This window comes from Barbatula barbatula, assembly GCF_947034865.1.
Source record: "Barbatula barbatula genome assembly, chromosome: 20".
Lineage (NCBI taxonomy): Eukaryota > Metazoa > Chordata > Actinopteri > Cypriniformes > Nemacheilidae > Barbatula > Barbatula barbatula.
In genome coordinates, this window is record NC_136783.1 from 3,220,857 (window position 1) to 3,365,035 (window position 144,179).

Genomic DNA, 144,179 nt, shown 5'->3' on the forward strand with positions numbered 1-144,179 from the left:
GCACCCTTGCAAGGTGCTGCTCAAGGTATGCAGCGACCCCTGGTTTTGGGGATGATGAAGTGCGGCTGTCGAAGCCACTGGACATCTCGGCCGAGGGGACGGTTCGATCGCCTTCGCCAGAGGGGTGGCAGCCCCGGCCTGGAGCACAGGAACATCCCTGCCTCTGCTGAGGTAAGAGGATGCCTGAAGTCCGGCGGAGGTCTGGCGAGCTGGATCGAATGCCGAGACGGACCACACTCCCAGCCACCGTGATGGTTTGAAATGCTAACCAAGCACCCAGAGACCTCACAGGGGGGGCTGCGATCTACTTCATCAACCCGCGGGGGTTGGTTCAATGACTAGCAGTGCTGTTCTCCCCGGGGGGAACGGCTCCGCTAAATCACCTGCCAGGCGATGGCGCAGCTCGACGCACCGTCGAAGCGAGAGTGCTGAGGGCTGCTTTATACTCGTCATTGCGTGCCGCCACGACGCAACGTCGAGTTGCCGAACACCATCTTTCAGAGGGTGAGAGCGGCTGCAAGTGGGACCCAGAGAGAGACCTCTCCTTGTGAGAAGGCGGGCACTAGGCCCCCGAAGGGGCCCAGAAGGTGTTTGGGACGCGGCAGGGACCGCCCCAGTCCGACCATCCAGCAACCCAGGCTGGGTCGGGCCCGATGGTTCAATCTCTCTAGGTGGTCCTTCTCTTGACGTCCTCCTCCGGGGGGCCACCTGCGGGGGCACCAGAACCGGAGTCGACGCTGGAGAAGGCCAGGGCTGCTGGGGGCAGACCACGTGCGAGACCTCGACGGCCGAAAGGCGGCCGGGTCACAGCAGGCCGGTCTGTTTCTACACTGTCAAAAGGCTGCTGGAGCAGTCCTTGACAGCGCCACCAATCAGCCGACCTTGCGAGAGGGGAGTCGGGAAAGTGGCCTTTCTCGACATCGCCCCCCTGCGCAAGATTGGGTCCGAGGCATCTTTCCCGGCCACTGATGTGGACATCGTCCGACCCAGCCTGCGCTGCCACCGCGGTCCCCGGAGGGCCAGTCGGCGGCGGCACTACTTGGGTCGGTCTTACCCCGTGGGGCTCTCTTTAGCGCCCTGGCCTGCAGGAAGGCCATGCGTAAGAGTGGAGGCAGCTTGGTCCACGGCACTGCCAGCCTCAACACCAGAGATGTTGAGACCTTACATGCCCTGGACGGTGAGTCTAGGTCAAGCCCCCCAGGTGGCCGCCGTCTGCGGATACCCGCGACTGCATGCTCCACCCAGGGTGCATTGACATAGTCCCTAGCTGCCTCCCCGCCCCGAGGGAAGAGAGGGCGATAGAGTCAGCTAGACGGAAGCGCGCCGAAAGGGACGCTCCAGGTCTTACTGAACTCCTTATGCAGCTCGGTAAAACTTGGCACTTGAGCCGGGCCCAATGTGCGAGTACCCAGCCGCGAGCACCAGGGCTGCACCGCAACCCGACGCTCACGGCGGTCCGAGCAAGCATGGCTGACATCTTGACGTCTGCTCTCACCTGTGCTCGACCTCCCGAGGGAGGGAGCTTCAGGGAATCGCCAGAGTCTGATGCCAGCAGGTCGCGCTCCGATGTTGCAAGAGACACCTCATCTCCACGGCTCGTGTCCGAGCGCGTGGCTGAGGAATAAGATGGCTTAGGACCATCCTTGGGGACCTGCTAAACAAGCGAGACGGGGCGCGAGCGGTCCGCGAGCCGACCGGCTGACGGATTAACGCTCACGATAATCCCCACATCACCCTCGCTGCTCGCCGCCGCTGACGGCAGGGCCGTAGCCGCTGCGGTCACAGAACGGGAAGCAAACGAGGTGGTGGCTTGCTCTTGACAGAACGTAGCCAACGTGACGCAACGTCTGAATAGCCGTCCGCCCGCAGTGACGCAACGTCTGACTAGCCATCCGCGCGCAGTGACGCAACGTCTGAATAGCCATCCGCGCGCCGTGCGGGCAGGACGAATCCACGAGGCTGCCACAGTGATCGGACCCCCGAACACTTGCGGCAACCACCGTGTCCGTCCCCGTCCTCGATGAGTGTACTGCACCCAAGAGATCAGCGGGCAATGCCACGCTGAGGAAATTGCTCTTTTAGAAAAATACCTCAGGAACTGCCAGGACGCCCAGGGGAATCTCCGCTGCACCGCGTCGTAGAAATCGGCAATTCGAAGAATGTCATCAGATGCGAAGGCTCCGAAGAACAAAAGGTGAATGAATGAGCACGCCGGCTCCCCTTTTATACCCGGATATCCGGGGGCGGAGCCCGGCATGCAAATTTCATTCGCCAATTTCATTGGCCTTTTCAAAATAGTCAGAGACGATTGGTTCTCAAGGGCGAACCCCATCTGTCGGCTTCGACACAACGTCGAGAGACCGACAGAAAGGGAACGTTAGCTATAAAGTTCTGGGAATGTTCCCTGTTAGCTGGGATAATTGCCCATCACTGCTTGTTGTTCTGCATTTATCAATAAATAGCCTAACTAATAAAAAGCGCACATCTAAATAATAATAACCAATAGCTCATTCATTCGTATTTTTGTCAGAATTTATCTCATTGTCTTTAGTTGCATGTACATTTTCCTACTATGTTGCCAAGCATAGTTTTCGACATACTATCCACTACTGCAATATCCACTACTGTCCTGTTGATTTGTTGTTGGTATTCCACGTGTGGTTCTTTGATTAAATTAAATTTAAATTAAAGGTTTTGATTATTCTGTGACACTTACTCCGCATATTTTTATAGATGCTTCTTTTCTTGAAAAACTTCCAAATAATCTGTGGTGATGTAAAGGTGACATCAGATTATAGTTTTGGAGACTTTCTGACCCCTAGACCCAACTAACTACAATTCAACAGCTGTGATTCCTGCAGCTCAAACCATAATGACAGTGCGCTCGAACAAGATAGACACACGTCCTCTTCCAGGCTGATTCATAACAATTACAGTCGATTGGAATTTCTTAATTATTACTCTGATGGTGGAAATGGGCATTTTCAGTGTTTTTTCAATTTTTAAAGTTACTTCCTATATTGTAAAGCTTGTCAACCTTTTGCCGCACATCACAGCCGTGTTCTTTGGTCTTATCCATTGTGATAAAGGACTAAGGGAGTATGTATTACCTCATATGTGTATCCCTGTGAACAAAACCCATAGTTGAACAATTTCCCGTTACTTATCACCCGGAAAAATACTAAATATCAATGGGGTTATACTTCACATGTACACAAAATATTTTGCACATTTTAATTTATTATAAACTCTTGGGGCTTAATGCTCTTTGTTCACTTGGAAATCTGCTTTTTAACACATAAAATGGGTCTTATGTTAACTTGTTGCCTTTATTGTAGTCATGATCAGACATAGAAGTACGACCCCACAAAAATAAGAAGATTCCATTTTGGCATTATTAAAATGATGTGTATATTTTAGCCCAACACGTCACTTTCTCATCTAATAGTGTGAGTGTGAGTTACAATTGTGAAAATTTGAAAAGCAGAGACATTTTCCTCTGCCATCAACAGATATCTGAACTAGTCTGAAACTATTCTCAAAGTGAACAATAATATGATGAAGAGTAAATACACGTTAAAATCATCCATAGAATTCATAAGTGTAGATGATAATATGAAGGATTTACGTCAGCAGCTTATTAAACATTATGATGTTTTTTAACGTTGTCATTTTCACATAATGCTTTAAGACATGTTGCTCAATATGCATTTTTATTGAATTCAAAGGTACTGAAAAATATACAGTTTTTACAAAGCAAGCATGCTTTTCAATTACAATCAAATAGAAACATGTTTATTTTTGCATTCAAAGGTGTTTAATTTGTCTATTGAAACAGTCAGTGGGGGAAGAATGGGATCTTTCCTCTCTCAGAGTTAAAACAGCAGTGTTAAAATGATTAAGAAAAGCACTCTTGAAGCTGAATTAGTTTTAGAAAGAACAACGATTCTCTAAATATCTTTATTAAGAATGAGAACATGCTGTTGTTTTAGGCAGTGCACATTGCATCATCATCAACTCTTGAAGCTGGCCAGTACCAGTAACAGATGCCGTCGCTGTCCGCCAGACAGGCGTACTCCAGAAAGTGAGGAGAATGGGTATCCCACATACATTCATGATCATATTGGGGACAACATGGACTGCCAGAACACGTAGAGATCTGTGGAGATGACAGATTGACATGAGTTTGAACTGACATACAGTTTGACATTGACATGAGTTTTGTGTTTGACTGCTGTTAAAGGAATAGTTCAGCAAGACCATACAGTTTATATTCAGTTATATTTTCTTCATCCTCATGTTGCTCCAAGAGATGCAAAGTAACATTTAGAGACTGAAAGCCTCGGTCCTTGTTCACTTTCATTTGTGTTCTTCAAAAGAAGTTTTTCAGTAACATTATGACTTTTGTGTTTCCGATAAAAAAACGAGTAGTGCAGTTTTAGAACAGCAGAACCGACCAAATAATGACAGAAGTTTTATCTTTGGGTGAACTTACTGAATTAAACAAAGCTAAATGCTTTCTCTTTAATGCCTGCATGGCAGAGGTTGGCTTATTCTTGAAACTAGGCCATTTTGTTAGAAAATTTTGAATATCAAAGTCAAATTTTGTAAGGTTTTGTATGATGAATATCATTACCGTGCAGTTGCAGCCCATCTTATACGTTTGTTTGAAGTTTTCTTGTTCCGTTAAGGAGAGATCATCCCATCGATGGACAAGGTCACACAGTATCACATCGATCCCATATTTAACCTGGTGTCCTTTAAAAAAAAGTGGAAATGGTAAAATTCAAGTTTACGACAAATAATTATTTACACTCATATGCTTTGCCTCACAAGTACCACTAATTATGAAATAAAACATTGTCACGTTTTTTTATGGCACGTTTAGATTCAATGTGAGACGCAGAGGTTTACCTGAAAGCACGTATCGCCCCTTATGCAGTGTGATGCGACACGGTGATTGTGGATTTGTGTTGACGTATTTAATGTGCATTGCATTGTTAGAACCTCTCAATACCTGAAAGAGGAATTTACATTATGATGCAAACATTTTATATTGTTAGTATTTTATTGTGAATATTCTGCAAACTTGACATTTGTGATTCTCCTTCTTTTTCATTTTTCAAGATAAATATTCTGAAGATGAAAGACTAACATTATCTTGCATTCAATTTAATGGATTCTGATTCATTTGAGAAATATGGACGCTTGAAAGTGCAAGTAGATTCGCTCACCTTGATGTTTTTGATTTCATACCGAAATACGTTGTGTTGACCCTTAACAGGACCACTCTTTCCAGTTACGTCAGCTAAAATCACTGATGGAAAATAAAGAGGAATAAATGTTAGAAATGCTGTTTTATTTAAACATCCTGAACACGACTATTCAGCGCTGTGGAGTTTTCACACACTCACTAATATATTGTTAATATGAGATATTTCACTATTATTGTCCCCTTACAACATTCAACAGTGGACATTGATGTTTGCTTCTGAATCATGAACATTTCCAGCACAAACTGTCAATAGCACTTCTACACTTGCTTGTTTGGAAATGAAATACTGGTATTAAATATTCTCATGATTTATAGATAAATGACAAATCAACTGAAATAAAGCGTTTCCATCAGATAAATGTGTTCTGCAGTTTAGAAAATTTCACACAAAAAATATATTTGGAAAGTTTTGGAAATAATGTAGATGTTAGATTTGACGTACCTGTTTCAGAAGTGCAGAATTGATCTTGAGGGTGACGTGGGATACAGCGGCAGCTCTCTGCTGTCTGTATATTCAGCCCGACAGACAAGAAGATCAGCACAACACCCAACAGTGTGAAGCCCATCATGTACAGCAAAAGTCAAAGGATTGTGATTGAATTTCTCCTTTTCTCTCAATGGAAGTGGATGCACTTTATAGTTCACATGTCTGAGGGCGGGATCTGCCCCTCCTACCAAACAAACTCCTCCCACATTCTTGTGTGTTTATTAGTTAGTCCTGCATATTAAAAGATAAAATACTGCCGCTAGGCATTCGGCCCCTGTCTAATTTCTAGTTTGGGCCCCGTGCAAACGCCCCTCGGTCTGTCCACGATTGGCCAACTGCAGAGGAGAAAATATATTTGTCTAAAGATTATAGAAGTATAGTCAAAACACATGTGACAGAAAATAAAGTGTTTTCTTTTACAACCTTAAAATGCTTGGTTTTTATCAAAATTGAAAATAAAAAAAATGTATAAAGGTATGGTCAGCATCAATTTGTTTTACACATTTCTATTCACTTTTCTAGTCACAATTTCACAGAAGCACACTTTAGTCTACATGTAAAAGCAAAGGACCTAAAAACACAGGATTAATAGTCTAAAGAATGACTCTATTTCTACCAATAAATATGAAGTGATAACAACAGTTGTATTACTCTTACTTCATTTTATTCCTACAATTGTTTATTTTTGGATAATGTAATAATAATTATCAGTATTAAATCACATTGATTTTAAGACACTTTATAATTCAAAGGGAAATCACAAGACAAAAATTCCTCTAATAAATGTTAGACAACCAGCTGCTGGGTCATTATTTATCAACATTTTAGTTTTTCGGCCTTCAATTGATAAGCAGTTGATACGAGTTCTGTCCGTCACTTCTTGTGCAAGACTTTGAGTTCATCTAATGCCACATACAGAATAATGTTTTTTAAATATTAATATGGGATTCTTAATGCTCTGATTTTGAATCTTTCGGAGTAAAATGAAATACTGTATGATGCAAAGCACAATGCTTTATTATAAACTGTAATAAGTTTGCACGGAAGGAAATATAACAAGCAAATCATTTAGCAGCGCTCAAGTAAAACATTACATAAAAAATAGAAAATTATACTTATCTTTGCCATCAGTTAAAACAAATAACAGATTTATAAGAGCACAGATTGCCTGTAAGATATACACAAAATGTATTATATCTCATGTTTAATCGCTACAAAGCTGTGCGATTTAGAAGTACTTGCCCGGGTGAGGTTGAGTTGGGTGGGTGCATGAGCGCTTAGCGCCAGGTGATTGCCTGGAGCTCACATTTCCTGAAATCTCCCAAGAAATTTAAAATCTAAATGAAAGTAGCGTCATGATCGCTTTCTTAAGTATGCCTTCATGGATGTGAAGCTTTATTCAGAGGTTAACAATTGTATATATTGTTTTGATGAGGTGTAAAAACTTTACAGTGGCTGAGAAACTGTATGGTATTGTTCCAGCGTCACATTACGTTAACTGCATTAATAACAAAGCTCCACATATGCAGACGTCTTGACAAATAGATCTCGTCAATCGATGTCAAGGCACGTTGCATGCTGGGGCGGCGCCACCATTTTCGGAGGATGTTTACTAGTGATTGTTTTGTTTCACTTCGGCTCTCAGCTTGCTTTTGCGTACAGTGGTGTGAAGAGAATTAGAGCAGTGGAAAATATGAATATATCAAGTCACAAGGAACAACATTGAACTGAACTCACTAGCACAGAGGTATTCTTTTAAAGTTCCAAGAGGATTTTTGGATTTGATATCTTCCAAACGGAGATCTGGACAATATGTTTTTTGAAAATAAATAATCAATTTCACCCAGTTGGATACTCTGTATAAAAGATATGATCTTTTATCAGGCCATTTATTTTATAAATGAAGTCTAATAATTAATAATTGTAAATAAAACTGACATGATAAAACAAACAGCAAATGTAATGTAACAATTAAAATGCTATATAAAAACAAAAATAGACAGAAAACAGAGTTACTAAATAAATTAGCCTTTCCATGCCATTGTCAGCTTTTCACTTTCATACCAGAGCTACTTCAACCTTTAAATAGTTTCCTAATTAAAACGTTGTTCATTACAAAATGTGAACCTGCTTGTGAAAACCCAGCAAAAGTCATTCTTAAAATCATCCTACAGAATTTGTCAGGAACAGGTAAGGGAAGAACCCAAGCGCAGGCAGCAATGCGGGGTATCACAAAGTCCTTTAATGAATAAACAAAAACCCACAATGGGGAAAAACAGGGACCACAACTAACTTCTCAAAAAAGGTAAAACACAGCACAGTACATGGTATTCATACAATAAGTTTAAGGCTTAATAAGTGATTAAAATAACTTTAAAGTCAATAGGATACTTAATAGATACTTAAGCCAGTGAATGGGTTGATAACATTGGGGTTATGTGATCGTAATTTCTGGAGTTAGAACTCTGGCAGCTGCATTCTGAACTAACTGTAGTTTGCTTATTGATGATGCAGGACAACCATAAGTAGAGCATTACAGTTGTCAAGTCTTGAATAAGCTTCTCTGCGTCAGCAACACATAGAATATTTCGTAATTTGGCAACATTTCTAATGTGGAAAGGGTGACATTTGAGAAGTGATTCCTAAATTAGAGGTTGCTGTCTAATATAACGCCTAGATATTTTACTGCATTTGTTGGAGTAACAGTACATCCTTCAATTTGCATTTACATTTAGGCATTTGGCAGACGCTTTTATCCAAAGCATTATCCTATACATTTTACATAGGTCTCTGCAATCCCCTGGGATGGAACCCACAAACTTGCATTGTTTACGCAATGCTCTTACAACTGAGCTAAAGGAAAACAGGCTATAATCCGAAATATTCGGTTTACGTGTCTTTGGTCCGATAAGTAATATTTAGGAAATTACAAGTTGTGTCTTTGATGCACTCTGCCAATTGGGATAGCTGGGAGGAATCATCTGGTCTTGATGAGATATATAGCTAAATATCATCTGCATAGCAGTGGAAGCTAATTCCATGTTTTTTTATAATGCAGGGGCAGCATGTATATGGAGAATAGCAAGGGTCCTAGAACCGATCCCTGAGGTAATCCATAATCTACTTGCGTTAGATTTGATGATTCCCCATTTAAATGCACAAACTGATGTCTGTATGATAAGTAAGATCTGAACCATTGTAGTGCCTGTCCCTCAATACCGGTACAATCGTGCAAGCGATCTAGAAGTATGTTTAGGTCTACAGTATCCAACGCAGCACTAAGGTCAAGCAGGACTATAGTGAGCTGTTACCTTTATCTGATGCTATAAGCAGTTAGTTTGTAATTTTAACGAGCACAGTTTCAGTACTATGATGTGGTCTAAAGACTGAAATTTTTGTGTATGTCATTATTTTGTAAGAAAGAGCATAACTGAGTGGAGACTCTTTTTTCTAGTATTTTAGACAGGTAAGGGAGATTTGAAATCAGTCTATAGTTTCCTAGTTCATTGGGGTCTAAGTTCGGTTTCTTGATAAGAGGCTTAATGACGGCCATCTTAAAGGGTCCTGGGACATGGCCTAGATTAATTGACGAGTTGATAATGTTATAAATGGGCTCAATTTCAACAAGTAGTAACTCTTTTAATAATTTAGTTGGTATGGGGTATAATAAGCAAGTTGTAGGTTTAGATGTTGCAATACGTTTTATTAAATATTCCTGTTTTATTGGTGAAAAGGGCGCAAGTGGTGCTATATATTTCTCATTCTTTTTTTTTACTTCATAGGTGCGACAACTTCTAAAGTATTAGAGAAAATAGTGCCCAATTTGCTGGTCATGTCATCGAGGGATTCTGTATTTATTGGAATGGTTATTAAAGAGTCAGATCTGGCAAGCTCTTTGCGAAGGTATCTTAAGTTGTCGAGGTAATTGATCTAATCCATTGATAACGAGTTAAACGGCTGATTCCTGCAGTGCGCAGTGTACATGTTACAAGATAGTGATCGGTGACATCGTCGCTTTAAGATAAAATATCTATGTTGTTTAGATCGGCTCTGTGAGATATAATCAAGTCTAGTGTATGATTAAACCGATGAGTGGGTCCATTAATGTGTTGTATTACTCCAAAGGAGTGTAGTAGTTCTGTAAACGCCACTGCTAATGCATTGTTAGCGCTATCTACGTGGATATTAAAATCTCTGACAATTAATAGTTTATCAACGTTAACCAATAGGTCGGATAAGAAGTCTGCAAACTCATTCAGAAAATCAGCGTAAGGACCAGGGGATCTATACACAGTAGCCAATGTAAAATAAAGCAATGTTCCCCTTCAGTCGGTCTCTCGACGTTGTGAGAGACTGACTGGGGTTTGATCTTGAGAACCTACCTTCTCCGAGATAATTAATTATAAAACGCCAATGGCTTGGCGAATGGACGCGCACGCCAGTCTCCGCCCCGTGCATACGGGTATAAAGGAAGATGGCGGCGGTCATTCACTCATCCTTTGTTCTTCGGAACCTGTGTGTTTGCTGATGCTACACGCGATACTCGACTTCGAGAAAACTTTTAACCTGCTGGATTTATGACGCGGAGCAGCGGACTTCTCCTTTCGGTGGACTTCCCCTGGGCGTTTCGGCAGAAGGCATCAGACCTTAAGAGGTAAGTCCCTCCGGCTACGAGCATGTCTCGTAGCTGTATCCTTGGGTGCGACAGACTCATCCCGGAGTCTGACGGCCATGATTCCTGTGTCACTTGCTTGGGGCTCAAGCATGCTGAGGCAGGTTTCACTGATGCGGTATGTCCCGTGCGTGCGGACATAGCAATCAGGGTGTTGCGGTCACGGTGGCTACGTGCTTTTGAGCGCTGCCACCACCCCGTCTGTTTCCCAGGCGTGTTCAGCTGCCGTTTCGGCGAGGTTGACCGCTTTGGCGAGCGGCGGGGGTGATTTAGGGACGCCGATAGATGTTGCTCCGTCAGTTTCGCGCTCGCGGACCATCTATACCCCTTCACGCTCACCTGGTTCGTCCCCTACGAGCGGCAGACGGCCGTCTCATAGTGGTAAGACTTCGCATACGGATGATGACGCTATCTCTGTCGCTGCGTCGGACAGCTGCCTGCTGGCATCGGATGCGGAAGACTCCTCTGATCTCCTGTCGTCAGGCAGTCGAGCTGACGCTGAGATGTCGGCCATGCTTTCCCGGGCAGCCGCGTGCATCGGGTTGCAGGGTGTAACAACATCCTCCCCGGAACGCTCGCGGCTAGATGCGCGGTTTCGGGGGCGTGGTCAAAAGCCACGCCCCGCTCCGTTACCATTCTTCCCGGAGGTGCATGACGAGCTCGTCAAGTCCTGGAATGCGCCCCTTTCGGCGCGTTTCAGGCCGGAGGGCTCGGTGGCTGTGACTTCCCTGGTTGGTGGGGCGGCTAGAGGCTATGTTCACGTCCCCCCCGTGGAGCGTGCAGTCGCGGGCCACTTATGCCCGCAGACAGCTGCCACTTGGGGGGCTCGACCTAGACTCCCGTCCAGAGCATGTAAGCTTTCTTCGACACTCGTGTCGAAGGCTTGCAGTGCTGCTGGACGAACCGCCTCCGCTCTCCACGCCATGGCGGTCCTCCGGGTTTTTCAGGCGAAAGTCCTGAAGGATTTGGACGGCGGGAAGTCCGACCCAACTCGTATGAGTGAGCTGCGTACTGCCACAGACCTCGCGCTAAGAGCGACGAAGGCCACGGCACGTGCCCTGGGTCGGTCGATGTCCACAATGGTGGTCCAAGAGAGGCATCTGTGGCTTAGTCTTGCGCAGGTGAGCGGCGCCCAGAACGCCCGTTCTGGATGCGCCCATCTCGCAAGCAGGGCTGCTTGGTGATACCGTGGAGGACGGCAGTTCTCCGCGGTCTGGAAGCAGACTGAGGCGATCGAACAGATCCTGCCACGCCGCAACGTGCCCGCCAACAGGTCGGCATGGTCTCGGGCACAGCCTGGTTCCCAGCAGCCCTGCCCTCCCGCGGCGGCCCTCCGGTTGAGGAACCTCCCAGAGGACGACCCACCAGAGAGACCCCCGCGGTAGAGGGCATCTGTTCCCCGTTAGCAGCCCGCCAAGAGGTCCTTTAAGCGGCCCTGACGGGACGAACCAGGGGGAGATTTTACTGGGCCCGAATCCCGGCCTTTCCAACGCCGGATCGGAGAAGGATGCTGCCTGCCGCGTTCCATCGAGTCTGGGCCCTTTTCAGGGTCCGGCGCCCACATACTCTCAAAGAGACAAATCTCCCCTGGGTTTTCCTCCACAACACTCTCGTCCAGACGGTGTATTGGATGGATCGGGCCGCCGACCGCAATCTCCCCCGGACATTGCGTCAGGCCGCCTGAAGCAGGTAAACATACAGAGCCGTCAACCTCCCGGGGGGTCCCCCCTGTGCGAGGTGACCGTACTGTCAGCCACCGAACCAGCCTTCCCCGGCACGGTGAAGCAGATTGTCCCTCCGGTCCCGTTGTCGCGGTTCTTGGGCGCTTGGTAGCGCACCAGCCCGTCACACTGGATAGAGAGGACAGTCCGTCTCGGTTACTCGATCCAATTCGCCAAGCGCCCCCCCAAGTTTCGGGGCATTCTGTACACCTCGGTGCGAGGAGAGAGTGCTTCCGTGCTTCGGCAGGAGGTCGCCGCCCTTCTGGCAAAGGGTTGCGGTCGAACCCCATTTTGGATCTGCGTCGCCTGAACAAGCACCTGCACAGGCTGCCGTTCAGAATGCTGACGCAGAGACGCATCCTGGGCTTGGTACGTCACCAGGATTGGTTCGTGGCAATCGACCTGAAGGACGCGTACTTTCACGTCTCTATTCTCCCCCGACACCGGCCGTTCCTACGGTTCGCGTTCGAGGGAAGGGCGACTCAGTACAGGGTCCTGCCATTCGGTCTGGCCCTGTCTCCACGGGTTTTTTCCAAACTAGTGGAGGCTGCCTTAGCTCCTGTCAGGGAGCAAGGCGTGCGAGTGCTAAACTATCTCGACGACTGGCTTGTCTTGGCACACTCGCGAGATGTGTTGTGCACGCACAGGGACCTTGTGCTTCGGCACCTAGACCGTCTAGGCCTCCGGGTCAACCAGGAGAAGAGCAAGCTCTCCCCCGCGCAGAGCACCTCTTACCTCGGTATGGAACTAGACTCTGTCCGTATGTCAGCACGTCTCACCAACGAGCGTGCACAGCCAGTGCTGCGCTGTCTGAGGTTGATCAGTCAGAATCCCTTGACGCCGCTGAATAATTTTCAGAGGCTCCTGGGGCACATGGTGTCCTCAACGGGGGTAATCCCTCTCGGGTTGATGCACATGCGGCCGCTTCAGCACTGGCTACAGAGTCGGGTTCCATGGACGTCGTGGCACGCCAGCACCAGGCGGATTACGGTAACGCCTCAGTGCCTTCGCACTCTCTTACCCTGGTCAGACTTGACCTTTCTCAGAGCGGGGGTTCCGCTCGGACAGGTTCCGAGGCGTGCCGTGGTAACGGCAGACGCCTCCCTGCAAGGGTGGGGTGCGGTGTGCAAGTGGGCACGCAGTATCGGGTCGGTGGACGGGTCCTCGACTGCGTTGGCATATCAACTGCCTAGAGTTGCGGGCAGTCCTTCTGGCACTGAGGAGGCTCCAGCCCCTCGTGCAGGACAAACACATGCTAGTCCGGGTGGACAGCACGACTGCCGTGGCGTACATCAATCGCAAGGCGGCCTACACTCACCGCAGTTATCACAACTCGCCCGACGCCCCCTCCTTTGGAGTCAGCAGGTGAAATCCCTGCGGGCCACGTTTCTTCCGGGCAACCTGAGCCAGACAGCCGATGCGCTCTCTCGACAGTGTACTCCCCGCGGAGAGTGGCGACTCCATCCCCGTGCAGCCCGGCTCATGTGGGAAGCGGTTCGGCAGGCACAGGTGGACCTGTTGCCTCCCCGGACTCCACCCATTACCCGCTATGGTATTCCCAGACCGAGGGTCCCCTCGGCACGGATGCCCTAGCACACAGCTGGCCGCGGGACAAGCGGAAGTACGCCTTCCCCCCCAGTGAGCCTCCTTGCACAGGTCCTGTGCAAGGTCAGGGAAAAGGGGCATCAGGTTCTGGTGAGTGGCGCCATACTGCCCCAACCAGAACTGGCTCTCGGATCTGGTAGATCTGACGACGGCCCCCCCTGGCCCATTCCCCTGACGAAGGACCTTCCGTTGCAGGGGAAGGGCACGTTGTGGCACCCCAATGCAGGCCTCTGGAACCTCCATGCCTGGCCCCTGGACGGGACGAGGGCTTGCCCGTTAGCGGTCCGGGAGACTGTCTTACAGGCTAGAGCCCCGCCTCTAGGCGGTTATACGCTTATAGTGGCGCCAAATTGTCCTGGTGTTCTCCCCGGGAGGAGAACCCGCGGAGTTGCCTGATCGGATCAGGGCTGACCCGCAGGTAAGTATCCCCGTCAGCACATCCTGGTCACCAGGTTCCTCAGGAGCGCGAGAAGGCTGGATCCACCTTGGCCGCGCTCCGTACCCTCTTGGGACCCTAATGTGGTCCTACAGGGCCTTGGTACGGCCCTGGTGAGCCCCTTAGAATTGCCAATCTTCCTCAGTTGGATGAAAGATGCACTCTTTGTGGCGCTCACCTCCTTCAAGAGGGTGGGGGACCTACAGGCATTCTCTGTGTCCCAAAGGTGCCTGGAACTCGGGATCGGTAATTCTCATGTGGTCCTGAGATCCTGTCCCGACGACGTGCCCAAGCTTCCCACTACTCCCTTCCGGGACCAGGTGGTGAACCTGCAGGCGCTCCCCTCCGGAGAGGAAGACCCAACCTTTTTATGTGTTGTGTCCAGTACGCGCGCTGCGCCTCGGTCTGGACCGCACACAGAGCCGCAGAAGCTCTGAGCAGCTCTTTGTCTGTTCTGGGAGACAGCACCCGGGGGGGGCTGTCTCCAAACAGAGGTGGCGCACTGGGTACCAATCCCAGGATTGCCGTGCTCGCTGGCAGTGAGAGCCCACTCCACTCGTGGGCACTGGCAGGGCGCCTCTCTGGCAGACATTGTAGAACTGCGGGTTGGGCTACGCCCAGTACCTTCACGAGGTTTTACAATCTCCACGTGGAACCAGTTGCAGCACATGCCCTTAAACGCCGCCAACGTTTAGGGTGGGCTCCTGGTTTGGGCGTACGCCTGCGAAAGCGCCTTCTCCCCTCACCAGGTGAGACTAGTGCGCTATTGTAGCCTACCTACTTTCCCCTCTCGGGCGAAGTATAGGCATTCCATCCATCACTAAGCATTGCACTTGGTAACAGACTGAGCGGAGCCGTCTGTTAGAACCAGGTCCGTTATAGGTAGAGTCATCCCTGCTCAGGCAGACCCCTGTATTAGGACTAGTGCCCCATACGTAGTGACTCCCCACTGGGTCGTCCCGTGTGTTGAATTCCTCACTCAGGATTTCCCGATTGGTGAATCTGTGACCTCCCCGCCGGTGGTAATCCCACCTGGATTGTCCCCTATTCGGGCTAACACCTTTCCGCATGTTGTTCTCCCCGCCGGGGAGACCATGTCATGTCTCCACATGTACCTCCCCTCCGGGTAGGATGTGGCCTCCGTAACACACTCTTCTAAGAGGAGAGCAGTGTTTCCCCAGTGTTCAGCTCCGGACAGCTCCTCGCTACTCGAGCGAACGCCACTGTCCGTGAGGCCGTCAGTAGAGGCTTCTCAGTATGACCAATACTATATGACTGGAAGATTACGTCTCGCGGTAGCACTCTTGTGACTCGCTAGCCCAGTCAGGGTCGCTCCGCTAGAGGTCGTGATATCGGTGCAAGCGCTGTGGCGTTTAAGATTGATCCCCAGTCAGTCTCTCACAACGTCGAGAGACCGACTGAAGGGGAACGTCTCGGTTACGTCTGTAACCTCCGTTCCCTGATGGAGGGAACGAGACGTTGTGACTTCATGCCACAACGCTGCACCGAATCACTGCAGTGAACGGGAGTGCCCTCTCAGGTTCCTCAGTACAAAGGGTGAGTGAATGACCGCCGCCATCTTCCTTTATACCCGTATGCACGGGGCGGAGACTGGCGTGCGCGTCCATTCGCCAAGCCATTGGCGTTTTATAATTAATTATCTCGGAGAAGGTAGGTTCTCAAGATCAAACCCCAGTCAGTCTCTCACAACGTCTCTTTCCCTCCATCAGGGAACCGAGGTTACAGACGTAACCGAGACGTTTTTTTACTTCTGTTTGTAACAATTATGTTCAACGCAAGCATTCAAATTATTTAAGTTAATGCTCGGTTCTCTGAGTTACAGTAAGAAAGTCTCTAAAGATTGTTGCGACACCACCACCTCGACCAACCGGACGTGGTTCAATCATATAACAATAGCTTGGTGGGGTACACTAATTTAGACCGAAATAATCATTTGGTTTAAGCCAGGTATTGTTAGACAAAGTATCTAAAAATTGTTGGCCGTGAACATTTCATTTATAATAACAGCCTTTGAATTTAGTGATCTAATATTAAGTAGGCCGAACTTTATGAATTGGTTTTGGTTGTTTATTACACTGTCTTCAGGTTTAATCACGATCCGAATTTTTCTCTGACTTTTGCCAAAATTATTATTTTGTGGTATTATTCGGGGCACAAATACGGTCTCTATATATTTATAACAGTTGAGTGGGAGCAACACAGACCATCCAAACTTTCCCTCGTCGGTCTGATAACGGGTGACTCTATTGTCAGAAACATCTATACCAGGAATACAACTACATGGTGCTTTCCTTAAGCAACCGTCTCTGATGTGAACAGAACTTCGGTATATTCTAAAGAAGCACTAGACTGCCAATCGAAGAGAGATCTTCGTAAAAAGCAGTCAGAATTCCTAAAAAGGATTTCAGTGAACTCATTGAAACGCTACAAAATCTTAATGTTCAGTCGTTCATCAGTGGACCACTCCCAGCAGTGGGAACTAACATGTTTTCACGATTGCTTGGGCTAAATACATGGCTACAAAGAACTTGTGGTATAAAAGAAGTCAACTTCATCAACAACTTTTTTTCTAGGGTCACAGACAAATTTTCAAACCATATGGCCTCCACCCAAACAAACTTGGTGCAAGACTACTAAAGGACAATATCAACCTTCAGCATCCTTGAGTAGAGTGTGCAAATCCAAAAAATGGTACTCCCAGACAAAGTATGAGTTACTAAGGACTTCGCATCAGTTTCCGAGTCGTCATGTGCTTGACCCTACGAGGACATTGATAACGCCACACAGCCAAAACAAGCACTGCTCACAGACAACATCCTGGCTGAGCCTTATGCATCAAGATCATTACAGACCAGCTGTGATGAAATAGATCAGCTCCAAGACTCAGCAAAAAAAAGACGACCTTCTGGGAAACCGCCAAAGAAGTCAGGTAAACATACAGTAATTCAGCCACAGGAGTCATAGCCGCTCTCACCAGGCACATTATCCCTCTCTCCAGCATCTCCACTTGGAGATGGAGGAACTAGTGTATGCTGGAACAAAACTCTAACCACTCTTTCACTTAAAGGCCCCAGACATCAACCATTAAACGGCGGGCCCTACAACACCCAAAGCTTGTGGTCCAAACTCACCATCCTCATCGCCATGGCCAAAACCCTCCTACATCTGCTGGTGAACCAAAAACAACTGATAACAGCTCCCAGTGTCGGGTCCCCGCTACGATAGTAGCAACATTGACAAATGTTTACAGAACAAACGGGAACCCAGTGTGCCTGTAGTTTTCTTTCTGTTTTATTACATGATAGAAAGTTGAAGGCCATCTCAAGCCGTACAGCTAACCCATCAAATCTGCAACCTATGAGGCTTCAAACTAAGATTTCGGGACAAAAATATATGACATCAAATTAGCATTTCTAAACATTCACTCACTAAAAAACTAATCATTACTGATCAATTAATTAACAATGAAAACAACTTGGATTTGATGTTTTTAAATGAAACATGGCTAGAAAACCAGCTGTAGTGCAAAAGTCTTCAATGAAACAGCCCCGCTCCTAACTTTACTTTCTTGAGTGTCTGCATAGCAATTAAGAGAGGTGGAGGTGTAGCTGCTCTATTTAAAGATGCCTATTAATGCATGCACCCCCGCACAGTGCATCTCATTTGGGTGCAGTTCGGGCATGCACAGATGGACCTGTTTGCCTCCCTGTAGACCTCCCATTGCCCGCTATGGTACTTCCGGTTTGGGGTTCTCGATTCACGGTTCTCGACTCAAGAATCGGTTGCATCGTCTTTGGGGTCATCAGTACACTGACTGAACCGAGAGCTGTGTCTTGGGGACACGTCCGATTTATTGACCGGTTCAACTGATGAGCTCATAATAAAGCGCAATAAGCATGTTAGTCAAATATTTTGTAAAAATATCAAAAACTGTGATTAAGTACTGTCTTATCCCTCTATTAGGACGTGTTTGGCTCAACTACATATAGGCTAGTTTTTTAAATAACTCAAGTAAGCTATTTTTTAAATATGAATGTATTTGTGTTTTTTAATAGAATGTGTTGGTCGGGATTCTGTTAGGTTATATTTTTATAATTGATATTATTTTATGATCTTGTTCAAGGCTGTTGAACCACAATAACTGAGATGCTATGTTTCATAGGAAAGGGAATGGTTTATGAATAACCTGTACTGTAACAATTATAGTTAATGTAGGGTGACCATATGAGCCATTTCTCCTGGACATGTACTTGCCAGGATTCGGACGCGTCCAGGGGAAATTGCTCTTACATTTGAACAAAGAAAAATTGCAAAAGAAAGTGCACTTACACATTGTAGTCAGCTCTTAATGTAACACATTAAATTGAACAGGTATTATACCTGTATTATTAAAAGACAAATGTTATTGTGCAATCACAAAAAAGTGCAAAATAGCTTTAAAAAGTGACAAAGACATGGTCAGCAGCTTGACCTTCTTTATGAGGGTAGGTTTGCATTCAGAAAAACAATCTGCCTAACTTTGTTAGGACTCAGTCTGTTTCGTCTTTCTGAGATAAGCTGGCCTGTTTTTGAAAATACTCTCTCTGAAGGTACAGATGTAGCTACTATGCACAGTCTCCTTTATAATAGCAATTAACCCTTCATATACTGCTTGCCTTGCTTTCCACCAGGCCATTGGGTCTTCTGCTCTTGGAATCAGGGTTTCTGAAAGATAGCCTCTCATTTCTGCCACTGAAGTAGATGTTGGGTTTGTGATGCATCAGCTCTTTCATCAAAATCCTCCCAGATTGAAGATTGCTGTTCGGATACGGGAGGGCCTGGAGCAGGAGAGGTGCGCTCAGCTTGAGCTTGCTCACAAGTTCTGGACAAAACCTTTGCAACAGCTTTACTTATGTTTTTGAATGCTTCATCTGCTGCAAAGGCCCATTGTTTAAATCTGAGATCGAGCAGGCTAGCCTCGGAAAGCAGACGAAAATGCTCTATGTTGTGGAAGCGGTTTTTTGTGAGTCCATCAATGCCATAACTGGGGCGTGTTTAGACCCAGCACCCCGCAATCGCTGGACAACTTTTGCAATCCCCTTACCATCAAAATGACATTGGATGCAGTCACAAATCTGTTTTAATAAAAGGACACAAGAACCAATTAAGATCACATTAATTGTTTGATGTATAGCACATAAGTATAAAGCAGGTTGGTTAAAATTAGTCACTTACACGATATTACACTTAAAATATTTCACCAGTTATATGTTAAATTAATTTTACATACCTTTCAGCACTCATTTCTACAGTTACTTCTTCAAAGGGATTTAAAGTCCCACTCATCAAGTGTCAGGGTTGGAAGGCTTCACTTTTGCCACTGTCCCCTGGATGTGTTTCAAACTTTCCCTTACAATCAGATTCAACGTGTGGGCAAAGCATGATATATGCTTCCATTCAGTTTTCCGAATAGCTGCTTTTACATGGCTGGCATTGTCAGTGACACAAGAAACAATTTTGTTTGTGATTCCCACGCTCATAACTAATCTTTTAAAGCTCACATGCCAGGCTGTCAGCAGTATGTCTGTATGTAAATGAGAAGCAGTCTAGAAGAAATTATGAAAGTAAATGTTAAACAATAAATTTATAAACATAAACAATCAGACAAATACCAAAACATAGTGGAACTTTTCATCATCTTATAAATTCTTCTCAGCTTTCTTCATTTCATCAACGATAGTCTGCCTTAAATGTTCAAGGGTAGAGGGATTCTCTCCCTGGGGAAAGTTCAGCAGAAAGTTTATTTCTGCTTGTTTGGGTCTTTTGATATTTGAATGTGAAGATTCATTGTCAGGATTAATTCTGCTTTTTTTCTGCATTTACAGTGATCTCTGTACATCCAGCCCTTCTCATCTTGCTCCTATAGTTTAAGTAGTGGAGAAAATCAAATGCAAAATGAGACAGGTGAGTGTGATGAGCACTTATGGAATGGGGTGCAGGTGTGATCGCAGAATGAGTGGAACTTACAACCTAAGACAAACACAAAAGAAAGGCTGATGATCAAACCAGAGTCCTGACACTAGAGAGTTGGAATCTTGCTCAAATGTGACATGCACAACAACTTTCTGTGGCAACTCATCAATGTCAGAGAGAAGTAAGTTTCCCATCAAAGTCAGGGTCTTCAGATTCCATCACATGGTATGCCATCGTGTGTTTGTGTCTGACCGCCAAATCTTTAGCGTCATACACAACCAGTTTAAAAAAAACGGTGTTAGGTCTCAAATCGCATTGTCCAAACATGCACCAGGGGCCCAAAGCACTTGATCAGGGTGGGGTAATGCTCCACGTAGTGATTATTAGGGCTAAACTCTGGAACGTCTCCAGCAGTACCTGCTTATGATCACTGATTTTGAAAATAGATTTACTGAAAATAGTCTAAGGTTCCATCAGTAGATGATGGGCATAATGCTTACTCCACTACCTCTTTCAGTTCCATCAAAACTGTCCATGCACCATCACCTTCTGGTACTACACTGCCTAAAAGCAATGGAAGCAGACGGAGCAGAGTAGCATTTTCATGTCCATTACCTCCTATTGTTCCTCGAGACAAAAATCGTTTGGGAATTGGATGAGGTCTATCCACTTTATCATTGTGCTGATATGGAAATAATGCAATCTTTTGGTAAAAATACACTAAAGTGAAGTACTGCATCCGGATCATGGTCTTAATGCCGAGAGAAACGACAACCACAGCAATATGACTCAAGCGGAAACACTGTTTTACATGTTATTTACTTTTTGTCCACATCAGACAAAATTGGCAACAGCTTTTTTATGGATGGCTGAGATGACAAAAAACGCAAAATGTCTTTGAATACACCAAATGTACAAGGTCTTGTAGTGTAGTTACAGCTATTTGAAAAATGATATACGCTTCGCACTTCATTGTTTTTAATAGGCAAATGTCATTGACTCGTCCTCAGTTATTCCTTAGGTCACATCTATGACTTGTGATTGTAAGTATATACGTAACAGATTAACACTGTTGGATTAAACAGCTGCAACTGTCCATTATAAAACACATTTAACACTTACCGTGAGACCAATGATGCTGATAAGTGCCGACCGCTTGAATCAAAGAAATATCTAATGTTGAACCCACTGGCATGGTCATTGAAATTATAATTCTGACCTCCTTAATTCCAGTCTTCTTAAATTATTATATTGTCTAAACCAGTGTTTACTAAATATTGTCCTTTGTGCCCACTCATTAAATCTGCTGTTTTGCACAGAATGTAAATGTATGTAATTTGTGTTTAGACTGAATTTGATATTTTTCTTGCAAAATAATTTTTAGCTGAATTCATAAAGACCTTCATTTGTCAAATGAAGTAAAAACATATTATTTTTAAATGTTAACCTATTTAAACTAATAATATTTCATTAAAAATGATAAACAATTGGTGGCTTTCACTCGCACACACAAAAGTTCCTGATGTCAGACGCTTGACACTGTTGAAAACACAAAACTAAGTACAGTGAAATTATACTCGTAAGTGTCACTTACTTCATGTGCAGATAGTTTCAGTAAATTACAAATAATCAGTTTAACTCACTCAAAATACATAAAAGTCCCAGAAACTCAGTGTCATGATTCTGCTGCATCATGTCATGTTTCTCTTGGTTTAGTGGCAGGATCATGACAGAACCTCATGTTTAATGTGGAGAGAGGCAATTATTGTTCTTATGGCCTTCCATACTCTCTCTCCGGTCTCGTCTTTGTTCCCATCCTCTAGTTACCCTCGGTATTGATTAATGCCCTTCACCTGTTTCCCTCTTGATTTGCTCCCTTATTTAATGCCCTTGTGTCTTCTGTCTTGTGCTGGTTCACTGTGGTTGTGTGGCGAGTCCGTGTGGCGAGTCCGTGTGGCGAGTCCGTGTGGCGAGTCCGTGTGGCGAGTCCGTGTGGCGAGTCCGTGTGGCGAGTCCGTGTGGCGAGTCCGTGTGGCGAGTCCGTGTGGCGAGTCCGTGTGGCGAGTCCGTGTGGCGAGTCCGTGTGGCTTGGTAGTCGTAGTCCTGAGTTTATTTTAGGTCTTTGTATAGTTTAGTGTAGTTAGCCCTAGTCCTGTTTGGTCATGTTATTGTATCCATGTTTTGTTCTGTTACCCCCTCGTGGGTCTTTGTGTTGTTGTTGTTGTTATTATTATTATTAATAAATATCTGTTAACCCCTTACCTGCTGTCTGCACCTGGGTCCTCTCTCCGTGTCTCACCACTGGAGAACCATGACACTCAGAATATTTGAGTTGGAAGAACTATTTTAGAACATTAAGTTTGTACTAAAACAATTGTTTTGAACATTTGGGTTTACGGTGCAAAGTCTGTCTTTATATTTATCTGCCTGTATAACGTTAACATAAAATATCTCTAACTTTTTTGTCTCCTTTTACAGCATCAGTTTTCATCAGGTTTCTGGCAAGGACTTCTGTTTAGATTTTCTATTACTTACGTGCTCCTTGTCTATCTTACCCTCAACACTGCCTTTTTTATTACTGATTTATTCCTGACTTTTTCTTTCTTTGTTTTTATTCAACAAGAGAGAACGCACATTAATGCTGAACGAAGGGAAACCTTGAATGCAAGTGTTCGCTCAGCTTTAATATCAAGAGCTACTGGTTTGGACACGGGTGTCATAGACGTAAGGTTTACTTAAGTGAGTCCCACACTAACAATCAACATGTCAAATAAATATACCATTCTGCTGCCCTGCTGGTATAAATGAAGAGTTTTGTTAAGGTTCAGTTTAAGTGGTGTAATAATCTTTAGTTATTCTCTGTTTTTCTCTTTTAGAACTGGATCGATATTTACAAAAGATTGGTAAAAGCTTCATCTGAGATCCAGCCATCAAAGGCCAAAGTTCACATCCGAGAGCTGTCACCATACAATTTGTTTTGTAGGGACATTCTCAGAAACAAAAGTATGAGACACTAAACAAGCGCCCACTGTGTATACGAAACAAAATGAAAGCGGTGGGCAAACGTGGCGCATCGAAGAGCCGTCTTCTAGCAGCAGATCTTTGTTTGTATAAGCAGCGAAGGATTTCATGATGCTTTTTTTATTAATTTATGCATCGTAAGCTCTGTGCTGGTAAAAATAACACGATATGAAGACGGGAAAATCAAGCGCATATTCGATAGAACGCATCAATGTGTTGGATGTTCTGTCGCATCACAAAAGCCAAGACCAATCAGCTTGTGACCTCACCTCTGTGCCTTAAGGTTAAAATATCAATGTGAACGCTAAGCAGACCATGTGTTTGTCAGCATTTGACTGGAGTTGTTCCGGTGTTTGGACATTAGGGGTCACTATTGCTATTTTTGTCTATCCTTTGTTTTAATACACACACCTCATGTGTATATTTAAACCCCTAGTTTCTTTAGTTCTTTGATCTGTGTTTGTAGGTTAGTACCCTGGATTGTTGTAGTCATACTTTGTGGTTATGCTGAGATTCTGCTTTTGACACCTTTTGTTTACCCATGCATTTTGAGCTATTGGGATTATCTTTTGAGTCTTTTGTTTGTACCCAGTTTTTGCCCTGTGGATTTACCCTTTTGCTGTGTGGCATTGTCTTCATTATTTTATCATTGTGGAGTATGTTGCCTTTTATATTAAAGTTCATCTCCGGTATCACTGCATCTGGCTCATCTTCTGGGTTCTACCAACCTCTGGTGGCTCCTTCAGTTAAGCTACGGTCCACCGGAGACTTGAATTTGTGACCTTGTCCTGACAATGTGAACACACCCTTAACTGTTATACTAGATGGTTTGTTTGTTGTACAGCCCCATTACATCAGAGGTTTACGAGGGCCATGAAACAGATTTTCAGGATAGTATTTGGTAAGTACTTGATGCATGCAAGTTGGGTTCATCAGAGTAAGACTGCTGTGTGTATTGAGAATCAGGTCGTCTTCACACTGTATCTTGTTTTTACAAAGTTGTTACAGAGAAATTGATTGAACAACCCAAGTGAACCAGTGTGTTGGACCGATTGTCTCTGTATGAATTTACTTAAAAAAGAGATGCTGACTCTAAAGTGTTACATTTTCTTTGCGTCTATTTTTCCCTCAGACACAATGAACGATATTTAGGGCAGGTGGTCCACATTAGGGAAAGAGAAGCAGAAATGCTGTCAAGAGTCAGCAGCACTGAGAGCACATGGGCAGGCACAGGACCTTAGCCCTGATATATAACACTGCCAATGTCCCTGACCACTTATTTGCCACCTCGGACAACAGTTTTTACATGTATTGCCTAGACCTGTTAAGAGTTGTTCCTTCAGTGGGTGTTGGATTTTTTTAAATTAGGTTTTGTCTATTTTGTGTATAATCATAATTTGTGTTGGTCTTGTTTATCTGTATATATTGTAAAGGTGTTCAAGCTTGAGGATTTGGGTGTGGAAACAACCATTTTGTCATTTGACCGGCAGGTGTATGAACTGAGCAGCAAAGGAACCATATAGTTCCATGATTCAACGGACACAGTGAACAACTTTGCATTGCATTTTAAAGGTAATATTGGTTATATGAAAATCCAAACATAAGTTTTATGTAAGTAATTGTTGTCTGTTGTTACATCTGTATCTAGCTCCTCAGTCGCAACACCCAGAACCAAAGATCAATAGATGAGATTTTGAGAGAGTGTGATGAACATTAAAACAATGTTCTGCGCGTTCAAAAATTGGAGAAAGGCCAGTTCAGAAAACGTTGAAATTTATTGATCAGAAGTCTCAAACAAACAGCTGTTTCAGTGGATTCTCAGACTCAAAACCGTCTTACAAAGAAATCGACCACCAGAAACAGCTTTACAGCTATTTATGTATTTTTCGTCGGGTCTGTTCTCCATGGCGGGGTCCAATCAGATCGTCTTCCCTTTGTCTGCATTCCAGCCAATCAGCTCACTGCCTTGTTTTTCAAACCACCATCCATCTGTAACAAATTTACACGAGACCCCCACACATTCCATGGGGCTCCCCGTGTAATCTAATCTTTACACACACACATAGCAATTTCCTGTGGAAAAAGCCCCACAGTATCAGCCCTAAATTCTTGGTTACACACTGGTTATATTTTGTAGAGGCACGTTTAAACCACAATAAAAACCACAATAAAAATCCTTCAAGTGCAAGATCTGGTCAACCAAAAATATAGCATATATTAATTTACTTTAAGACTTCTTTAAATAAACTGTTTATTAAATTAAACTGTTTAAATTATCTTGATAACCCTTATATACATGAATCCACAGCATTTATATCCAGTGAATAAATTATTTATCTAATGTGCCCATCAAAAGATTTACAGACCTTAGCAAAATGATTGTTTGCCGCCTGTACACTGGCTATAACCAGGAGAGGAGAGTCACAGTTGTCCAACTGTTTAAATGGTGTAATGTGTGTACCCATGTCTTGCAGAGGAGGCTGGAGGTACTGGAAGACTCCCCTACCAGCCCCTGGTGAATCAGGGCATGACCTTAAACATTGCTGGACTGCCCAATGGCCTTACCCTCAAGAAGCCCTCCTTTTATGGAAGAAACCAATTGGAAGCCATTTTGAAAGCTGCTGAAGAGCTTTCATTTGAAGTAAGTGATATTAACACTGGTTGTTTCTCCACTTGTTTCGGCAGACCATTTGGCTTCATGCAAAGTGTGGAAAATAAGTTAACTAAAGAATAATATAATGATACATGTGCGTTTGTATATTGCTGGGCCATTGCATCTCTCTCTGTCCCTTCTCACCAACCAGTCAAGGTGGATGGCTGCCCACCCTAAGCCATTGTTCTGCTCAAGGTCTCTACCTCTTAAAAGGAAGTTTTTCCTGACCTCTGTCGCCTAGTGCTTACTCATGGTGGGAATTGTTGGGTCTATGTTAATAATATTATAAAGATTATGGTGTAGACCTACTTTGTTTGAAAAGAGCTTGTAGATCAATTTTGTTATGAATTGGCACTATATTAATACAATTGAATTAGATTTGGTATGTGATTTGGTATGTGTTTTTGGCAGTTTTTAATGTGACTTTCCTCATTATAGTGCAAAAGTCACCTCTCCATAAGATCCTATAGCTGTTAAGTTGAATTTGATCACTGACTGTGATGACCCTTGGCAGTGCTTTACATCTTTTTCATGCTCACCAAACTATTCTGTTATTAAATTCTATGTGTATAATTCCTGCTACTAATACTCAGTGGCGGCTCCAGACAATTTTGATTGGGGGGTCAATGGGGGGTCCTGGTCATTTAAAGGGGGGTCTCATGAAAACCGACAGAAAATACAGTGGACACGGCTAATAGCTGCATATTAATGCTACTAAACAAATAAAACAACACAGCATATCAACTACTTTGTTTTTAATTAATTAATCAATTGTAGTTTGCCAACAATATGCTCGAACTTTAATTGCCACACCCAGTGCCGCTGCTAGCCATATTGGTGCCCTAAGCATAATTCCATTATGATGACCCCCCCCCCACCCTGAAATTTGCCAGTTTTACTTTTTATTACCAAACATATAACTCAATACCAATAACACAATAGCAGCATCGCAGTATAAAACCTAGGAACACTAAATAGAGAAAGTAAAATCTTCACAGCTTTGCTGACTTTGTAAACATATGTAGAATAGCCAACACACACTACACATTTGAAAGTGCAAACTTTTCTTCAGTAAACAGAATTAGTAGCAGCACATCCACATTTCCCGAATTTAAGTTAATTAAACATGGACATACCTGCATGTGATGCACGGGCATCATCTCGCAGTTTCTTCTTCTTTCTTATCTCTTATCCTGACTCCTAATGTCTTTTCGGGGCCATTTCCAAATAAGTTGCCTAGGCAACCATCTGTCAAACTGCGTCAGGCGCACGCGCGATCAACCGGCGCTGCTGCGGGTGGTGGTGATATGGGAATGTTCGGCCGTTTTTTTTACATATACATGGCTGAAATGTGCCTGCCTAATAATTTTTCTATAGCCTAATGAAATAAAATTAGATTTAAAAAAATGTTTTTCATTACGCTATTTTTGGTGCCCCCTCATCACTTGGTGCCTTACGCAACGCACGTGATGCGCGTGGGAGCGGCAGCGCTGGCCACACTCATGACAGAAAACATATTTACAATCCAAAAGAACGACGCGGGTATGATTTTAGTTGAGCCTGTCTTGGTTTCTCGGCTGAGCCATGGATTAAATCCCCAGTTAAATGCTCTCCGCCGTCAGGATTCCCAACATCCGTGCCCGCTGTAGCGCTCGATGAAGCGCCATTTCTTTTCATCTGCTCTCACCTGTCTCCTCCGCCCTTTTTAGGTATTACAAAACGATCCATTTTTAGCTTCAAGAAAAGTGCGTAGCAGCTCTTGCGGGCTCGCGACACCGTCTTGAACGTAATGACGCAAGGCGCAGCGACAGCAACGTTCATGAGGCGTCGCTTTGATTCTTATGTTTATATTTTTTAAATGTCGATTAATTATTAATTATTATTGTTCTGCGTAGTTTGAAGAGAACAATTTTTAAATCTTTATCCAGGATATATATAAAATATTTTTTAATCAGGAAGGGCCGGGGGGTCTAATGGGGGGTCAAGGCGTTTTTTGGAAGGGTCTTGAGACCCCCCCTGGCGCCGCCACTGCTTATATCATTGACTTAACTGTCTTATTTTTCTCCAGTAATGCAGGAAGACCGTTATTTGTTATGCTTATGATACACAAGTGTGTTTTTTTCCTAAACATATAAATCAGATGCAGCACTGATTTAATAACTATTCTGTTATTAAATTCTATGTGTATAATTCCTGCTACTTATACTCCTTCATTGACTTCACTGTCTTATTTTTCTCCAGTAATGCAGGAAGACCGTTATTTGTTATGCTTATGATACACAAGTGTGTTTTTTTCCTAAACATATAAATCAGATGCAGCACTGATTTAATAACTATTCTGTTATTAAATTCTATGTGTATAATTCCTGCTACTTATACTCCTTCATTGACTTCACTGTCTTATTTTTCTCCAGTAATGCAGGAAGACCGTTATTTGTTATGCTTATGATACACAAGTGTGTTTTTTTCCTAAACATATAAATCAGATGCAGCACTGATTTAATAACTATTCTGTTATTAAATTCTATGTGAATAATTCCTGCTACTTATACTCCTTCATTGACTTCACTGTCTTATTTTTCTCCAGTAATGCAGGAAGACCGTTATTTGTTATGCTTATGATACACAAGTGTGTTTTTTTCCTAAACATATAAATCAGATGCAGCACAATGGCCCCACTAACACGGCAGAGGAAATGTCAGCACACATGGATGCAGAAGGTAGACAGAGTTGTTTTAGTTAAATTTTTAAACAAATATATAACATTTAACTTACAAAGCATAGTTTACTTGAAACTGTGGACATTACACAGCATATTAGAGCACTGTACACATTATTGAAATAATACAATGAAATCAAATCACCTTTTTGTGATTGTTTATGTCTTCAAAACAGACACAACAGATGGCATCCAGACGAAGTCTGTGGAAGAAATATTAGAGGTCATGTGTGAAAAGGGAATTTCTTGTAATCGTAATACATTTTGAATGTCAATCAGTTTTTGTTATTGGTTAAATTTGAGCTTAATTAAAACTGATATTCTCAGAAGTCTGCCATTGACATTTGACACAGAGGAAATCTCACTTTCTACAATTTAAAGAGACGATATTTATCCAGGTGACATTAGAAAGCTTTTATAAAGTACACTTGACTGTTGAGATTTAGATGGAAATTATGGTACTGGTTCTATTTCTAATCCATGATTTACTTATTAACCATTGACCGTATAAATACTGACTACTTGCATTATGCATTTCTAATTAAGATTCAAAATTTGTATTAAAGTTGTTGTGTTTTGTTATGTGCACAGCAGATAGAAGAAGAGTCCTCTGAAACAGCCACCACTGTTGCCATCGCGATGACTGCAGATGAAGGAAAAGGTCTTTTCCAATGGTGCTCATTTTATTTAACCGGAAGTCCCATTGAGACTCCTGAGCTCTTCCTACAACAAGAACAGATATGAGAACAGAAGCATAGGCTACAACGTTTTAAAAGCGAAAAAGTACATTTTAAAAGTACATTTCTTAAATTCAAGGAATTAATTGGATACGTGCTATTTACTGCATACCAAGATGTATCTTTTAACAAGTTTGAGTTGTTTTTTTACACAACGACCCATCGCTACACACACACACACACACACAAGTATATTAAGTGTATAAGTGCCTTTTCATCTTTCATTAAAATATACTTTATTTGAACCTTGCAGCAAATGTATTGTAATTATTACATTTCACTTCTCAGAATTTTTATAAACACAGCAAATCCACGGTATAGTTTGCACACTGCCTGTCTGTGTGGTTGAGCCTGATCAGAGGAGATGTCTTCTCGAGTCTTCTTTGTCTTGTCTTTGCAGGCGCTGCACCTCTGTAAAGACAGTTTAATTTACATATGCTGACCGAAAATATCTAGAAAGGATCAAATGTATAAACAGTGAACCAACAACACCGACTTTTGATATACAGCAGTGGACAAACATAGGTCAGTTGATTTCCCTGGGTTTGACTTCATGTGTCAACGTCTCAAAATAATCATTCAGTTTTACACAGAAACCAGTCTTGTATAAAGTATTTGAAAGCGATACTTGAGTAAAAGTACAAGTATCTTACCAGAAAATTACTTTGGTAGAAGCTAAAGTCACCCTTCAAAATATTACTTGAGTAAAAGTCTTGAAGTAGGCTACCTGACATTTATTGTACTTAAGTATTAAAAGTGATTTTTTTGTGAACGGTTGGAATCATCAACCACAACAGTCAAATGAGCATTATTTGATTTTACCTTTACCTAAGTGCATGAATTACAAACACTCATGGAAGCCCACCCCTACCACCCAGTCACTATCACTATTAACTTGGATTCATTGGTGTTGTTGGTGTTGTGTAGCCTGTACTGTATTGTGTTAACTGTCTGGTACTAGCTGACCTACGAAAAAATTATTCCACCAATTAAAAGCACTTTGACTATGATCAATATGTAAGCCTACATTCACAATATATAACATTAGCCTATTAGAAACCGCTATGAACCCTTTCAGTATTCTGGACATGTCTTCAAGAGTTTTGTGTTTATTTCGGAGGGGAAATCATTGGTGTTGTTAAATATCTGCACATTGGCAAATCAGAAAAGTGAACTAGCACAAGTAAGCCTGGCCATCACATTAGCCAGATATCTGAACAGGCTTATATGATAACTAATATAATGTTAAATAACGTTGACATTATGGCTTCATTGAATGAATATTAATTTAACACCTAATTTTAGCTACGATGTGTTTCATGTTGGACGGGGAGTTTTTGAATGCCAATATTTCAGTGACTATTGGTACGCATAACAGGCACTTAATCCGGTAGTTAGACATTTTCTCTTGAATGTACGAAAATATTTCTTGCAAATACGGCCGCGGGTGTGTAACGTTATCTTCGTCACCACCGACAAGTTCACTAGTCGATATGCCCGTCATCTGCTACCGAAGTGGAGGCAGAACCTGCAGCAGGTGCTTCATGATGGCAAGACATCAATAATGTGACACGAGCGAGAAAACAGAACGAGTGCTCTGATAAAAGAATTGAATTAGATGACGAATGAGAGTTTGAAGTGACATTCAGATAAACTCAGTTGAAGGTAATAATCTTCTCTTCTGTCTTTCTGAACAGAATGCTGCAATTTGCGTAGCCGCGGACGGAAGTCTGCTGCACACGGGGGGTTTTCCATAGAGACATAAAACTGGAAAACCTCCTGATTAACCCGGACACGCTGGAGGTCAAAATGATCGACTTCGGGTGCGGCGATCTGCTAAAAACATCAGCATACAAGGAGTATATGGGTATGTTTTATCACTCTCCTAATGAACGGGTGTTTACATAAATACTAAAATGATGATTTTCTGATCTTCTGCTCACTGTTGAGACATCACATTTCTTTCTGTTTTCTTTGGGCACAAGCATCTACGCCTGCCCCGAATACTTTGAGTGGGGCGAGTACTATGGGAAGCTGGCGACGGTGTACTCGCTGGGCGTGCTTCTGTTCGTCATGTTATGCTGGAGATTAGATGATTAGATTAGATTAGATTCAACTTTATTGTCATTACACATATACAAGTACAGTGTAACGAAATGTAGTTTAGGTCTAACCAGAAGTGCAGTTAGCAAGTGCAGGATATACAGTTAGAATAAATACAGAATACAATATTGAGAATATAATACAGTGGGCATGGATTATAAAAATATTTAGCAGTAGGTGTGTTCTATGAAAATATGACAGAAGGTATATACTATGAACAATATATACAGATGACTATGTACTATGAACATTAATGTACAGGTGGATATGAACAGATAATAATTTAGACTAAAATAGTGCAAGTGACTTAGGTATGCATAGATTATTGACATTGGTTATTAAAGTTATTGCAGTGCAATAGGTGAGTTAATGCAGTTGAAGTTAATGCAGTTATTAAAGTTACGGTGCAGTATATGAGTTAATGCAGTTAATAAGGTTACAGAGCAGTAGATTAGTTAATGCAGTTATTGAAGTTACAGTGCAATTGATGAGTAGATGCAGTTAATAAGGTTACAGTGCAGTTGATTAGTTAATGCAGTTATTGAAGTTATAGTGCACTTGATGAGTAGATGCAGTTAATAAGGTTACAGTGCAGTTGATTAGTTAATGCAGTTATTGAAGTTATAGTGCAATTGATGAGTAGATGCAGTTAATAGAGTTACCGTACAGTTGGTTAGTTAATGCAGTTATTGAAGTTACAGTGCAGTAGATGACTAGATGCAGTTAATAGAATTACAGTGCAGTATATAGGTTAGTGCAGTTATGGAAGTGGTCCGTTAGTGCAAATGAGCATTCAGTTAAATATTCCTGGTGTGCAAGTGAGCAGTATAGAGTGCAAATGATGCTGTGTGTGTAAACAGTCCGGTAGAGCAGATAACATGAAGTACTGGTGTGTACAGTTCAGTCATGCATGCAGCCCTGTAGTGCAATGTAAACAATGTTGTAGCAGCATTGGAGTTAAGGGTATGAGAGGTACTGGAATCAGTGAGGGGCAGAGTTCAATAATGAAACAGCTCTGGGAAAAAAGCTGTTTCTTAGTCTGCTGGTTCTTGTCCGGAGGCACCGGAAGCGCCTACCAGAAGGCAGGAGAGTAAACAGTCTATAAGCGGGGTGAGAGGAGTCCTTGAGAATGCTGCGAGCTCGACGCAGACAGCGTTTCTTCTGGGTGTCCTCAATGGCAGAAAGTGTAGTCCCTGTGATGCGCTGGGCTGTTTTCACCACCCGCTGCAGTGCCTTGCGCTCAGCAAAAGAACAGTTCCCGTACCAGACTGTGACACAGTTGGTCAGGATGCTCTCTATCGTGCAGCGATAGAAGTTCACCAGGATAGTTGAAGACAGTTGGTTCTTCTTCAGTGTCCTCAGAAAGAAGAGACGCTGGTGAGCCTTCTTGACCAGGCATGAGGTGTTGGTGGTCCAGGACAGGTCCTCCGAAATGTGAGTCCCCAGGAACTTAAAACTGGAAACACGTTCAACAGCCGTTCCATTAATGTGGATGGGGCCGTGTGTGCCTCCTTTCGTCTTCCTGAAGTCCACGATGATCTCCTTTGTCTTGGAGGTGTTAAGGAGCAGGTTGTTGTCTGAGCACCATATGGCCAGGTGCCGGACCTCCTCCCTGTATGCAGTCTCATCGTTGTTGCTGATGAGACCAATCACTGTTGTATCGTCTGCAAACTTGATGAAGGAGTTAGATCCGTTCACAGGCCTGCAGTCGAGTGTGAAAAGGGAGTAGAGAAAGGGGCTCAGTACGCAGCCCTGTGGTACACCAGTGTTGAGGGTGGTGGTGGTGGAGCAGATGGGGCCTAACCTAACAAGCTGGGGCCTGTTCGTCAGGAAGTCCATAATCCAATTGCAGGTAGGGTTGTTGATGCCTAGGTTTCCAAGTTTGACAATTAGCTTGGAAGGGATGACGGTATTGAAAGCAAAACTGAAGTCTACAAACAGCATACGGGCATAAGTGTCCTTGTTGTCCAGATGTGTGAGCACGGAGTGCAGCGCCATGGACACTGCATCATCTGTGCTCCTATTGTTTCGATAGGCAAATTGGTATGGGTCCAGTGTGGGTGGTAGAGAGTCCTTTAGGTGTGCCAGGACCAGCCGCTCAAAGCACTTCATAACAATTGGTGTGAGTGCTACCGGGCGGTAGTCGTTCAGGCACGTCGGGTTTGAATTTTTGGGGATGGGCACAATGGAGGTGGATTTAAAACATGCTGGAACCACTGCTTGGGCGAGGGACAGGTTGAAGATGTCCGTGAAGACCCCAGCGAGCTGCTCTGAACATGCCCGGAGTACGCGACCAGGGATGCCATCTGGTCCAGCAGCCTTGCACGCGTTGATCCGACTTAGTGCATTGTGAACATCAGTGGAGTTAAGTTTGATGATTGGGTGGTCAGCAGAGGGTGTGAGCTTGGTAGCTGTTTCCTTGTTGTCTCTCTCAAAGCGAGCATAAAAGTCATTAAGCTCGTTCAGGAAGACGGCATCTGTGGCTATGGGGGTGGAGTGGTTAGGTTTGTAATCACTGATGGCCTGGATGCCCTGCCACATGCGTCGAGGGTCAGAATTGGAAAAATGCTCCTCTAGCTTCAACTTGTAGCTTCAACTTGTAGATTTCCCACTCATATGGACCAGGACCAGATCAACGAGAAGACATGGAGTAAAGACGGCTTGACAGAAGGTTACATCTTCATCAGACCAACTGTAGTTCTGAATGATAGAAAACAGAACAAGTGCTTTGTGTCAGGACCCGGTTTCGAACTCAGGTCTCCGGTGTGAGAAACAGTCACTTAACTGAGCCACTGATAGTCGTCAGAACCCAGAAGATGAGGCAGACAGAGCAATATTTGAGACGGAGTTTTAATAAAATAAAAAGTGAAGTTCTTCAGGCTAAAAGATAAATCCACAACGTCAAAAGTAAATCCAAGAGAAAAAAGGTAATCCTCCTAGTCAAAAAGTAAATCCCCAAGGTAGTAGGTACAACAGAAAAAGCCTCAAAGGATAATAAAAAAAAATTTAATAAACGAGAACAAAAACAGAGTACAAAACAAATCCAAATCAGAAATAGTGTCTAACTATTGCGTCCCTTGTTGCACGTCCTGTTTGCTCGTTCTGGCAGAATGCAGGCGGTTGGTTAGTGTCTCCAAGGGGCTCAGGTGCATCATTGTCAGCACAGAGAGGGACATTGCGCTTAGTAGCGATGTTGTGCAGGACAATACAGGCAAGGGTTATGTTGCATGCTTTCTGTGGTTCCGCTCTCAGGTAGTTAAGGCATGCAAAGCGCCTCTTAAGAACTCCATTTAAACGCTCAATTGCACTGCAATGAGCAGTGTTGAAGCGCGCCTGCGCCGGTGTATTTGCTGTTAGAAAAGGAGTCATCAGCCATGGTAGGAGTGGGTAGGCACTGTCTCCTAATATTATGCCATCCGGTCGGGTTGGTTTGGAGGTCTCTATATAGAGCGCTCTCCCTCAGGATGCGTGCATCATGGACAGACCCAGGCCACTTGACAACGCAGTTGGTGATGATGAGGTCAGCATCACACACAAGTTGGACATTGATGCTGTGCCTCCCCTTTCTGTTTATAAACTCCCATTCATTCTCACAAGGTGCTTGTATATGCACATGTGTGCAGTCGATTGCTCCAATAGTATTGGGCATATTCCCCTAAAGAAAAAAGCTGCGCTTGGCCTGGGCAATCTGGTTGTCCTTTGGAAAAGAAACAAATTCATTGACCAGGCTGGCCAGTGCGATTGACACATCTCTCACCACATCACACACAGCTGATTTCACCACTCCCATATAGTCACCAACAACTTGATAGAAAGTCCCACATGCATAAAATCGGAGCGCAATAAGGATCTGGTCTTCCACAGACAGACCGTGACTCTGTTGGGTTCTGTGTTGAAGTTTTGGCCTGAGAAGGTTTACAAGGTACTCTTTATCAGCCTTCCCAAAGAGAAACCAGACATACAGCTCCTCAGTGGTGTATTGCTCCAGTGGACGTTCAACATACACCCTTTGACGGCCATTTCACTGTCTCTCTGTGAATCCTCTGAGAAAGGCTGATTTATATGGCTGTGTAGTTGGTCTTTTCAAACACACCTATTCCAACTGATTAGTTTTGGCTTGTGTTCAATTGAGGCAATTGGACCCAAGGCCTATAATTGATGAACAATGTTCACTATAGTAAAGCAACGGAACCATGACTCAAGAAGCTTTAACTTCACTGCTGCTGAAACCAATGCACTACTAGAGGGTGTTCGGTGCCATTATGGAGCAATAGTGGGAAGTTTTAATTCTGCTAAGGATACCAACAAAAAGAAAAATTATGTTTGGATTTTAATCACAGAAAATGTGAATGCCATAGGGTCTGGCCAGAGGAGGACCACAGACCAAATCAAATGGCGGTGGAAGAATCTTAAGGCCAGGGCAACAAAGGACCATGCTGAAGCCAAAAACCCACAAACAGGCAACAAGCCATTTAAGAGGGGAGACTGCACAGATGTGGTCCTCGACATCATTGGAGGTGAGAAGTCGCAAGCTCTCCATGGTATTCAAGGTGTTGTAGGGGATGGCGAGCCTTGGATTGAGGAGGAGAATCTGCCAGTTCCTCATGAGGCTGATCCAGAGAGCGTATTTATATTGAATCTCAGCTCTGTTCCTGAGGAAGAAGCTGGATCCTCATTGGTTGAGCCAGTGGTAGTTGCCACAGGATCTCAGAGGAAAGGCTTGAAGTGCCCTTCATCAAACAAAGATGATGATTACAAGGCACTTCTGCAAAAAGAGACTGACAGAGGAACAACTGACCAAACTGCAGCAAACCAAGGCCAGACTTGAGATCCGCATCCTAAAGGCTACGCTCAGACAAGCTGGTCTCTCCACATCAGATGAGGAAGTCTGAAGTTATTGTGGAGTATTTGACAGTAAGTCTTTTTTTTATTCAATATATCTGTACTTGATACTTGTTATAAATATCCTCAATGTACAGTGTTTGTGTTGTAGGTCTCAGATGAGCAGACTGCAGGAAGAGGATGGGGTGGGGTTTTTCTTGTTTTTAGTTTTTTTTAAATGTGTGTGTTTTCATTTCAAATCAAAATAAACTTATATTGATCCCACACTGGCTATTCTACTTGTTGCTCTTTACATATCTATAGTTCTACATTGTGAGTTCCTATCCTGTTTGAGCACTGGTTATCCAGATTTGGTGATCCTGAAAAGTTCCTATCTGGATCAGATTGATCCAATCCGATGTTGCTTTAAAAAACTGGCTCCAAAAGTAAACTGGATTACGTGATCACGGATCGCAAAAAAAGGATTACTAAATCCGGATCAAGTTTATCCGGATTAAACCTTTTGAAAAACTGGGCCCAGAAGATCGTATTGATCTGGATGAGAACCTCAAACACAAGTGGTTTCAGGTACATACATGTTTATACACATTTTCTGCATTTGTTTTCTGTTGTTGGTTTATTCTGAAATCTGGAAGTTGGAAAGTCAATATGTGGCAATAGCATATATTTATACAAAACACCACTTATCGTACTGTTTATTTCAGAAGGAAGATCCAGACGGGGGCGGTCTATTATACATGTATGTAGCAGCAGACCCTGGTGAAAAAATCATATGCCAAGTATAATAAGTTTTGGTATACTAAAGTGTACTTACAATCAGACTAATGATCAGTTTACTTTAAGTATGTTGATGATTAGTTAACTTAAAGAGTGCTATTTTGGGAATACTAATTTTGTACTCAATATATTAAAGTTGAATTTTAATTGTGATAAAGCACAATTTCAAGTGCATTTAGTGTACTTTCATGTTCTACAGTGGAACAACTTCAAGTATGTTTAGCATACTTTAAGCATATTCTTTTATAAACAAATTAATGATGTGCTTCATTTGTGAAATAAAAGTCTGTTAAAAGTACATTACAAATGAGTTTGTTTCAAATGTGTAATCAATATACCATGCATATGTTTATTTTGCAGTAATAGTATACTGTATGATTGTTATATTGAAATACTAAAAATTGCACAATGTAATAAAAAACAACAGCTTATTGCATAGCTATAGTATGTTTTACAATATACTTACAAACATTAAATTGTGTAATAATGATGTAATATGTTATAAGTATACTAGGCGAAACTACCTAGGGGGCTGTTGTGATGTCCATTATAAATAAATAAGATCATTAATGAAAGGACATATTTTATTCACACATTCAAAAATGTGTTTAAACTTACAGTTGTTTCAGCAAAAAAACTTGAATGATATTACAACTTGAAAAAACAGTACGAATTTACTTAACTTAATAACACTGAAAAACTTCAAACCACTGACCACACCAACGCTCTAAACATAAACATGTTCAGAAATACATATTTAAACATTATGATATTTTTTTCTGGCTGAACTGCTGGTTATTGCACTTGCGTCTGAATGCTACTCGCACTTCAGAAGCAGTTGTCTGTGGAAACTCCAGTAGAACAGCATCTGTTAACAGAATAGACAATAGATAGCTGAACAGTGTAGCATTTTCTGTCATAAACATGACCGACACAAAGAGTTTAACATACATCTACATACATATACTGACGTATATCACTTTCCCACTGCTGAGACAAATGTTTCTAAGAACCGCAATGAAAGATTAAAAGTATGCAACCATTTTGAGTTAGAAAGCCAGTGAGTGACATGTTAGCAAGTTAATTTCAAAGAGCTCCATTACCAGCTCTGCAGTGGAAAAAAATGACATATCAAGCAGTTTCTACGTCAGTAAAGGTGGTAACAAAGGGTAACGCAGATATGACACCATTGATAGCCGACTGCACAGCAGATAGCCGTGTCACTGTTTAGATTGGTGATTTTCTCACGATTTACAAGTAGTTGGAAACAATTTAGATATTGTAAGTACTCAGCAGAACAAAATATTGAAAATGGCCTGTAGTTTTTGGATATCTTGATGTAGAATTGTTACAAAACTGCACCCTTAATATGTGTGTTAATCAAAACTGATTAAATTGGACACATTGAAACCGATTATACATTGTTCCACTTATAAGGTAAGTTCAATTTTGGTCAACCTCTACATGTTACAAACCTGTTGACATTTATTTGTTATGCTTGTCACGTTCTATGCCTGTTTGTTTAGTTCACTCGGCTGGGCAGCCATTAGCTAATTGTTGCACTTCGCACCAAATCAGCCCGCACCTGTTACTCGTTACCTTACTCCTATTTAACCGTGTCTTTTCGTTTGGTCTGTGTGGGTATGTCTCGTGTACAGTGTGATTTATGACTGTATAACTTGCCGCTGGACTAATTGTGTTCTTACAGACTTGTTTGCTAAGGAGATTTGTACATCTTTTCTGCCCAGGGCCATCAGTCGAGGAAATAGTTTATGCTTTTCCGGACAGTGAGACTGCATAGAGAGCTTCTGGTCGGACGTCCTTCGGCGTTACTCTCTGTCCACTGTCCCAGCGGACACAGGCACTCGGAGTGCTTTGCTTTTTCTGTTATCCTTTTGTTTTGTTCTTACAATAAATAATTTTTTGCTCTATCCTGCATCTGAGTCCTTCTGTCCCGTGACAGAACATACCCACCAGATATGGACTCAGCAGGTGACCTAGAGATCCGCCGGGCCATTGCTCAACAGGGCGTACTGTTGGGACGCCAACAGGACGAGATCGCGGAGACCCGCCAGGGAATAACCAACCTGGCGCAGCAGCTTGCCGGCATCGCCCAACGCCTCGACCTGATCACGGCCGCTCCACTGGCGGGTCCTGCGAGCGCTACCCCAGCCGTGGCAGAGGCGTCTGTGGCACGCCGTGCGGAACCTCGTCTCAATCCTCCGACTCCGTACGCTGGTGAGCCCACCGTCTGCCGTTCCTTTTTGTCACAATGCTCCATGACTTTCTCATTGCAGCCCTCCTGCTTCTCCACCGAACAGTCCAAGGTTGCTTTTGTGATCATGCACCTGGCTGGCATCGCCAGGGAGTGGGGAACAGCGCTGTGGGACAGTAAGAAGGAGTGTTGTAACTCCTACGACAGTTTCTCTCAGGAGCTGCGCAAGGTTTTCGACCGGTCGGCGTTGGGCAACGAGGCGGCCCGAGCACTGTCGCTTCTTCGCCAGGGTTCAAGGTCAGTGTCGGAGTACGCCATCGAGTTCCGCACACTCGCCTCCTCGTGTGGCTGGAATGAGAAGGCACAGTGGGACCATTTCCTCCATGGGTTGGCGGAGCACATTAAGGATGAGATCTACTCGCTAGAACTCCCCGCTACACTCGATGGCTTGGTGGATCTTGCTATGCGGGTTGACTTCCGCATGGGGCTTCGGTCTCAACACCGCCAAGGGACTGAGGCGAGGGAGAACTACGGGGCGCCTCCCACAACCAGGATCGTAACGCCTCCTCGATTCGTCTTCGCTGAGGAGGAACCGATGCAGATTGGCCGCGCCCATCTCTCAGCCCAGGAGCGGCGTCATCGCATTACCAACGGCTTGTGCCTCTACTGTGGAGAGGCTGGGCATGTCGTTACTGCCTGCCAACTACGGAAGCAACTTCCTGCCATACCGATGCCGCGCAGGGTAAGCGCGACCGCTGCTCCTTGTTCCCCTAGTGGTCGGACGACTCTTACGGCCGTCCTCCGGTCGGGGGGGGTGAGTCACTCAGTCAAGGCTCTCATTGACTCTGGAGCGGAGGGGGACTTCATGGACATCGAACTGGCTCGAAGCTGGAATATTCCCATCGCGCCTCTAACTGAAGCCATTGCTGCCAGAACACTCTGTGGTACCCCCCTAACAAGGATCACTTCCATTACTGGACTGGTGTTGCTAACCACCTCTGGCAACCACACTGAGGAGATCCAGTTCCTCCTTATTCACTCTCCCTCCGCTCCCATGGTGTTGGGCCATACCTGGCTTACTAAGCACAACCCCCTCATTGACTGGATTAACCATGTTGTTGTGGAATGGAGTTCTTTTTGTTTGTCTCAGTGTTTATCGTCTGCCTTGTCCCCTCTAATATCTGTCTCTGTGTTACAGGAGGAGCCGGTTAACCTGACTGGGGTGCCGGCAGTTTATCATGACCTAAGAGCAGTATTCAGTAGGTCCCGGGCGTCATCTCTCCCTCCGCACCGCCCTTACGACTGTGCGATTGATTTGTTACCTGGTACTTCTCCACCTAAGGGGCGCCTTTATTCGCTCTCTGGCCCCGAGAGGGAGGCCATGGAGAGATATATAGGTGACTCTCTCTTAGCCGGCCACATTCGTCCCTCTTCCTCACCTGCTGGGGCGGGGTTTTTCTTTGTGGAGAAGAAGGATGGGTCCCTCCGCCCCTGTATAGATTATCGGGGGCTGAATGACATCACGGTTAAGAATAGCCACCCCTTGCCTCTGATGTCTTCAGCTTTTGAGCTCTTGCAGGGGGCTACCATCTTTACAAAGTTAGACCTGCGCAATGCTTATAACCTAGTTAGAATTAGAGAGGGGGATGAATGGAAGACCGCTTTTAACACCCCTACAGGCCATTTCGAATATAGGGTTATGCCTTTCGGCCTGTCGAACGCTCCCGCGGTCTTCCAGGCACTCGTCAATGACGTGCTCAGGGACATGGTCAACCGTTTTGTTTTCGTCTACCTCGACGACATTTTAGTCTTTTCTCAGAACGAACAGGATCATGTCCAGCACGTTCGGCAGGTGCTACGCCGGTTGCTAGAGAATCGCTTATTTGCTAAGGTGGAGAAGTGCGAGTTCCACGCACGGTCGGTTCCGTTCCTGGGCTTTATCTTGTCGCCAGAGGGTATTCGAATGGACCCCACCAAGGTAGAAGCTGTTGCGGATTGGCCCACCCCAGAGAATCGTAGAGCTGTCCAGCGGTTCCTGGGGTTTGCCAATTTCTACAGGCGGTTTATTCGAGGTTTTAGCCAGATCGCCCTGCCTCTAACAAATCTCACCTCCACTCTTAGACGATTTTCATGGTCAGAACAGGCTCAGAAGGCTTTTGTTAGGTTAAAGAGCCTCTTTGTCTCTGCCCCCATCCTCCGCAACCCCGACCCCTCCCGTCAGTTTATTGTGGAGGTGGATGCCTCAGAGACAGGAGTGGGGGCGATTTTGTCCCAACGATCCCCCACTGACGACAAGGTGCACCCATGCGCGTTCTTCTCCCGCCGCATTACCCCCTCGGAGCGGAACTACGATATCGGTAATAAGGAGTTGTTGGCTGTCAAGTTGGCGCTGGAGGAGTGGCGCCACTGGCTGGAGGGCACTAAGGTTCCTTTTTTGGTTTGGACAGACCATAAGAACTTACAATATATCCGCTCCGTTAAGAGATTAAATTCCCGGCAGGCCCGCTGGGCTCTCTTCTTTGGGCGTTTTAATTTTAACATCTCCTATCGCCCGGGTAGTAAGAACGGCAAACCGGATGCGCTTTCGCGGGTCTTTGAGCCCCAGACGGTCGGTCCCTCCCTGGTGCCGGTCGTACCCCCTGGCCGAGTGGTTGCGGCGGTCACCTGGGAGGTGGAGTCAAAGGTCCGCGACGCGTTGAGCGGCGTCCCCGTTCCTGTAGACTGCCCAGAGGGCTTGTTGTTTGTTCCGCAGTCGGTCCGAACCAGCGTCCTCCAGTGGGGGCACTCCTCCGGTCTTGCTTGCCACCCCGGAAGGGCTCGCACCCTTTCGCTAGTCAAGCAGCGGTTTTGGTGGAGGTCCATGGCGCGGGATGTTGGTGAGTTTGTTTTGGCCTGCCCGGTTTGCGCAGTGAGCAAAAGCTCCAATCGCCCCCCGGCAGGACTTCTCCGGCCACTGCCCACCCCTTCAAGACCCTGGTCTCACATCGCCATTGACTTTGTCACGGGGCTTCCTCCGTCCCGTGGCAACACGGTGGTTCTCACGGTGGTGGACAGGTTCTCGAAGGCGGTTCATTTTATTCCCCTCCCCAAATTACCATCAGCGAGGGAGACAGCGGCCATTGTGTTAGATCACGTCTTCCGTATTCACGGCCTCCCGGCGGACGTGGTTTCTGACAGAGGTCCTCAATTTACATCCAGGTTTTGGACCGAGTTCTGTCGGCTTCTGGGGGCGACGGCAAGCCTATCCTCCGGTTACCACCCGCAGACTAACGGCCAGTCTGAGCGGGCTAATCAGGACCTCGGGAGGGTCCTGCGTTGTGTGGCCTCAGCGGAACCGCTGTCTTGGAGTTCCAAGCTTGCTATGGTCGAGTACGCTCACAACTCTCTCCCGGTGTCGTCTACGGGACTATCGCCTTTCCAGTGCTGTTTAGGCTACCAACCCCCGTTATTCCCCTCACAGGAAGCCGATGCCACCGTCCCTTCTGCTCACGCATTCATCGGTAGATGCCTCCGCACGTGGAGGATCGCTAGACGAGCCCTCGTCCGTACTAGCGAACGTAACAAGGCGTCGGCTGACCGCCACCGCTCTAAACCCCCACTTTACGTGCGCGGTCAGAAGGTTTGGTTGTCCACCTCCGACCTACCTCTAAGACTGCCCGCACGTAAACTGGGACCCAAATTTATCGGCCCCTACCCCATCACCAGGATTCTCAACCCTGTGACGGTTCGGCTCAAACTGTCCCCCACGTTCAAAAGGGTTCACCCGGTGTTCCACATATCCAAGATTAAACCTGTTGTTCACTCCCCTCTCCAACCCCTAACATCCGCCCCTCCGCCCCCTCGACTCATCGAGGGGTCGCCCGCCTACACTGTACGACGGCTCCTCGATGTGAGGCGACGGGGTAGAGGCCATCAATATTTAGTAGACTGGGAGGGCTACGGTCCGGAGGAGAGATGCTGGGTTCCGGCTCGCGACATACTAGACCGCGCCCTCATTGACCAGTTCCTCCGCTCTCGTGAATAGCTCTCGTTGATGCCAAGAGGCATCTTGGGGGGGGGGGATTCTGTCACGTTCTATGCCTGTTTGTTTAGTTCACTCGGCTGGGCAGCCATTAGCTAATTGTTGCACTTCGCACCAAATCAGCCCGCACCTGTTACTCGTTACCTTACTCCTATTTAACCGTGTCTTTTCGTTTGGTCTGTGTGGGTATGTCTCGTGTACAGTGTGATTTATGACTGTATAACTTGCCGCTGGACTAATTGTGTTCTTACAGACTTGTTTGCTAAGGAGATTTGTACATCTTTTCTGCCCAGGGCCATCAGTCGAGGAAATAGTTTATGCTTTTCCGGACAGTGAGACTGCATAGAGAGCTTCTGGTCGGACGTCCTTCGGCGTTACTCTCTGTCCACTGTCCCAGCGGACACAGGCACTCGGAGTGCTTTGCTTTTTCTGTTATCCTTTTGTTTTGTTCTTACAATAAATTATTTTTTGCTCTATCCTGCATCTGAGTCCTTCTGTCCCGTGACAATGCTGAACACAAATAAAGATATTTTATTGAATGTAAGCAACTACCACATTTTGAGCCTCATTGACTTCCATAATAGTTTTAGAAAACTTCCTTTTCTACTAGGGAAGTCATTGTAGACCTAAAACATGGTACTTGCTAACATTCAATAAAATAACTTTATTTTTGTTCAGCATAAAATATGTACACAGGTTTATAACAAGTGGAGGTTGAGTAAAAGACAACATTTTTATTTTAGGATAAAATATCCTTTTAAAAATAACGCAAATACAGTGAGGAGTATGTGTTTAGTTTTATTTAACCTGTATTTGCTGTTGAATAGAGGTGTACTCACTTCTGCTTATATATCTGTTTAAACTTAAGTTAATGTTGTTCGTACTGTGTTTGCAGAAACCACAAAAATTATTATACAAGAGATTTCTTTGTACATCTCCAGCTACTACCTCATCTTTATACAGAAGAAAAGTGTGTGAAAAGGTATGCTTTTTAGAGAAAAATGTTTATGCAAAACAGAAAGCATGTTTTATAACTTTTATATGTAATCAGAATGTTTAGACTGTATAGTTCAAGTATAGTTTAATATTATTAAAAATTATTTTATATTTGTCCTAAATACTACTTTTTTGTTGTTAGATGCCACTGCTGTTTTATAACTGAAACTGCACTTTTTTTCCATACATTTGTATCAGATTCCAAATGCAAAGAAATGGAAAGAAGCCAGCAAGACTGTAACAAAAATAAGCAGGGAGAGAAAGAAAAAGGACAGAACATAAAAGATGATGATGGAAGTGCACAGGAGAGCAGAGGGGATGCTGATGGAGATGAACATGAGGACAGAGAGGAAGATGATGAAAATGAACAGGAGGACAGATTGCAAGATGATGGAAATGAACATGAGGACAGAGAGGAAGATGATGAAGATGAACAGGAGTACAGAGAGGAAGATGATGAAGATGAACATGAGGACAGAGAGGAAGATGATGAAGATGAACAGGAGTAGAGAGAGGAAGATGATGAAGGTGAACATGAAGACAGAGAGGAAAATGATGAAGATGAACAGGAGTACAGAGAGGAAGATGATGAAGATAAACATGAGGACAGAGAGGAAAATGATGAAGATGAACAGGAGTACAGAGAGGATGATGATGAAGATGAACATGAGGACAGAGAGGAAGATGATGAAGATGAACAAGAGTACAGAGAGTAAAATGATGAAGATGAACAGGAGTACAGAGAGGAAGATGATGAAGATGAACATGAGGACAGAGAGGAAGATGATGAAGATGAACCGGAGTACAGAGAGGAAGATGATGAAGATGAACATGAGGACAGAGAGGAAAATTATAAAGATGAACAAGAGTACAGAGAGGAAGATGATGAAGATGAACAGGAGTACAGAGAGGAAGATGATGAAGATAAACAAGAGGACAAATAGGAAGATGATGGAAATGAAGAGGAGGATAGAGAGGAAGATGATGAAGATGAACAAGAGTACAGATAGGAAGATGATGAAAATGAACAGGAGGATAGAGAGGAAAATTATGAAGATGAACAAGAGTACAGAGAGGAAGATGATGAAAATGTACAGGAGGACAGACATGAAGATGATGAAGGTGAACATGAGGACAGAGAGGAACATGATGGTGAACAACAGAGAGTCGGAGAGGAGAAAATCCAAGATCGAAATAAAGACTCAAACCTGTGGAGGTACTGTGTAATTACAGATCTGTGCATTCTGCTTGTTCATGGTGACAGTAAAATTTTTAATAACCCATCTTTTACCATTAATTAACAAAGCTTACAGGAATCACAATTTTTAATCTTCTGTTGCATCAACTACATGGGACCCACTGGGATAGCACCAAAAAACCTGTTCTTCTTGTAATGCTGAATTTGACATTGAGAACAACCTAAGAGTTGGGTCTGACTTTCTTGTTCTTAGCCTATCAGCACAAATAGTGGACATTTTGGAAAACAATGAAATACATTTAGATAGAAAGGAATCAAATCCTGGCATTCTTTCTGATATTCGGTGTGGGGTAGAATATCGAAAAAACCAGCAAAGTGGACAACTGGGGGCTGATGACCTTTCAATCTTGTGGAATTGTGATGGAATTCCAGTTATCAAAACTAATAATGTTCAGATATGGCCAATCCAGTGTCAAATTAAAGAAATTTCTTCAAAAGAACGTCAAGCAAATATATGCATTCCATGCTTATGGCTTGGTAACAACAAGCCAAATATGATAACCTTTTTAACTGCTTTTGTTGCCCAGCTCAAAGAACTAGAACAGGTTGGTGTTACATGGAGGGACTCTGAAAACACAGAGCACATAAGCAAAATTCATTCACTCCTCTGCTCTGCAGATTCAGCTGCCCGTCCCCTCCTGAAAAATCCAAAACAGTTTAATGGAAAATACTGGTGTGACATCTACCTCCACTGTGGTGGTGGCCCATACGTATGGGGAAACCCCAGAACCACCTTTAAGGACAGAGACAGATCATTTCCGCCATGCAATGCTGGCAACCCCTGAGAAACCAATAATGGGTGTGAAAGGCCCATCCCCTCTCATGGAACTTGAGAGTTTTAACATGATCAATGGATTTGTTCCAGACTACCAGCACTGTGTTTGCCTTGGTGTTACTAAACAGATTACATATCTGTGGTTAGATAGTAAGCACCATAAAGAGGAATGGTACTTGGGCTCCAAGGTCAGTGACATAGACAAGGCCCTGTTGGCCATTAGACCACCTGTGGAGGTCACAAGAGCACCAAGATCAGTTAAGGACAGAAAATTCTGGAAGGCAACTGAATGGAGGTCATTTTTGTTGTTTTATGCTTTGCCCGTTTTGAGTGGCATTTTAAAAAAGAAGTACTGGAGTCATCTTTTTTTATTTGTTTTTGCAATCCACACTCTTCTGCAGGATGCAATCAAAGTGACCCATGTGGATAAAGCAGAACAAGCTCTTCGAAAGTTTGTACGTAATTTTGAGAAACTTTATGGTGCTAGAAATGTCTCTTTCAATGTACATTTGTTAATGCACATGGCAGCAAGTGTGCACAACTGGGGACCATTGTGGGCAACATCCACATTTCCTTTTAAATCATTCAATGGGACTTTGCATAATTTTTTTAATGGAACAACACATGTGTCTGATCAAATAGTAAAGAGATTCCTTAGGTGGAGGGGTCTTTCAACAAAAGCACGGACTATAATGGCAAATGCTAATGACAACATCATAAAACTATTTGACAAACTCCAAGGTAGATCTGGCTTAACAAAAATGTCAAAGGATTTTCCAAATAATGTCAAAGCTTTTGGTTGCCCAAAGAAAGCCAGAACAACTTTGGTGCAGAGGATGGCTTATTCAACATTTCACAGGAGACATTGTACATTTAGGTTTATTTTATGACCGTTTCATTTGTAGCAGTGTTATTTATCATTCATATAATAACACGACTCTTAAAAAGAGAAATAATTCTGTTGTACAGTTAAGTGATGGAACATTCTGTGAAATTATGACACTGGTGGCTTACACATCTGTGGATGAGCAAACAGCTTTTAATTTATTTAAAAGTGAGCTATATTTTGTTAGTATATTTATAGTGTATTGTTAAAAAATAAAATATATTTGAAATACAAAAAAGTATATATTTTTTTCACCAGGGGATTTTTCGAAATAAAGTGCCGCTATGTTAGCAGATTTAAACTGAACATGAAAACATGACTAAAGCACTCATTTGGAGCGTCTAAACTTACACACACAAACCCTGATATAACTCATAGCGATGTCTGAATGATTTTGTGGTTGTCATAAACATATAAGCATGATATATTATCTCATTCATGTATCTCATGGTTAAGTATTTTAAATGAGTCCGCTGCAGCTCGATATACGCATCTATTAAATATTTACATCATTACATTTAGTCATTTAGCAGACGCTTTTATCCAAAGTGACTTACAGATGAGGAAACATTGGAAGCAATTATAACAACATAGGCAACAAAATACATAAGTGCATCAAACTAGTCTATTAAAGCCTAGCACAGTATACAAAGATAAGAATAGCGAGGTTAGTAAGTGTTTTTTTTTTTTATAAAGAAGAGAATTAGGATAAATCAATCAGAGACGTGTTGACGGAAGAGATGTGTTTTTAGGTGTTTTTTAAAGATGGCAACCGAGTCTGCTGATCTTGTAGCAGCTGGTAGATCATTCCACCAATGTGGAATAGATCCAGAGAAGGTACGGGAGAGTGACTTTTTTCCTTCTAATAAAGATATTAGAAGAGATGTATTTCGCAGTATTCAACATTAAAATGCCTTTAATAAATGTGATCAAACTAAAGACAGATATTTGAAGGGTGCGATTCTATTCTGTAAGTACTCTTCCATATGTGGAAGCTCTGTGTGATATGGCCGATTGAAAAAACAGCCTGCAACGTTCTGGGAACGTTATTTTCTGTTTGCAAAAAAATTAAATCTGAAAAGACGTTCTTAGAACACCAAAAGGGAAACCAACACTGACTAATAAATTCATAATTAGCTCCCTGGTGTTCTAATTTATGAACCTCCTTTTTACAGAGACAGGTCTATCTTCAGTGGCAGGACTGATCGATATATCAAAGAAAATACAGAAATGATCAGACAGACATCTCTAAGAGAGGTGGATGAAATGTTTGCTATTGAGCAGATCCAGAGTGTGTCCAGGATTGTGTTTGGGGCCGTGCACATGCTGGGTCAGATCAAAAGTGTTCAAAACATTCAAGAGTTCACTTGCAGTGTTGTTTTATGTCTTGTCTACATGAATATTTAAATCTCCAGTAATAACAAAGCAATCCAGTTCAGAAGAAATAGCAGACAGCAGTTCTAAAAAGTCCTCAACAAAGACTGAGGAGTATTTGGGAGGTCTGTAAATAATAGTAAAGAGAATGCATGGTTCACCTTTTAAGTCAACACTCAAGTATTCAACGGATGGGTGATCACCAAGTAACACTTGCTTGCATTGAAAAAGATCTTTAAATAGAGCAGCTATTCCTCCACCTCTCCTAATAGCTCTGCAGACATTATTAAAGTTCAGTTTGGGGGGCTGATTCATTGAGGATTGTAGCACTACATCTGTCATCTAACCAAGTTTCATTTAGAAACATGAAGTCCAGGCTGTTACTGGTGATGAGGTCTTTAACCAAAAAGGATTTGTGTTTTAGTGAACGGATGTAATTTAATAGTAACTGTTTCCCCACCATCATTCTCAGAGTGACCTCCAATAGGCATTAGATTAGATAGGTTTGCCATACGTCTGGAAACGGTCTTAGTTTTCCTTTTACATATCAGGACAGATATAGGGAAAGCTAAAGGAACATTGAGTTCCCACTTGTTCTGTAAACATTTATGATTGTTGCTGCTATCTAAACGGGGACCAATGCATATCAGTTACCAGTCTTGTGTTCTTCACCTTCAGCGGATGGGGGTTGGTGTGATGCCTGGCGTTGTTGTGGCAGAGGCCGGAGAGCTCCTTCAGAAGGAGGAGTGGACGAGCTGGACCGGGAGGATTTGGTGGTTGAGGGGCACACAGTTTTTCAGTAGAAACTTGTGGATTCAGATTGGGGAGCTTTGTTCCCGGAAACACTAGTTATTTTCTCTGAGAACCTCAAAAGAGGTGATGTCGGACAGAGAGAGAGATAGTAGAGGAACCGTAAGTCTGCAGTTTGTGGAGGTTTAAGTATGTTATCTTGCCTCTCCCGGTTGTTATGTACAGAAACGTCCTTGGGTGTTGAGTCTTCGACACAGTCCAACTGATGTGATGTCACTGGGCAGGATACAGCCTGAGTGGTGACCGTGAGCAGTTGTTGTTGTGGCTGAGGGGTGTTATCCAAGTGTCCATCCGACTGCTGATGTGAACTCCTGTGGTAACTGAGGCCAGGTGTATGTGTGCCATTCAGGAGTGGACTGACTGGCACACTCTGCTAATAGGTGATAGAGAGAAAAAAGGTTATCGTCCTTTAGCACTCTTGAACCAAGTTTGTTTGGGAGGAGGCCACCTGTTGTAGAAGTTATCTTTGACTTCAGAAGAGATTGAAGTTCAGTCTTCACATGTTGCAATTTTTTTGCTGCCGTGTATTCAGACTGAGTAGCTGAGAAAACATATTTGTTCCTCGAGCTGTGAGAGGTCCACTGATGATTGAATGAACTTTCAGCTTTCTTAGCGTTTCTAAGAGTCCATTGAAATCCCTTTTAAGGAGCTCTGACTGCTCTTTTCAAAGAAAAAATGTCGCCTCATGTATGACAATGTGATTTACAGATGTTGTGTCAGGATGTTTGACAGTTCACTTGTTTACATCAGCAATCATTGCTTGAGGAATACAGCATGTAAGTGTTGCCCTGCTACGAATGTTTCTGACAATAGAGTCCCTCACTAACAGAGTATTTGGCTCGGCTGCTTTCTGAGCGGAGCGCCTGTTTGACATACAGCATCTGCCAGCTGCAGTGTCCACTTTTGAATACACATTTGACTTTTAGAAAGCTGCAAATTGCACTTAAGGAATTATAACGTATTCCAAACTTACGTCATTTCACCCCCAAACAAACATTCATGACAGAATCTTGTTATTTCAAACTTGCATGTTTTTCTTTCTTCTGCAGAACACAAAATATATTTTGAAGAATATTAATGACAAAATTAATGTGGTACCTGTTGACCAGCATTGGTTTTGTTCCCATACAATAGAAGTCAAAAGGGACCAACATTTTTTGGTTTCCATCATTCTTCATAATATCTTATCTGTTCTGCAGAAGAATGAAAGAAATACAGGTTTAAACTGTCAAGAGGTTGTTGTCAAGAGTAAATTATGATAGAAATTTTGTTTTTGGGTGACCGATCCCTTAAATCATTTATGTCAGAAAAGCAATTTTCAGCTGGAGTGACAAATACAGGATATACTGTATATACAAAATTTACCTGGTTTTCTTGTCAATTTGCTGTATTTTTCTGTAATTCTCCAGTTGTTGACCATATTTAAAAAAAAAACTTTAAAAAGATAAAAACTTGTTAAAAACTGGAATTAACTGTAAAATTACATGGTTTCCTAATTTTTCTCATTTAAAAAATTTGGTAAAAAACAGTACAATGCTTTTACGTGGACAGTCTGTAAAACAGAAAATGTATCTTGTAGTGATGTTCACTCCACACACCTGAGCTGAAATACTCTGTCCCACACACCACACCAGTGACCCAGACAGACAGGATTCTAACTTTCCTGGTATTCAGGTTTACCCAAATATTCAAAAAAGAATAAAAAATGCACCGACCTGTAATAGATTACAGACTGTTTTATTCTTTCACAACACTTGGCATTATACATTATTGTATTCTAGTATTTTATCGTTTAATATGCAGGACCAACTAATAAACACACAAGAATGTGGGAGGGGTTTGTTTGGTGGGAGGGGCAGATCCCGCCCTCAGACATGTGAACTATAAAGTGCATCCACTTCCATTAAGAGAAAAGGAGAAATTCAATCACAGTCTGTAAATCAAACCCAATCCTTTGACTTCTGCTGTACATGATGGGCTTCACACTGTTGGGTGTTGTGCTGATCTTCTTGTCTGTCGGGCTGAATATACAGACAGCAGAGAGCTGCAAATGTAGCCAACGTCACCCTCAAGATCAATTCTGCACTTCTGAAACAGGTACGTCAAATCTAACATCTACATTATTTCCAAAACTTTTCCAATATTTTTTGTATGAAATTTTCTAAACTGCAGAACACATTTATCTGAAGGAAACGCTTTATTTCAGTTGATTTGTCATTTATCTATTAATCATGAGAATATTTAATACCAGTATTTCATTTCCAAACAAGCAATTGTAGAAGTGCTATTGACAGTTTGTGCTGGAAATGTTCATGATTCAGAAACAAACAACAATGTCCACTGTTGAATGTTGTAAGGGGACAATAATAGTGAAATATCTCATATTAACAATATATTAGTGAGTGTGTGAAAACTCCACAGCGCTGAATAGTCGTGTTCAGGATGTTTAGACAAAACAGCATTTCTAACATTTATTCCTCTTTATTTTCCATCAGTGATTTTAGCTGACGTAACTGGAAAGAGTGGTCCTGTTAAGGGTCAACACAACTTATTTCGGTATGAAATCAAAAACATCAAGGTGAGCGAATCTACTTGCACTTTCAAGCGTCCATATTTCTCAAATGAATCAGAATCCATTAAATTGAATGCCAGATAATGTTAGTCTTTCATCTTCAGAATATTTATCTTGAAAAATGAAAAAGAAGGAGAATCACAAATGTCAAGTTTGCAGAATATTCACAATAAAATACTAACAATATAAAATGTTTGCATCATAATGTAAATTCCTCTTTCAGGTATTGAGAGGTTCTAACAATGCAATGCACATTAAATACGTCAACACAAATCCACAATCACCGTGTCGCATCACACTGGATAAGGGGCGATACGTGATTACAGGTAAACCTCTGCGTCTCACATTGAATCTAAACGTACCATAAAAAACCTGACAATTCTTATTGCCTTATTGTTTTATTTCATAATTTTTTATTAGTGGTACTTGTGAGGCAAAGCATATGAGTGTAAATAATTATTTGTCATAGACTCCAGCGAATTTACCATTTCCACTTTTTTTTAAAGGACACCAGGTTAAATATGGGATCGAGGTTGCGATGTGTGGCCTTGTCCAGCGATGGGATGATCTCTCCTTAACGGAACAAGAAAACTTCAAACAAACGTATAAGATGGGCTGCAACTGCACGGTAATGATATACGGCATACAAAACCTTAAAAATTTGACTTTGATATACACAATTTTCTACCAAAATGGCCTAGTTTCAAGAATAAACCAACCGCTGCCATGCAGGCATTAAAGAGAAAGCACTTAGCTTTATTAAAACAGTAAGTTCACCCAAAGATAAAACTTCTGTCATGATTTGGTCGGTTCTGCTGTTCTTAAACTGCACTACTCGTTTTGTTATGGGAAACACAAAAGTCATAATGTTACTGAAAAACTTTTGAAGAACACAAATGAAAGTCAGCTTTATTTACATAGCGCTTTTTAAAATTTTCATTGTTACAAAGCAGCTGTACAAGAAAACATTGACTATAAGTAAAACATACAAAAAAAAGTGAACAAGGACCGAGGCTTTCAGTCTCTAAATGTTACTTTGCATCTCTTGGAGCAACATGAGGATGAAGAAAACATAACTGAATATAAACTGTATGGTCTTGCTGAACTATTCCTTTAACAGCAGTCAAACACAAAACTCATGTCAATGTCAAACTGTATGTCCGTTCAAACTCATGTCAATCTGTCATCTCCACAGATCTCTACGTGTTCTGGCAGTCCATGTTGTCCCCAATATGATCATGAATGTATGTGGGATACCCATTCTCCTCACTCTCTGGAGTACGCCTGTCTGGCGGACAGTGACGGCATCTGTTACTGGTACTGGCCAGCTTCAAGAGTTGATGATGATCCAATGTGCACTGCCTAAAACAACAGCATGTTCTCATTCTTAATAAAGATATTAAGAGAATAGTCGTTCTTTCTAAAACTAATTCAGCTTCAAGAGTGCTTTTCTTAATCATTTTAACACTGCTGTTTTAACTCTGAGAGAGGAAAGATCCCATTCTTCCCCCACTGACTGTTTCAATAGACAAATTAAACACATTTGAATTTAAAAATAAAAATGTTTCTATTTGATTGTAATTGAAAAGTAAGTTTGCTTTGGAAAAACAGGATATTTTTCAGTACCTTTGAATTCAATAAAAATGCATATTGAGCAACATGTCTAAAAGCATTATGTGAAAAATGACAACATTAAAAAAACATCATAATGTTTAAAAAGCTGCTGACATAAATCCTTCATATTATCATCTACACTTATGAATTCTATGGATGCTTTTAACATGTATTTAATGTACACTCTTCATCATACTGTTCACTTTGAGAATAGTTACAGCCTTTAGTTCAGGTATCTGTTGATGGCAGAGGAACATTTCTCAGCTTTTCACAAATTGTAACTCACACTCACACTATTAGATGAGAAAGTGTTGGGCTAAAAGATACACATCATTTTAATAATGCCAAAATGGAATCCTCTTATTATTGTGGGGTCGTAATACCATGTATGATCATGACTACAATAAAGGTAACAAGTTAACATAAGACCCATTTATGTGGTGCCAAAACAGATTTCCAAGTGAACAAAGAGCATTAAGCCCCAAGAAGCCTTGGTTTACAAATATTTTATAACAGTTATAAGGCCGTTGTTAGGGGTTGTTTGGAAGATTGCTCCACCAAAGAATATACAGTTCCCTCCACTAAAACTGGCACCTTTGGTAAATATGAGCAAAGAAGGCTGTGAAAAAATGTCTTCAGGGTTTAACCTTTTGCTCAATATATAAGAAAAAACCTTGAGAGTCTTGAGAGTCGGGACAAAACACGTTTTAAAAAACTTTTTTTTAAATACACACTATATCAATTAGAGTTATATGTTTCTGCAGAGAAAGATCTTAGCTATTTAACCATGGAAAGGAACAGGTTCTAAATAAAAACACATTTTTAACAAATAGACATGTTTCCCTTCAGAACTGGCTTTGTGTCAACTCCGTCAGACACACTAAAAAGTATACAATTTAAATTTTTCCAATCCAACAAGAATCTTAAATTCGGAAGTATGTTGTAATAGTGTTTAGTTACTCTGATATATAAAAAGAATACAATATATAAAGTTGAGTTGTGATTTCACACTATTCTGAAAACCCAGATTTCTAAATATTTGCATTTTCAAACTTTGATTTTAATTTCAATATTGTAAAAACAAATTCCTTAAATAAATAAGACATAAGAGGATGTAGATCAGATGGTCCTTTATTACAAAAACAACATAAACTGAAGGAAGAATATTTTTTTTCCACAAAAGATTTACAAAAACATACATCTGACGCTGTTGACAAAGATCTGACGGTGTTGACGAAAAACTGACGGTGTTGACAAAAAATATGTGTGCATTGATGATTATTGAACAAATGTGCTTTTTAAACACTACTGCTAAAACTACTTATTAGAATATTGAACTTACTGTAAAGCAAACTTTAATAAACATATTGCACATACACCGTTTTCAACTATCAAAAAAACAATAAGGGAAACCAAGGGCCCTCCTCCCCCTCTGTTTTCATCTAGCTCCCCTACACCACTTCCTGCTCTCCTTTTTCTCATCCACCTCTTCTCCTCTTCCTTTCCTCCTTTGTAAGTAGTCATTTACTTTAAAGTGGTGTGTGTGTGTGTCTGTGTGTGTGTGTCTGTTTGTGTGTGTCTGTGTGTGTGTTGGATGTGTGATTGCCCTGCACTGCCTACTTCATACTGGGTGTGATCTTAAATTGACATTCCTTGACAACAATACTGCAACACATAATCTGTAGCTTAGAATCGGGTTCGACATATTTTTTTTCTCAGTTTGTTTCGTTGCTTTGTTACCTTCTTAAGCTTCTCTTTCAAAGTTTTTATTTCTTTTGAATGCCTTTTTCTCGTTTTACTTCTCTCCCTTTCCTGTCTGAGAGACTGTCTGCTGTGTCTGACATTGTATTCTTGAATATTCTGATCTTGCGGACTATCTGGAGGGGTGTGTGCCTCCAGTACTGCATCTTCATGTCAGGGAACTGGTAAGGGAAGAACCCAGGTGCAGGCAGACACGGGGATGAAGGGGTTAACAAAAGACTTTAATAAATAATAAAACAGAAAACAAACACCCACGAGGGGGTAAAAGACAGTACACAATCACGAACACTACAAACTGAAGACTAACACTCGACAGGACTAGCAAATACAAACACTAAGACTTGAGACGGCTTCGGGTATACGGAAACAAGACTGGCATATGAGTATAACCCAGGAAACACGTACCACATACAATGAACGAGCACAGGACAATGAACACGAGGATGTTTTATAGGGAGACAGACAAAGGATAATTAACAATGGGCAGGTGTGGGTCATGAGACACAGGAGGAAAGCAATACTAGGAACGAGAGGGGCGGGGCCAATGACGAGACTGGAGAGAACACATATCATGTCCTGATTGAACATAATATGTTTCTCTCCACATAAAACACGTGGGTCTGTCATGATTCTGCCCCTAGACCAGAAAACCAAGACAAGATTAGGCAGAATCATGACAGGACCCCCCCTTAATGAACGCCCCCTGGCGTTCACCAAGGGAGAACACTAACAAGACAAGACCGACTTGGAAACAGACAACAACCAACAAAACATTGTAAACACAATTAGGGGCAGACAAGAATACATGATAAAAGGGTTGGGGTGACATACTAAAAATAACAAACAAGGGAGGGGGGGTGGAGGCAAACAAAAGTTCATAGGGGGAACACAAGAGTCCAGGGGAGGAAGTCCAAAGGGGTTGGGATAAGGGGGAACAGTTCTTGTCCCTGGCGCTCGGAAGCGCGGAGTCCCAGGGGACACCCTGGGGGGCGGCGCTCGAGAGCGCGAAGTCCCAGGGGCTCTAGGAGTCCCCGGCTGCGGAACATGGCCTGACGCCGGCTGGAAGGCCGGCTGGGCAGGACTTGGCGCCGGCTGGAAGGCCGGCTGGGCAGGACTTGGCGCCGGCTGGAAGGCCGGCTGGGCAGGACTTGGCGCCGGCTGGAAGGCCGGCTGGGCAGGACTTGGCGCCGGCTGGAAGGCCGGCTGGGCAGGACTTGGCGCCGGCTGGAAGGCCGGCTGGGCAGGACTTGGCGCCGGCTGGAAGGCCGGCTGGGCAGGACTTGGCGCCGGCTGGAAGGCCGGCTGGGCAGGACTTGGCGCCGGCTGGAAGGCCGGCTGGGCAGGACTGGGGGCAGGACTTGGCACTTGCGTGGGTGCAGCCTCCGGACTCGGGACCTCCGGACTCGGGACCTCCGGACTCGGGACCTCCGGACTCGGGACCTCCGGACTCGGGACCTCCGGACTCGGGACCTCCGGACTCGGGACCTCCGGACTCGACGGGACCACCGGACTCGACGGGACCACCGGACTCGACGGGACCACCGGACTCGACGGGACCACCGGACTCGACGGGACCACCGGACTCGACGGGACCACCGGACTCGACGGGACCACCGGACTCGACGGGACCACCGGACTCGACGGGACCACCGGACTCGACGGGACCACCGGACTCGACGGGACCACCGGACTCGACGGGACCACCGGACTCGACGGGACCACCGGACTCGACGGGACCACCGGACTCGACGGGACCACCGGACTTGGGACATCAGGAGGCCCTCTAGACGATCGGGCCCTCCTCCTCCCACGGCGCCCCCCCAAAAAATATTTGGGCTGAGTCCCGGTGTACTCCTCCGGCTGGAACATCGGGCTCGACATTACACCCCTCCTCGGCTTCTTTGACCGGCTCAAGGTGGGTGTAGCCGGTTGCGGAGAAGCAGTGGGGAGCATGACTAGCTCCGTGCTCGAAGAGTCAAAGTGTGCAGAGGGTGAGGAGAGGCCCACAGCCCCGACTCGCAGGGTACGGCCCTCGGGGATGGCGGCCAGCGGGGGGGAAAAACTGGGCTGGACTGAGACCCTGGGCTCCGGCCGGTTCATGGCATACCTGATAAGGTTGGAGAAGCCCAGCGGTCTCAGCATTTCCATCTCCCACCCCGCTAGAGGTTGGTTGAGGCCGCCATTGAACAGGACCATCTGTTCCTGTTCACTGTGGACCATCTCCCCTGCCACCTCAAAGAAGCGGTCCCCATACTCCAGCACATCCAAGTACCCCTGACGTACTCCCCGGAGGCGACGAGCCTGGGTTGCTCGCCTTGCCTCCAATCTGCCTGCTGGGTTCTGTTCTGGCTCGTTCATTCTGTCAGGAAACTGGTAAGGGAAGAACCCAGGTGCAGGCAGACACGGGGATGAAGGGGTTAACAAAAGACTTTAATAAATAATAAAACAGAAAACAAACACCCACGAGGGGGTAAAAGACAGTACACAATCACGAACACTACAAACTGAAGACTAACACTCGACAGGACTAGCAAATACAAACACTAAGACTTGAGACGGCTTCGGGTATACGGAAACAAGACTGGCATATGAGTATAACCCAGGAAACACGTACCACATACAATGAACGAGCACAGGACAATGAACACGAGGATGTTTTATAGGGAGACAGACAAAGGATAATTAACAATGGGCAGGTGTGGGTCATGAGACACAGGAGGAAAGCAATACTAGGAACGAGAGGGGCGGGGCCAATGACGAGACTGGAGAGAACACATATCATGTCCTGATTGAACATAATATGTTTCTCTCCACATAAAACACGTGGGTCTGTCATGATTCTGCCCCTAGACCAGAAAACCAAGACAAGATTAGGCAGAATCATGACACTTCATTGGATCTTTTCTGTCTGGACCTTTTCTGTGCCTCTCTCCAATACTTTCTCCAATTCCTCTTTGCCCTGTCTCCCATCTCGTCTATTTGTATTACTTTTTTGTCTTTTTTGTCTTTAACTCTCTTCTTCCATCTTTGTCTTTCCTTCTCTTGTATAGCATGCTTGCTCTCTTGGTCACTGTTTAATTTTTCTCTTCTCTTTCGTTGGTACTCTCTATTTCTTCTCCTTTGCTCCTCAACTGACAATTTCTGTCCAGCCATGCTTTCCTACAATACAAATTGAAATAATGACACATGTACTTGAAAGACTATAGAATAAAATTTGTATTTACTTGACATGATTGATTGACTGATGGATGAATGGATGGATGTAAAATCCTCAAGGTGCGGTATGTAGTTTTCATAACCAGATGTTGTTAAAATCTACACACTGGCTTCTCATCTCTCTATCTCTACATATATAAATATATATATTAAAGTGCTGGGAAAGTTACACATTACACAATAATAAGCAGACCACTGCCTCCCCATTCTCTACACGTCAGGTGGGTATGGTTAAATAATGTGATGCATGCTATGTACTTGCATTTATGTGTAAATAAAACCCTGAAATAACATTTTAACCCTTCACTATATTCACAAATAATATTATATTTGCACATTAAGAGGTTATTGGTGGATTTGTCAACTCCGTCAGCTTACAGGTCAACTCCATCAGACATAGAACCTGACGGAGTTGACGTAAGGGCATGTATTTTCCTGCCAAAACATGTATTGTACACTGCAGCTAGCTAGTTTTTCCTCTGTTGCTAGCTGTCCCAATAACGTCACTAAAATGCTTAATTCAATCCACTATGGTTTAAAAAAAAGTATCTTAACAGAAAGATGGTATTGACATGGTGCAGCTGTGACCATAGGAATATTGACATTGTTTGTCTAAAATATCACAAAATGTAAAACATACCAGAGCATGTGTTGTAGTCTTGCATTCACCACAGGCAGGGAGATGAATAGGGGTCCTCAGGGATATAGCTGACCATGCTATTTCCTGATTTAATGAGATTTATGAAAAAATCTGACGGAGTTGACAGAAACTGAGGACACAACTTTAATAGGCAGATTTTTGTGGAAAATATTGTTTGACGTTCACTTCATGCATTGTTTTTTATATTTATAACACTTCTTTTTTATTTGATGTATATGTTTTCACAATTGTAGAGCTTTTTTAAAGTTTTATGGGATGGTTAATATTGTGACCTCTTGCTGAGGACAAGTGCAATAACATGGGCCTTCTAACCACAGACCATACATTTAAACAAATTTTCCCCAAAAGGAAAAAAAACTATATTCTAAATATCACATAGGTATATACAATTCCTTTAGATTTAACTTTGTAAGTATGTCAATCATGATGAATTTCTTCATTTTTGATGTAAATTAGACTTTTCTATGTGGGACATGTTTTGTCCCGACTCTCAAGAATCAGTGATTGAAAACAAACAATTGCAAATACAACACAGTTTAAAATAACACCAATACTTTGTTAAATATATGTGTTCCACAATTATTGGCACCCCAATGCAAAATATTTTGTATTGAATATATGTGAAATATAATGATAATATATTTTTTATTTTTCTAGAGAGGACTTGCATTGAGTTTAAAAAAATGTCAAAGCGGCATCTAGGGATGCAAAAATACACCTTATACAGTTTAAGATACTGGACCCCTTCCAGAATGTTCAGGCTTGAGTTAAAAGATACACCATATAGCTGGAAATGTAAGACTGAGGATGAAGACCTAACTCATATTCTCTTGTTTTGTACAAAACTTCTGGATTTCTGGAAAAGAGTTCATGAACACATTTGCACTGTTTTGGATACTCAGTTTTCACTATGTCCTCAACTGTTTATATTAGGTGGATGGACAGACAGGGACATAAGAGACAAACACATAAGATACTGGGTACAAACCAGTTTAATGATTGGAGGACAAATAATTCTTAGGAGCTGGAAGTCAGAGGAGGCCCCTTCCTTTCAGGAATGGATAGCAGAACTAGGCAGATTGGCTGCATTTGAAAATATGTCTTATATACAGATGGATAAACTAAGTTTATTTCATAAGAAATGGTCCAGATATTTATCTTATCTTGAAAAGGAGCAGAAATAATTTTGTGAGAATATTGAGAATATTTATTTATTTATTATTATTCTCCTTTTCTCACCAATATATGCTGGAAGTTATATTTATTGTATTGAAGCGTAGAGGCAAGTTGTGACCTCAAGCTTTAGTGGTGGGATTTATTTGTGTGGGTGGTAGGGTGGATGGGTGTTGATAGTGGGCCACTCTGAAGGGTGAAGCAGTAGGTTTTTGAAAGTGTCTCTGATGTCTGCCTTAGCTAACCAGGCGCCCTGGCCGGCTTATTTTATTAAATTAATGGTTTCTCTACAGATGCGTAGTAGAGTGAGAAAGGTTCTAAAGGAATGTTTTCGTTGTTGATTTGGTACATACAGTCAGGTCCATAAATATTGGGACATCGACACAATTTGAATCTTTTTGACTCTATACACCACCACAATGGATTTGAAATGAAACTAACTAGATGTGCTTTACCTGCAGACTTTTAGATTTAATTTGAGGGTTTACATCCAAATCAGGTGAACGGTGTAGGAACTACAACAGTTTTTATAAGTGCCTACCACTTTTTAAGGGACCAAAAGTAATGGGACTGAAAAAGTCTGGAACGCATAGACATCACCAGACACTGGGTTTCATCCCTGGTGATGCTCTGCCAGGCCTCTACTGCAACTGTCTTCAGTGCCTGCTTGTTCTTGGGGCATTTTAACTTCAGTCTTGTCTTCAGCAAGTGAAATGCATGCTCAATCGGATTCAGGTCAGGTGATTGACTTGGCCATTGCATAACATTCCACTCATTTCCCTTAAAAAACTATTTGGTTGCTTTCGCCGTATACTTCGGGTCATTGTCCATCTGCACTGTGAAGCGCCGTCCAATGCGTTCTGAAGCATTTGGCTGAATATGAGCAGATAATATTGCCCGAAAAACTTCAGAATTCATCCTGCTGACAAAAGTCACATCATCATTGTCAGCAGTCACATCATCAATAAATAAAAAATAACCAGTTCTATTGGCAGCCATACATGTCCACGCCATGACACTACCACCACAATGTTTCACTGATGAGGTGGTATGCTTTGGATCATGAGCAGTTCCTTTCCTTCTCCATTCTCTTCTCTTCCCATCACTCTGGTACAAGTTGATCTTGGTTTTTAATGGGTCCATAGGATGTTGTTCCAGAACTGTGAAGGCTTTTTTAGATAGTAAGTAAGTAAAGTTTATTTATATAGCACATTTATCACAGCAAAGCGCTGAACAAAGTCAAAGATAAACATAAAATTAAAAAAAGAGATGATACAGTAAAACAATGGAACATAGATCAAATCCAATTTAAAATGCCTGGGAATAAAGATATGTTTTCAAATTTTTAAACATTTTAAAAGTTGTGATGGAAGATGCAAGGCGAATGTCCAGTGGTAGTTGGTTCCAGAGACAGGGGGGGGGCGCAATAGAAAAAGCCCTATCACCCTTCGTTTTAGGCGTAAACAAGGGACAACTAAGAGAGCTCTATCAGAAGATCTTAGAGATCTGGATGATGAAAAAGGAATAAGATGATCTGAGAGATAGGATGGGGCTTGACCATAAAGAGCTTTAAAAACAAACAACAACATTTTAAATTGAATTCTAAAATAGACAGGAAGCCAATGAAGAGAGACTAAAACTGGTGTAATGTGATCTGTTTTCTTTTCCCCGGTCAACAGCCTTGCAGCAGCATTGTGTACCATCTGTAAGCGTGCAATGGCTGACTGAGGAAGACCCAAATATAATGAATTACAGTAGTCAAGGTGGAAGGTTGAATGACTTTCTACAGGTCATTAAAAGTTAAAAATGATTTCGAGATGATCTGTAACTGATAAAAACTGTTCATGACAACTGTATTAATTTGTTTAGTTAAGCAAAGTTCAGAGTCCAGAATGACCCCAAGATTCCTGACCTGGGAGGAGACTGAGGGGAAATGCTTGCCAAGCTCATTTATGAGACCACTTCTCAATTTAGGGGGACCAAAGACGATTACTTCCGTTTTATTTTAATTTAGTCTAAGAAAGCTATTGGAAAGCCATTTCGTGATGTCCCCTAGGCAGGTCAATAAGGGTTGAATGGTATCGCCAGCTTTCAATGGTATGTACAACTGGGTATCATCAGCATATAAATGAAATGAAACATTGTGTCTCCTAATAATGTCTCCCATTTGCATATATAAATTAAAAAGGAGTGGCCCTAAACGGATCCTTGCAGCACTCCACAGATAATAGGAGCAACAGATTAAGAAAATTTACCTAACTCAACAGAAAAAGACCTGTCTCTAAGATATGAATTAAACCACTGCAAAGCAATACCCCCAATACCAAACAAATGTTCTAACCGGCAGAGAAGAATGTCATAATCAACTGTATCAAAAGCAGCTGTAAGATCAAGAAGCAGCAGAACTGAATTTTTACCACTATCCACTGCAAGCAAAATGTCATTGAATACTTTAAGCAAAGCAGACTCAGTGCTATGATGGGCAGAGAAGCCAAATTGGAGAGGTTCTGTTAATTTAGTTGCATTCAAAAAGGAAATCAATTGTCAACATACAACCTTTTCTAAAAGTTTTGATGAAAATGAAAGCTTAGAGACAGGCTGATAATTATCAAGGCAATTTTCCTCCAAACCCTGTTTCTTAAGCAAAGGTTGAACTACAGCATGCTTAACATTTCGGGACTACCCCAGCACTAAGAGACGAGTTAATCAATGACTGAATGGAAGTACCAATTTCAGAAAAAGAGGCCTTTAATAATCTCAGAAGGAATGACATCAAGTGAAGAGCCAGTTGTCTTCATCTTATTGACCAAATCACAGAGTTCCCTCAAAGAAACATTTTGAAAACAAGAAAAGAAAGCCGGACTTGCCAGTGAAAACAGTGAAAGATCTGATGACTGCAAGGTAAAAGAGGAGTGAATAGCTAACACTTTACCTGAAAAAAACTGTAAAAACGTTCAGTTGAGGGTTCCACATGAAACTGACAACTTGGATTAATTATTGAATTTATCGTGGAAAACAGAATTCTTGGTCTATGAGAGTGTGTAGACCTAGCTGATTTTGCAGCTTTCTGAAAGTTAAAGAAGCATTCTTTGAAAAACTCACAAGACAAAGTTAACGAATCCTGTTTCCATTTCCTCTCCGCTTGACGATATGCCTGCCTGAGAGCGAGCATTGTCGTCGAGCCAGTAATACGATTTCTGCCTGGGTGACTAAGTTAAAAGGTGCAATAACATCTAAAATATTAGGATAATTTGTATAGAGAAGAGAAGTCAGTTCATCAGGCCCAATGGAAGATTCAACAACATTCAAAATAGATCTTTCAACAGCGTTAGCATGATAGAATTCACCAAACTGAGGAGGAATAGATGAATTTATACAACGAGGGTAATGGCCCAGATGCTTTTCCATAACTGCAGAATTCTCAGCATGGACATTAAAATCAGAGAAGGAGACATATTCTATGTTTACATCTTCTACAGCAACACCATTTGACATAATAAGTCCAGAGTGTGACCATGAACATGAGTTGCTACATTTATATGTTGCATAAAACCAAATGATTCCAAAATATTACCAAATTCACTGACCAAGGGTCGACCTGGGCAGCACACATGTATATTAAAATCTCCCAATAATAACAGCTGATCATATGATAGTAAGATATGAGTTACCAATTCACAAAACTCTCGTATAAAAGTATTGTCACAATTAGGTGGCCTTTAAATAAGCGCACATAACACTGCAGTAGAATCAAACTCTAGCACAATACATTGTAACTCAAATGATGCATAACTCCCGACAGAAACGGGACGCATGTTAAAGGGTTTGTCTAAAAACCATGGCAACCCCATCACCCGTGCCAGTACATCGTGGTGTACTAATAAAACAACAGTCCGGCGGACACAGTTCTTCAAAAACTGACGACTCACCAGCAGAGGCCCACGTCTCCGTCAGGAAAAGGATATTGAAGTTGCATCCAGTATAAAAGTCATTTAAAATAAGTCTAGTTGCATACGGACCTAGCATTGTTTAGGGCCATGTTGAAGTGAGACTGTAGTTCCGGTTTCCGATCCAGTTGAACAAAGTCCAGTTGGCGAAGATTTATATGTTCCACTCCTCTCCGGCGAAGTCGTAAACGCGGCAAAGCGGAGGTAGAACAATCACAGAAAACGGGAAGATGAAAAGCATATATATAATCCCAGGAGCATCCCGCCAGGTTATGCCCCTCCAAATATGTTGTATCCAGGGAAAACTGGGTTGAGAATTGTAAGGTGGAAGCAATCGCCCGTCTAATTCTCACCCGAACACCGCCACAACATCCTCTCTTTCTGCGGGGTTTCCATACAGGAGGAACACAGCAGGGTAATTGGTAAACGCACTCTGGTGCAGGTTGATTGGAAGAGGATTGAGAGCGAGAATTGAGAACTGGGCGGTTTCTCAGGTAACCAGCTTCCATACAACATTTGATGTTAAAAAGAGCTTGGCGATCGTAGGTCAGCACTGAGTCTACATGATACCAGTGCAACACCACACAGAGAACAAACAGTACAAGTAACGTTACTACAGACTGAAACACACAAGAGAGACGGCATGCCGAGTGCACTGGCGCCATCTTGGTCTCAGGCATGTAAACACACAATCATACCCTCCTCCAAACATCTGTTGCCAAACAGATGTTACAGATGTTGTTTGGCAAACTCTAATCTGGCCTTCCTGTTTTTGAGGCTCACCAATGGTTTACATCTTGTGGTAAACTCTCTGTATTTACTCTGGTGAAGTCTTCTCTTGATTGTTGACTTTGACACACATACACCTACCTCCTGGAGAGTGTTCTTGATCTGGCCAACTGTTGCTGTTGAAGGGTGTTTTCTTCACCGGGGAGATAATTCTTCGGTCATCCACCACAGTTGTTTTCCATGGTCTTCAGGGTCTTTTGGTGTTGCTGAGCTCACCGGTGCGTTCTTTCTTTTTAAGGATGTTCCAAACTGTTGATTTGGCCACACCTAAAGTTTTTGCTATCTCTCTGATGGTTTTGTTTTGTTTTTTCAGCCTAATGATGGCTTGCTTCACTGATAGTGACAGCTCTTTGGATGTCATATTGAGGGTTGACAGCAACAGTTTCCAAATGCAAATAGCACACTTGAAATGAACTCTGAACCTTTTATCTGCTCCTTGTAAAAGGGAGAATGAGGGAATAACTCAAACCTGGCCATGGAACAGCTGAGAAGCCAATTGTCCCATTACTTTTGGTCCCATACAAAAAGTGGGAGGCACATATACAACTGTTGTAATTCCTACGCCGTTCACCTGATTTGGATGTAAATACCCTCAAATTAAAGCTAAAAGTCTGCAGTTAAAGCAGATCCATTGTAAGTCCATTGTGGTGGTGTATAGAGCCATTGTGTTGATGTCCCAATATTGCTATTGCAAAATGCTAGCTACCGCTATGGGGTACGTTTCGTAGAGAGCGGAAGAAGCAGTACCTGGCGCCTGTTTGGAAAATGATTTCAGCCATTTCTCTGATAACCATTGACTTTGGAAGAATCCCGAATCAAACAGAGGGGGTTGCATCCGAAAAAGCTACATTTCTAGGGATGATTTGGAAGTGTTGTTGGAAAAAAATAAATGCCATTACAGTTATTTTATAACTGTGTCCAGAATCTCAGATCGGACTGGCATCCTTTGTCTAGAAGAACTGGATCGCTTAAATTGGGTACGGAGTGAGCCAGTGTTAGGTGAGAAATTAAAGGTCTGCCTTGGGGAATTATGCTCATGACGAAATTTAGATGCCCGAGCAGAGAGAGCGTGTCATGTTTGGTAATTACTTGTTGCAAAATAAAATTTTCCATAAACGCAAATTCTTGTGAGCTTCTCATTTGGGAGAGAAGCTTGCATGTTTACTGTGTCAAGCCGGATGCCTAAGATTTCTAGCAAGGTAAAGGGACCCAGTGTTACAGAGAGGGGGACACCGATGTCACTAAAGGCTGAAAGTGATTTGTGGTACTCGTAGAACAGTGTACCTCCGTAACGTTGATTGAAGTCTGCTATCATGGCTAGGTAGATAACTAACTCTTCCCTGCGGTCTGGGAAAACTTGGCACAGGATATATCTAGAAGTGCTAAATGCAATGCAAAGTTTGGCAAATGACAAATTTCGTTGAAATCAGAACAGCCGCAGTCACTGCGGGTTTGACATGAGTCAACACCAGGATTGTCCCCGTCTTCCCTTTTGGTACCACCAGCAAGGTCTTCTCCCCGCGGCTGACTCTGACGCAGGCATGGGGAAGGCCACGGCCAATTTTGACGCTGGCATGGGGACAAACAGCCAGGTCATATGAGTGCTGAAATCCACAAAGTGACGGCAGTAGGAAGTATCAGCTCCCCACGCAGAAAATACTGAGAGTCTCGCCCGGCTAGTAAGCCACATTGGATGTCACTGTGGGGTATAGATGGGGTTGCTGGCAAAGACAGAGGAACACCTTTGGAGAAAGGGGCGACAATAGAGCAATGTTCCTCCCCACATCAAACTGACCTGGCTTGCCAACTGGGTGAGGAGACACCCCAGCCTCAAGCTCCATTCGCCGAATATGAATTTGAGCTTCTTTGTCTGCCTCGATTTTTCTAATTTCTATCTCATACCTCCTTTGTTCTTCCTTATCTTTTTGGCCTGCTTCCAGAAGGGCCGTTTTCAGCTTCAGCCGAGCAACCTGTACAGACTCGGGGGACACTGGAGACAACAGGTCATACCTCGGCAGAGTTCGATGCACCGGAGCTTCGCCACCTCGCACAACGCCCTTCGGCCGTGCAGGCGAGGGATTTCCTACGCCGCCCTCGTCCTCCTTTTCATTTTCTGTTTCCACATCCTCCACAGCCATAACTCCTACCCTTGACCGAGTCAACAAATGGCTTTTAATCACCGTTACTAAATTAGCTTTACGAGCCTGCCTATCAACTGTAAGATTGTAGTAGTCCGCTAGCGCTTACAAATCTACCTTAGACAGGTTAACCAATGAACCAAATGAGTTCTCCGCAATAAAGCCTGCCACATCTGAAGTAGCCACCAGGCTCACCTCTCATCCAGTACAATCCTGAACTATTCAGTACACAACTAACACTACAAACTACAAATACTAACAAACTACAGGACAGAACAACAACTACTATGCAAGACAACACTTCTAGGCCCTACTCATACTCCAATCACCGATCACTGGGGTGCCAAGATCCCAATCCGAGCCCCCAATTGTTACTTTCTTAGTCTCTAAAGGGAGGGGAGGGCTGGACGGACCAAGGTAAAGAAATAAACTGCCCATCTTGCCAGACTCTCAACCAGGCAAGCAGGAAAAGTTATTATGTCTGCTTTGGAAGTCTGTTCACTTAAAAAGTGGTGTCACTGGATAGCCAGTGGGGGCAATCTGTCAAAAAAGCAGAAATGCTGGGCATATAATTGATTCTGCCTGTATTGCAGTAAGTAAAATGACATTTTTTCATAAGTGTTATTTGAGGTGTAACTGAAAGCCCATTTTTGTCATGTGACCGAAGCTCAGGGGAGGGGAGGGAAGGTACAATAAAACAGGAAAAGGGGAATTGATATAACCGACTACGCCACCCAGCACAGCTATCTGGGAAATAGACTCAGACACACAGGTTCAGATTTCTCATGACTGAAGACAATGAGACGTGAATATCAAAATATAATTTATTGTAATCAATGATTTGGGAAAACCCCATGCGTTCTTTTAAAATCGGTAGTAATCTTAATAAAAATGACAGCATGGGTTGGAAAACATTAAAATAGCAGAGTTAGATGAGCTGCCGACCAGAGTCTGGGGATCGCCAGCAAGGAGGCAGGCTAGGTGTCCGGCTTCCCAAAGGAGCCACACGTGCTACAATTAAGTCAAATACAAATGTGAAATTCACAGCAAGGACAAAACCTAAACCAAGAAAAGAACAGGAAAACCACACAAGCAATTAAGGAACTCCGGTATATGGCCGCACCAGCCTGCAACCCCACTGGTCCTCCCCAACTCCTAGAAGCAAACAAAGAAAAAGGACAATTACTTATAACTAAATAGACAAGAAGAGTAGAATACAATTAATATTTCTAAAGCAACAAAATCATAAACCTAATACAAAAACCAGTTGTGATTACCCAAAGCATGGGCAGCACACACATATACACAAATAATCCAAAATAAACAAATATGCTAAACAAAGAAAATAACAAATTCAAAAAGGGTATGCACACGAGAAATATAATTAATATTTCCAGCAAACCGTGAAAGAATGAGAAACCCGACACCACAGGTTTACATGCGCTCAGAAGTGAACAAGCAGCTAGCCAAGCAGAGAAAACTTGCAACCTGAGCGACACCGGGGTCCAACAACAAATGAAAACAGACAAAATTGGTTGGACTGCAAGCAACGTAACCAAAATGTAAATCAACGAAATCAAAACAAACAAAGCGAAGCAAGCCACGCAAAGCAAGCAAAACGAAAAGCAAAGCAAAGCAAAAAGCAAAGCACAACAAAACAGCAGCGATGGAGCTTCACGACATGCAGCAGCAACACACTACAAAGCGTACCAACGCCTTGCTGTACATCTGAAACCTACAAGAGTAAAATCGTCACGTACCTTTCAAACGAAGTGCGATCAATGCATTAAAAGCGAGCGCTACAAACCCATATGCGGAGGACGCCTCGTCCGGTCTTCAGAACAGCACCCCAACGCTACACCACAGACACAACGAGTCGTATAACTTGATGTAATAAACTGTAATTAAACTATAAATATATACACCTCTGCTTACCAGCCAGGAGGACAGCAGTCACACATGCGGTAATGTAACGCGGTAAAGGAGCTTTACGGCAGCGAAATCAAGCTGTTTTTCAATGCAGCCAATATAATAGGCACCCGCCAAGACAGACACCAGCCTTTCCAAAGAGGGGTAAAACATTCAATAATATCACCCAAACACCAGGATGAACAAGCCACGGTGAACGATAAACGACCTACCCTCAACACCAGGCAGCAGAACACCAGTCCACAACGGAAGTTAACTGAACAATGACGCCACATCCTCCGACCGGGGCAACCCCTTTATATAGAGCTCGAAACATACTAATGATGGGCGTGGCATTAATTCCATTTCACCACAATCTACCCCCCACTCTTAAATCGCTGTCCCAGCGATTAATCAACTAGTACAACCTAGGTTGAGTCCCAGGGTCTAAACATAGCAGTAATACTACTAGAAACTGGGTGAGTAGGGGACACAACCCTTACCACACGAGGGAGATGGTGCAGATTTGAATGATGACCTGCAGTTACACGCCCTGTTCGCCGGGGTAGAACGCCCACTACGTCTGACTGCCCTGCAGATGACAAAACAGCTGCAGCATCTGCACCAACCACAGTATTAGTTTCCTGAGCAGGATCCATCAGATGTTGTACCGGTTGGGGAACAAGTTGTATCGGTTGGGGAACAAGTTGTTCCAAAGGTGTCACCCCCTCCCGTACCCCATTACGGACAACTACACCCTGTACAGGTAACACACCCACCAGATCTACCTCATCCTCCTCATGGATAGACAACTCCAAGGGTTCAAGGGGCTCTTCAACTGATGAACATATAGGGGATTCTCTCTGAACTCGGCTCTTAAGCAATGATCGATGCACCGTGGTAACCTTACACAAGTCCTCGACCGGTGCGATGGAATACACGGCCCCACCGCCCTTGGGCGCTCTTATCACTTGATACACAACTGGACTCCAAATATCTTGGATCTTGTGCCGGCCCTTATGGCCACACTGGCGGATAAATACTAACTGACCCTCCACCAGTGGAGCATCACGCACGTGCTGATCATGACTAGCTTTACGTTTCTCCGCAGCAACCTGTAACCGCTCTCGTGCCCCATCAAAGGCTACTTGTAACCTGTTCTGATGCTCCTGAACCCAGGTGTGCACACTGCCTGCCACTGGCTCCTGTACCCTACCCAAAAGGAAATCCACCGGAAGCTGTGGCTCCTGTCCAAACATTAAAAAATGTGGGGACTCACCTGTGGTTTGGTGTGGGGTGGTGTTATAGCAGAAGAGGACCTGGGGTAAACATGCAACCCAGTCCCTCTTTCTAGACACAGGCAAGGTACGTAGTAAATTGTGCAGGGTCCGATTGAAGCGCTCGCACTGCCCATTCCCAGCAGGGTGGTATGGTGTTGTGCGAGACTTCTTCACCCCATACAGGTCACAAAGCTGCCGAATCAATGAGGACTCGAAGTTACGGCCCTGGTCAGAGTGCAGACGACTTGGAATGCCGAATTTGTAGAACCACTCATTAACCAGGACCTGGCCTACAGTCTCTGCCCGTTGGTCCCGGGTAGCAAATGCTAAAGTATATTTACTAAATACATCTGTCATTACCAAGACACTCTCAATACCCGCCCTTGATGGCTCCAACACGGTAAAGTCTACGGCCAGAACTTCATTTGGCCTTGAGGCCAACAAGTGGCCCATGAAGCTTTGTGTTGAGGGCTGGGTGTCTTTAGCTGACTGACACCTCTCACATTCCCGGCACCAACGGGCCACGTCGGATGATAGACCAGGCCAATAACACCGCCTCCTAATTAGTTCCGCAGTGCGCTCTATGCCTTGATGTCCATGCTGCTGATGCAAGAGGTTAAACACCTCCAACTTCAGTGCAGAAGGCAGGAGTAGTTGCAAGATCTCAGCCCCACCATTAGGACAATAGACCCGACGATACAGCACCCCGTCTTGCGCCACTAGACGATCCCATTGGCGCAACAATGTCACAGCCGAAGTGGACATTTGTTGACGTGTCTCCCGTCCTGGACGTTCATTCGACCTCCAAAGCGGTAGTACTTCAGAAATTATTGGATCAGCTGCCTGTAATCGCCCCAAATCCCCTAGCGAGTAACCGGGTACAGTAACGATCATAGACTGTCGTGCCTGTGCTGCTGATCCACCCTCAAAAGCCTGCTGCAACTGGGCTGGTACTGCAGTTCCCGGGATTAAGCCACCAATCCCTCCTGGTTCAGGGGGGTACTGCCGGGACAGCGCATCTGCATTTCGGTTACTTTTCCCTGAACGGTAACGTATTTCGAAATCAAATGCTGCTAGCTGCGCAGCCCATCGCTGCTCCGCAGCCCCCAGCTTGGCAGTGGACAAATGACTGAGAGGGTTGTTGTCTGTGAAAACAACACAACGACTGCCCAATAAATACTCCCGAAATTTTTCAGTCATGGCCCACTTGAGCGCCACAAACTCCAACTTCATAGAACTGTAGTTGGACATGTTGCGCTCAGTGGGCCTAAGACTACGGCTTGCATAAGCAATGGGACGTATCTGACCCTCTTGCTCCTGGGAGAGAACCGCTCCCAGACCACCGTGGCTTGCATCCACCTCTAAAACAAACGGCCGGGAGAAATCGGCATACGCCAACACTGGAGTAGATGTAAGTCGTCGCTTTAACTCCTCAAAGCTCTCGTTACACTGATCAGTCCAAGTGTCAGAGAACCTTACACTAACCTGCTTTTTGGGCTTCTTCCTACCCCCGGAGACCTCCGCCACCAGCTTATGCAGAGGAGCGGCAATCTTTGCAAATCCCTCGACAAAACGACGGTAATAGCTTGCGAAACCCAGGAAGGAGCGAAGCTCTGTAGCATTAGATGGACGATGCCACTTAGCCACAACCTGGGTCTTGCTTGGGTCAGTAGCCACTCCAGCAGCAGAGATTATATGACCCAAGTAGCTCACCTCAGGCTGCAAGAACGCACATTTTTCCAGTTTAGCTTTGAGCCCTTCCTTTTCCAACCGGCTCAACACAACTCCCAACCTCTCTAGATGTTGCTCAATAGACGAGGAGAACACAATGATATCGTCCAGGTAAAGTAGTAGTGAGTGACACTGCTGATCTCCGAACAACCGCTCCATTAGTCGCTGGAACGTACTGGGGGCATTGCACAAACCAAACGGCATTCGGTTCCACTCGAAGAGTCCGAATGGTGTGCAAAAGGCGGTTTTAGGCCTATCCCCCTCAGTGACTGGGACCTGGTTATATCCGCTGGCTAAGTCCATAGTGGAAAACCAGCGGGCCCCAGTCAACGAATCCAGCGACTCCTCTATACGAGGGAGAGGGAAAGCATCCTTCCGAGTCTTGGCATTTAATTGGCGATAGTCCACGCACATGCGTAGACTACCATCCTTCTTTTTGACCAGAACTATTGGAGAGGCATATGGACTGCAACTCTCCCGAATCACCTGTGTCTCCAATAACTGGTTAATATGCGCTCTTACTACTTCGTATTCAGAAGGAGGTATACGGCGGTACCGTTGACGGACAGGAGCATCATCCAGTAAAGGAATGTCATGTGAAATTCGATCAGTACACCCTAGATCTCCCTCCCCAACAGAGAAAATCATCTGGTATCTCAATAAAAGGGACCTTATCTTTTTCTGCTCCTCTTCTGACAACAAGGACAGATCGAGAGCCGCTATTCGTTCTGGAATAGTGGGCGCCCCTAATTGAACATCAATAGAGCACATGGTTCCTAACACCGGTCTAACCTCTACAACCCCTGGCGGCTGACTGACCACATACACACTAGTTAGCGTGCCAATGACTCGACGTGGAAACAACAAGGCATCCGTGGTCCCCACATTAACAATGGGTATGTACGCCATACCTCTTGTCACTTGTACAAGGGCAGGAGATGCTAGTAATCCCACAGGGAGTCCTGACTCTAATGGTTCAAACAGCACTACACCGTTTGAAAGCGTATCGGAGCAGGTAGCTGCTATCAATTTCATTGTACCACCTGGTATACGACCCGCTCGAGGGCCCCGCACCTTTGCCTTACTTATCGCTTCAACCGATAATTTTGTGGTCGCCTGATGACAGTGCTGCAATGCCTGAAACACCAGCGGGGAAGCGCCCGATACCGCTGGCGAATCAAACAGAGAGGGGCCATATTGTCCGAAAAGCTCCTGATAGCACCGCCCCAACACATTCATTCCCAACACCCCAGGGGCATGGGCACAGATACCACCAGGAGGATCTCTAACAACCAGCACACCACATCTCGGAACAAGTTTACCGCACAGTTCTACATCTAGTTCGATATAACCCTTGTAAGGGATAGACAACCCATTAGCGGCCCTCAGCTGCAACCAGTGACAGGTTTTTAGACGCTCCTGATCCCACAGCTCAAAAGCGTCCCTAAAACAACTTTCTGTGATGGTAGACACCATCGATCCGGTGTCCACCAAACACGGCACTGACACGCCACCCATACGAACTACCAAATGGGGGCAAGATGACATTAAATTCGGCCCGGGGCCATTTCTATCTAACATGGAGCCTTCAAAGTCCCCACCCGAGTCGTGGCTCAACGACACAGCGGGAGCTAGTTTTCCGATGCCTGGTGTTGACGCAGTAACCGTTCTTCTGGTGCCCTAGTGCCTGCTTGATCTAATCGAGATGGACGAGGGGGAAAACGCTCATTACACTCACGTGCAAAATGACCAGGTTTTTGACATCTTCTACATATCACAGAATCATTTCGAACCTGGCGCATACTATGAGGAAATTCGCGTAACTGAGCAACGCTTTTGGTAAGCTGGGTTAGCTGTTCCTGCTGAAGCTTTAGCATCTCTCTAAGCTCGCTCATTTCCGACCGCTGGGGATTCCCCACCGGTGAGTAGGTGTCACCTTGGACACCATATTGAAAGCCATGTGCTACAGGAACAGATTGACTACGACCCCTTACCCCTCCCGGCATTCCCTCTCGCTCCCACCTAATGGCATCCTTACGCACCTCCAGTAGTGTGGCAGTAGGTTGGCGACGCACTAGCTGCTTCAATTCGCGACGAAGAGTGTTATCTAAAACATGCTCGACGAACTGATCCCGTAACAGTACATCTCCATTCGACATTACGCTCGGTGACTGCTGTTTCACCTTCTCCAGAAGACCCATAAGAGCAAGAGAAAACTCCAATAAAGTTTCCCCCTCCTGTTGTCTCCTGGAGAAAAATGCCTCCTGCAAAGCGATATACGACTTCGAACAGCCATACAAATCTTTTAACGCAGCGATAATACCCTCAGGATCATCACGCTCATGAGCAGGTCTATATCGAATTTCATCCCGGGCTTCACCTTCTAAATGATCGAACATAAAGAAGGCCTGATCTGACACGGACAAGCGACGAGCCCGCATACAAGCCTGCACCTCCTCAACCCACTCAATTATCCCAACACCTGACCTACCATTAAATTTGGGACATCTCCTATCCCTAGGGATAAACACAAATCGCTCTGCCAATGCACCACTAATATCATTAGATTGAGATGGGCGTCTCGATGGTCCGGGCATATTAGAAGGGTCGCTACTAAGACCCGGGGAACTCGTTTGGGACTGTTCCTGTTGTAATCTAGAGTTATCAGCTCGCAGCTGAGCTATCAGCTCCTGTAATTCCTGCACTTCATTCTCCATGATCGAAGCACACTTACCACAGCCTAGAGAAAAGTAACTCACTCAGTTCCAAAAAAATACCTCCAACACTGCTGTTTTGTCGCCTAGAAAAAAAAAACACAAACACGTTATACCCCGTCACTTAACCAATATTCACGTCTCACGTCAAAGTCAAAAAGGAAAAGACCCTGCCGACTACGCCAAATGTGACCGAAGCTCAGGGGAGGGGAGGGAAGGTACAATAAAACAGGAAAAGGGGAATTGATATAACCGACTACGCCACCCAGCACAGCTATCTGGGAAATAGACTCAGACACACAGGTTCAGATTTCTCATGACTGAAGACAATGAGACGTGAATATCAAAATATAATTTATTGTAATCAATGATTTGGGAAAACCCCATGCGTTCTTTTAAAATCGGTAGTAATCTTAATAAAAATGACAGCATGGGTTGGAAAACATTAAAATAGCAGAGTTAGATGAGCTGCCGACCAGAGTCTGGGGATCGCCAGCAAGGAGGCAGGCTAGGTGTCCGGCTTCCCAAAGGAGCCACACGTGCTACAATTAAGTCAAATACAAATGTGAAATTCACAGCAAGGACAAAACCTAAACCAAGAAAAGAACAGGAAAACCACACAAGCAATTAAGGAACTCCGGTATATGGCCGCACCAGCCTGCAACCCCACTGGTCCTCCCCAACTCCTAGAAGCAAACAAAGAAAAAGGACAATTACTTATAACTAAATAGACAAGAAGAGTAGAATACAATTAATATTTCTAAAGCAACAAAATCATAAACCTAATACAAAAACCAGTTGTGATTACCCAAAGCATGGGCAGCACACACATATACACAAATAATCCAAAATAAACAAATATGCTAAACAAAGAAAATAACAAATTCAAAAAGGGTATGCACACGAGAAATATAATTAATATTTCCAGCAAACCGTGAAAGAATGAGAAACCCGACACCACAGGTTTACATGCGCTCAGAAGTGAACAAGCAGCTAGCCAAGCAGAGAAAACTTGCAACCTGAGCGACACCGGGGTCCAACAACAAATGAAAACAGACAAAATTGGTTGGACTGCAAGCAACGTAACCAAAATGTAAATCAACGAAATCAAAACAAACAAAGCGAAGCAAGCCACGCAAAGCAAGCAAAACGAAAAGCAAAGCAAAGCAAAAAGCAAAGCACAACAAAACAGCAGCGATGGAGCTTCACGACATGCAGCAGCAACACACTACAAAGCGTACCAACGCCTTGCTGTACATCTGAAACCTACAAGAGTAAAATCGTCACGTACCTTTCAAACGAAGTGCGATCAATGCATTAAAAGCGAGCGCTACAAACCCATATGCGGAGGACGCCTCGTCCGGTCTTCAGAACAGCACCCCAACGCTACACCACAGACACAACGAGTCGTATAACTTGATGTAATAAACTGTAATTAAACTATAAATATATACACCTCTGCTTACCAGCCAGGAGGACAGCAGTCACACATGCGGTAATGTAACGCGGTAAAGGAGCTTTACGGCAGCGAAATCAAGCTGTTTTTCAATGCAGCCAATATAATAGGCACCCGCCAAGACAGACACCAGCCTTTCCAAAGAGGGGTAAAACATTCAATAATATCACCCAAACACCAGGATGAACAAGCCACGGTGAACGATAAACGACCTACCCTCAACACCAGGCAGCAGAACACCAGTCCACAACGGAAGTTAACTGAACAATGACGCCACATCCTCCGACCGGGGCAACCCCTTTATATAGAGCTCGAAACATACTAATGATGGGCGTGGCATTAATTCCATTTCACCACAGTCATATAGTGAATATCATAGACTATTAGCAGTATGTGGCCTTTATGAACTTAATCTTCTTTCATTCAAGGAAGACTCTTTAAATTTAAACCTTAAAATAAAATTGCTTTATACAGTACTAGTGTATGTGTAACTAGTGTAACTGCTTTAGATTATTTCAAGTGCGGAAACTTGAGGCAGTGGGTTACAAGCCCATTTTTATTTATTGAAAAAGAAAAAAAACAGAAAAGGTAGGTTTTGTTTTCCCGTGATATACCTTAATACACACTATTAATACATTTGCTCTCAGACCAAGTTGACTTTAGGCAAATTAGATGTATTCAGGTCATTGGTAGCCATAGCCAATATGCAGTATTTTGTTATTTTGCTGCATTTAAGTAAACAGTGTCCAATTGCTGTGGTTAATGTCAATCACTGACTTGAAGGTACAGTAGGAGATCTTGGAAAATGCTAACTTTAGCCTGATAGCACTGAAAGTGAATGTACCACCCTCCCTTGCAAATCGCCCGTTCAAAACCATGCCGCCCGAACACATGAACGTACACAGATCAGATGATCAGAGACAACATTACTACAAAACATAACATGTCATTAACTGGTGAGAAAACTTCATAGTACAGTTAGTAAAAGTACTACAATACCATGAAGGAAGGTCAGGTTTTTTTGCTTGACATTCTCTCTCTCTCTGCGTAGCGTACTTGAACACGTTGATGACCTATCCTGTCACAAACCGGGTGCACAGAGGTATGCAAAAACATGTTGACTGGCAGGTAGGAAAGCCTATAACGGAACAAGCTTGGAATGAGCATTTTGATTGGAATTACATTTCTTGTGCCTATGCCTTCCACAGAATATATAAATACATATACAATACATGTAGACCCATTAACTGAATAATTGCTATCTGAATGTGAAGTGACTTTCAACTAGCATAACAAAATATATTTCTGAACACAATGACATATTGCACCTTGAAGTTAGGAAGGATTTTGGGTACCCAGCCCAGTAAATTTCTGCTTGATCCACAAAAAGCAGGGACAAAGTCACTTGGACACAGATCACCTCACAAGTGAAATGACAACTATTAACATGAGATTCAACTACAAAGCATGTGTCAGGACTCTGTCCTTCCTGTCTCGAGTTCTCTAGCTCACTGGGTAGAGTCATGACATTGCCACGTCTTTCGGGTTTTGTTGTGTGGAGACATAAGCAGTTACTTGGCGCCATGTGTCTTCCTGTTATGTCTCTCAGCCCTGCCCTCCTGTCTCCCGTTCTTCTTCTTCTTCTTCTTCTGATGTTTATATGGCGGTTGGCAACCAACTAAAGGTGCATTTCCGCCACCTACTGGGTTGGAGTATGGAGCACGACTTGGTTGAATAAATATATATATATAAATATATATATCAATTATATCTTATTTACCAGTTCTGTATCCTTAATAAATTTTAATAATTTCTCGTGTATTTCATAATTTGTTCCTTCTCCTAATAATTCCTTTAGTGAATAATTGCTTACACCCCTATCCTTTAGTGACTGAATTAATTCGAGTCTTTCTCTATTGTATGCTATACATTCTAGTAATATATGCTTTACTGTTTCAGAATCTCCACATTTATTGCAATTACCAGTTTCGTGTTTTCCTATTTTATGTAGACTTTGGTTTAGTGAAGTATGCCCAATACGTAATCTCGTAATTATCACATCCATTTTCCTGTTATTTATAGTTGTTCTTTCCACCCCCACGTTTCTTTGTATGCTATACATGTGTCTTCCTCTTATTTCATTATCCCATAAACTCTGCCACCTCTTTTTCATTTCAGTCCCGATCATCCCCTTAATTTCTGCTTTACTCATCTGAACTCTGATGTTGATCTCATGATCTTTCAAAGACTCCTTTGCCAGTTTATCTACTTCCTCATTTCCCTTTACTCCGACATGGGCTGGAACCCACAGAAAACTCACCTTTATCCCTAAGTGCTTTATGTTATATAGCTTCTGTAATGTTTCATTTAAAATATCTTGTCTTGCTAAAGATTTCCCACTTTCTAGACTCTGCAAAGCTGATAGTGAGTCTGTACATATCACGCTACTGTTAGGCTGCTTTTCTTCTATCCATTGTAACGCCAATAACACTGCTATCAGTTCTGTTGTAAAAACAAATATATGATTTGTTGCTCTTTTTGATATTTTAATATTGTACTGAGGAATATATATTGCTGCAGCTGCTCTACCTGTTTCCGGATCTTTTGATCCATCTGTAAATATTTGAGTAATGTTGTTATATGCTTGAATAATGTGTTGTTGAACGATTACTTTCGGTGGCAGATTTAATTCATTCTTATGTATCTCATTATGTATGACTAGGTCTATTTCTGGCATTGGGAATAACCATGGGGGTATAGATGAAATTGCTACAGAAGGAGCTACCTCTATCTCAGTTATACCTGTTTCCAGTGCTTCCTCATTTGCTACCCAGCCAAAACTCCTTATATTTCCATACTCATACTCCCAACAGTTTTCAAGCACCTTTTTTACTGGATGCCTTTCATCATGTCCTTTTACATTGATCCAGTATCTCTGTCTCCCGTTATCTTCTAGTTAGGGTTTCATTCCCATCATCTGCTCTGTGTTTCACCCTCGTTAGGGTTTTATTCCCATCACCTGCTCAGTGTTTTTCCTGTTCAATCTCGTTAGGGTTTCATTCCCATCACCTGTCACCACTCTCCCCATGTAATTACTCGTAAGTGTCTCCCTTTATATAGTCCCAGTTTCCCTCTGTTCAGTGTTCGGTGCATTGTTTTTGTGTGTTCTTATGGCAGCAGCAGGTCCCAGTCGTGCCCGTCTTCGGCCACTACTCGTGCGGATTAATACTTGATATTAATACTTAATTTATTGAATAACATTGACGTCATAGGTCTCGTGTAGGGATGCACCGATACTTTGTTAAAATACTCGTACTCATATTCGTACATAAATTGCCGATACAACGAGCCGGAAACTTGGCTTCGGCGATTCTGCCAATGTGTGAAAGCATCAAGACCAGACCGGTAAGATGTCTGCGATTTGGGAATATTTTAAGAAAAAAGCTGACGACAGGAGTAAGGCAGTTTGTAAGATCTGTAATGCTATGGTGTCAAGGGGCGGAAAGGAAAGTACATTGTTTAACACCAGCAATTTGATTAAACATCTGAAGACGCACCATGGTGCTAAGTACACAGAGTTTACTTATGCTAGTGCAAGACCGCAGCAACAAATCTTAACTGAAGTCTTGCTAAAGCAAGAGAAAATGTCCAAAGACAGCCCACGGGCCACAAAAATAACAGAGGCACTTACTCACTTTATAGCGCACGATGACCAGCCACTTTCGGTTGACGATAATGTTGGATTTCGCCATCTCCTCGGCGTGCTAGAGCCAAGGTATGACATTCCCAGTCGCCCCTACATCACAGATGTAATGTTGCCAAAGGTGTACGATGGTGTGAAAAAACACGTTAGTTCCCTGGTGCGTGATGCTACTGCAATGAGCTTCACAACTGATATATGGACTGGTAGTGTCTGCCCAATCTTTCTCCTCAGTTTAACAGCTCAGTGGATAGATGAAGCATTCACGGTTCACCACATCGCGTTACAAGCCAAGCCATTTCGGGGCTCTCACACCAGCCAAGCTATAGCTAATATATTCGAAGACACGCTACAGATTTGGGGCATCCCAGAAAAGTTCTGTTCTTGTTGTGCTCTGAGATAACGCGAAAAATATGATTAAGGCCATTGCTGATGCTGGACTCCCTATCCTGCCTTGTACTGCTCACAATCTCCAGCTAGTGGTCCACGAGGGGCACCTCTCTCAAAGAAGTGTTGCTGATGCTGTGGTTGTCGGTCCCGGAATAGTTGGGCATTTGAAACATTCTGCTTTAGCCTACTCCCGCCTCGAAGACATCCAGTTACAGATCAATCAGCCCACAAAACGACTCCAACATGACGTCCAAACTCGCTGAAACAGTACTTTTAACATGATCGAGTCCCTGGTCAAACAGAAACGGGCGCTAGGTATATATGCGTCTGAATAAAAGCTCCCTGACAATCTCGCAGCTAATCAGTGGATACTGCTGGAAAAGACTGCAGCTGTTCTGGGTCCTTTTGAGGAGTTGACGCGAAGATGCCACGGCAGGAGACGTGATTGCCGCGATCACTGTGTTGCTAAGATTTCTATCTAGAGAGACAGAGGACGACCGTGGTATCAAAACTATGAAGAGAACGTTAGCTGCAGCCGTCAAGAAGCGATTTGGCGATATTGAAGAAAATCCCCTCTACAAACTCGCAACTTTACTTGATCCAAGGTAGGTTTGTGTGTGAGTTTGTGTATATGTGTTTGTGTGTGGGTGCATGCGTGTGCGCGTTTGTGCACTCGGAGGTGAACGCTGAATATAATTCCATGCAAGTGTTTTTTTAGTGGAATGGCCACATAATGACCCTACATGTTTGTATGTTTTAGGTATAAAGCAGTTTTTTCTCAAACACCAACACTGCTGCAAATGCCAAGGAGATGCTAATGATTGAGCTGCAGAGGCTGACTACAGAAGAGGATAAACAGCTGGGAGATCACAACCAGCATGACCCACCTAACAGAAAACCACGCAGGGACCAGGCCAGCAGCAGTTTAGACAATATATTTGATGAAATTGCAAATGAACAAGCATCAGCAGCACTGACCCCATCTGCTGTAGTTTTTACTGCAAAAATAAACACATACCTTAGGGAGGCCACAATGGCCCGTGAGGTTAATACTGGGAGGTTAACAAAGTGTGGTTCCCTTTTCTGGCCAAAATGGCAATTAGATACCTCTCAGCACCGTGCAGTAGCGTTGGCAGTGAACGGCTATTTAGCTCAGTGTCACACATTATGAATGAAAGCAGAAACAGGCTAACACCTGATCATGCAGAGATGATTCTGTTCATCAAAGAAAATCTCCATCTCACTTTCCCCAAAAATACATAGCCTAGTTCAGAGGCTGCAACATGATTTGATAATAGTAATTTAACAACATAGTGTGTTGATTTGTTTAACAGTAGAATAGTGCGACATAGTTTAAGATAAATGTTGTATACTTAAAAGCAGGAGGCTGTTTTGAGACTGTGTGAGACTGAATGCTAATGAGTAATAGTTCTGCTCACTTTTTGTTGTTATTGGGTGTGTTAACTATGCAGCACTTTTCATTTCCTTTATCTGGTTAGGTTAATATTTTGTGACGACATTGCCTTAATCGTGTTAAAACCAAGAAGGTATGTATGTTTTTGGCTTAGAATAGCCTTCTGTTAAAGATTTTTGTATTCATTCTTATTATAGGCAAAAAATAAAACCTTCCTCCAAATTAATTGCACATTCATTGAAACCAAATCTAAGAAGTATCATGTATCGGTATCGGTACTCGGTATCGGCAAGTACACAAATGAAAAGACTCGTACTCGTATCGGTTTGTAAAAAAGTGGTATCGGTTCATCTCTAGTCTTGTGTAGTGCGCGACAGGTGATGTGATGATGTTTACAGATGGCTTTGGCTATAAAAGAGCATTCCGTCTGTAGCGGAACAAAACGACTACAAGGCAATATCTGTTTTTGTCTTATTTAGGTTTGCCAAATGAAAACAGATTTACAAATTCAGTATTTATCCACTGGCATAAAGTTGGTTTGACATTGGACGCTCGAAGTCTGAATTTAGGGACCGGTTCCAAAGTGACAAAAGCTACAGATTAATATACACGTCTCTGACTTCAATAGCGTTTAAAGGGAATTACTTTGTCACAAAACCAGCTGTACAGTGTTCATGTGTGTGTCAGCTATCATGCAATCCACTGTATGTTTGTCCTATGATAATAATTATTGATGTGTTTTCGCATATGCTTAGCTTTCTTGAGTAAACTTTATTTATCATGTTTTGTTTTTGTTGATCACTCATTTGTTTTTTAAAAACACTGCATTTGTGTGTTAACTGTTCACAGCTAAATGGTTGCAGAACCACGTGTTAAGGTAAGGTACAGTCAAGGTAAATAATTATTTATATCTTTGTGCGCAGTGATATTGCTTTGCCTGACCCAGTGACAACTGTTTCTCTGTTCAAGTGTCAATAAACATGTGCAGCACCATTCCACTGATACGCCAGCGTGCTCTGTGCTGTTTTCATTTGCCCATTATCTGTACATCCCACTGAAACATTGAGTGGCAACACATACTGTTATGCATGTATTTGTAACTTTTTATCCATTTATTTGTTTATTCTCAACAAGGTCAGTTAGTACAAAGGTTGACACAACAGATGAGTTAAGTCAAGAGCCAGGAGAATGAATGCAAGAAAACAACTGATAGAACCGTAGTCTTGCAGATTGTGTCAATTAAATGCGTTTATTGCTTTGTCACATTTGTACCACATATTTTGTTGGTTTAAACTGAGGGAACGGGTTAACAAATATTGTACAATCATGACCCCCACACTTACACACATATGACACCCTGTGACATGCAGCATGCAGTTACTTCAGACAATTATTGTTTTGAGTTATAAACTATACTAAAGTGATATTGTTATCTAGATAAAAAGCCAAGCAAAATGGCAACGAAGAAAATCAATGATGAAAATGATGACAAAATAAATGATGGACATTGAAAATGATTTTTCGTGAAAATGATCTCTCCATACAGAGATATTGATGATGGGGAGTTTGTTAGTATTGATAAGGACTGTGTGTCTGACCACTTACGAAGTCAATACTGTAAGTACAAAAATGTGAATTTTAAAACCTCCAATCACACAGACCATAAAATGTATGACATTGAAAATTATATTGACCCGTAAAAACATTTTTCCAATACTGCAAATATTAATTATTGTGAGTATTATACAAAAGAACAATTAAATACAAATCTGGATATGGAAGGGGCATTGTCAATACTACATTTCAATAGTAGAAGTCTTTGAAAACTTTGTACAAATTAAGGATTACTTGTGCCAGTTTAACAAATTTTATGTGATTGCTGTGTCAGAGACTTGGCTAGATAATGAGAAAGTACAAGATGTAGAATTGGAAGGAGACAAATTGTTTACGATTAACAGAGTTAATAAAAAAGGAGAAGGTGTTGCTTTGTATATTGATACAGCCTTAAGATGTAATTTGATTAAAAATATGTCAATGACTATAGAAAATCCTGGAATCCTTAACCATAGAAATTGACATCGAAAGATCTAAAAATATAATTATTAGTTGTGTGTATAGAACACCAGGAACATGTATCGATACATTTAAAAATAAGTTAGTTGGTATGCTTGAGAAAAAGAATGAGGTTATTCCTATTTTTAAAAATGGAGATAGACACCGTTTTTCCAATTACAGACCCATTAAGTAGTTACCTTGAGGATAGATATCAGTTTGTGCAAATAAATAATATTAAATCTGATACTTGTGGTGTTCCACAAGGTTCGGTGTTAGGTCCCAAATTGTTTGTATTGTATATAGATGATATCTGTAAAGTGTCTAAAATATAAAAACATTTATTGTTTTCTGATGACACAAATTTATACTGTTCGAGGAAAAATTTGGATCAGCTTTTGAAAACAGTTGAAATTTAATTGATGGTTTGAAATAGACGGTTTGATGATAATAGACTTTCATTGAATTTGACTAAAACAAAGTTCATAATATTCAACAATCGATAGAGTAATAGCAAAGCAAAAATTATGATTAGTAATGAGGAAATAGAAAGAGTATACAAGCCCGTAGGCAGGGGGGGTTCGGGTGGTTCGAACGAACTCCCCCTCACTGCCAAAGGTCCAGAATTTAAGTCGTTTTTTTTCATGTGATTATTGTCATCATTGTTTTAATCAATGCTTGTGACAAATTTGTGGGTTGCTGTTTCAAATTAATTTGATTATTATTGCAGGACGCGTGTGTGTGTGTGTAGGTGTGTGTGTGTGTGTGTGTGTGTGTGTGTGTGTGCGCGTGCGAAGACAGAGAGAGTTCTCGCAATTCACTTTTCAAAGCAACGTGAAGAAGCATCGCCTCTGAATGCCACCACTCTTGCGGCGGCAAGACTGGTCTTCAATGAACCGAAGAGAGCACATGTAACTCCGCTCTTCATCAGGTTACACTGGCTCCCTGTTGCCGCCCGCATAAAGTTCAAACCTATGCTCCTCGCCTACAAGACCACCACCGGGTCCACACCATCGTATCTCCACTCGCTAATGCAGATCTATGTTCCTGCCAGTCAGTGGTATGCGGTGGACTTAAAAAATGAGGAGGCAGATTTTTACCCATGTAATTATTGTTCATCTCTGCACTATTAACAAGTGCGATTGTCAGAAAACCAGTGTAATTTCAGTGTTTATGTGTGAAAAATTCCTTTTAATTACTACAAGTTCATTACAGTATGTACTTCTGATTTTTTTTGTTTTTTATTTTCCCTGCTTTGGGAAAAGGTACATCAACACCACCTTCATCTTCTTCTGAAACATTCGGGATTTCCTATATAAGAATAACATCATTACCAATACCATCAATTTAATTATTAGCAGTCCCAGAAATACTCAAAGCATTTAAGAGATCAAATCAAATAGATATGACCAGGGCCGCTGCTAGCCATTTTGGTGCCCTAAGCATAATTCCATTATGATGGAATTCCCCTTAAAGGTGCAAACTTTTCTTCAGTAAACAGAATAGCAAAACAAAAAACTATCAATGTTTAACAGTAACATCTGAATTCAGATCGCAAGCTGCACCGAAATTAAAATTGCTAGCCCCGCTCTGCACGGGCTTCGAACTTACGTCGGTCCGAATGGGAGACGAGCGCTCTAACGATGAGGCTAAAGTAGGGACCGTTACGCTCAAACGTAATTGATGATTCGCGTGGTGGGAGCGGCGGCGCTGGATGTGACTTACTTTAGCCTTGCTGCTATCCTGAGCAAGCCTGACCATAAGCAAAAGTTTTTGAACAAATCTGAACCACGTAATATTCTGTCAACAATCGATAACTCCTCTGCCTCCGCCATCTCCGACACGAATCCTAAACTCCGATTAATACAACTAATAAAACAATTTAATTAACGTTCAATCTAATTTAGCGCCAGCAGTTTAAAATGTATGACGAAGGCGGGATCTCGCTGATGAGTTAATCCAATCATAGCCCGTTGGAGGCATCGCCTCCTCTCACGTGACTTTTCTCCATTCTTTTCAATTACCCCCACTCAAACTCACGGCACGCTTTAGCGGGTATATGTAAAGTCAATGAGCTTAGAGGAGGCAAGAGAAACGCTGCCTCCCTTTGGAAGTCTTTCGAGCGGGGTCGCTGTTTCACACTGTTGTACACGCTGATTTATCTCATATTTAGCTCAATACGTTATATCCGCTGTCCTATTCTATTTCTGAACTGTTAGTAATATTGTCATTCGATTATTTTCGAGGGGGAGGGGAGACACTGCCTCCCTTGCCTCCTCGGAGGAAACGCCCCTGTGCCAGATCACTGCGGTCTGCAAAGGAACAACGACTAGTGCCATCCCAAAAAGGAAAAAAGTCACTCTCCGTACCTTCTCTGGATCTGTTCCACATTGGTGGAATGATCTACCAGCTGCTACAAGATCAGCAGACTCGGTTGCCATCTTTAAAAAACACCTAAAAACGCATCTCTTCCGTCAACACGTCTCTGATTGATTTATCCTAATTCTTTTCCCTTTCCTTCTTAAAAAAACAAAAAACAAACCTAACCTCGCTATTCTTAGCTTTGTATACTGTGCTAGGCTTTAATGGACTAGTTTTGATGCACTTATGTATTTTGTTGCCTATGTTGTTATAATTGCTTCCAATGTTTCCTCATCAGTAAGTCGCTTTGGATAAAAGCGTCTGCTAAATGACTAAATGTTAATGTAATCTAAATGTACTATTTGATGCAAGATTGAAAGCCACCGTAAAAATGTCCTTAAGGCAAGCTTTTACATTCTCTATGTATTTTATTGTAAAAATATTGAAAGGTTAAAAAAAAGACAAAAGAAAAAACCTAAATATATATTAATTTTTTAATCAAAATAAATTAACAATTATCTCAAAACAATGAAAACTGCAGATTTTTTTACTTAACTGCACATATACGACAACAACAAACAGTTAACGTGTAAGACAGAATTTCCACATCAGGGATATTATAGTGCTACAAAACAGATCAAGTGATCACTAAATCAATAGGTTTTGAGGTTTGGAATATCGTCATAACAAAACTAACAGTACCAGTGACATCAAATTAAAATGTAAGTTAACATGGTACAAATAAGAACAATGGACTCCAGGACCCCCATATTTTTACCTCAAATAACAGTTCAACACATTTTTGGCAGTTCAGCCATACATCTTGTTCTCAGTATGTTTTTAAGGCTGTGGGCATTATGTCTATAGTAATATTCAATCTCCATAGCCATACCATTTGACAGCTATCACTAGATCTTTCTCAGCCTGACTCACCAAGAGCCCATCGCCGAGCCTTCTTGCTAGCAAGTCTTTGAAGTCTAGCTTTCTAGCCAACTGACTTTCAATGGACAACATGACAAGACTGCAAAGCCTGTCCTGAGACAAAAATGCTATGTAGCTGCATCTTGTTAATTGCATTCAGGAGACCAAGAAGGGACAAGTTAGGAGGGAAAGTGGCACCATGTACTGTGTTCAGGTGTCTTATTTCATTTTATTTTCCCACTCGGACGTGAGATCTCTGGAATATTTCTTGATAAGTGGTTGGCACACATAAGGGACTTTATCCTCACTAATCTGCCCAACTTTTAAAACAACATAGAATTCCTTGTGCAGTGGTGCGGAACCTGGTGTCCGGATCACTTATGATGCTGTCCATAGCAGTGAAAAACACTGTGTTCCGAAACACTGTTGCTGCACTGTCATGAGCTGTCTCCTCTTGAGAGATCTCATCATGGAATCTCTTCCTTTTCTTTTGCCGACTGTGTTCCTAACTAAACTGAGGTGCAACATCCATTTGTTTTGCAATCAGGGTTGCCTCAGACAGAAGTGACTCCCATCCACCTCTAAGAGCCAGCATCTCTTTTGTTAAGGCATTGATATTGTCTGCCTCTGTATCAAGAGAGATTTTTCCAGACTGGATAACCACATTCCTGTCATCAACGCACTTCAGTACTTTCAGCCAGACAGTGAGTAGGACAATAGCATTGAATGACATGAAGCAGTTCTTCAGACCACTAGCCTCTGATCTGGTCTCGCTGGTGAGACTACATGTCGTGAGTAAGAACCTTTCCGTGATCTCCCAGTCATCTGTTTCTTTGTTATACCTCACATATCTGATGAGCACCACATTCTGCTCAGTGTGGGAAATGTCTGGTGTAGCATCACAGATGACTGAAAAATAAATAGCATCTTCCCTTTCCTTTAAAATTGTTTTCAAAATTCTTCTGCCACATAAATCAATAAATTCATTCTGAATGTCAGAGCTTAGATAATGTGTCAGCCTTGTTCCTTATTTTTTTCTTGCAAGTGCTCATTAAGCAGTGGATCGTAATGAGACAAAAGCTCTAGTTTGCCAAAGAAATTTCCATTATGGACATCATCTAGGTCTTTGGTTTTATCCCGGAAAGGTAAACTCCTTGATGCCAAGTGCAGTGTCACATCCAGGTTTATCTGCAAGAGAATATGTCACGTGACACACCACAGCCACAATAACACCGTATGACGAAAATTTCCTCCCGTTTGGCGCAGTTTGAGAGACGCTGCTATAGTCTCATAGAGAGTTCTCCAGCTTGAACATCGCTCGAAGTGTTGTGAGCCCAAATGCGATTCTGTTGCCTTGGTTGTCAGAGTAGTAACCTCAGGACGAATCTCATCATCAGCTTCAGGCTCAATGAGGGTGAAAAGATATGAATCAGGGGTCTCTGCCACCGTGTCACGATACAGGAAGGCTGTACATAAGAACCAATTGCTGTTTTGGAGCTGGGCTGCTGACATGGACCTGGTTGCACGGTCTGCAGGGTTTAGCTCTGTTGGTCCATAGTGCCACTGGTTAGGGTGTGTAGATCTTCTAATCCGAGTTACTCTGTTGGAGACGTACATGTAAAACCGTCTTGTGGAGTTGTGAATATAACCAAGTACGATCTTACTGTCAGTGAAGAACTTCACAGCATCTACTTCAATGTCAATCTCATCTCTGATCAGCTCATATAGTTCAACAGCCAGCACGGCTGCACAGAGTTCAAGGCGGGCTTTCGCAGCTGACAAGGCTGTAGATCACTGAGACTGTCTAGTGGGTGACCTAGATGACTGTGATTTAACCTCCGATGCTCAAAGAGACTCCTGCCTCTTTGTTTCCAGATGTACAGCCTCTGCTAGCGGTTCTTCGCTAGCTCACTAGTTTTCTAGTGCTTAAGCTCTCGTCTTTTTACAGTGCTGCCCTTGCAGCGCGTATTCTTGTGCAAAGCTAGACACTTAACATTCAAAGTCCTCAAATAAACACAGAAAAAAGAAAACAATCATACACAATGTTGAAAATTCAAATGATCATAAAAGCTTAAAGCAGCGCATAACTGAGTAGAAAATACAGCTCACTATAACAGCTAAATAACAAAGTCAATCACTGAATGGAGCTAGCTACAGTTGTATGCTAACTAGCGGAGCACATGAACTACAGAAACAATCGAAAGTTGCTAAAATTATATTTCTTAATACAAGGCAAGTCCTATTACTCACAGACGAATAGTCTCCCAGCAGAAGCGTGTCAGAATTATATTCAGCAGTGACATGTATCCAGTAGGGTGGCCATACGTCCGGCTTTTGGCCGGACAGTCCGGCTTTTAAGCCCCCTGTCCGGCGTCCGGCGCAGCTTCAAGCCGGACACTCATTTGTCCTCCTTTTCGGAGTTGCGCTGAATCTGCCTTTAAAAACGCGCTGTAAAACCTTTATTGGGACGCAGCAGCATCGCGTCTGACGCCGTAAGATCTCCGGTCGAACAAATGATTGGCTGAAAGAGATGTCCAATAAATATCTGATATATAATTGGTTAAAAACGTAAACAAGCCTCCACGACGTGGAGGTGGATTCCACGTACTGGCTACGTCACATCATAACTTTAACATGTATTTTTTGGATTGGGATGACTGAATGTGTGTAAATAAAAAAAATAAAAAAAATAAACCGTCTGACATCATTTAGTCCGGAATGGACAAAACACCACGAATTCATATCAAAAAGCAGTAGAGATGCTTTCCATGGATTTTTCACACTATGTCGCTGTGAAGTGGACGTTAGTAGTAAAGGGAAAGCCGCCATTGACCGACATGCCAGCACTGAAAAACATAAAGGTAACCGATGCGCTGCTGGTACGTCTTCCCTTAGGTCTTATTTTCGAGAGGCAACATCACCTCAGGATGACAAAATCTGGGCAGCAGAGCTTTGTAAAGTCTATCATGCAGTCAAGCATCACCAGTCATACAGGAGTGTCTTGAATAAATACAAATACTGTGAACAAACACTTTTTTGCCTCTTCTGTTACAGGTCTACATCAAGATATGTCGTAGATCAAATTGTCTGGCAATGAATAGAGTAGGCTATTTCAGAATCACTGTGTCATGATCCCATCGATATGATAGACAAAATTGTATTGTATTTGCGAGTACACCAGATGAAGTTATTCTAGCCTCACTAAATGCCGCAAAGTGTCCTCCTTTTTGGTGCTATGGAAATGGCCACCCTAGTATCCAGTACTGTCTCTCTTGCCTGTCTGAGCTCAACTGAAGAATTAGCTCTGACCAGCAGAGGGCAATGTAACATAAAAACTCATTCAAACCAGTTAAATGTTTTTAAAGTTTTACCTTATTAAACTCACTTTTTAACTAATAACTTATTAGTTTTATTAACTTTGTTATTAATTACTTTAAAGGCAGCACATTTATAACACATGGTGGTTAAGTATGACTATAAACAAATACCATTAGACATGGTTTCTTCCAAAATTACAAATAATGTACCATAGCATTTACAATAGTAAACTGTAGTCAATTGAACATTTTTGGAAACTATTTACTTTAATTAAGTAGATAGGAGAAATTTTTCTAACGTTTACTACAGTAAATACTATAGTATATTACAGTATTTTCTTTGTTGATTAAAAAAGGAATTGATGAACCTGAACTTTATGAACACGTCAAAAGGAGATCATATAGGAGTTGGCAGTTTGACACACATGCAAATCAACTTTCTGTATTTGGATATTTTCACCACAGTAATTACCATCAGTTCACAGGAGTTAACAACAGGTGGAGTGTCATCCACCGTCCACAATGTATAGTGTAAGCTAGTTTTTAAAGTCTTGCCATTCCTTGCATTGACTCCTCCGCTTATATTAGTCCATGTGCTCCAAAGGTGATCCTGATGGGAGGAGAGAGGGAGGGAGCGGCTGTGTCTCAAAACACACTCAGCTGTCTACTTAGACAACATTTTACATACACACTGCGTTTAAAGACAATTGACTTGTGTCCAAATAAAGAACATTTCAATCTATAGATTCTTGTAAAATCTTTTGGGATCTGAAAATAATATTTTAAATCAAAGGAAAGTGCAGCGTTTTTCCAACCTCTAAACTCTTTAGAGTTTAAAAAATATGTGTTTAATTAATACAATATTTTTTTCTCACATAATCTGATTGAGTTTTTCATATTAACAATATCTATGAAATTATACTGTTTCACGTTGATATCCCACTGAAGCACCGAGATTTTCATAGTAGTGTGTCCTTTAAGCTCACCTTCAAATAATATGAAATCTTTAAATAATATACAGCAGTGTAAAACCACGCAGTGCCTGCCATGCGTTTTGTTGTTCCCTTTCTGTCGGTCTCTCGACGTTGTGCGAACCGACAGATGGGGTTCGCCCTTGAGAACCTATCATCTTCTGACTATTTTGAAAAGGCCAATGAAATTGGCGAATGCAATTTGCATGCCGTGCTCCGCCTACGGATATCCGAGTATAAAAGGGGAGCCGGCGTGCTCATTCATTCACCTTTTGTTCTTCGGAGCCTTCGCATCGAATGACTTACGAAGCTGATATCTTGACGTGGTGCAGCGGATTGTCCCTTCCAGTGATCATCCCCCCCGGTGTTTGAGCAGTTCCAGAGGTGTTTGAAAAAGAGATAATTTCTAAAAGAGCAAATTTCCTCAGTGTGGCATGTCCCGCTGCTCTCGTGGTTGCGACTCCCTCATCGAGGAGGGGGACGGACACGATGTCTGCGTCAGGTGTTTGGGCATCCAATACGCTGAGGCAGCTTTCGTGGAGTCATCCTGCCCGCACTGCGGCCACCACCTCGTCTGCTTCCCGCTTTACGACCGCAGTGGCCACGGCCATGCCGTCAGCGGCGGCGAGCAGCTTGGGTGGCATGGGGATTACCATGAGCGTCAATCCGTCAGCCGATGGCTCGCGGACCGTTCACGCCCCGTCTCGCTCGTCTGGCCGTTCCCGGGAAGGCGGTACCACACCGTCTTACTCCTCCATCACGCAATCGGACACGATGCGTGACGAAGATGAGATGTCCCTTGCAGCATCGGAGGGCGACTTACTGGCATCCGACCCTGACGATTTCTTGGAGCCGTCTCCTCTGGGAGATAGAGCTCAGTAAAAGGCAGACGTTGAGATGTCAGCCATGCTCTCTCGGGACGCCGCGAGCATCGGGCTGCAGTGCACCGCACTGCCCGTGCCCCAGCGCTCGCGGCTGGATAATTGGTACATCAGGTCTAAGCGCGACTCCAAGCCGTGCACGGCCCCTGTGCCATTTTTTCCAGAGGTCCATGAGGAGATCAGCAAGACCTGGAGCGCCCCCTTTTCGGCTCGCTCCCGTCAAGCTGACTCTGTCGCCCTCTCTTCCCTCGATGGTGGAAAGCGACCACCGTCTCGTCAGCAGCCGCCGCGGAAGCAGAAGCGTTCCTGACGAGCCGGACCCGGGGAGATCGAGATCGGGCCCGATCCCAGCCATTCCATCGCTGGTCGGTCGGAAAGGGACGGTCCCTGCCCCGTCCCAACATCTGCTGGGCCCCTTTCGGGGCCTAGCGCCCACTTGCTCACAAAAAAAAGCAGTCTCTCTCTCTGGGTCTTTCTTTCTTCAGCCGCACTCACTCTCCACAGGACGGTGTTCGGCAACTCAACGTTGCGTCGTGTCGACACGCAAAGCCGAGTATAAAATAGCTCAGCCCTCAGCACCCTCACCTCGACGGTGCGTTGAGCTGCGCCACCGCCACGCAGGTAAGTTAGCGGAGCCAGCCCACCCCCGAGGTGGGGCCGGCACCGCTAGCCAGCGAATCACCCTCTGCGGGGTCGGTGAAGCAGATTGTTCCTCTAGTGCCCCTGTTGAGTGCCTGGTACAGCAGGAGGTAGCCACCCTTCTGGCGAAGGGCGATCGAGCCCGTTCCCTCAGCCGAGATGTCCAGCGGGTTTTACACCCCGTACTTCATCGTCGCCAAGAAAGGAGGAGGGTTGCACCCCATTCTGGATCTGCGTACCCTGAACAAGCACCTTCAAAAGCTGCCGTTCAGGATGCTCACGCAGAGGCGCATCTTGACATCCGTCAGGTGTCAGGATTGGTTCGTGGCTATCGACCTGAAGGACGCGTACTTTCCTGTCTCGATTCTCCCTCGTCACCGACCGTACCTACGGTTCGCTTTCGAGGGACGGGCATATCAGCACAGGGTCCTCCCATTCGGTCTGTCCCTGTCCCCACGGGCCTTTACGAAGGTCGTGGAAGCCGCCCTCACTCCCCTCAGGGAGAGAGGTGTGCGGGTACTCAACTATCTCGGCGAGATCTGTTGTGTACGCACAGGGATATGGTGCTCCGGCACCTAGACCGTTTGGGGTTACGGGTCAGCCGAGAAAAGAGCCAGCTCTCCCCCGGCAGAGCTCCTTTTTTCTCGGTATGGAAGTCGACTCTGTCTCCATGACGGCGCGGCTCACTTGAGAACGCGCACAGTCAGTGCTGAACTGCCTGAACCTCTTCAGGCGGCAACCAGCAGTCCCCCTGAAACTTTTTCAGAGGCTCCTGGGACACATGGCGTCCTCAGTTGGGGTAATTCTCCCACGGGTTGATGCACATGAGACCGCTTCAGCATTGGCTACAGAGAGAAGTTCCCTGGAGAGCGTGGCACACAGGCAGGAGGCGGATCGTTATTACGCCTCTCTGCCGTCGTATCCTAACCCCGTGGTCATCAATTACCTTCTTACGGACTGGCGTCCCCCTGGGGCAGGTCCCGAGGTGCGTCGCGGTAACGACCGACGCCTCCCTACAGGGTTGGGGTGCGGTGTGCAAAGGGCACGCAGTGTCGGGCCACTGGACGGGAGCCCACCTGTGCCGGCATATCAACTGCCTGGAGTTGCAAGCTGTTCTGCTTGCACTGAAGGGACTACGGTCCCTCGTGCATGGCCAGCACGTACTGGTCCGATCAGACAGCACAACTGCCGTAGCGTATATCAACCATCAGGGTGGCATTCGCTCACGGCAGTTAACGCAACTTGCTCGACGCCTCCTCTTGTGGAGTCAGCAGGTGACGAAGTCTCTGCATGCCACTTACATACCGGGCAACCTGAACCAGACAGCCGACGCGCTCTCTTGTCAGATGACGCCCCGTGGAGAGTGGCGACTCCACCCCCGTGCAGTCCAGCTTATTTGGGTGCAGTTCGCGCGGGCACAGGTGGACCTGTTTGCCTCCTCGGACAACACCCATTGCCCGCTATGGTACTCCCTGTCCGAGGGCCCCCTCGGCACGGATGCCATAGCGCACAGCTGGCCACGGGACAAGTGGAAGTACGCCTTCCCCCCAGTGAGCCTCATTGCACAGGTCCTGTGCAAGATCAGGGAAGAGGAGCATCAAGTGGTACTAGTTGCGCCTTACTGGCCCAACCGGACTTGGTTCTCAGAGTAAATGCTCTGACGACAACTCCCCCCTGGCTAATTCCCCTGACAAAGGACCTTCTCTCGCAGGGAAAGGGCATGTTGTGGCACCCGAGACCAGACCTCTGGAACCTCCACGTCTGGCTCCTGGATGGGACGAGGAGATCCTGAGTGGTCTACCCCCCGTGGTGGTGGAGACCGTCACTCAGGCTAGGGCACCTGCCACAAGGCGGCTGTACGCCTTTAAGTGGCGCCTCTTCTCGTCTTGGTGTTCTTCTCGCAGAGAAGACCCACGGAATTGCTTGGTCAGGCACGTGCTGTCCTTCCTGCAGGAGAGGTTGGAGAGTAATCTCTCCCCTTCCACACTGAAAGGGTATGTAGCTGCTGTCGCCGCTCATCACGAGCCAGTTGCTGGAAAAACCTCTAGGGCAGCATGACCTGATCATCAGGTTCCTCAGGGGCGCGAGGAGGCTTAACCCACCTCGCCCGCGCTCCGTACCCTCTTGGGATCTCAATGTGGTCCTGGCGGCCTTCAGAGGCCGCCCCTCGAGCCCCTTGGAGAGACCGCTCTTTCTCATCTTACGATGAAGACGGCTCTCCTGGTGGCGCTCGTATCCATCTAGAGGGTGGGGGATCTGCAAGCATTTTCCGTGTCCATGGATTGCCTTAAAATCGGGCCCGGTGATTCTTTCGTGATCCTGAGACCCCGGCCCGGCTACGTGCCCAAAGTTCCCACTCACTTCCGAGACCAGGTGGTGAACTTGCAGGCGCTCCCCACCGGGGAGGAAGATCCAACCCCATCCGTGTTGTGTCCAGTACGCGCCTTGCGCCTCTACGTGGACTGCACGCAGAGCTTCAGAAGCTCTAAGCAGCTCTTTGTTTGTTTCGGAGGTCAGCAGAGGGGAGAGCTGTCTACAAACAGAGACTGGCAGTGAGGGCACACTCCACTAGGGATGTTGCCTCCGCGTGGGCACTGGCTCAGGGCGCCTCTCTGGCAGACATATGCAGAGCTGCGGGTTGGGCTGCGCCGGTAAGACCATGTTGATGTTTCCACTGTATTCCCCCCGAGGGTGGGAAGTGGTCTCCGTAGCGCACCTCCCCATTGAGGGAATAGCGCTTACCCAGGGGCCCTACGGTACCGGACGGCTCTCGCCAATGGAGCCGTCTGAGATGGCGGAGGGCAGGGGCTACCCATCTTTTCTAAAGCTCTAGGACCCCTGCCAACCTACTGGAAGGTTACAATCTCGCGACAGCGCTTACGTCTGACTCGCCTAGGCCGGTCAACGTCGCTTCGCGATAGATTGTGACGCGGCTAGTGCTGTGGCGTTTTCAATAGGAACCCCATCTGTCGGTTCGACACAACGTCGAGAGACCGACAGAAAGGGAACGTCTCGGTTACGTATGTAACCTCTGTTCCCTGTTTCCCCCACAGTCATGACACAGTTGATAGTAATTTCTTTATTATTACTCTGATGGTGGAAATGGGCATTATCAGTTTTTATTTTTATAGCTTCTTCCTATATTGTAAAGCTCATCAACCTTGTTCTTTGGTCTTATCCATTGTGATAAAGGACTAAGGGAGTATGTATTACCTCATATGTGTATCCCTGTGAAGTCATAGTTGAACAATTTCCTGTTATTTATCACCCAGAAAAATACTAAATATCAATGGGATTATACTTCACATATATTGTACACAAAATATTTTACACATATGAATTAATTGGGGTGCTAATAATTGTGGCACACACACATTTAACAAAGTATTGGTGTTATTTTAAACTGTGTTGTATTTGCAATTGTTTGTTTTCAATATGAGCAGAGGTTTTCTCTTATATATTGAGCAAAAGAACAAAAGGTTAAACACTGAATACATTTTTTCACAGAAAGGGGTTTTCCCAAAGGTGCCAGTTCAAGTGGAGGTCCTAACGTCTGTTATAAAATCTTTATAAAATCTTTGTAAACCAAGGCATCTTGGAGCTTAATGCTCTTTGTTCACTTGGAAATCTGTTTTGGCAACACATAAATGGGTCTTATGTTAACTTGTTGCCTTTATTGTTTTCATGATCATACATGGTATTACGACCCCACAATAATAAGAGGATTCCATTTTGGCCTTATTAAAATGATGTGTATCTTTTAGCCCAACACTTTCTCATCTAATAGTGTGAGTGTGAGTTACAATTTGTGAAAAGCTGAGAAATGTTCCTCTGCCATCAACAGATACCTGAACTAAAGGCTGAAACTATTCTCAAAGTGAACAATATGATGATGAGTGTACATTAAATACAGTTTAAAAGCATCTACAGAATTCATAAGTGTAGATGATAATATAAAGGATTTACATCAGCAGCTTATTAAACATTATGATGTTTTTTTGATGTTGTCATTTTTCACATAATGCTTTTAGACATGTTGCTCAATATGCATTTTTATTGAATTCAAAGGTACTGAAAAATATCCTGTTTTTCCAAAGCAAGCTTACTTTTCAATTACAATCAAATAGAAACATGTTTATTTTTGCATTCAAATGTGTTTAATTTGTCTATTGAAACAGTCAGTGGGGGAAGAATGGGATCTTTCCTCTCTCAGAGTTAAAACAGCAGTGTTAAAATGATTAAGAAAAGCACTCTTGAAGCTAAATTAGTTTTAGAAAGAACAATGATTCTCTAAATATCTTTATTAAGAATGAGAACATGCTGTTGTTTTAGGCAGTGCACATTGGATCATCATCAACTCTTGAAGCTGGCCAGTACCAGTTACAGATGCCGTCGCTGTCCGCCAGACAGGCGTACTCCAGAGAGTGAGGAGAATGGGTATCCCACATACATTCATGATCATATTGGGGACAACATGGACTGCCAGAACACGTAGAGATCTGTGGAGATGACAGATTGACATGAGTTTGAACTGACATACAGTTTGACATTGACATGAGTTTTGTGTTTGACTGCTGTTAAAGGAATAGTTCAGCAAGACCATACAGTTTATATTCAGTTATGTTTTCTTCATCCTCATGTTGCTCCAAGAGATGCAAAGTAACATTTAGAGACTGAAAGCCTCGGTCCTTGTTCACTTTCATTTGTGTTCTTCAAAAGAAGTTTTTCAGTAACATTATGACTTTTGTGTTTCCCATAAAAAAACGAGTAGTGCAGTTTTAGAACAGCAGAACCGACCAAATAATGACAGAAGTTTTATCTTTGGGTGAACTTACTGATTTAATAAAGCTAAATTCTCTTTAATGCCTGCATGGCAGAGGTTGGCTAATTCTTGAAACTAGAAAATTGTGAATATCAAAATAACATTTTGTAAGGTTTTGTATGCTTTATATCATTACCGTGCAGTTGCAGCCCATCTTATACGTTTGTTTGAAGTTTTCTTGTTCCATTAAGGAGAGATGATCCCATCGCTGGACAAGGCCACACATCGCAACCTCGAACCCATATTTAACCTGGTGTCCTTTAAAAAAAAGTGGAAATGGTAAAAATGCAGGAGTCTATGACAAATAATTATTTACACTCACTTTTGCTTTTCAAAATTATGAAATAAAGAAATAAGGCAATAAGAATTTTCTGTTTTTTATGGTACGTTTAGATTCACTGTGAGACGCAGAGGTTTACCTGAAAGGATGTATCGCCCCTTATCCAGTGTGATGCGACATGATGATTGTGGATTTGTGTTGACGTATTTAATGTGCATTGCATTGTTAGAACCTCTCAAAACCTGAAAGAGGAATTTTCATTATGATGCAAACATTTTATATTGTTAGTATTTTATTGTGAATATTCTGAAAACATTTAAATTTAGCTTTCCATTTGTGATTCTCTTTCTTTTTCATTTTTCAAGATAAATATTCTGACGACTGTGATTTCTCCTTTTCTCTCAATGGAAGTGGATGCACTTTATAGTTCACATGTCTGAGGGCGGGATCTGCCCCTCCTACCAAACAAGCCCCTCCCACATTCTTGTGTGTTTATTAGTTGGTCCTGCATAAAACGATAAAATACTAGAATACAATAATGTTTAATGCCAAGTGTTGTGAAAGAATAAAACAGTCTGTAATCTATAATGGGTCGGTGCATTTTTTATTCTTTGTTGAATAACATTAACAAATTTAGCTTTCCATTTGTGATTCTCTTTCTTTTTCATTTTTCAAGATAAATATTCTGAAGATGAAAGACTAACATTATCTTGCATTCAATTTAATGGATTCTGATTCATTTGAGAAATATGGACGCTTGAAAGTGCAAGTAGATTCGCTCACCTTGATGTTTTTGATTTCATACCGAAATAAGTTGTGTTGACCCTTAACAGGACCACTCTTTCCAGTTACGTCAGCTAAAATCACTGATGGAAAATAAAGAGGCATAAATGTTAGAAATGCTGTTTTATTTAAACATCCTGAACACGACTATTCAGCGCTGTGGAGTTTTCACACACTCACTAATATATTGTTAATATGAAATATTTCACTATTATATCTCATACGTAGCACCTAAACTCTGGAATAGCCTTCCTGATACTATTCGAGGATCAGAAACACTCGCCAATTTAAATTTAGATTAAAGACGCTTTTTTTCAGCCAAGCATTCACTTAATGCAAAATATGCTAAATAAACCACCAGGAGATGCTGACATTAGATATTATTTACTAGGTCTATAACAAGTTAAACTATTCATGTCCTGTGTTTTACCCTTTTTTTTCTTTTTTTCTGTAAAGCGGTTTTGGAACAATGCACTATATGCGCTATATAAATAAAATTGAATTTAATTTATTGAATTATTGTCCCCTTACAACATTCAACAGTGGACATTGATGTTTGTTTCTGAATCATGAACATTTCCAGCACATACTGTCAATAGCACTTCTACACTTGCTTGTTTGGAAATGAAATACTGGTATTAAATATTCTCATGATTTATAGATAAATGACAAATCAACTGAAATAAAGCGTTTCCATCAGATAAATGTGTTCTGCAGTTTAGAAAATTTCATACAAAAAATATATTGGAGAAGTGTTGGAAATAATGTTGATGATAGATTTGACGTACCTGTTTCAGAAGTGCAGAATTGATCTTGAGGGTGACGTGGGATACAGCGGCAGCTCTCTGCTGTCTGTATATTCAGCCCGACAGACAAGATCAGCACAACACCCAACAGTGTGAAGCCCATCATGTACAGCAGAAGTCAAAGGATTGGGTTTGATTTACAGACTGTGATTGAATTTCTCCTTTTCTCTCAATGGAAGTGGATGCACTTTATAGTTCACATGTCTGAGGGCGGGATCTGCCCCTCCTACCAAACAAGCCCCTCCCACATTCTTGTGTGTTTATTAGTTGGTCCTGCATATTAAACGATAAAATACTAGAATACAATAATGTTTAATGCCAAGTGTTGTGAAAGAATAAAACAGTCTGTAATCTATAACGGGTCGGTGCATTTTTTGTTCTTTGTTGAATAACATTAACATTAGTAATTATTTGGGTAAACCTGTATACCAGGAAAGTTAGAATCCTATCTGTCTGGGTCACTGGTGTGGTGTGTGGGACAGAGTATTTCAGGTCAGGTGTGTGGAGTGAATTTCTACAACAGTGCCCTTGGTGAGAATAGTCTACACTTTCAAATTGAACGTCACTACAAAATAAATGTTCTGTTATTTTTACAGACTTTCCACGTAACAGCATTGTAATGTTTTTTTACCAAATTTTTTAAATGAGAAAAATTAGGAAAACATGGAATTTTACAGTTAATTCCAGTTTTTAACAAGTTTTTATCTTTTTAAAGTTTTTTTTTTTAAATATGGTCAACAACTGGAGAATTACAGAAAAATACAGCAAATTGACAAGAAAACCAGGTAAAAGTTTTTATATACAGTATATCCTGTATTTGTCACTCCAGCTGAAAATTGCTTTTCTGACATAAATGATTTAAGGGATCGGTCACCCAAAAACAAAATTTCTATCATAATTTACTCTTGACAACAACCTTTTGACAGTTTAAACCTGTATTTCTTTCATTCTTCTGCAGAACAGATAAGATATTATGAAGAATGATGGAAACCAAAAAATGTTGGTCCCTTTTGACTTCTATTGTATGGGAACAAAACCAATGCTGGTCAACAGGTACCACATTTTTTTTGTCATTAATATTCTTCAAAATATATTTTGTGTTCTGCAGAAGAAAGAAAAACATGCAAGTTTGAAATAACAAGATTCTGTCATGAATGTTTGTTTGGGGGTGAAATGACGTAAGTTTGGAATACGTTATAATTCCTTAAGTGCAATTTGCAGCTTTCTAAAAGTCAAATGTGTATTCAAAAGTGGACACTGCAGCTGGCAGATGCTGTATGTCAAACAGGCGCTCCGCTCAGAAAGCAGCCGAGCCAAATACTCTGTTAGTGAGGGACTCTATTGTCAGAAACATTCGTAGCAGGGCAACACTTACATGCTGTATTCCTCAAGCAATGATTGCTGATGTAAACAAGTGAACTGTCAAACATCCTGACACAACATCTGTAAATCACATTGTCATACATGAGGCGACATTTTTTCTTTGAAAAGAGCAGTCAGAGCTCCTTAAAAGGGATTTCAATGGACTCTTAGAAACGCTAAGAAAGCTGAAAGTTCATTCAATCATCAGTGGACTCTCACAGCTCGAGGAACAAATACGTTTTCTCAGCTACTCAGTCTGAATACACGGCAGCAAAAAAACTGCAACATGTGAAGACTGAACTTCAATCTCTTCTGAAGTCAAAGATAACTTATACAACAGGTGGCCTCCTCCCAAACAAACTTGGTTCAAGAGTGCTAAAGGACGATAACCTTTTTTCTCTCTATCACCTATTAGCAGAGTGTGCCAGTCAGTCCACTCCTGAATGGCACACATACACCTGGCCTCAGTTACCACAGGAGTTCACATCAGCAGTCGGATGGACACTTGGATAACACCCCTCAGCCACAACAACCACTGCTCACGGTCACCACTCAGGCTGTATCCTGCCCAGTGACATCACATCAGTTGGACTGTGTCGAAGACTCAACACATAACAACCGGGAGAGGCAAGATAACATAGTTAAACCTCCACAAACTGCAGACTTACGGTTCCTCTACTATCTCTCTCTCTGTCCGACATCACCTCTTTTGAGGTTCTCAGAGAAAATAACTAGTGTTTCCGGGAACAAAGCTCCCCACTCTGAGTCCACAAGTTTCAACTAAAAAACTACGTGCCCCTCAACCACCAAATCCTCCCGGTCCAGCTCGTCCACTCCTCCTTCTGAAGGAGCTCTCCGGCCTCTGCCACAACAACGCCAGGCATCACACCAACCCCCATCCGCTGAAGGTGAAGAACACAAGACTGGTAACTGATATGCATTGGTCCCCGTTTAGATAGCAGCAACAATCATAAATGTTTACAGAACAAGTGGGAACTCAATGTTCCTTTAGCTTTCCCTATATCTGTCCTGATATGTAAAAGGAAAACTAAGACCGTTTCCAGACGTATGGCAAACCTATCTAATCTAATGCCTATTGGAGGTCACTCTGAGAATGATGGTGGGGAAACAGTTACTGTTAAATTACATCCGTTCACTAAAACACAAATCCTTTTTGGTTAAAGACCTCATCACCAGTAACAGCCTGGACTTCATGTTTCTAAATGAAACTTGGTTAGATGACAGATGTAGTGCTACAATCCTCAATGAATCAGCCCCCCAAACTGAACTTTAATAATGTCTGCAGAGCTATTAGGAGAGGTGGAGGAATAGCTGCTCTATTTAAAGATCTTTTTCAATGCAAGCAAGTGTTACTTGGTTATCACCCATCCGTTGAATACTTGAGTGTTGACTTAAAAGGTGAACCATTCATTCTCTTTACTATTATTTACAGACCTCCCAAATACTCCTCAGTCTTTGTTGAGGACTTTTTAGAACTGCTGTCTGCTATTTCTTCTGAACTGGATTGCTTTGTTATTACTGGAGATTTAAATATTCATGAAGACAAGACATAAAACAACACTGCAAGTGAACTCTTGACTGTTTTGAACACTTTTGATCTGACCCAGCATGTGCACGGCCCCAAACACAATCCTGGACACACTCTGGATCTGCTCAATAGCAAACATTTCATCCACCTCTGTTAGAGATGTCTGTCTGATCATTTCTGTATTTTCTTTGATATATCGATCAGTCCTGCCACTGAAGATAGACCTGTCTCTGTAAAAAGGAGGTTTATAAATGAGAACACCATGGAGCTAATTATGAATTTATTAGTCAGTCATGGTTTCCCTTTTGGTGTTCTAAGAACGTCTTTTCAGATTTTTTTTTTGCAACCAGACAATAACGTTCCCAGAACGTTGCAGGCTGTTTTTTAAATCGGCATATCACACAGAGCTTCCACATATCTCATGTTAATCTTGAGTACTTACAGAATAGAATCGCACCCTTCAAATGTCCGTCTATAGTTTGATCACATTTATTAAAGGCATTTTAATGTTGAATACTGCGAAATACATCTCTTCTAATATCTTTAATAGATGCGTATACCGAGCTGCAGCGGACACATTTAAAAGACTTTACATGGACCTATTGTGTGAACTGTCTCTTTAATACCGGGTGGGTTTTATACATGTTGCTGACATTCTTGACACACTGACAAAACAAGAGAAAACGTATCTCAAACCCTGTTGCACACTGTTGCAAACTGTTTCCAGGAAACGTGTGGTTCACCTTGACAAGTGCTTCTTAATTCACCGCTGGCTCTGATGTCTCTCTAGCGGTTAACCATGAGATAAATGAATGAGATAATATATCATGCTTTCATGTTTATGACAACACAAAATCATTCAGACATCGCTACGTGTTATATCAGGGTTTGTGTGTGTAAGTTTAGACGCTCTAAATAAACTGGGACTGCTCTGTGACACGGACTGTTAAAGCAGAGGAATATACAGCTACCAGGTTGCCATCATTGCCATTCTTCTGTTGATGAAGAACGTGTAGAAGAGGTGCAAATCTTGATTTTGACAGCTGTAATATCCCTTTAAACAGTTTCTCTTCAATAGAAATGACTTGCAATATCTGACAGGTTTTACTTTTTGGGTTTGCAGTCGACATCCACCAAGATACCTGAGGTGACAACACAGATCAAGTTCTCATAGGTATAAAAATGTGTTTATTGTGATATTATGTTGTCATATTATATTAAATGCCATAAATTAGCTGATTTTTTTATTTCATGGTGTATTTTGATTTCAGGATAGTCAGCACTGAGGGCTTAGGTCTTCTGCTATCCATCAATGTGTTTGTCAGTGCTTTTGCTGTCTTTTTGTCTCTGCTTGTGTTAATTTACATTTACATTTATTCATTTGGCAGACGCTTTAAGCGACTTACAAGTAGTTTTTTTATACAGTGGCACATTACTGCAGAGCAATCAGGGGTAAGGTGTCTTGCTCAAGGGCCCTTCAGTCATGACCTGCTGGCACTGAGATTAGAACCGGCAACCTTCTGATCACAAACCCAACGCTCTAACCATTAGGCCACAGCTGAAATCCTCAACTCTTTTGTGGCCTAATGGTTAGAGAGTTGGGCTTGTGATCAGAAGGTTGCTGGTTCTAATCTCAGTGCCAGCAGGTCATGACCGAAGTGCCCTTGAGCAAGACACCTTACCCCTGATTGCTCTGCAGTAATGTGACACTGTAAAAAACTACTTGTAAGTCGCGCGTCTGCCAAATGAATAAATGTAAATGTATTGTCAGATCTTATACCGGTGCAGTACAGAGCCCTCCTGATGCATGATAATACCCGACCTTAAGTGGCCAGAGTCTCTAGGCTGATGAAGGCATTGATGACATTGACTGGTCCCTCACGTTCCCCAGACCTACATCCAGTTGAGAACCTCTGGGATCTCATGTATCCAAAGCCATGAAGTAGCACCATAGACTGTCCAGGAGTTCACTTGTGCTCTGATCCAGGTCTGAGAGGAGACTTCACAGGAGACCATGTGCCATCTCACCAGGAGTACGTCCAGACATTGCGGGGAGTTCATACGGGCACGAAGGGTCATGCACATTACTGACTGACATTATGAGTTACTGTGGTAAAACTTTGAATGAGCCAGTATTTCCATTTTTTTACAGTGATTATACTGTGATTCCTGCCCTGAATGTGTTTATAATTTAGGCTTTCATTGACCATTGTCACATTATTTTGTTCTCGCAAGTTATGCAAAGTATGTAAGTGAAGAGATTTAACCTGGATATTTTGTTCATTGAGATCTAATGTAGTGTGATTTAGGTGTTCCCTTTATTTTTTTGAGCATATATATATATATATATATATATATATATATATATGCGCAATCCATATATTGACTGAGAAAGAGACAACATTCAGAGTAAAGTGTATTGCACAAGTCTCCTATGGCGTCCATATCAAGTGTGTAACATGTTTTATATGCAAAACCTGCAGTTAACATTTCAGCACTTCTGGTTCCATTGCCATTACCCAAGGGGGTAAATGAAATAAGGTATCTGGTTAACAAAACCTGTAAATATTTTCACATCTTATTATATCTTATGAAAACATTGGAATTGAAGGACAAAATCAACATGTTTGGTTAAGGTTTTTGTCATAGAAACAATAAACAATTAATACATGTAAAACGTGAGAAAATATAAATTGCATTGAAGACATGTACATTTTTTATAATAAATACAAATCTGTAGTAAAGCAGGCAATTGAGCAGGAATCAAAAACAGCTGAATCAATTCTTTAGATTCCCAAACCAGGAAATGGAATCATAATCGACTGCCCAAGGTACACACAGTGTGATTTTACTAGAAATGGTTTACTGTGCAGTTTATATCAAAAATGGATTGAGGCTAATAGAAGAATTGAATGCATTGATTTCATCCTCCGTATTGTTTGGAATGATGTACTTGACTTATTTTTATTCCATTAGATAAGTGATGGATAAAAACACATGCAGCACAGATGTACTCATAACTTCTTTAGTTCCCAGAAAGTTTGTTTTTGGTTATTTTTACGGAAATAAAACGTTAGTTTCATGGTTTCTATAACGTCAGGGGAACGTTCAGCTATGGATTATGGAAACCAAAAACTAACTTTCTATTTCTGTAAAGAAACCAAAAACGAAGCTTAGAAATTATTGTTCCCCTTTAGTCGGTCTCTCGACGTTGTTTGAGAGACTGACTGGGGTTTGATCTTGAGAACCTACCTTCTCCGAGATAATTAATTAAAAAACGCCAATGGGCTTGGCGAATGGCACACGCACGCCAGTCTCCGCCCCGTACATACGGGTATAAAAGGAAGATGGCGGCGGTCATTCACTCATCCTTTGTTCTTCGGAACCTGCGTGTTTGTTTACATGCGCTTTACTCGACTTCGAGAAACTTTTAAACCTGCTGGATTTACGACGCGGAGCAGCGGACTTCTCCTTTCGTGGACTTCCCCTGGGCGTTTCGGCAGACGGCTACAGACCTTTAGAGGTAAGTCCCTCCGGCTGCGAGCATGTCTCGTAGCTGTGTCCTTGGATGCGACAGACTCATCCCTGAGTCTGACGGCCATGATACCTGCGTCACTTGCTTGGGGATCAAGCATGCTGAAGCAGGTTTCACTGATTCGGCATGTCCCGTGTGTGCGGACATGGCAATCAGGGTGTTGCGGTCACGGTTGGCTTCGTTTTTTGTGAGCGCAGCCACCACCCCGTCTGCCTCCCAGGCATCTTCAGCCGCTGTGTCAGCGCGGTTGATCGCTTTGGTGAGCGGCGGGGGTGATTCGGGGACCCCTATGGATGTTGCTCCGTCAGCTTCATGCTCGCGGACCGTCCATACCCCTGCACGCTCACCTGGTACGTCCCCTACGAGCGGCAGACGGCCGCCTCATAGTGGCAAGACTCCCGATAGGGATGATGACTCCATTTCTGTCGCTGCATCGGACAGCTGCCTGCTGGCATCAGATGCGGAAGACTCCTCTGATCTCCTGTCATCAGGCAGTCGAGTACCAGAGGAGACTGACGCTGAGATGTCGGCCATGCTCTCTCGGGCAGCCGCGTGCATCGGGTTGCAGTGTGTGGCTCCACCCTCTCCGAAGCGTTCGCGGCTGGATGCATGGTTTCTGGGATCGGGGCGTGGCCAAAAGCCGCGCCCCGCCCCGGTGCCATTCTTCCCCGAGGTGCATGAAGAGCTCTCCAAGTCCTGGAATGCGCCATTTTCGGCGCGTATCAGGCAGGAGAACTCGGCGGCTGTGACTTCCCTGGATGGCGGAGCGGCTAGAGGATATGTTGACGTCCCCCAGGTGGAGGGTGCAGTCGCGGGCCACCTGTGCCCGCAGACAGCTGCCACTTGGAGGGGTCGACCTAGACTCCCGTCCAGAGCATGTAAGCTCTCTTCGACACTCGTGTCGAAAGCTTACACTGCTGCTGGACGAGCCGCTTCTGCTCTCCACGCCATGGCGGTCCTTCAGGTCTTTCAGGCGAAAGTACTGAAGGATTTAGATGGCGGGAAGCCCGACCCAACTCGCATGAGTGAGTTGCGCACTGCCACAGACCTCGCGCTACGGGCGACTAAGGCCACGGCGCGTGCCCTGGGTCGGTCGATGTCCACAATGGTGGTCCAGGAAAGGCATCTGTGGCTTAATCTTGCGCAGATGACCGACGCCCAGAAGGCCCGCCTTCTGGACGCGCCCATCTCGCAAGCCGGGCTGTTTGGTGATACCGTGGAGGAAATTGCGCAGCAGTTCTCCGCGGTTCAGAAGCAGACCGAAGCGATCAAGCAGATCCTGCCGCGCCGCAACGTGGCCACCAACAGGTCATCACGTTCCAGGCCGCAGTCTGCTCCCCAGCAGCCCCGCCCTCCCGCGGCGGCACCTCCGGTTCCGGGACCCTCCCACAGGACGACCCACCAGAGACGTCGAGCCCCGCGGAAGAGGGCGTCTGTCCCCCGTCAGCAGTCCGCCAAGAGTTCGTCTAAGCGGCCCTGACGGGACGAACCTGGGGGAAGTTTCATTGGGTCCGATCCCGGCCTTTCCAACGCTGGATCGGGGAAGGACGCTGCCTGCCGCGTCTCCATCAAGTCCGGGGCTTTTCAGGGCCCGGCACCCACATTCTCACAAAGAGAGAAATTTCCCCTGGGTTTTCCTCCACAGCACTCTCGTCCGGACGGTGTCTTGGATGGATCGGGCCGCCGACTGCAATCTCCCCCGGATGTTGCGTCAGGCCGCCGGAAGCAGGTATACACACAGAACCGTCAACCTCCCGGGGGGTCCCCCCTGTGCGAGGTGACCGCACTGTCAGCCACCGAACCAGCCTCCCCAGGTACGGTGAAGCAGATTGTTCCTCTAGTCCCGTTGGCGCGGTTCTTGGGCGCTTGGCAGCGCACCAGCCCGTCACATTGGATGGAGAGAACAATCCGTCTCGGTTACTCGATCCAGTTCGCCAGGCGCCCCCCCAAGTTTCGGGGCATTCTGTTCACCTCGGTGCGAGGAGAGAATGCTTCCGTACTTCGGCAGGAGGTCGCCGCCCTACTGGCGAAGGGTGCGGTCGAACCCGTCCCTATAACCGAGATGTCGTCCGGGTTTTACAGCCCGTACTTCATTGTACCCAAGAAGGATGGGGGGCTGCGGCCCATTTTAGATCTGCGCCGCCTGAACAAACACCTGCACAAGTTGCCGTTCAGGATGCTGACGCAGAGGCGCATCCTGGGTTCGGTACGTCACCAGGATTGGTTCGTGGTAATCGACCTGAAGGACGCATACTTTCACGTCTCTATTCTTCCCCGACACCGGCCGTTCCTACGGTTCGCGTTCGAGGGAAGGGCGTATCAGTACAAAGTCCTGCCATTCGGTCTGGCCCTGTCTCCACGGGTTTTTTCCAAACTAGTGGAGGCTGCCTTAGCTCCTGTCAGGGAGCAGGGCGTGCGAGTGCTAAACTATCTCGACGACTGGCTTATCTTGGCACACTCGCGAGATGTATTGTGCACGCACAGGGACCTTGTGCTTCGGCACCTAGACTGTCTAGGCCTTCGGGTCAACCAGGAGAAGAGCAAGCTCTCCCCCGCGCAGAGCATCTCTTACCTCGGTATGGAACTAGACTCTGTCCGTATGTCAGCATGTCTCACCAACGAGCGTGCACAGTCAGTGCTGCGCTGTCTGAGGTTGATCAGGAATCCCTCGACGCCACTGAAGAACTTTCAGAGGCTCCTGGGGCACATGGCGTCCTCGAAGGGGGTAATCCCCCTCGGGTTGATGCACATGCGGCCGCTTCAGCACTCGCTACAGAGTCGGGTTCCCTGGACGGCGTGGCACGCCGGCACCAGGCGGATTACGGTAACGCCTCAGTGCCTCCGCACCCTTTTACCCTGGTCAGACTTGACCTTTCTCCGAGCGGGGGTTCCGCTCGGACAGGTTTCGAGGCGTGTCGTGGTAACGACAGACGCCTCCCTGCAAGGGTGGGGTGCGGTGTGCAACGGGCACGCAGTATCGGGTCTATGGACGGGTCCCCGCCTGCGGTGGCATATCAACTGCCTAGAGTTGCTAGCAGTCCATCTGGCACTGAGGAGACTCCAGTCCCTCGTGCAGGACAAACACGTGCTAGTCCGGTCGGACAGCACGACTGCCGTGGCGTACATCAATCGTCAGGGCGGCATACGCTCACGGCAGTTGTCGCAACTCGCCCGACGCCTCCTCCTCTGGAGTCAGCAGGTGACCAAATCCCTGCGGGCCACGTTTCTCCCGGGCTACCTGAACCAGACAGCCGATGCGCTCTCTCGTCAGGGTCCTCCCCGCGGAGAGTGGCGGCTCCATCCCCGCGCAGTCCAGCTCATATGGGAGCGGTTCGGCCAAGCACAGGTGGACCTGTTTGCCTGCCCGCACTCCACCCATTGTCCGCACTGGTACTCCCTGACCGAGGGTTCCCTCGGCACGGATGCCCTAGCGCACAGCTGGCCGCGGGACAAGCGGAAGTACGCCTTCCCCCCAGTGAGCCTCCTTGCACAGGTCCTGTGCAAGGTCAGGGAAGAGGGGCATCAGGTTCTGGTAGTGGCGCCATACTGGCCCAACCAGACCTGGCTCTCGGATCTGGTAGATCTGACGACGACCCCCCCCTGGCCCATTCCCCTGACGGAGGACCTGTTGTCGCAGGGGAGGGGCACGGTTTGGCACCCCAACCCGGGCCTCTGGAACCTCCATGCCTGGCCCCTGGACGGGACGAGGAGGCCCTAGGGGGCTTGCCGATAGCAGTCCGGGAGACTGTTCTGCAGGCTAGAGCCCCTGCCACTAGGCGATTGTACGCTTACAAGTGGCGCCTCTTTTCGTCCTGGTGTTCTCCCCGGGAGGAGAACCCGCGGAGTTGCCCGATCGGGTCAGTGCTGGCTTTTTTACAGCAGAGACTTGAGAGTAATCTCTCCCCTTCCACTCTGAGAGTGTATGTGGCTGCCATTTCTGCGCATCACGATCTAGTGGAGGGTAAGTCTCTTGGTCAGCACGACCTGGTCACCAGGTTCCTTAAGGGCGCGAGAAGGGTGAATCCACCTCAACCGCGCTCTGTACCCTCTTGGGACCTTAACGTGGTCCTACAGGGCCTTGGTACGGCCCCGTTTGAGCCCCTCGGAGTTGCTAGCCTCCCTCATCTGTCGATGAAAGCTGCACTCCTGACGGCGCTCGCCTCCATCAAGAGGGTGGGGGACCTACAGGCTTTCTCCGTGTCCCAAGGGTGCCTAGAGTTCGGGCCCGGCGATTCTCACGTTGTCCTGAGACCCCGTCCCGGTTACGTGCCCAAGGTTCCCACCACTCCCTTCCGGGACCAGGTGGTGAACCTGCAGGCGCTCCCTTCAGGGGAGGAAGACCCAACCTCTAATGTGTTGTGTCCAGTACGCGCGCTGCGCCTCTATTTGGACCGCACACGGAGCCTAAGAAGCTCCGAGCAGCTCTTTGTCTGTTACGGCGGACAGCACCCGGGGAGGGCTGTCTCCAAACAGAGATTGGCGCACTGGATTGTGGATGCCATCACAGTGGCATACCAGTCCCAAGATCGCCCGTGCCCGCTTGCAGTGAGGGCCCACTCCACTCGGAGTGTGGCCTCCTCGTGGGCACTGGCACAGGGCGCCTCTCTGGCAGACATCTGCAGAGCTGCGGGTTGGGCTACGCCCAGTACCTTCGCAAGATTTTATAATCTCCGCGTGGAACCAGTTGCAGCCCATTTCCTTAACACCCCCGGTGTATAGGACGGACTCCTGGTTTGGGCGTACGCCTGCGAAAGCGCCTTCTCCCCTCACCAGGTGAGACTAGCGCGCTATTTTTAGCCTCCCTACTTCCCCTCTCCTGGCGAAGTATAGGCATTCCATCCATCACTAAGCATCTAAGCGCTGGCACTTTGTTAACAAACGGAGCGGAGCCGTTTGCTGGAACCAGGTCCAGTATAGGTAGAGTCATCCCTCCTCAGGTAGACCCCTGTACTAGGATTAGTGCCCCATACGTAGTGACTCCCCTCTGGGTCGTCCCGTGTGTTGATTCCTCGCTCATGATTTCCCGATTGGTGAATCTGTGACCTCCCCGCCGGTGGTAATCCCACCTGGATTGTCCCCCTATTCGGGCTAACACCTTTCTGCATGTTGTTCTCCCCGCCGGGGAGACCATGTCATGTCTCCACATGTACCTCCCCTCCAGGTAGGATGTGGCCTCCGTAACACACTCTTCTAAGAGGAGAGCAGTGTTTTCCCAGTGTTCGGCTCCGGACAGCTCCTCGCTACTAGAGGCGTACGCCACTGTCCGTGAGGCCGTCAGTAGAGGCTTCTCAGTATGACCAATACTATGTGACTGGAAGATTACATCTCGCGGTAGCACTCTTGTGACTCGCTAGCCTAGTCAGGGTCGCTTCGCTGGAGGTCGTAATATCGGTGCAAGCGCTGGGGCGTTTAGATATATCCCCAGTCAGTCTCTCAAACAACGTCGAGAGACCGACTGAAGGGGAACGTCTCGGTTACGACTGTAACCTCCGTTCCCTGATGGAGGGAACGAGACGTTGTTACTTCATGCCCCAACGCTGCGCCGAATCACTACAGTGACCGGGAGTGCCCTCTCAGGTTCCTCAGTACAAAGGGTGAGTGAATGACCGCCGCCATCTTCCTTTTATACCCGTATGTACGGGGCGGAGACTGGCGTGCGTGTGCCATTCGCCAAGCCCATTGGCGTTTTTTAATTAATTATCTCGGAGAAGGTAGGTTCTCAAGATCAAACCCCAGTCAGTCTCTCAAACAACGTCTCGTTCCCTCCATCAGGGAACGGAGGTTACAGTCGTAACCGAGACGTTCTGGGAACCAAAAAAACAACGTTAGAGGAACGTTCTGGGAACCAAAGATTTGTTAGCTGTGAAAATTAGCTCTTCGAAATTGTCATTTCGATTTTTTAAACTTGACACAACATAATATGGAGGACGAGAAATTAATTATAAATACAAAAATGAATATATTAATACACTCATAAATAATTAAATAAATAAATACATGCATAAATAAACAAATAAATAAACATGCATAAATAAACAAATAAATACATGCATAAATGCAGTAATAAATAATTAAATAAATAAATACATGCATAAATAAATGCATAAATGTCAATCAATCAATAAATACCTAAATGCGTAAATAATAATAAATAATACATTTGTCAAAAAGATTGTAATACCATTTTTTGTAATACTACATGTATTTCTTTATTTCTAATAAGGTAGGCGGTCCTATTTCTCTCTCAGCTGGCGGGTGTTTTAGAACGATTGCTTATGATTTACGATCATTATCAAATATCATTGATCTTCAACCTAGCGACCACTTTCTGTTTCTTTTGTAACGAATCACAGATGCTTTAGTTCACTTAAGTGATGATAAGGATTTGGACCTTGATCCAGCTGTGTCACATGAGTTGCGCGCGTGTAGAATCCCAGCTTGTGCAGCAGTCTGCTTGGACTCGGGAGTTTGTGATTTTCACTCACAAGTGTTGATTTACGAGCGCAGTCTCGATTTTTGTGTTCGAGTGTGTGTTTTGGGGTTTGTATTTTACGTGCAAGCTCTGTCACTGTAGGCTACTTGCGCTGCTGTAATTCGGTAGCGTGCTGGGTTCACGCGCCATACTCTAGTCTAAATAGTCTTATACTTAAAAAGGATAAGGATTCAAGTGATTGTAAAAATTACCGCACAATATCACTTATTCAACTTGATATGAAAATCTAGTCAAAAATCCTGACTAATCGTTTAAATAAAGTTATATCACTTATACATGTAGATCAATTAGGGTTTATTAGCGGCCGTAGCTCTTTTGATAATATTCGTTGGTTTATTGACATTATGTGGTCAGTAAGGGAGGAACAGACCCCAACTGCAGCCATCTCATTAGATGCTGAGAAGGCTTTTGACATGATGGAGTGGAGGTACCTTTTTAAAATTCTAGAAGTCTATGGGTTTGGAAACATGTTCATAAAATGGATTAAACTATTATACAAACAACCGGTAGCAGCGGTACAAACCAATGGATTAATTTCTGAGTATTTTGTACTAGGTAGAGAAACAAGGCAAGGCTCTCCACTCTCCCGTTACTGTTTTGTCTTGCATTGGAACCTTTAGCTGCTGCAATTAGAATAAACAAGGATTTTCCTGGCATTGTAGCAGGGGGCCAAATACATAAGCTTATGCTTTATGCAGACAACTATTTTACTATTTGTCTCTGATTCTGGTAGGCCTATACCTTGTCTTCTTAGAATAATTGACATTTTTTCAACATTTTCAGGTTTTAGGGTGAATTGGTCTAAATCAGAAGCCCTTGCCCTGACTGCATTTTGCCCTGCCTAAGCTTTTCAACCTGGCATGTTCCAATGGCCTAAGTCAGGTATTAGATATCTAGGAATTCTATTTCCCCCAAATTTAAATGACTTAGTAAGAGTCAATTTCGACCCCATAATGAAGAAGATTTCCTGCGATATGGATAGATGGGCCCACACCATATGTCAATGGCTGGAAAAGTCAATGAAATTAAAATGAGTTGTACACCAACATTTAATCATTTATTGCAGTCTCTCACAATAACATACCACTTTACTACTTTGCATACTAATAAGTTACAGATACCTGTTGGGAAAGGTGGTCTAGGCCTGCCTAATGTTTTATTTTATTATTATGCTTTCAGTCTCAGACACCTGGCTCATTGGTCACTGCTGCCTGAGCTAGCTTCCCCTTGGTTTACAATTGAACAATCTGTCTTGCCTTCAATCTCATTTTTGCAGAGTCTGTCCATTAAACTGGATAGTGAGGTGAGAAAACATCCTATTATTTCACATTTGCATACAGTTTGGTTAAAGATTTTCCGTCTGCGTAGCTCTGACCCTTACCTGAATGCTTGTTCAAGTATATGATTGAACCCCAAACTGTGTATTAATAAAGCCCACTTTCTACGGAGGGAATGGATTGAGAAAGGTGTTATTATATTAATTGACCTTTATGAAAATGGTAGGCTGAAGTCATTTGCACATTTATGTCGGCAGTATGGTGTATCTAGATCTCAGTTTTTTTCTGTATTTACAGTTACGACATTTACTCTGTATTACTTTTGGTTCTAGTACACAGCCTCCTTAGACAGCAGTATGATAATTTCAGCATGTGGGAAGGGTCCCGAAGCATCAACATACTACTCCTGGTTGATTCAGAATCACAGTGAAGGTGACCTATTAGCTCTTAAGAAAATATGGGAAAGTGATTTAAATGTAACATTTGATGACGAGGAGTGGCATAGTTTTAAAAAATGTCAAAGCTGCATCTAGGGATGCAAAACGACACATTATACAGTTTAAGATACTGGACCCCTTCCAGAATGTTCAGGCTTGGGTTAAAAGATACACCATATAGCTGGAAATGTAAGACTAAGGATGAAGACCTAACTCATGTTCTCTGGTTTTGTACAAAACTTCTGGATTTCTGGAAAAGAGTTCATGAACACATTTTCACTGTTTTGGATACTCAGTTTTCACCATGTCCTCAACGGTATATATTAGGTGGATGGACAGACATGGACAAAAGAGACAAACACATAAGATACTGGCTACAAACCAGTTTAATGATTGGCAGACAAATAATTCTCAGGAGCTGGAAGTCAAAGGAGGCCCCTTCCTTTCAGGAATGGATAACAGAACTAGGCAGATTGTCTGCATTTGAAAATATGTCTTATATACAGATGGATAAACTAAGTTTATTTCATAAGAAATGGTCCAGATATTTATCTTATCTTGAAAAGGGGAAGAAATATTTTTGTGAGAATATTGTGAATATTTTGTATTTATTTATTTATTATTATTCTCCTTTTCTCACCAATATATGCTGGAAGTTATAGTTATTCTATTGAAGCGTAGAGCCAAGTTGTGACCTCAAGCTTTAGTGGTGGGATTTATTTGTGTGGGTGGTAGGGTGGATGGGTGATGATAGTGGAGTGAAAATGGGCCACACTGAAGGGTGAAGCAGTAGGTTTTTTGAAAGTGTCTCTGATGTCTCCCTTAGCTAACCAGGCTCCCTGGCCGGTTTATTTGATTAAATTAATGGTTTATCTACAGATGCGTAGTACAGTGAGAAAGGTTCTAAAGGAATGTTTTCGTTGTTGATTCGGACATCGACACAATTCGAATCTTTTTGACTCTATACACCAACACAATGGATTTGAAATGAGTATGCTTCGGGTCATTGTCCATCTGCACTGTGAAGGGCCTTCCAATGAGTTCTGAAGCATTTGGCTGAATATGAGCAGATATTGGCTAAAAAACTTCAGAATTCATCCTGCTGCTTTTGTCAGCAGTCACATCATCAATAAATACAAAAGAACCAGTTCCATTGTCAGCCATACATGCCCACGCCATGACACTACCACCACAATGTTTCACTGCTTTGGATCATGAGCAGTTCCTTTCCTTCTCCTTTCCTTCTCCATACTCTTCTCTTCCCATCACTCTGGTACAAGTTGATCTTGGTCTCATCGGTCCATAGGATGCTGTTCCAGAACTGTGAAGGCTTTTTAAGATGTTGTTTGGCAAACTCTAATCTGGCCTTCCTGTTTTTGAGGCTCCTGGAGAGTGTTCTTGATCTGTTTTCTTCACCAGGGAGATAATTCTTCGGTCATCCACCACAGTGGTTTTCCGTGGTCTTCCGGGTCATTTGGTGTTGCTGAGCTCACCGGTGCGTTTTTTCTTTTTAAGGATGTTCCAAACAGTTGATTTGGCCACACCTAAAGTTTTTGCTATCTCTCTGATGGTTTTGTTTTGTTTTTTCAGCCTATTGATGGCTTGCTTCACTGACAGTGACAGCTCTTTGGATGTCATATTGAGGGTTGACAGCAACAGTTTCCAAATGCAAATAGTACACTTGAAATGAACTCTGAACCTTTTATCTGCTCGTTGTAGATGGGAGAATGAGGGAATAACACACACCTGGCCATGGAAAACATCATAATGCGTTTACAAGACCACGCCGGAATCCATAAAATGCTAGCTACCGCTATGGGGTACGTTTCGTAGAGAGCGGAGGAAGCAGTCCCTGAAGCCTGTTTGGGAAATTATTTCGGCCATTTCTCTGCTAACCATTGGCTTTGGAAGAATCCTGAATCAAACAGAGGGGGCTGCATCTGTAAAAAGCTACATTTCTAGGGATGATTTTGTAAAAAAATAAATGCCATTACAGTTATTTAATAACTGTGTCCAGAATCTGAGATCGGACTGGCATCCTTTGTCTTGAAGAACTAGATCGCTTAAATTGGGTACGGAGTGAGCCAGTGTTAGCAGGCGAGAAATTAAAGGTCTGCCTTGGGGTGCCCTAGCAAAAAGAGTGTGTCATGTTTGGTAACTACTTGTTGCAAAATGAAATTGTCCATAAACGCAAATTTTTGTGAGCTTCTCGTTTGGGAGAGAAGCTTGCATGTTAACTGTGTCAAGACGGATGCCTAGGATTTCTAGCGAGGTAAAGGGACCCAGCATTACAGAGAGGGGGACAGCGATGTCACTAAAGGCCCGGATTTGCTGAAAGTGATTTGTGGTACTCGTAGAGCAGTGTACCTCCGTAACGTTGTTTGAAGTCTGCTATCATGGCTAGGTAGATATCTAACTCTTCCCTGCGGTCTGGGAAAACTTGGCACAGGATATCTCTAAGTGCTAAATTCAATGACAAGTTCAGCAAATGACAAATTTAGTTGAAATCTCGGATCTGAGGTTTTGAGTAGAACGGCCACTTCACTGCGGGTGGACATGAGTCAACTCCAGGATTGTCCCCGTCTTCCCTTTTGGTAACACCAGCAAGGTCTTCTCCCCGCGGTTGACTCTGACGCAGGCACGGGGAAGGCCACGGCTGATTTTGACGCTGACATGGGGACAAACAGCCAGGTCATATGAGTGCAGAAATCCACAAAGTGACGGCAGTAGGAAGTGTCAGCTCCACACACAGAAAGTACCCAGAGTCTCGCCTGGCTAGTGGACGTTCTATGGCGTAAGCCACATTGGCTGTCACTGTGGGGTACAGATGGGGTTGCTGGCAAAGACAGAGGAACACCTTTGGAGAAAGGGGCGACAGGAACTAGTCTCCCCATCGTAGGCCAGGTGACCATAGCTTGGTGGTGTCAATAGCCTGGTATCCAGGCCTGGAGGACATACGGCAAGGTGACCAACACGGATGCCCGCTGAGTCCCTCCTTCGGTCAGATCGTTCAGTCATGCCTGTGAGGGAAACAGGATGCGGAGACTGAGATGCGGGTACAATAAGAGTTATTTTATTAAGAACAGTCCAGTAAATCCAACAGGCGACACCGGCATCGAACACAGGAACCTCGTAATTCTCCTTTTGACTTGCACACTCCTGCCAAAATGAGCAACCCAATCTAGGCTTGCAAGTCACATCAAAGTCTTTCCAGCTGTCCCCATACACCTTCCTTCCCTCTAAGTTTGTGATTTAAAGTATATCCCTTTCAATTGATGGTGTAATGAACAGCTCAAATGCTAATTATATATCAGAATATCTGGTGAGCCCTGAAACCATTTTGATTACATTAGCAGCACTATGTCTACCCTGACGTTCAAGTGGGAAGCGGGACCATAATAACTTTCCGCTTTTGATAGGTAATGTGTCTACAGGTGGTTGAGAGACAACTGGAGGGTCAACACTAGGTGTCTCATTCTCATCTAAGGAGGATGCCTCATAATCAGGGTCCTCAACATTATCATCTACCTCAGACATATTCTCCTCAATGTCTCTTTCACTGTCAAAAACCTGTGATAAAACCTCATTGACAGAATACCTTTGCTTAGAGGCCATATTTGAATTGAGAACATAAAGAGAGTGTCTCAGTTATGAACAGTTATGTTTTACTTATAGTCAATGTTTTCTGGTACAGCTGCTTTGTAACAATGAAAATTGTAAAAAGCGCTATATAAATAAAGCTGAGAATTAGTATCAAGATTAGTATCAGACAAATTCACTGTATCCCCCTGCATGTGAGCCTGTGCCCTTGTTAAAACAGATGCAGGGAACACTTGAGGGTACTTCTGGACTAGGACAATGTCAGAAACATTAGATTGTGGTCTGTATGTTACTTCTAGTACTGGAGACACCTTACCCCCAGCAATGTCATTTCCTAGCAATAAGTGTTACCCCTTTCACTGCTAGCGTAGGTACCACCCCAACATTTAAAGGCAGAGAAGTATTAGTCGACCTCAGACTCACTGAATGGGGGAACAACCGCAATGTTCCTCCCCACATCAAAATGACCTGACTTGCCAACTGGGTGAGGAGACACCCCAGCCTCAAGCTCCATTCGCCGATTATGAATTTGAGCTTCCTTGTCTGCCTCGATTTTTCTCATTTCTATCTCATACCTCCTTTGTTCTTCCTTATCTTTTTGGTCTGCTTCCAGAAGGGCCGTTTTCAGCTTCAGCCGAGCGACCTCTACAGACTCAGGGGACACTGGAGACAACAGGTAATACCTCGGCAGAGTTCGAGGCACCGGAGCTTCGCCAACTCCCACAACGCCCTTCGGCCGCGCAGGCGAGGGATTTCCTACGGTGCCCTCGTCCTCCCTTTCATTCTCTGTTTCCACATCCTCCACAGCCATAACTCCTACCCTTGACAGACTCAACAAATGGCTTTTAATCACCATTACTAAATTTGCTTTACGAGCCTGCCTATCAACTGTAAGATTGCAGTAGTCCGCTAGCGCTTACAAATCCACCTTAGACAGGTTAACCAATGAACCAAATGAGTGCTCCGCAATAAAGCCTGCTACATCTTAAGTAGCCGCCAGGCTCACCTCTCATTCAGTACAATCCTGAACTATTCAGTACACAACTAACACTACAAACTACAAATACTAACAAACTACAGGACAGAACAACAACTACTATGCAAGACAACACTTCTAGGCCCTACTCACACCCCAATCACCTAGGCCCTACTCACACCGGCGCCAAGATCCCAGACGAGCCCCCAATTGTTACTTTCTAGCTCCCAAAGGGAGGGGAGGGCTGGACGGACCAAGGTAAAGAAATAAACAAAAAAAAGACCACACCCCTAACCTATACTAATACCCCAATAAAATATATAATAATTCCTAACTGGCACACGATCAAGGCCCCCTAACCAAATTTACAGCTGGTGGTCCGCCCAGGTCTAGCTGGTGTTTCTAGACAGATAAGTATTCCTACGAGTGATGTGTACCCCGGAGTAGCTCTAAATCTACTCCCCAACTCCCTATGAACAACAAGGAAAATAAAAATAATTATAAACAAATCATTAGGATCCATAAACAAACAAATGCTCCGTCCTGCTGCTACAAGTTCCAAAATGGAACACAAGCTTGCCAGATTGATGTGTTTTCCTGTAATTAATCAAAATCCAAACAAAAGTATATTGTAAACACACAAATCCTACCAATAATAAACTATACAAATTCATTCATAACTACAACAGTATTGTGGCTCATCATATGGCATAATAAAGCAAATTAAGTGTTCTCTAAAGAAGGCTACGTTGTAAATCATTTTCCATGTCTGTCATTAGCCTTAAATAAATAAAAGGGTACAGAAATATCAAAATGCCACCTGTCTATGCCCATTTTATGCCACGTTGTGCAACTCAAAACTGCCCGATCTGCCAACACTGATGAAGAAAATACTGGTAAAAATGTGAATAGTTCAATATTTTATGTCTCTCTCTCTCTTATCAGGTCCTTCAAAGTTTCCAGCACCCAACATTTCCCTCCATAGGTCCTACAAAAACTCTTTTTTAACACATTGTCTGTCTGTTTTTTGTTTTATGTATCTTTAGTATACTTTATATTTCTTGTCACTTTATGACAAGGCCCGAATTTCAGCCCTGCCGATCTTGCCAGACTCTCAACCAGGCAAGCAGGAAAAGTTCTTATGTCTGCTTTGGAAGTCTGTCCACTTAAAAAGTGGTGTCACTGGATAGCAAGTGGGGGCAATCTGTCAAAAAAGCAGAAATGTTGGGCATATAATTGATTCTGCCTGTATTGCAGTAAGTAAAATTACATTTTTTCATAAGTGTTATTTGAAGTGTAACTGAAAGCCCATTTTTGTCATATAGTGAATATCAGGGGCGATTTTAGGGTAAGAGCTTTAGGGGTGCTGAGCACCCAATGAGCCCCACTGCAAAGCCCCCCCCTCTTTTCACACAAAAACAAAAAATGTGTCTATTGAAAAATAATTTAATCATTTTAACATTGATTCAACTAACTCCAAAATCCAGATTTTTTTAACACCTTTTTTTGCAGAACAGAACTCCTTGCATGGCAATCCCTTTAAAGTAAGAACGATAGAACGGAGCCGTTTTAACTAACTAAACCTAAAATACTGAATGAGTGGTCGCTAACAGACCTTTTCAGGACACCAGCTTAATTGTGAGAGTTCACACAGACAGCCCCCTGTAACAAACACAAAACCTTCTTCACACAGCTTTTCCTGACCCTTAACTCCATATTCCTCCTTCTGTATCAACAGTCATCAGATTGGTTAGATTAGATCTTTATTGTCATTGAACAATGTAACAGGTACTTGGACAACAAAATGTAATTCACCTTCTGTAAATTATTTACAAATGGCCATCTATATCTGGTCGCACACCAGTCAGAACTTTCATAAACCAATATAAGTCATCAATAAATAAAAAAATTAAGAAAAGAAGGTAATGTCCAAAATATCCAGATAATTTACAGAGGTCTTGAAAATACTAAGAAAGTAAAGATATAAAAAAAGAAATAGAGGGAAATCTTTAAAGTACTTCCCCTGAATCCCCATTTTTGCTCTACTTTGGGAGAGTTAATCTATGTCGCTGCACTTTGAGGCTGGCAAACCTGTCAATGACCCTTTGGGGTTCAATTATTTCAAGCAACTCCTTCTCAATAGACATCACAGCTATGTGCTGGAGTCTGCTTTGGCCTGGAGTCAACACGAATCTGAACCGTACCAGCCTCACTCTTGCGCTTCAGAAAGAATCACTTCCTCTGACACTCTGGTCCAAACGCCATGGCGATCACGTTTCCGTGACGACTGACCAGAAAAGACGCACATGACGCCATGTTTACGTGACTCCAGACTGTTAAAATGAGTATCAAATGAACGATAAACTTTAACAACAGAGACACAGGTCCGCAGTTTAGTTGTTTTTGTTTCACGCGCTAGCAGTTAATAAACAGCACTGAATGCGTCTTGCGGAAGAACATATTAACCGGCTCTACTTCTCTCCGTTTATGACCATGCACGAGTCACCCAGGTCCTGCGCTTCTCCACAGCGGCGGCGACCCGCTGGACTAAAATAGTCCGAAAATAAACACTTGCTATAGCTGTACTATGGTGATTCAGGATACTGACTCCTCCAGTACTCACCGATATGGTTTCAAAATCGGAACAACTCTATGTAAAAGGAAAGAAGTGTGAGACATCTTTGGAGCAACTAAGTTGATTCACAACACTACATAACGTGTTCTCACTCCGCGTGTGTCTCGCGTTGAGCGGTGCAGGTACAGAGGAGGAAGAGAAGAGGATGACACCATTTGCTAAGCGGGGATGTTTCATTATCGTCCTTAACACATACATTTTAATCCAAAAACTACGGAGTATGTTTTGGAAATTATTTAACCTTCTAAAAGACGATTCTTTTTAGAATAACAACATTTCTTACTCCAAGTTTTAGGGGTGCTGAGCTCCTTTTAGGGGTGCTGAAGCACCCCTAAAAAGGGGCTAGCTTCGCCCATGGTGAATATCATAGACTATAAGCAGTATGTGGCCTTTATAAACTTAATCTTATTTCATTCAAGGAAGATTCTTTAAATTTAACCTTAAAATAAAATTGCTTTATACAGTACTAGTGTATCTAATAATTCAGTGGGTTTAAATGTGTAGTAACTGCTTTTGTTCATTTCAGGTGCGGAAACTTGAGGCAGTGGGTTACAAGCCCATTTTTATTTAGTGAAAAATAACAAAAAGAAAAGGTAAGTTTTGTTTTGCCGTGGTATACCTTAATACACACTATTAATAAATTTGCTCTCAGACCAAGTTGACTTTAGGCAAATTAGATTTATTCGGGTCATTGGAAGCCATAACCAATACACAGTATTTTGCTGCATTTAAGTAAACAGTGTAAAATGGCTGTGGTTAATATCAATCACTGACTTGAAGGTACAGTAGGAGATCTGGGAAAATGCTAACTTTAGCCTGATAGCACTGAAAGTGAATGTACCATGTCATGATTCTGCTGCATCATGTCATGTTTCTCTTAGTGTAGTGGCAGGATCATGACAGAACCTCATGTTTAATGTGGAGAGAGGCAATTATTGTTGTCTTACATACACTCTCTCTGGACTCGTCTTTGTTCCCATCCTCTCGTTACCCTCGTTATTGATTAATGCCCTTCACCTGTTCCCCTCTTGATTTGGTCCCTTATTTAATGCCCTTGTGTCTTCTGTCTTGTGCTGGTTCATTGTGGTTTGTGTGGTGAGATCTTGTGTCTTGTACTCTAGTTTAGTTATTTGTAGTTTATGTCAAAAGTTAATTTAAGTCTTGTTTAAATGTAGTTAGTTTTAGTCCTGTCTTGTTATTGTATCCATGTTTTGTTATGTTACCACCACGTGGGTCTTTGTTTTATTATTTATTAAATATGTTAACCCCTTACCCGCTGTCTGCACCTGGGTCCTCTCTCCGTGTCTCACCCAACGAGAATCATGACAGTACCACCCTCCCTTGCAAATCGCCCGTCCAAAACCATGCCGCCCGAACACATGAACGTACACAGATCAGATGATCAGTGTAATAAAGTTCCATAGAAGGGAAGGAAGGAGGCGGGAACCGGCAAACATTCAAACATGAAAACTTTAATTAAATAAACAATAAACACGGAAGTCAACAGTCTCTCGTCAACAGTCCTGCCGAACATCCTTTTAACCTCCCAATCTCCTCCGTGATAAGATGCGGGACCGGTGCGCGCACAGCTGCTTGCACTGATCACTCACGCCACTGGCCCCGCGTCACGGCTCTCGTCCCGCCTTCCTCACCACAATCAGAGACAACATTACTACAAAACATCACATGTCATTAACTGGTGAGAAAACTTCGTAGTATTTGTGAGCGATTGCTCGAGCGGCGAGAGGCCTAAAAAATGTCCATACACGGTAATCCAATTCCCAGGTAGTTTTAATGGAGCAGCAAAACATAGCAATCCGATTCAAAAGTAAAAATGATACAAAAGCAAAAAAATGTTAGCTCTTAATATAGGCTGGGTAGGTAACCATGGAGGCAATCAACCCCACCATGCACTCAAAGCATATATCCATCACTGAGTTCCCATCCTCTTGACTGGCCCATCACTGAGCTAAAAACACCCCTGGTAATAATACTAAATTAACTAACTTAACACTTTAACAAATAATAATATAACAATATACAACTAAGCCAAATCATAAACACTGTATACACGTCCATAACTTCACATATTCACATTTAAACACAAAAATCACATTACAATATAACATGTGTGAAATGAGTCAGTGTGCATGCATAGTTCATGTATAGTCACGGGCCTCTCCGTGACAGTATTGTTAGTAAAAGTACTACAATACCAGGAAGGAAGGTCAGTTTTTTTGCTTGACATTCTCGCTCTCTCTGCATGGCGTACTTGAATGTGTTGATGACGTATCCTGTCACAAACCGGGTGCACAGAGGTATGCAAATACATGTTGACTGGCAGGTAGGAAAGCCTATAGAAACGCTTGGAATGAGCATTTTGATTGGAATTACATTTCTTGTGCCTATGCCTTCCACAGAATATATAAATACATATACAATACATTTAGACCCATTAACTGAATAATTGCTATCTGAATGTGAAGTGACTTTCAACTAGCATAATAAAATATATTTCTGAAGACAATCACCTATTGCACCTTTAACCTAGGAAGGATTTTGGGTACCCAGCCCAGTAAATTTCTGCTTGATCCACAAAAAGCAGGGACAAAGTCACTTGGACACAGATCACCTCACAAGTGAAATGACAACTATTAACATGAGATTCAACTACAAAGCATGTGTCAGGACTCTGTCCTTCCTGTCTCGAGTTCTCTAGCTCACTGGACAGGGAGTCATGACATTGCCACGTCTTTCGGGTTTTGTTGTGTGAAGACATGTGACTTATGCTGTTACTGGCGCCACGTGTCTTCCTGTAATGTCTCTCAGCCCTGTCCTCCTGTCTCCCGTAATCTTCTAGTTAGGGTTTCATTCCTATCATCAGCTCTGTGTTTCACCCTCGTTAGGGTATTATTTCCATCACCTGCTCAGTGTTTTTCCTGTTCAATCTCGTTAGGGTTTCATTCCCATCACCTGTTAATACTCTCCCCATGTAATTACTCCTCGTTAGTGTCTCCCTTTATATAGTCCCAGTTTCCCGCTGTTCAGTGTTTGGTGCATTGTTTGTGTTTGGTCTCGACACTGATGCCTTGCGCTCACGATAGTAATACCCTGTTTAACGTGTTGTTGGATTACCCTGGTTCCTGTTTACAGTTTGTGAATTTATTATTTCTCTTTTCTAACAACCTTGTTTTGTCTCCCTCGTGGGGAGTGTTTGTGTTCTAGTGTTTGTGTTCTAGTGTTTGTGTTCTAGTGTTTGTGTTCTAGTGTTTGTGTTCTAGTGTTTGTGTTCTAGTGTTTGTGTTCTAGTGTTTGTGTTCTAGTGTTTGTGTTCTAGTGTTTGTGTTCTAGTGTTTGTTTTCTAGTGTTTGTGCATGTTTTCCCCATTGTGGGTTTTTCATTGAAATAAAGTTTGTAGTAGGCAGAAGATCTTCCTATTTGATCAAATAACTGGGGTTAGAATAAAGGACGTAAAATGTATTTTATTAGGCTGCTTTCTTGTCTTTGTGACTACTTCAGTCCTTTAAAGATAATAAAACCATATGTTATGCCCTATCCAGTGATTGCTTAAACCGCTCAAATAATAATTACTTTGTGTATAAGGAAACGCAGAATTGAAAGTCCATTGGTAGCCTGTAATTTTCTGGCAAGTTGTTTGATTAACCCTTTCATTTCTTTATAATGCTAAGTGGTCTATTCCATGACCAATATGTTGTAGGCAAAGATAAAATGGTGTCTTGAAAGCAACATAGAAGTTTCTGTTATTGATTTCTGTGGCATGAGAAAGGTCGATGGTCAGTAGTGTGACTGAATGTCAAACTCTTGAAAGAATATACCATTTATTTTGAGGAGAATGATCTACTACATCCTTGTGTGGATTTAGATATCTAGTCATTTGTTAGTCCAACATTGTGGAGCTGGACAATTCAGTGCTTTTTAATTAATAAAATTTGACAGGCAGCCAGTGTATTGAGAATAAAACTCTATTTTTGGTTTTAATTAAGTACTCAAGCTGCTCCATACACAACTAGCTGAAGCTTATTGAGCAGGACATTGACCGAGGACATTTACCCACTAATGCATTTTTAGATAATCATGAACACATATTTTTTTCAGCATCTGAAACATTAAACTTGTCATAATTTAGCAATATTTCTAAGATGGAAAATGCTGTTCAACATGTTATTTTCAATGGACCGATTGCAGTCAAACGAGATCAGTGGTATCAATTGAACTAGATGATGTTACAATACATCCATCAAAACACAAATGAATAAACTTGCATCTTATTTTGAGCTTTTGGACCAATGATGGTTTCCAGTAGTGTCTTGCAATGAGGACTAGAACAGTGACAGTAGTGTTGATAAAATGCAGGTAGATGAGAAAGAGAAGAGCAGTATTAAAGATGAAGAAGGGGAGAACAATGACGAATGACAGTGGGAGCTAGATGCATTCACTGTCCTTATCCCTGAGTCTGTAGAACTGACAGATCTGCTTGGACTGCTACATGAAAACATGCAGAAACTTGTTTATTATTCTGATATTTATTTTGCAAGTCATAAAAGTGTTTTTTAATAAATGACAAATTTATTGAATTTATCAATACATTTCAGTAAACTCCCCAAATTAAACCCAACAATGATCTTTATTTTTGTTCTGTGTTCTAATAATGTTTTGCTTATGATGTTATACGGGCAAATGTTGGGATGACACATGGAAATTTCAGCATTTTTTACCAGTGTCTCCAAACCCCAACCTGCCTTTACCATGACCGTATACTAGAAGTCTTCAAGGGTCCACTTAGATCCGAAAACCTGAGGTCCGGCCCGAGACCCCGAGCGAGTTCGGGTCTAAAAGATTCACGGGAGCTTCGGACACGGGTCGGGTATATTATTAGGTTCTTCGGGTCTCTGGAAATATAAAGTAAAAATGTTTTTTCCTCAATTGACCCGAGGAAGACCCGAACTATCCTGTACAATAACAGCGCGTCGCTCGTGTGTGTGCGTGTAGTTACCAACTCTCCTCTTGCTAAAAAAAACGATCTGTGCAGGGGATTAATCAGGAACCTGGATTAAGCTGTGTCTTTATGCTGTTTTGTGTAGGCTATTTAGCCTGAGTTTGCGCATTTTGCCAGAGCAAAACAAGAGGATCAACGTTTCCATTGCCATATCAGTTTCATTTCCATTAATAACGTTTACATTTAGATCTAGTCGGGTTTGAAAAAAAATATACGATGGGTCGGGTCGGACTCGGGTCTAACGTTATCGGGTCTGTCTCGGGTTCGGGGCTTTAAAAAAAAATAAAAAATTGGCATGACAGGTTCGGGTAAAAGTGATTCGGGTCATTTCGAGTCGGGTAAAGATCTTTGGACCCAAGAAGACCTCTACCGTATACTCCCCATGAACAGCTGGATTCGTCAAACACACTTAAATTCTGAGTGTGTTGTTGTTTTTGCTTGCTGCTCTTTAAAGTATTTGCAGTTAAGTTGTCATTTTAAGCACCTTTTGCATTTGTCGCTGCCAGGTAGTGAAGCGTGCTGTTTGTTAAGACATTCCCAGAGATATTATTTTTAATGATTTTTACAGTGCAATTGTGGTATATCATACATGCAAACTCCTCACATTTAGGTGACAACTACATTTTCTGAGTGCAAAATAGGTGACCTATGAGGCGGTTGCAGACTAGTCATAACTGTTAATATTTAGTTATGAAAAGCTAGATTGGTTTTATTTGTATTAGAAAAGTAAGGCTGGAAACCACTGGGAAACTACTTGCAAGTTTTGTATAGAATTTTCTTTATTAAACTGTCTAGGAAGGGTAATATTTTATGTAATTGAGGTTTGAGATGTGGGAACGGTGAAGAGAGAGAGGGCAAACATTTTGCATTTTAGGTCTAATCATCCAATATTGTCTTAAATAACATACATAGCACTTCATCATTTATAATGGGTTTTTTTTGACGAAATATATTCAATCTCGTTTTTTCTAAGTTGTTTTTTGGTTTAAAATTACAGTTTATTATACAAATATTTTTTTAAACACCTGGAAGGATCTACACTGAGCATGTAAAACAAAAATCTTAAAAAAAACAATGTGGCGCATGCCCCTGGTTCTCACCCTTTACCTGTTTGCATCTCTGTATAGGTAAGTTTACATGAACTGTCTGTCTGTTATGCCAAACATGAATAAAAACCATAAAATAAATCTAATAACAATATATTTGTTGTTGCATATTTTCATTTACATATTTGTTTCCATTTTGTCTTAAATATAATACATGTATTAATAAGAATGATTTTTTAAAATTTGTATATGTATATATGAACTGCTATTTTTATGTAGCCTTTAGGTGAGAGAGTATACTGTCCTAAATCTGTCTACAATTGTTGATTACATTGCCAAGCTGTCTCACCAGACAAAATGGTTTCCAAGCACAGAGTTTCAGTGTTTGGAACCATTTTCTAGCATTTCTCTACAACTGATGTCAGAATCCTCTTCTCCTCCCTGATCTTGCGGCGGATCCTGGCACGAACTTTGTTACCACCTGTATCTTTATAGAGTTTATACCACCCCTTGGGGGCGCCCCGGTGAAGAGTTGGGAGTGAGAACGTGTTGCAATATTTGTCACTGTCACGGAATGCATTTATAAGCAATTGCTCTATGAAGAATAATAATAATAATCCAATAGAGTTATTTTATAAATGAAGAGGCTTCACAACCAAACATAACATTAAACAACAGCAGACAATGAACTAAGGAACAAACAGGCTTTAATAGGGGAACACAATCATGGGAAACCTAAACAGGTGAGGACTAATTCAATAATGATGACAAATCCAAAACAGACTAGAACCATGACAGTCACTTTTTATAACTTGCGGATTAATACTTGATATTAATACTTCATTTATTGAATTACTTTGACATCATAGGTTTCGTGTAGTGCGCGGCAGGTGATGTGATGATGTTTACAGATGGCTTTGGCTATAAAAGAGCATTCCGTCTGTAGCGGAACAAATCGCAGTGTGTCTGGCGTTGTCTGTTTTTGTCTTATTTAGGTTTGCCAAATGAAAACAGATTTACAAATTCAGTATTTATCCACTGGCATAAAGTTGGTTTGACATTGGACGTTCGAAGTCTGAATTTAGGGACCGTTTCCAAAGTGACAAAAGCTACAGATTAATATACACGTCTCTGACTTCAAAAGTGTTTAAAGGGAATGACCAGCTGTACAGTGTTCATGTGTGTGTCAGCTATCATGCAATCCACTGTATGTTTGCCCATGATAATATTGCCCTATGATAATAATTATTGATGTGTTTTCGTATGCTTAGCTTTCTTGAGTAAACTATATTTATCATGTTTTGTTTTTGTTGATCACTCATTTGGTTTGTAAAAACACTGCATTTGTGTGTTAACTGTTCACAGCTAAATGGTTGCAGAACCACGTGTTACTTCAGGTAAATAATTATTTATATCTTTGTGCGCAGTGATATTGCTTTGCATGACCCGGTGACAGATAGAACCGTAGTCTTGCAGTTTGTGGCAAAATAATTTGTCAATTAAATAAGTTTATTGCTATTAGTACCGCATATTTTGATGGTTTAATCTGAGGGAACGGGTTAAAAAATATTGCACAAGCATGACCCACACACTTACACTCATATGACACCCTGTGACATGCAGGGTTACTTGTGATTACTTGTGCCAGTTTAACAAATTTAATGTGATTGCCGTGTCAGAGACTTGGCTAGATAATGAGAAAGTACAAGATGTAGAATTGGAAGGATACAAATTGTTTACGATTAACAGAGAAAAAGGAGGAGGTGTTGCTTTGTTTATTGATACAGCCTTAAGATGTAATTTGATTAAAAATATGTCAATGACTATTGAGAATCCTGGAATGCTTAACCATAGAAATTGACATCGAAAGATCTAAAAATATAATTATTAGTTGTGTGTATACACCAGGAACATGTATCGATACATTTATAAATAAGTTAGTTGGTATGTTTGAGAAAAAAAATGAGAACAAGATACAAATTAAATGTGGATATAACTTAAACATTGATTTGAAATTTAATGAGTATTATGTAAACATTGGATATAAATTAGACAAGGAGATTGTGGAACAGCAAACTGAGGACAGAGTATCGGAAGAAAATATTTCTAGTAATAAACATTCAATATTTCTCAGGGGAACTGATGAGATTGAAAGGAAATACTAGACATTGTCAATAACTATAAAAAAATCTACTGATTGTAATGATATTGACATGTCGTTATTAAAAAATATTATAGAATATAGTAAAACCATTTACATATATTTGCAATCAGTCATTTTTAACAGTAAGTAATATGAAAATAGCAAAGGTTATTCCTATTTAAAAAAATTGAGATAAGACATCGTTTTTCCAATTACAGACTCATTTCTCTGCTCTCCTAGTTTTCAAAAATTTTAGAGAAATTATTTTTGCGCAGGCTTAATAATTTTATAGACAAACATAAATTATTGAGTGAACATCAGTATGGCTTTAGAGCAAATAGGTCGACCTCAATGGCAGTGATGGAACTGAGGAGATTTCCACTTCTATGATAATAATAAATATACTGTGGGGGTGTTCCTAGATTTAAAAAAAGCTTTTGACACTATTGATCACAGTTTATAAATGAGGAAATTGGAGACATATGGCACAAGAGGAAAAGCCTTCTCTTGGTTAAGTAGTTACCTTGAGGATAGATAGCAGTTTGTACAAATAAATAATATTAAATCTGATCTAATGAAAGTTACTTGTGGTGTTCCACAAGGTTCAGTGTTAGGTCCCAAATTGTTTGTATTGTATATAGATGATATCTGTAAAGTGTCTAAAATATAAAAAATGGTATTGTTTTCTGATGACACAAATTTATACTGTTCGGGGAAAAATTTGGATCAGCTTTTGAAAACAGTTGAAATTGAATTGATGGTTTTAAAAAGATGATTTGATGATAATAGACTTTCATTGAATTTGACTAAAAAACTAAGTTTAAAAAGTTCATAATATTCAACAAACGACAAAGTAATAGCAAAGCAAAAATTATGATTAGTAATGAGGAAATAGAAAGAGTATATGAATATACATTTCTGGGTGTTATAATAGATCATAAATTATGCTGGAAACCACATATAAACAATGTAAAAACAAAATGTCTAAATCAATTGCGATATTAAATAGAATAAAATACAATTTGCATTGTTCCAAAGCAGCTTTACAGGGGAAAATAAGAAAAACACAAAAAAGGTCAAACACAGTACATGAATAGTTTATTGTTATATAAACACCGGGTAAATAATATCTAATGTCAGCAGTCTCCCGGTGGTTTATTTAGCATATTTTGCATTAAGTGAACGGTTGACTGAAAAGATGTGTCTTTAATCTAGATTTAAATTGGGCGAGTGTGTATGATCCTCAAATATATGTAAAAAAAAATGAGGATTGTAAAACGGGCTGATTATTATGAACCAACAAATATATTATTTATTAATTTACAAGCTTTAAAATGTATTGATTTAGTTAACTTTTATACTGCACAGATCACGTATAAAGTTTATAAGAATTTACTTCCAAATTGGGTTCAGAGGCTGTTCAAAATAAGAGAAAGTCAGTACAGCCTAAGAGGAATGTATATGTTTAAACGAGTATGGGCAAGAACTAATACAAAATATAGATGTATATCTGTTAAAGGAGTTCATCTATGGAATAATTGTGACAAGGAATTAAAATTGTGTACAACTCTCTGTACATTTAAGAAAATGTTTAAAAACAAGGTGATAAATAACTATATAACTCAACATGAATAATTAATTATTATTTTGCATTTTTATTCATATTTATTATAATTTATTATTTGAAATAATATCTGATATGTGTACTTTTGTAATTATGTATTTACATCTTGAAAATTGTCTTATGTAACTGTATGTTTGGTTTGAATGGACCAAATTCAGAGAAAAAATAAAAGAAAATGTGTCGCTCATTGCGTAATTTGGCAATGTATAAAGAAGGGTAGGCATAATAAGCATAGGCTTCAGCCTAAACCTTTTTCGGTTGTTATCTTTGTATATACTTTTTTTTGTATATAAGAGGACGAGGTTGGCTGGGACTGACACAGGCTTTTATTAATCAATTTAACACACAAAATAATAAACAACACTCCTCACATGAGCACAGTCGGCTTCCCTTCAGCCACGGAGTCTCCGTCTGTGTTCATCCCGTCTCTCTCTCACCAGATGTGGGTGGTTTTCGCCCTTATATCCGGTCTCTCCATGCCCTTACTGGAACGAGATACAGGTGTTGATTGTCTGCAGGTTCCCCACTCATTCACCGCTCCTCTCCCGGCTCTCTCTCCCGCTGCAGACCTCGCTAAACCACTCGCTAAACACACTCAGTGGATGTCGGATGGCACATCTGCCATCATCTGGTCCTCCAACTTCCCTCGCAATTTGCGGCAGGTAACACACAGAAGACACCACCTTTACCCTCAATTATCCAGTATCCAGCTGCTCAAATAGCTCCTTCCGTTATGTGTCGTCCTTGTTGAGCTACTTGTTCATTAAATTGTCTCACAAGTAGTATGGAAAAGTGATCAGCAGGTGCTTTTCTTTGTTTTAACAGGTTAGCAGAAGAAAGGCGAACCTACAACACGAAGAAGACCATCTTTATCAAGAATCGGATTGAGCTTCTCAAGTTTGTTCCGCTTAGGGCATGTCTGTCTCAATTCTTCCTTGTAGGCCTGGTACTGGACGGAACGAATTATCACAGCTTTGGCTTGTGAAAGCTCACTTATGCTGTAGTTTTCCTTGAAACTTTTCCATCATTTCCTTTCTGCATCTAATTTTCCTTTGAAGGATACTGCAACATTAATAAGCCTTGCTATAGTCCAGTGGTTCTCAAACTTTTTTAGTCATTCCCCACTTTAGACAAGGGGGAATTTTCAAGCCCCACCTGCCTCTATCGCCCCAACACAATGCTAATGAAATGCGCAACAAGCTTAACATGTTCCAATTTATTGAACTAACATGTAGTATCAGAGTAAAAAGTTGTATCTAAAATACAAATTATATACATCAAATAACAGAAAGTTCAAAAATAAAGAAAATAAAAGTACAGCTGTGTCATAATAACTTGCATGAAATAAAAAAAGTTGTTTACTAATTTCAAAAATAGAAAAGATTTAAAAGTGCCACTTTCCAATCTGTAAAAAAAAGAAAAGAAGATAAATCCATTCGGCAGGTTATCCCTGCATTAGTGGCTGCAATGGGCCTGTTTTGCATTGCACAATTTCTCAAAGCGGGGGTTGCAGGCTTGATACTGCCACTCTCAAGTCATGCTCAATGTTCAGCTGAGATCTGTACTTTGTTTTCAGTGAAGCAACATCTGAAAAGCCCATGGACCCGTTTCAGAAAGCAGGGTAAGTGCAAACTCAGAGTAAGTTAACCCCAGAAAACGGGATACTCTGGGTTTTCAGTTTCAGAACGCGAGGTATATCAAACCCGTGACCGCGGGGTAAGTCAAGCCCGTTTCAGAAATCAAGGTCTATTATACTTAGAGTGAGTAACCATAGTAACCTACTCTGTGAACCTAACCTGGTCGGGAGCAGGTTTTATTTCACTAACCCGAGGTTTGTTTCAATCTCCGCCCCTTTTAGAAGCGCGCGTGGTGTTGAAATTGCCTTCGCCGTTTGTTTTTTCATTCGTTTTCCTTAATCGCGCACAAGTTCGTAACACAGACATTAAATGTCCGTTTATTCAGGAACCCGTAGACGAGGAAGCTGCATTCATTCAGAGAGAGTTACATTTACGTCGGGAGAGAATATATGGTGAAGCCACGTTTGGATGTTTTATCATATCCGGAGGATTCTTTATTTGAGCGGCACAGTTTTTCTTTACAGTCCATTAAATATATTCATAATCTGCTTCGTCCTTACATCACAAACCTCACTCGTCGTGGCTGCGCTCTTACATCTGAGCAGATTCTCTGTATGGCTTTACGTTTCTTTACTAATGGAAGCTTTCTTTATAACACCGGGGATGCAGAACACGTTAGCAAGGCAACTGTATGCAGAGTAAGAAAAGTGTGCATCGCTCTCAAGCACTTTATATACATGTGTGATAAGTTTCCTGTGAGAACCATCAAAGAGGAGTTTCATAAGATTGCAGGTGAATGGTGAACGTCTTTCTGAATAAGCTGATCAAATAAATGTGCTCTTGCTGCCAACTCTAATAATTCAAATACCCTTTAGGATTTCCCAATGTGATTGGGTGCACATTTAAAAGGTCCCACTCGCCCCGTTCTGTTCTGGCTTCGAACTGCCGTCGGTCAGAACGAGGGACGGGCGCTCTAACCACGAGCCTAACGAGCGCAGTCCCTATTGCATCTGTCGGTAGAGCATCTCTAGCTGGCCTCCATTAGACATAGCTGGAGCAGGGGCAAGCATGGCCAGTTTTTTGTCTTCTACAGCCACAGTGCTCGGTTCTCATATACTCAAAACTTTCAAGGCCAGTTTATTAAATATATCAAACATTTCCCAGTCAGGCATCCTACTACCAAGAGCATTTAAACTCATCGGACTGAATGATGTTTTTATATTTTATTCTCAGCTGCTGCCATGTTCTTTTTATTGCAGAAGGATTGCACCTACATGACAAAAAATCGTAGGTATATATGTTTATATATACATATATATATATAGTGCCTCCAATTCGACTGGCGAGAAATAAACGGAGCGCTTTTTGTCACGTGGCGTTGCCATGGTGAATCGTGTTATCTTCGCTCAATTGATGATGGCTTTTTAAAGCCGCGGTGAACACGCGTAACCTAGAGTAAACTTACTCAGAGTGGATTGAACTGATTGAAACCAGCTGTTCTGAAACAGAAAACTCAGAGTAGCGGTTATCTGAGTAAATCAACTCAGAGTTCATATTTTAACTCAGTGTTGCTTGAACCTCCTTATTGAAACGGGTCCCAGGTCACAGAGATATGATGTGGCAAAGGGAAGAAGAATGCACACAGCTCTCTGCCCGATGAGTGAATACTCCCTCTCCACTCCAAACCAGAATTCACTAAGATTCTGAGCTTTAAACCTGAGCCTCAGGGTGGAGTCAGATGTCATCTCAATAAACTGGTCCTCCTCAGCAGACAGAAAATCTGCAGGTGCTCCAGACAGAAAATAAATAAACAGGCTTACTTTATGTGTCATTGCATAATAAACACAACAATCTATTCCAGTTAGTAAGTAGCATAACATAAATAAAATGCATAATATATAATATATGAGTATAATATTCAATAAAATGTCAAAATACCAACCTGCTGCATTGAATGGATCCATAACCCAGGCATACTGAGCACTGTTGTTCGGGAAGTATTTTTGAAACAATTCTTTGAGGGAAGAGATGTGCTGCTTAATACAAGGGATAACTGTGGTGGCTCCAGAATCAGTGTTTTCAGCAACTCCACTCAGGTTCTCAAAGACATCTATGTTTTGCTGAGCGAGGCGCCTGCCCCATACCTCAAGCTTTCGGCTGAATGCATTGATCTTGGTGCTTGTCTTTGCCTTGAAGCTGAAGATTTAATTCATTCAGCTTGCCAAACATATTACTGAGGTAGGCCAGTTTAAACGAATCTCTGCCCTGAGCTCAAAGACGCGCATCAGCACTTTGCCACGGGAGAGCCACCTTGCTTCACTGTGAAACAGCACAGATGTGTGATCAGCTCCCATTTCCTCAGAAAGTGCGGAGAACAGTCGCGCTTTCAGGGGTCGGGTTTTGATAAAACTTACCCATCACACTACTCCAGTCGAAACCTAATTTAATTCAAGGCTGAGCTTCCTTGACGCGAGCGCTTCCCTGTGAATGTCCAGTGCGCATCTGGCGCAACCCTCTTTATTAGTGCCTGCAGCCCGTTTCTTGACCCTGCCGTGGTCTGTACGCCATCAGAGCAAAAGCCCACACAGTTTTCCGATTTAAGACCTTGTTCTTTAAGGTAACTGTCCATGATATTAAACAGCTCATCAGCTGTGGCTCTATTTTTTATGTATTTGCAAAACAGCAAATCCTTGCACAGTGACTCGCCTTTCACAAAGCGGACGAAAGAGATGAACAAGAAGTCTTTATTGCTGTCAGTAGCTTTGTCCACTTGTAATGCAAAATGACTGTCTTTAAATTTTTCTATGCGTTGTTCCTCAAGATCACTTGAAATTATAACATATACGTCTTGCAACTGTGTCGTTTGACAGGGGAATAGCTTTTAATTTTGCTGCGCTTGTCGGGTAGAATGAGCTGCTCTGCGATTGTGTGAGGTTTTTTGGATTGTGCAATTCTGTATGCCACTCTATATGACGCCATCTGTGCTTTACTGTTTACTGATGCAGCTTTTACCATGCGTATTCTGCAAGTTCTCTTTGAAAGAAATCAAGTGGCTTATTGACGTGACTGGGGTGTGTGGTCTCTAGGTGTCGTCTTAATTTGTTGGGTCTCATACTATCTGCTGCTAGTGGTTTAATACACAGAACACACATCGGCCTTTCCTCTGCCCCTACCACCGCTGCTGTGAATCCAAGAGCAAGATACCCATCATCATATTTTCTTTTCGGTTGGCTTTTTTGTTGATTAGGTCCGTCTGACTTGTGTCTTGCTGCTGTACACATTTAAATATGGCCGCGAAAGTTTGTTCCGTTACGATTAATATGCCGATGTCACGTTATTTTGGCACTTCGGTTCCAGGTTACATTTTTCTCTGGGTCTCATATCTAATGTTCTTTTAATTTAGACTGCATATAGACTAGTAATGACTACCCCCTTAATGTTTCCATGGTGACCCGTCATATTTGTCACGTGACACACCGCAGCCAATAACACCTTATGACGAACATTTCCTCCCGTTTGGCGCAGTTTGAGAAACGCTGCCATAGTCTCATAGAGAGTTCTCCAGCTTGAACATCGCTCTAAGTGTTGTGAGCCCAAATGCGATTCTGTTGCCTTGGTTGTCAGAGTAGTAACCTCAGGACGAATCTCATCATCAGCTTCAGGCTCAATGAGGGTGAAAAGATATGAATTAGGGGTCTCTGCCACCGTGTCACGATACAGGAAGGCTGTACATGAGAACCAATTGCTGTTTTGGAGTTGGGCTGCTGACATGGACCTGGTTGCACGGTCTGCAGGGTTTAGCTCTGTTGGTCCATAGTGCCACTGGTTAGGGTGTGTAGATCTTCTAATCCGAGTTACTCAGTTGGAGACGTACATGTAAAACCGTCTTGTGGAGCTGTGAATATAACCAAGTACGATCTTACTGTCAGTGAAGAACTTCACAGCATCTACATCAATGTCAATCTCATCTCTGATCAGCTCATATAGTTCAACAGCCAGCACAGCCAGTTCAAGGCGGGCTTTCGCAGCTGACGAGGCTGTAGATCGCTGAGACCGTCTAGGTGCCCTAGATGACTATGATTTAACCTCCGATAATCGAAGAGGCTCTCGTCTTTTTACTGTGCTGCCCTCGCAGCGCGTATTCTTGTGCAAACTAGACAATCAGTTAACATTCAAAGTCCTCAAATAAACACAGAAAAAAGAAAACAATCATACACAATGTTGAAAATTCAAATGATCATGAAAGCTTAAAGCAGCACAGAACTGAGTAGAAAATACAGCTCACTATAACAGCTAAATAACAAAGTCAATCACTGAATGGAGCTAGCTACAGTTGTGGGCTAACTAGCGGAGCACATGAACTACAGAAACAATAGAAGGTTGCTAACATGACATTTCTTAATAAAAGGCAAGAATTAGCTCAATGTAACAAAGAGGGCAATGTAACATAAAAGCTAATGCAAAGAAGTGAAATGTTTTTAAAGTTTTACCTTATTAAACTCACTTTTTAACTAATAACTTATTACTTTTATATTACTTTTTACTTTATTATTAATTACTTTAAAGCCAGCACATTTATAACACATGGTGGTTAAGTATGACTATACACAAATAAAACCATTAGACATGGTTTCTTCCAAAATTACAAATAATGTCCTGTATACCATAGCATTTACGATACTAACTGTATAGTCAATTGAACATTTTTGGAAACTATTTACTTTATTTAGGCTCAAAAACCTAAGTAGATAGGAGAAATATTTCTAACGTTTACTACAGTAAATACTATAGTATATTACAGTATTTTTTATGTTGATTAAAAAGGGATTGATGAACCTGAAATTTAAGAACACGTCAAAAGGAGATCATGTAGGAGTTTGACACACATGCAAATCAACTTTCTGTATATGGATATTTTCACCACAGTATTTACCATCAGTCACACTTTCTATGGTAAAAACGAAAAAAAAAACACGAGTTGACTAAATTAGCAGCATCGAGTTTGTGAGGTTTCACAGGAGTTGACAACAGGTGGAGTGTCCATGTTCTTTGTCCACAGCCATGTTCTTTGGTCTTATCCATTGTGATAAAGGACTAAGGGAGTATGTATTACATCATATGTGTATCCCTGTGAAGTCACAGTTGAAAATATTTCCTGTTACTAATCACCCAGGAAAATACAAAATATCAATGGGATTATACTTCACATATATTGTACACTACACAAAATATTTTGCACATATGAATTCATTGGGGTTCTAATAATTGTGGCACACACATTTTACATTTAACAAAGTATTGGTGTTATTTTAAACTGTGTTGTATTTGCAATTGTTTGTTTTCAATATGAACAGAGGTTTTCTCTTATATATTGAGCAAAAGAACAAAAGGTTAAACACTGAAGACATTTTTTCACAGAAAGGGGTTTTCCCAAAGGTGCCAGTTCAAGTGGAGGGCCTAACGTCTGTTATAAAATCTTTATAAAACTTTTGTAAACCAAGGCTTCTTGGGGCTTAATGATCTTTGTTCTGCTTGGCAACACATAAATGTGTCTTATTTTAACTTGTTGCCTTTATTGTAGTCATGATCAGACATGGTAGTACGACCCCACAAAAATAAAAGGATTCCATTTTGTCATTATTAAAATGATGTGTATCTTTTAGCCCAACACGTCACTTTCTCATCTAATAGTGTGAGTGTGAGTTACAATTTGTGAAAAGCCGAGAAATGTTCCACTGCCATCAACAGATACCTGAACTAAAGTCTGAAATTATTCTCAAAGTGAACAGTAATATGATGAAGAGTGTACATTAAATACAGTTTAAAACCACCCATAGAATTCATAAGTGTAGATGATAATATAAAGGATAATATAAACATCAGCAGCTTATTAAACATTATGATGTTATTTTAATGTTGTCATTTTTCACATAATGCTTTTAGACATGTTGCTCAATATGCATTTTTATTGAATTCAAAGGTACTGAAAAATATACAGTTTTTAAAAAAGCATGCGTTTCAATTACAATCAAATAGAAACATGTTTATTTTTTCATACAAAGGTGTTTAATTTGTCTATTGAAACAGTCAGTGGGGAAGAATGGGATCTTTCCTCTCTCAGAGTTAAAACTGAATTAGTTTTAGAAAGAACAATGATTCTCTAAATATCTTTGTTAAGAATGAGAAAATGCTGGTGTTTTAGGCAGTGCACATTGGATCATCATCAACTCTTGAAGCTGGCCAGTACCAGTTACAGATGCCGTCGCTGTCCGCCAGACAGGCGTACTCCAGAAAGTGAGGAGAGTGGGTGTCCCACATACATTCATTATTATATTGGGGACAACATGGACTGCCAGAACACGTAGAGATCTGTGGAGATGACAGATTGACATGAGTTTGAACTGACATACAGTTTGACATTGACATGAGTTTTGTGTTTGACTGCTGTTAAAGGAATAGTTCAGCAAGACCATACAGTTTATATTCAGTTATGTTTTCTTCATCCTCATGTTGCTCCAAGAGATGCAAAGTAACATTTAGAGACTGAAAGCCTCGGTCCTTGTTCACTTTCATTTGTGTTCTTCAAAAGAAGTTTTAAAGTAACATTATGACTTTTGTGTTTCCCATAACAAAACGAGTAGTGCAGTTTTAGAACAGCAGAACCGAATAATGACAGAAGTTTTATCTTTGGGTGAACTTTCTGATTTAATAAAGCTAAATGCTTTCTCTTTAATGCCTGCATGGCAGAGGTTGGCTTATTCTTGAAACTATTGTAAATATCAATGTCAAATTTTGTAAGGTTTTGTATGATGAATATCATTACCGTGCAGTTGCAGCCCATCTTATACGTTTGTTTGAAGTTTTCTTGTTCCATTAAGGAGAGATCATCCCATCGATGGACAAGGTCACACAGTATCACATCGATCCCATATTTAATCTGGTGTCCTTTAAAAAAAAAGTGAAAATGGTAAAATCGCTGGTGTCTACCCCAAATAATTATTTACACTCACTTATGCTTTTCAAAATTATGAAATAAAGAAATAAGGCAATAAGAATTATCAGGTTTTTTATGGTAAGTTTAGATTCAATGTGAGATGCAGAGGTTTACCTGAAAGCAATTATCGCCCCTTATGCAGTGTGATGCCGCACGACGATTGTGGATTTGTGTTGACATATTTAATGTGCTTTGCATTGTTAGAACCTCTCAATACCTGAAAGAGGAATTTTCATTATGTTGCAAACATTTTATATTGGCTTTCATATCTTGAAATCTGTGATACTCTTTCTTTTTCATTTTTCAAGGTAAATATTCTGTAGATGAAAGACTAACATTATCTGGCATTCAATTTAATGGATTTTGATTCATTTGAGAAATATAATATGCTCACCTTGATGTTTTTGATTTCATACCGAAATAAGTTGTGTTGACCCTTAACAGGACCACTCTTTCCAGTTACGTCAGCTAAAATCACTGATGGAAAATAAAGAGGAATAAATGTTAGAAATGCTGTTTTGTCTAAACATCCTGAACACGACTATTCAGCGCTGTAGAGTTTTCACACACTCACTAATATATTGTTTATATGAGATATTTCACTATTATTGTCCCCTTACAACATTCAACAGTGGACATTGATGTTTGTTTCTGAATCATGAACATTTCCAGCACAAACTGTCAATAGCACTTCTACACTTGCTTGTTTGGAAATGAAATACTGGTATTAATTATTCTCATGATTTATAGATAAATGACAAATCAACTGAAATAAAGCGTTTCCTTCAGATAAATGTGTTCTGCAGTTTAGAACATTTCATACAAAAAATATATTGGAAAAGATGTGGAAATAATGTTGATGTTAGATTTGACGTACCTGTTTCAGAAGTGCAGAATTGATCTTGAGGGTGACGTTGGATACAGCTGCAGCTCTCTGCTGTCTGTATATTCAGCCCGACAGACAAGAAGATCAGCACAACACCCAACAGAGTGAAGCCCATCATGTACAGCAGAAGTCAAAGGACTGTGATTGAATTTCTCCTTTTCTCTCAATGGAAGTGGATGCACTTTATAGTTCACATGTCTGAGGGCGGTATCTGCCCCTCCTACCAAACAAGCCCCTCCCACATTCTTGTGTGTTTATTAGTTAGTCCTGCATATTAAAAGATAAAATACAAGAATACAATAATGTTTAATGCCAAGTGTTGTGAAGTATAGAACAGTCTGTAATCTATTACGGGTCGGTGCATTTTTTATTCTTTGTTAAATAACATTAACATACGTAATTATTTGGGTAAACCTGTATACCAGGAAAGTTAGAATCCTGTCTGTCTGGGTCACTGGTGTGGTGTGTGGGACAGAGTATTTCAGGTCAGGTGTGTGGAGTGAATTTCTACAACAGTGCCCTTGGTGAGAATAGTCTACACTTTCAAATTGAACGTCAATACAAAATAAATGTTCTGTTATTTTTACAGACTTTCCACGTAAAAGCATTGTACTGTTTTTTACCAATTTTTTTAAATGAGAAAAATTAGGAAAACATGCAATTTTACAGTTAATTCCACTTTTTAACAAGGTTTTATCTTTTTAAAGTTTTTTTTAAATATGGTCAACAACTGTAAAATTACAGAAAAATACAGCAAATTGACAAGAAAACTGGGTAAAAGTTTTTATATCCAGTATATCCCTATATCCTGTATTTGTCACTGCAGCTGAAAATTGCTTTTCTGGCATAAATGATGTAAGGGATCGGTCACCCAAAAACAAAATTTCTTTAATCATTTACTCTTCCTCTTGACAGTTTAAACCTGTATTTCTTTCATTCTTCTGCAGAACACATAAGAAGATATTATGGAGAATGACGGTAACCAAAAAATGCTGGTCCCCTTTGACGTCTATTGTATGGGACAAAACCAATGCTGGTCAATGGGTACCAAATTTTTTTTGTCATTAACATTCTTCAAAATATCTTCTTTTGTGTTCTGCCGAAGAAAGAAAGACATGCAAGTTTGAAATTACAAGATTCTGTCATGAATGTTTGTTTTGGGGTGAAATTACTTAAGTTACGAATACGTTATAATTCATCTCTTAAGTACAATTTGCAGCTTTCTACTCAAGTCAAACGTGTATACAAAAGTGGACACTGCAGCTGGCAGATGCTCCGCTCAGAAAGCAGCCGAGCCAAACACTCTGTTAGTGGGGGACTCTATTGTCAGAAACATTCATAGCAGGGCAACACTTACATGCTGTATTCCTCAAGCAATGATTGCTGATGTAAACAAGTGAACTGTCAAACATCCTGACACAACATCTGTAAATCACATTGTCATACATGAGGCGACATTTTTTCTTTGAAAAGAGCAGTCAGAGCTCCTTAAAAGGGATTTCAATGGACTCTTAGAAACGCTAAGAAAGCTGAAAGTTCATTCAATCATCAGTGGACCTCTCACAGCTCGAGGAACAAATATGTTTTCTCAGCTACTCAGTCTGAATACACGGCAGCAAAAAAACTGCAACATGTGAAGACTGAACTTCAATCTCTTCTGAAGTCAAAGATAACTTATACAACAGGTGGCCTCCTCCCAAACAAACTTGGTTCAAGAGTGCTAAAGGACGATAACCTTTTTTCTCTCTATCACCTATTAGCAGAGTGTGCCAGTCAGTCCACTCCTGAATGGCACACATACACCTGGCCTCAGTTACCACAGGAGTTCACATCAGCAGTCGGATGGACACTTGGATAACACCCCTCAGCCACAACAACCACTGCTCACGGTCACCACTCAGGCTGTATCCTGCCCAGTGACATCACATCAGTTGGACTGTGTCGAAGACTCAACACCCAAGGACGTTTCTGTACATAACAACCGGGAGAGGCAAGATAACATACTTAAACCTCCACAAACTGCAGACTTACGGTTCCTCTACTATCTCTCTCTCTGTCCGACATCACCTCTTTTGAGGTTCTCAGAGAAAATAACTAGTGTTTCCGGGAACAAAGCTCCCCAATCTGAATCCACAAGTTTCTACTGAAAAACGGTGTGCCCCTCAACCACCAAATCCTCCCGGTCCAGCTCGTCCACTCCTCCTTCTGAAGGAGCTCTCCGGCCTCTGCCACAACAACGCCAGGCATCACACCAACCCCCATCCGCTGAAGGTGAAGAACACAAGACTGGTAACTGATATGCATTGGTCCCCGTTTAGATAGCAGCAACAATCATAAATGTTTACAGAACAAGTGGGAACTCAATGTTCCTTTAGCTTTCCCTATATCTGTCCTGATATGTAAAAGGAAAACTAAGACCGTTTCCAGACGTATGGCAAACCTATCTAATCTAATGCCTATTGGAGGTCACTCTGAGAATGATGGTGGGGAAACAGTTACTATTAAATTACATCCGTTCACTAAAACACAAATCCTTTTTGGTTAAAGACCTCATCACCAGTAACAGCCTGGACTTCATGTTTCTAAATGAAACTTGGTTAGATGACAGATGTAGTGCTACAATCCTCAATGAATCAGCCCCCCAAACTGAACTTAAATAATGTCTGCAGAGCTATTAGGAGAGGTGGAGGAATAGCTGCTCTATTTAAAGATCTTTTTCAATGCAAGCAAGTGTTACTTGGTGATCACCCATCCGTTGAATACTTGAGTGTTGACTTAAAAGGTGAACCATTCATTCTCTTTACTATTATTTACAGACCTCCCAAATACTCCTCAGTCTTTGTTGAGGACTTTTTAGAACTGCTGTCTGCTATTTCTTCTGAACTGGATTGCTTTGTTATTACTGGAGATTTAAATATTCATGTAGACAAGACATAAAACAACACTGCAAGTGAACTCTTGAATGTTTTGAACACTTTTGATCTGACCCAGCATGTGCACGGCCCCAAACACAATCCTGGACACACTCTGGATCTGCTCAATAGCAAACATTTCATCCACCTCTGTTAGAGATGTCTGTCTGATCATTTCTGTATTTTCTTTGATATATCGATCAGTCCTGTTACTGAAGATAGACCTGTCTCTGTAAAAAGGAGGTTTATAAATGAGAACACCATGGAGCTAATTATGAATTTATTAGTCAGTCATGGTTTCCCTTTTGGTGTTCTAAGAACGTCTTTTCAGATTTTTTTTTGCAACCAGACAATAACGTTCCCAGAACGTTGCAGTCTGTTTTTTCAATCGGCCATATGCTTCCACATATCTCATGTTAATCTTGAGTACTTGCAGAATAGAATCGCAGCCTTCAAATATCCG

At 42.7% G+C, this 144,179-nt stretch overlaps 4 protein-coding genes and 1 pseudogene across 5 annotated transcripts; 1 reads left to right on the forward strand and 4 right to left on the reverse strand.

Moving 5' to 3' along the window:
- Positions 1 to 3,317: 3,317 nt before the first annotated feature.
- Positions 3,318 to 6,020, reverse strand: LOC306909458 (metalloproteinase inhibitor 3-like). The gene is made up of 5 exons (XM_079483167.1): positions 5,718 to 6,020; positions 5,235 to 5,317; positions 4,915 to 5,017; positions 4,637 to 4,758; positions 3,318 to 4,159 (listed from the first exon to the last, which is right to left on the reverse strand). Exons 1-5 carry the CDS (start codon positions 5,842 to 5,844, stop codon positions 3,989 to 3,991), a joined length of 606 nt encoding a protein of 201 aa, XP_079339293.1. The 5' UTR covers positions 5,845 to 6,020; the 3' UTR covers positions 3,318 to 3,988.
- Positions 6,021 to 22,083: 16,063 nt separating this feature from the next.
- On the reverse strand, positions 22,084 to 35,414 carry LOC306909735 (putative nuclease HARBI1; annotated as a pseudogene). The gene is made up of 3 exons: positions 34,489 to 35,414; positions 29,152 to 29,285; positions 22,084 to 22,272 (listed from the first exon to the last, which is right to left on the reverse strand). The product of its transcript is annotated as a putative nuclease HARBI1 (transcript).
- A 15,844-nt stretch (positions 35,415 to 51,258) lies between these two features.
- Positions 51,259 to 53,975, forward strand: LOC306909457 (metalloproteinase inhibitor 3-like). The gene is made up of 5 exons (XM_079483166.1): positions 51,259 to 51,453; positions 51,852 to 51,934; positions 52,152 to 52,254; positions 52,435 to 52,556; positions 53,124 to 53,975. Exons 1-5 carry the CDS (start codon positions 51,327 to 51,329, stop codon positions 53,292 to 53,294), a joined length of 606 nt encoding a protein of 201 aa, XP_079339292.1. The 5' UTR covers positions 51,259 to 51,326; the 3' UTR covers positions 53,295 to 53,975.
- A 1,529-nt stretch (positions 53,976 to 55,504) lies between these two features.
- Positions 55,505 to 57,503, reverse strand: LOC306909450 (uncharacterized protein). The gene is made up of 2 exons (XM_079483159.1): positions 56,669 to 57,503; positions 55,505 to 56,560 (listed from the first exon to the last, which is right to left on the reverse strand). The coding sequence occupies exons 1-2, from the start codon at positions 57,497 to 57,499 to the stop codon at positions 56,030 to 56,032; spliced, it is 1,362 nt and encodes a 453-aa protein (XP_079339285.1). The 5' UTR covers positions 57,500 to 57,503; the 3' UTR covers positions 55,505 to 56,029.
- Positions 57,504 to 96,623: 39,120 nt separating this feature from the next.
- LOC306909133 (metalloproteinase inhibitor 3-like) lies at positions 96,624 to 99,820 on the reverse strand. Its single transcript, XM_079482543.1, has 5 exons — positions 99,636 to 99,820; positions 98,848 to 98,930; positions 98,204 to 98,306; positions 97,921 to 98,042; positions 96,624 to 97,461 (listed from the first exon to the last, which is right to left on the reverse strand). Exons 1-5 carry the CDS (start codon positions 99,757 to 99,759, stop codon positions 97,291 to 97,293), a joined length of 603 nt encoding a protein of 200 aa, XP_079338669.1. The 5' UTR covers positions 99,760 to 99,820; the 3' UTR covers positions 96,624 to 97,290.
- Between the last annotated feature and the right edge of the window lie 44,359 nt (positions 99,821 to 144,179).

Excerpts from the sequence above, each read along its gene's own strand:
- LOC306909458 (XM_079483167.1), bottom strand. The coding sequence starts at position 5,844 with ATGATGGGCTTCACACTGTTGGGTGTTGTGCTGATCTTCTTGTCTGTC. Across the intron at positions 5,018-5,234 it reads ATGAAATCAAAAACATCAAG|GTATTGAGAGGTTCTAACAA; the intron begins GTGAGCGAATCT and ends TTCCTCTTTCAG. Across the intron at positions 4,759-4,914 it reads GGGGCGATACGTGCTTTCAG|GACACCAGGTTAAATATGGG; the intron begins GTAAACCTCTGC and ends TTTTTTTTAAAG.
- LOC306909457 (XM_079483166.1), top strand. The coding sequence starts at position 51,327 with ATGATGGGCTTCACACTGTTGGGTGTTGTGCTGATCTTCTTGTCTGTC. Across the intron at positions 51,935-52,151 it reads ATGAAATCAAAAACATCAAG|GTATTGAGAGGTTCTAACAA; the intron begins GTGAGCGAATCT and ends TTCCTCTTTCAG. Across the intron at positions 52,255-52,434 it reads GGGGCGATACGTGATTACAG|GACACCAGGTTAAATATGGG; the intron begins GTAAACCTCTGC and ends TTTTTTTTAAAG.
- LOC306909450 (XM_079483159.1), bottom strand. The coding sequence starts at position 57,499 with ATGGTCCTGTTCAATGGCGGCCTCAACCAACCTCTAGCGGGGTGGGAG. Across the intron at positions 56,561-56,668 it reads CGGAGGCTGCACCCACGCAA|CCGGCGCCAAGTCCTGCCCA; the intron begins GTGCCAAGTCCT and ends CCGGCCTTCCAG.
- LOC306909133 (XM_079482543.1), bottom strand. The coding sequence starts at position 99,759 with ATGATGGGCTTCACACTGTTGGGTGTTGTGCTGATCTTGTCTGTCGGG. Across the intron at positions 98,931-99,635 it reads ATTCTGCACTTCTGAAACAG|TGATTTTAGCTGACGTAACT; the intron begins GTACGTCAAATC and ends ATTTTCCATCAG. Across the intron at positions 97,462-97,920 it reads AGATGGGCTGCAACTGCACG|ATCTCTACGTGTTCTGGCAG; the intron begins GTAATGATATAA and ends TCATCTCCACAG.